Genomic DNA, 144,179 nt, shown 5'->3' with positions numbered 1-144,179 from the left:
AAAACAGAAAAAGAACAGAAGGGAAAGTAGGGATTAGTACAGATTTTAGAGCCACCATGAATAATAATGATAATTAATTGAATATACAATACAATACAATACAATACAATTTATTTTTGTATAGCCTAAAATCACACAAGAAGTTCCACAATGGGCTTTAACAGGCCCTGCCTCTTGACAGCCCCCCAGCCTTGACTCTCTAAGAAAACAAGGAAAAACTCCCAAAAAAAACCTTATAGGGAAAAATGGAAGAAACCTTGGGAAAGGCAGTTCAAAGAGAGACCCCTTTCCAGGTAGGTTGGGCGTACAGTGGGTGTCAAAAGAAGGGGGTCAATACAATACAATACAATACACAGAACAGAACTAATCCTCAATACAGTATAAAAATAAAAATTTTAGAAGTACGGAGCAGAATTTAACAGTAGATGATATCACATAAGAAGATTTGGATATGTTTAGAGTCCTGGAGACCTCATCCATCAAGCTGCCTCCCCCATTTGGTCATTCCATGGCTGAAACAGTGCTGGGCCAGCCAATCCAATGAAAGGACCCCTCCTTCCCATGATTCCTGCAATCCTCCATCAGGGATGACTTTACCTTAGGCAGGCAAAACAACTTGACAGGTGGGCCATGGCACCAAGTGCCAGATTTGAGTAGCAAGAAGAGAAGCAGAATAGGCGAGGGTTAGTATCCAATTATAACTATCATGTTACTTATGTTTTAGTGCTAAATATACCGAGCATGAGAATTAAACTAAAATGAAGCTATGAGAAAGCCATGTTAAAGTATTGTGTTTTCAGCAATGTTTTAAAGTGCTCCACTGTATTAGATTGGCAAATTCCTATTGGTAAGCTATTCCAGATTTTAGGTGCATAGTAGCAGAAGGCCGCCTCACCACTTCTTTTATGTTTAGCTCTTGGAATTCTAAGTAGACACTCATTTGAAGTTCTAAGGTTACGATTTGGAGTGTAAGGTGTAAGACATTCCAAAATATAAGATGGAGCGAGTTTATTTAAGGCTTTGTAAACCATAAGCAGTATTTTAAAGTCAATTCTAAATGACACAGGTAACCAGTGTAGTGACATCAAAACTGGAGAGATGTGCTTGGATTTTCTTTTCCTAGTTATGATTCTAGCAGCTGCATTCTGCACTCGTTGCAATCGATTGATGTCTTTTTTTTGGTAGTCCTGAGAGGAGTGTGTCACAGTAATCTAGTCGACTGAAAACGAAAGTGTGGACTAATTTCTCAGCATCTTGCAATGTTATAAGAGGTCTAACTTTTACTATATTTCATAAGTGAAAAAATGCTGTCCTTGCAATCTGATTAATATGTGATTTAAAATTCAGAGTCAGAGTCAATAATTACCCCTAAATTCTTTATCTCCGTCGACTTTTAATCCTAATGGATCAAGTTTATTTCTAATAACCTCATTATATCCATTTTTGCCAATCACTAAAATTTCTGTTTTCTCCTTATTTAGTTTGACAAAATTACTACTCATCCATTCAGAAACACCATGGTGTGCTAAGAAGTACCTTTGGTGGTCTTTTCTGCCACTGCTATAAGGCAATTTAGTGCTTCCACCAGATGTACAGGTGCTGGTCATAAAATTAGAATATCATGACAAAGTTGATTTATTTCAGTAATTCCATTCAAAAAGTGAAACTTGTATATTAGATTCGTTCATTACACACAGACTGATGTATTTCAAATGTTTATTTCTTTTAATGTTGATGACTATAACTGACAACTAATGAAAGTCCCAAATTCAGTATCTCGGAAAATTAGAATATCAATTAAGACCAATGCAAAAAAAGGATTTTTAGAAATGTTGGCCAACTGAAACGTATGAACATGAAAAGTATGAGCATGTACAGCACTCAATATTTAGTTGGGGCTCCTTTGGCCTGGATTAGCAATGCGGCGTGGCATGGAGTTGATCAGTCTGTGGCACTGCACAGGTGTTATGAGAGCCCATGTTGCTCTGATAGTGGCCTTCAGCTCTTCTGAATTGTTGGGTCTGGCGTATTGCATCTTCCTCTTCACAATACCCCATAGATTTTCTATGGGGTTAAGGTCAGGCGAGTTTGCTGGCCAATCAAGAACAGGGATACCATGGTCCTTAAACCAGGTACTGGTAGCTTTGGCACTGTGTGCAGTTGCCAGGTCCTGTTGGAAAATGAAATCTGCATTTCCATAAAGTTCGTCAGCAGCAGGAAGCATGAAGTGCTCTAAAACTTCCTGGTAGACGGCTAAGTTGACATTGGACCTCAGAAAACACAATGGACCAACACCAGCAGATGACATGGCACCCTAAACCATCACTGACTGTGGAAACTTTACACTGGACCTCACGCAACGTGGATTCTGTGCCTCTCCTCTCTTCCTCCAGACTCTGGGACCTTGATTTCCAAAGGAAATGCAAAATTTACTTTCATCAGAGAACATAACTTTGGACCACTCAGCAGCAGTCCAGTCCTTTTTGTCTTTAGCCCAGGCGAGACGCTTCTGACGCTGTCTCTTGTTCAAGAGTGGCTTGACACAAGGAATGCGACAGCTGAAACCCATGTCTTGCATACGTCTTTGCGTGGTGGTTCTTGAAGCACTGACTCCAGCTGCAGTCCACTCTTTATGAATCTCCCCCACATTTTTGAATGGGTTTTGTTTCACAATCCTCTCCAGGATGCGGTTATCCTTATTGCTTGTACACTTTTTTCTACCACATCTTGTCCTTCCCTTCACCTCTCTGTTAATGTGCTTGGACACAGAGCTCTGTGAACAGCCAGCATCTTTAGCAATGACCTTTTGTGTCTTGCCCTCCTTGTGCAAGGTGTCAATGGTCATCTTTTGGACAACTGTCAAGTCAGCAGTCTTCCCCATGATTGTGTAGCCTACAGAACTAGACTGAGAGACCATTTAAAGGCTTTTGCAGGTGTTTTGAGTTAATTAGCTGATTAGAGTGTGGCACCAGGTGTCTTCAATATTGAACCTTTTCACAATATTCTAATTTTCCGAGATACTGAATTTGGGACTTTCATTAGTTGTCAGTTATAATCATCAACATTAAAAGAAATAAACATTTGAAATTCATCAGTCTGTGTGTAATGAATGAATCTAATATACAAGTTTCACTTTTTGAATGGAATTACTGAAATAAATCAACTTTGTCATGATATTCTAATTTTACGACCAGCACCTGTATGTGTTAAGTTTATTTTTATTTATTTGTACTATTTATTGATTGATTGGATGTATGATCTGTCCATATTCTTAATGTTTCTGTTGCTGTATACATTTGAAATGACACCGTGGAATTAATAAAGGTATTCTAATCTAATCTAATCTAATCTAATGTCACACATTTTATTCTTTTTCACTTTGTCATTAGTTATTTTATTCAGATTAAGTTTGTATTTATTTGTGTATGCAATTGGAATATTGACCAATCAAAACTAACTTTTTACACTGAGTTACTGGGAATAATGGCTACGTAAAGTATGTAAGTACTGTATGTAAAAAGCAAAGCTTGTGTTCATTAGGTAGACTTGACATGTATGCTGTGCAAATATACCTGTATCTAGAAAAACAATGCAGACAAAAGATAAAAATTTCATTTTATTATTTCTAGTCTTGCTTTAAGTAATAAGTAAATGATCATAAATGCAATCAATGCTTATATTAAACTAAAATGAAATAATAATTTATCTAGTTCAGGACAGTCTTTCATTTATTTTTTGGCTCTTAAAATAAGAAGCTAATGCTAACAGGCGCATGTGCGCATCTGTGAAATTTGGGAGTCCATGGTACAGCTGACCCTTTAAATTTAGGCACTGGACAATGTAGGATTAATTTAAATAGAAATGGATCTTAAATATGCTGCCAACCAATTCCTAGGACTGACTAGCTTCCAGGAAACGACTCTATATATATTTATGCAATAAAACTGTCATGAACTGCTCAGTAACCCAAATACAATCAAAAAGTGGTTGCAGCATTTGTTGCTTTCTGAATCAGTGGTGAACCCAGATCTTGTCTTTTTCTCTTTCTTTTTAAAACTGCTTTTGCTGGGAACTTTGTTTAATAATTTCCACCTTTTCTGTTAGGCTTGGAATAAAAATAATTATGCAACAAGGAAATTTAGAGATTCATTTTTCAAAATTTTCAGTGCTGCCTGGATAGAAGTATATAAGATTATCATGTATTTCTTTCCCCAGTTTATTTTGCAAAAAAAGTAAAGTGTGCATTTTGTATGGCGGCCCCTTTTATGTATAAAGAAGGTAGTGTTACATGTTAAAAGAGCATTGATTAAAAATATTAATGCTAAATAGAAAATTAAATTTTTTAAATAACGTTAATCAAAAATTGTAACATTGTGTTTCAAAATAATATATGTATACAGCATTTATTAATAAGAATGATAAAGCATTGTAGCCTTCAACATCCTGAATTATACCAAGACAGGAAAATGTTACTGAAAATAGCATTTTTATTAAAAAAAGAAACTCATGTGAGAGAGAACACAAGGTGAATCAAAAGTAACAATGTAAACATAACAAAACCCTAGTAACACCATAGGCCTACCTAGTGTGGTGGCTTATTCCTTTTCCAGACTACAAGTTGTGTTGGTCTGGGTCAGCTCCACACTCCCTGGTTGCTCTGGGACTCGATTATTTATTTAAAAATTGCACTTCACTACTGACCTTGCATCACACACCTCGCCACTCAAGTCACCAGCTGCACCAGAAGGCTCCACTCTCTTCCCTACCGTGTGCAACTGGTGACTAAGGTTCATAGCGTGGCCCTCTCACTGCACTAAAACCATAAAAGCACTGAAAATTCTAAAGTATCCTTCAGGCTTGAGTGGGTGGGTTCGTAAAACAGTCAGGCACCAATCCAATTTTCTGTTTCTTCTTACGCACTTTGTTCCTCACCGTTACAGGCTCATCCCACCTCTGGCACCATTTGTGACAGTCCAGGTTGCTCCAAGCTCCCTGTTTGCTTCCAGGATCTTCTTGAACCCAGGACCATCAATAGTCATTAACCGAGGTGAATTGGGCAAATGAGGACACACACAGTCAGCTAGGGGTTGGTGCAAATGTGTAAAGTGTTTTTATTAAAAAGAAACTGTGTCCAAAGTGCAATGCATCCAACTTAGTCCATAAATAAATAATCTATAAAATCAGGTACTAAAAAAGTTGTGGTTAAAAACAATAAATAATCAAATAGAAAATGAGATAAAAATCAAGGGTAAACATATCCTCTTATAACCACAAGCCTCTGTACTTCTCTCTAAAACTGAAGTGTCCCCAGCTTACCCTTTGTGGATTCCTCAACACTAGGAGACATCCACCAGTGGGTGCAGACAACCCTTTAATCCAGCTCAGGCCCCTGTTACCAGTCTGGCGACCTTTACAGGGAAATGTGCTAAACTTTGCTTCTTGCTCCCACCACACCACAGTCCGTCAGACTTCTATGGGGAACTCCCGGAGCAGTCAGCAGGAACAGCCCCTGTGCCCCATTCGTGAGCACCAAGCCCTATGCTCCTTTCCTGGGGCTCACCTTCCCATTTGCCTTCTTCCCCTTTCACGTTGCCCTGGCTCTGTTCCAATCCTCTCAGTGTGAATGAAACACCTGACTGTTCAGCTCATATTTGCATGTGAATCCGCGATCAGCTAAGCATCCCAATCAACCCTGGAGCAGCCCTGGCAGGCACACATCCGAAAGCATTTGGAGCCTGCCTTTCTTACTTCTTCCAATCAAACAATGGGATTTTGGTGTCTTAGGTCTGCTAATGTTATACCTTATCCAGCTTCACACCTTAACCACAGGTTAGGGCTTGCAAAGGCCAAAAGAGAAGTTTTGCCTTAGCCCCTAGCCACAAGTAAAACATTGATTGGCTCAGTGACAAGAGGCATGCACATGGGAAAGGAGCTGATTTCTAAATTCTGATGCCCCATTGGACCAAGTGGTACAGTGAGGAAACAGGTGGATAATATTAATATAGAGTTTACCAGCATCTTGGGGTCTCTCTATATGCTCCCATTGAGTCCATCCAGAGACAGTACAAGATCAAAGATCTGTCAGCTCAGAAGTGCAATGCAAAATTAAAAGTGACACTTGATATTGTGACAATTTGGGAGCCTAGACTCCTAGCAAAAAATGCTGCTATCCATCTTGATCGTATAGGGTGTTTTCCATACCCACCTTGGTTTGCTTTTGCTCTAGGCATATTTGAATTTGAAATCTATATTATGGTATGATTCAATAAAATTTTAAACCTGCTCCTCTGCTTGCTCTGTACTCCATCTTATTGCCTGAATTTTTATGTGTAGTCAGGTCTGATTCACTGTGAAGATGAACACAGGTTGAGCTCAATTCTGCATCTGCATCTCTGTGACAGGCTTATTAAGTTTATTTACAAAGAACTAGGGTTGAGATTGTTAGGTCTGACAAAGAACTACAGTCAAAAGGGTTGGGATATTTAGGTCTACATAAACAAAGGATTAAAGCAAGGTGGGGCCCATCACCAGACTCCTATATGACAAAACACATGTGCAAGTACTGTGTGGCTCACTCTTTCCCAGAGGTCACCTATGCAACTTATGGATGCCCTTCACGAAACTGGAGATGACTCCTGCAAACATCTTGCCCGTAACATTTTTTTATTTGAAAGAGAATTTGCCAAGCACTTGAATCTATTTTTTAACACTGTTTAAATGTTTCTGATATACACAGAAAGATGGTTATTATGTCTAAATATCAACATTCATCTTATGTACAGGCTTGATAATAACTTTGATCAATAATACATTTATCTGTTATCATTTTGGTGTTCGTAGTTATTTAGATAATTAAATCAGTCCTCCTATGCAGTGTCATAAATTCTGCTGCATCTACAGTTCTGAAAGTGACAAGCTAATAACAATAATAATGATAATAATAATAATAATAGCAGTGCAAATACAATTCAAAGGATAATCAAAACAACTTCACGTAGAGAACTGGGAAATAGTTCTGTGCATCTCATAGTAATACCACACCATACCATACCATTTTCTAAACCTGCTTAATCCTGGGGAGAGTTGTTGTTGGGTTGTAGCCTATCCTAGCAGGCATAGGATGCAAATCAGGAACAATTCACTGGAGAGGGTGCTAGCCCATCGCAGGGTGAGCACACTCATACACTGGTGAGCCTATGTAGAAGTCTGTTTGTATATTTAACAATCTACAACATCATGATCATGTGCTAGCAACACTCAATTGAGGATATCTGTGTGGCGATCTTAGCCAGTTTAAGAACTCATGTTTGAACTAAAGCAAATTGCCTTTAGTAAAGCAAGAACATTTTGCTGCAACACCTCCAAAATTTGGAATGATCCGCCTGCTAGCATAAGGAATACCTCATTGTTGTCAGCATTTAATTCCAGGTTAACCCTCCGTTACTTTAGCTATCTGTTGGTGCACTCCTAATACAGCTGCTGGTATGGTTATTTACAGTATGTTGTAAAAATGTCTATCACTTATTGGAATGGTGATGCAAGTAGCACTCTGCCGTGGAGTATGAAGATTGGCAAAAGGAAATCATATAATTAAAATAATATAAGCATACTACTACAATATGTTACTGAAGTTATTAATCACAATTGTAATTACAAAAACAAACATTTAAATTGTAATGTATACAGAGTGACATAAAAGTTGCAGAAACATGTTTATACTGTAATTGATAATATAAGAGAATCATACATGTATTATTTTTGCAATAACTATGTCCAGATGTCAGTGGAGGAGAGCAAAACAAAAACTAAGAAGCCAGAGCCAGGTATCTGTTTAAATTCAAATATGGCGTTTATTAGGATCAGCTCTTAGCAATATTCCTTCTAAGGTGTGTAGGTGCCCACATATTTTTAGGTTTTCGGAGCATAACATATTGCAGTAATACATAAAGAAGCAAGTCTGGAAATCTTAGCCCCATCCCTAAACTTCCTGAAAGATTACAAAGGAGTGTGGCCGGGTGAGGTAATGAGGGCTCCAAAGACAGTGAGGAAATTTTCGGGTGCCAAGGTGGGGTCATCCCCTTATTTGCCCAGAGACAGCAATTCAAATAAAAAAAAAAACAAAAAAGATGCTCATAGGCATTTGTCCCCTCAGTAGGATTGTCATTCTAGCGGAGCTCCATCTGATGGCTTGCTCTGGCCAGTAATAACACCTCCTTCCAGGATGCTTGGGGTTTTATGGCTGTTGGACCAGAGGGGTGGAGTTAAATGCCTTCACTGGGTTTCTTCTCAGTGTTGTGGGGAAAGAAGGAGATGACAGCGTTAGTGGCAGTGCCCCCTCTTGTCTTGACAGGTTATTAAATACCTTGACTGTGCTTGTGAGGAGGTCCTTCGATGTGCATGCATGACAGGAGATACAATGTAACAAAAATTGATAAAATATAAGATGTGGGTGGACTCTTTGCAAATCTGACATTAAAGTAACCCAATACTGAATACTGCCTACCCATACTGAATGTCATTTATGCATATTCCAGTGACTTTTCATTTTGAAGTATCTTTGGTTTGTGATATACTGGCAGTACATTTTTGTGATACAAAATCTGTATTAATTAGAATATTAGGAAAAAACATGCTGTTTTTATTTGCAGTGATATAAAAAGTGTAACTGATTTGAAGACAACTTAGCAGGAAATGCCACCTTCTGTAAAATGTGCAAACACACATATACACAACAGAGCAAAATGTGTTAATTAATGTGAACTAGGGGGCTTGCAATTAGCAGTGGCACATCCGTGTGCCTTTTTTCGCCAGATCATAATAGGAGCATAGTTATGGCAAGCCATATTATGATTTACAGATATCTTTAAATCATTTAAATATTCAAAGATATCTCTAAATCATGATAATGATAATTTGGCTTGAAATAAAGAGTAGCTATCTGATGAGGCAAGTGAAAACAATAAAAACCAAAACTGTCAATTATACAAAACATGGTAAAAGCATAATCCATAATGGTACATACTTTATTAACAAGGTGTGTCAAAGACATACAATATCTTGCTGTCTACTTCTGTGCCCACTAAGTGTATCTTTGTTCATAGGATTTGTGGAATATGACCCGGACACAGACAGGCAGACACGTTTAAATCACCCCACACACATTTATTTTGGTGCTCTACAATACAGTCCATCATTACTCACAACCCCAATACCCCTTAGTCCAGTCCAGGCCAATACAATGCCTTCTCTCTTTCACCTTATCTTTTCAGATCGCCTCCTCTCTCTCCTCCAAAAACCTTTTCCACTCTTCCACCCGACTCAAGTCCATGACTGGAGGGAGGCGGCCCCTTTAAATAAGCACCCGGATGGGCTCCAGGTGATCCCCGACACTCCCTAGACACTCCCTTGTGTGGCAGAAGTGCCGGCTGTGTTCCCGGAAGCCCTCCGGGTGTTCCCAGTCTTCTTCCCCCCAGCACTTCCTGGTGTGGTGGAAGTGTTGGTGTTCCGGGTCCTTCAGGCATGGGGGCGCCCCCTGGCAGAGACCACGGGCCCCTACAGGGTTGGGCTTCCAAGCCCTGCACCCGTGGCCCCCAAAGGAACTAGGGCGGTTGCCCCCTCGTGGTCTGGAGGAGGCATGCGCCCTCCTCCTGTCTTCCTGGTGCCACCCCCAGCCGCGTGCCACAGTACCCCACCACAAGCTGAGACCCCAGGGACCAGCGGCCCGTCCTGCGAGGACAGGTCTTCCTCGACGGGAAGCTGACACACTCCGTTCCAGGGCACAGTCCTGTAAAAGAGAAAACAGAACAAGGGGTGGAGGCGTTGCCCTGATGCCGCCACTCGGCGTCTCTCTGTCGTCTATAGGGGCAACACTCCCCCCTTTGACCGGCACCCCGGTGCTTGCCAGCTCGGCCCCTTTCGTGACCTCCGTGCCCCTCGTGGTGGGACATCGGACGGGACCGCATGCGCGCCCATCACCTCAGCCCGCTGTGGGTTTCCCCTCTTCACCCGCAGAGGGCGGCCCTTCTCCGGACGTGAGCGTCCTGCCTCACGTCTGCCCTTATCGGAGGAACCGGCATTCTCCCCTCGGCTCCCCCTTTTCCTCTGGGACGCGGTGACGGAATGAGTCTCCTTATGGGAAAGAAAGAGACTCTTTCGCGCCTGCATCTCTGTAACACGGCTTGAGACTACGGCCGACTTAGGGCGGAGGGCGCTAGGACCCAGGGCACTTATCAGCCCGGGTCCTGCCAGCCCCCTCGCTGTTTCTCCCCTCGCCCTGCACGCAGCCTGCACCGCCGCATCCACTGTAGGAGATCCCATACTTGACATCGTACACGGGGTTCACAAGTCCCTTCGGTGGGACCTCCAACATGCTGTACGGGATTGATTGCACCTACTGTTCCCGCTGTACCTCTCCGGCCGAAGGTTTGCTTGCCGCGCCGTTCCGTCCGCGCTTCCAGCGCCTCCTCTGATGCGACTGGCTTCCCCTCCAGCTTCTGCTCCTCAGCACGGAGGGCACATAGCACCTGTGGATGCGACTCCACGGAAAGCTGGTCAATCGCCAGCGCCCGTAGAGCCGCAGACATAGACAAACAGACAGCCAGCAGTGTGCTTACCTTATTGTCAGCTACAGCCGCTGGCTGCTCTTTGGGGCCCTTTTCCTCTGGCCCAATCGGGTCTCTCGTGGCCACGAGATGGACATTCCCTGGTCCCGCCTCTCTACAGTCATTGGAGGGCACACAGGACACACCATCCAATCCCATGCCTGCCACGCAAGGGACTTCTGGTCCGCCACCATTTTGGCTATTTCTCCCCCTGGTGCGGTGCCATTCTAGCTCTTGGAGTTGCATCTCCATTTTCTCAGCAGCTCTCACGACTGCCGCCTCCACACTGCCCACGGCCTGTGGACCGGCACGCCTCTGCCACAGACGCGGAACCATGCAGTCCTTGCCGGCAACAAAGGAGGTAAGTCTGACCCCGCAGGGCTGACCGCCGTTAGGCAGGGCACTTACCTCCCGGTTCCCGTCATCCAGCCGTATCTGCTGCACTCGGGCCTTCCTTTCTGCGATACAGTCCTGGCCGCCGCTCCCGACAGCGCGTCGGTCAGAGTCCGCTGCACTCCAGCCACACCCGTTGGCGCTCCTCCGCACTCGGGGATCAGAGACCTTTCTACGAACCGCTGGCGGTCCCTGGGGAGAATTGCTCCCACGGAGTTGTGCATGCGCCGCTCCCGCGACGCGTGTGGGGTTTCCGCTGCTGTGCCGGGCCGCTCACAGACTGTTTTTGAAATACAGGTTCCTGCCTTGAACCAGGCAGACCATCCTGCCGACTACACCACTGTGATAAGCTGCCTGGACACAGACAGACGGACACCATGTTAAAGTCCACCACACGTTTATTATACATAATCACAGTCCAACAAAGTGCACAACCCAGTGCTTCAAGCACCAAACTCCCCCAAAGTCCAGGACTCTCTCAGTCTCTGCCTGCTCTTCAGGCCGCCTCCACTCTCCTGCACACAAACCTTGTCCACTCTTCCACCCGACTCAAGTCCATAACTGGAGGGTGGTGGCCCCTTTAAATAAGCACCCGGATGGGCTCCAGGTGATCCCCGACACTCCCTAGATACTCCCCTGTGTGGTGGAAGTGCCGGCTGTGTTCCCGGAAGCCCTCCGGGTGTTCCCAGTCTTCTACCCCCCAGCACTTCCTGGTGTGGCAGAAGTGTTGGGGTTCTGGGTCCTTCAGGTATGGGGGCGCCCCCTGGTGGAGACCACGGGCCCCTACAGGGTTGGGCTTCCCTGTGGCCCCCAAAGGAACCAGGGCGGTCGCTTCCCCCTTGGTCTAGAGGAGGCATGCGCCCTCCTCCTGTCTTTCTGGGCGTCCCGGCTGGGTGCCACCCCCAGCCGGGTGCCACCCCCAGCCGCGTGCCACCGATTGTAGTTGATATTCTCTATCTACAATTGATACAGCAAAGTCTAACAGCAGTAATATTCACAGTGATTAGAGGACATGATCTGAAGATAGGCCAGTCTATGTGTTTTCTTTTAATTTATTAGTGTATGTAACCATTTTAGTTCTTAATGATAAGTTGCTCTTTCATTATCCCTCTGAGTTATACAGTTATTGAGTTGTCTGATTCTGAAGTACCCATTGTGTAGAAACTAAATTGACACCAGCATGCTTGCCTGGTTGTTTTGAACAGAAGAATCTTGGATGCACTTTACAGAATGGAGGGCAACAATAGGTTTGCTATCTAATTCCCACCTTAGAATGAACTCCACTGAGCTTTTCTTCCAATGAATGAATGAGTCAACCAACCAGCAGCTTTTGCCATGCATTGGATGCAATATGTTGCCTCATGCTTGCTTGCAGTATATACAACAAATGCCAGCTTGCTGGTCTGTCCAAACAGAAAAAAACCTCTCCCTAAAAAAAGAAACTCTTTAATATTAAGGTAAGAGAAGTAAAAAAAAAAATGCTATTTTGTTTTAACATTGTTTTTATAATGAGAAGTCAAGCAAAATGACAACTTTTATTGGCTAATTGAACCAATTACAACGTGCAAGCTTTTGAGGCAACTGAGTCCCCTTCTTCCGGTTACTTATCTGCATGTTGATTACAGCTAACCCCAGCCACTCCTCCCACCTAATATCTAAAAGGAGACCCCAATTTAAGAAACCCTGATTTAAATACTCTTTTTGAATTTTGGGTTCTCTTTTACGCTCCATCAAACTTCACAAACCTACAAAACCAGACAAACCAAGCTAGTCAATGTTACTTTAACAGGAATGAAGCATCTGCATTTGTTCCTCAACTTCTGCACCAAATTTATTGCATCGGTCTAACTTCTTGTTGAGAAAATGCTAACTGCCACTCTCAAAAGAATCAACTAAAGTGTTATGCTGAAAAAAATAGACTTATTTGCATATTAATATATACTGTATAATATATATATATTAAATAAAAGACAAGAACATCAAAGGTTTGGTAATCCACCCCATATACTGTAGAGTAGTAGAAAGCGAAATGAGGTCTTTACAGACTTGAGTCCAAACAGAAATGAAAACAACAAAATGGCTGTCTTATATTGTAGAGTATTATATTACTCTACTTTCCCCTTTTGTATTATTAATATGTAGCCTTTGTCAGAATGCCTCAAATCTCCCAGACTTACCACTGTTTATAAGGTATTATACCATATAACTCCCCACCTTCCCTACATCTATAACCTCAGGCAATTAGGTGTAGTAAAAGACAAGCAGGAGTTAAGTTACAACTTAAACAATATATTATTGATAATATTCATAAATAATAACAATATGTAAAGTACATTTGAATATTGGCAACCATACAACCTGATAAATGGTGATGTGTAGTTTCAGGCGGCACACAGACTTGTTAGTTACTTAAAAATGTTAAGGCATCATTTGTGGTCAGCTTTCTTCAGAACATGCCTCATGCCTGTCTCAATATGGCTACCGAGCTGTGCTCTTCATTGTGTTGTCCTTTTCAGTTCATGGTGTGAGATGGTCTTTTATCAGCTTGGTAAGAGAGAGAGAGTGAGATAAAGCAAGCAAATGAATAGATGTTCTGTCCAACCACTAGAGCCAATAGGACATCATAGTACTTAAAGGCTCTGATACAAGCCAGTTCCAAACAGCCATATTTCAGACCAATGGGGGAACAGAAAAAATCTTCACACCTGCCATCCCCCAAAACCATTTGTTGAGCTAAAGTTTGCCAGTTAGGCAGCCTAGCTTTGTGTGGGAGTTCAGAGACTTCAGAGAAACATTTACCAAACTTCCCCCCAACTCTGTCATAAAATTCAAAGAGACTCAGTCCTGGTGGTGGTGGTGGTGGTGGGGGGGGGGGGGGGGGGGGGGGGGGTTGTAAACATCAATGCTTTTCACTAATGTAACACTGATATTACATTGCTTTGCCTAAGTTACAAATAAAGACATACAAAATATTTATCAACTTGTATGCAAAACCTCACATCACAACATATATACAGTTGGTGGAAGGGAAATGACGTCAAGGAAAGTGGCATTCTGGAGCTGGAAATGACATCAGCAGGAGGTGGGATCTTGAGGCCCAGAACCGAAAGTGGTGTTGTGGGTGTCTTCTGAGGACCAGAAGTGTTAATTTGAAGGGTTGTCGGTTGTTCAGCAGGAAGAGAGGAGAAAGTTAGAGGGAATCATCAACCCCTGGTCTGTCAGGAGCATGCACTTTTTTGAGCCTATAAACTGTCTCCCAATTGCATGTGTGTGACAATATATATACAGTAAGCTCCAAACAACAGCCATATTCTTGCCTTACTTGAATGATTTCAATCCAACTCTACTAAACTTCTTGAGGTTCAAATGGTATATAAAGCAGTTCAATGAATAAATTGTTATTACCATCATTATAACCATCAAGCAGGTACATTTTGTATCAATTACTGAAGTCTTTAAAAAAATGATGTGTATGAATGTTTGCTGACCATTTCAAAATTCTTACAATTCACAATTTCACAATGTTCAAACCTTTGTTGCATTATTTATGTTCTCCATACAAAACCATTGATACTGGATGTCTCTGTGTTTTAACGGGCTTGTCTTTTTACAGTAGATAAGCAAGTTGTAGCTTTACTTCAGAGTGGAAATTCTGCTTGTGGGACAATGTCACTGCTAGGACATGTGTCCCAGTGTGTCACTGTACCTGCCTATTGGGCTCTTTTATGGGAAGCCTAAATGTTTTCTTACCCCTGGTGTCTATCCTTAACTTAAATTATGATTATGATTATTAAATTATGATTAAATACTTTTGATGAGTGGTGCAGGATTTCCCCATTGTTTTTTCTGTTTTTTTTCGTAGGTTCTAACATGACTGAAAGGGCATATGTAAAATATTATTTATTAACAATAAATGAAATTCATTTCAAGCCAGTAGTCATTTTTTCAAATCAGCTTTAAATGATCTTTTAATTATCTAGTTGTGTGCATTGCTCTACTGTATTAAAATGGTTCCTGATTAATTTTTTCTACCTTCTGGTCATGAGCAACATACAGTATATCAGTTCAGATTCATGAATAAATTAATAAACTACTTGTTCTTGAGCAGTTTGCAAGAAATATGCCACTATAATAAATACATTTTCAAGTGCATTCTGTGATGCTTAAAAATGATTACAAATAAACGTATACTTATATTGTGTAATAATTAATGCTCATAGGTTAATGTCATTGAAACATTTTGTTCATGCTAACCTTGCCCTTAAAGGGGACATTGCCTGTTATAAACCATTTCCCAGTCCCAACTTTAGTGCCACCATGACTTTGACCAACCTGCCTCTCCTAGTTTACAAAATGAGAAGCATCAACAGTGGGAGTTATAACGTCTTTCACTGTTATGGCAGTAGTATATTGTGAAGTGTCTATGAAGGGGCTGAGCTCTTAGTTGATATAGGCGATTTGAACTTGCAATTCCCACCTACACATCAACATCTTCTTCCTACTTTTCCTGGTAAGTGATGTTGTAGGAACATGCAGAGCTTCCTATTCCCAGGCCTTCCTGGGGACTGCCCAGACCATCAAGAGATAAAAAATGATATTATGGCATTGTGTAAATATGTTGCCAAATGACCTTGTTAGAAACTCAGCCTTGCACTATTAATTTCCCATTAATGGGGGTAAATTCAAACAGAGTGTCAGTATGTCAGTATTCAAATATCTGCATCTGACCCTGTATCTCCTGGTAATGGTTTGGACCTTGCACACTTCCTGCGGGAGACACTCTGGGGGCATGATACCTTACATGCTCAACCCATCTCAGATGGATCCTATCAGTTTTGAAGTACCACATTTTGAAGTGCCACATCTATCTGCCATCACCAGAGGCTGTTCACTAGGAGACCTGAGTGGGCGAGAAGCATAGGACCTCTTAAATGTCTCCATATATATATAACCCAATGGCTACTCTGTCGACAAGCATCAAGGATTTGAACTTAATATGTGCTGTCATAGGAATCCAGCCAAAGAGAGTGAACCCAATACCACTGCAAAGAAGCCTCATTTTGTCTGCTTCAGCTTTGCATATTCACTTGAGGTTTATATTTTCCTCAAGAACTGTGCTAGCTGAAGCTTTATTTAATTTCTCTCTGTTATTCCCAGCTGACTATGACTTCTCATTTGTTGTATTAGATTAATTTAGGCTTCCTTAAGCTTCATCTTTGGTAACATTAAAATTACATAGACCTTTACATTTATTAATGTACTGCTATACTGTATATTTACATTCATATATGAAGCCAAATATTATACTGTAGTACTCGGTTACTGCTTTATATTTTTAGGTCTGAGCTTGCAGTCTGAGTTTGTCTCCCAAGAATAAATTAAATTATAGTGCAAGAAATAAAAGTGGTTATGCCTTATGACATATAACATATCTAATAAAAATTAAAGGAGGAATAGTGTCTTCAATACACTATCTTTATGACTTGCCTTAAAGTTTTATGTCTGGTCATCAATCTTTATTTTGTATAAAAGTATCGAGCCTAAGAAACTTGTCTTTCTTTTTGTTTTATAATTTGATTTTAGCAAACAGGTACTATGGAATGGCAAAAAAGCTAGCTCTATAGAATTGCAGAAATGAATAATTCCTCAGAACAAAATTAATAGTGTCACCGTCTATTGCGGATGGCAAGTCAAAAAAAAAAATGTAATAATGTGCTAGTGGACAACAAGTCAGACTTTAATGAAAACCACGAGTGATAAGATAAACAGCTTGTGATGTACTTAATTACAGGATTTCATACTCATTTAGCCACCTTCTCATCACAGCCTTGACAAAGTGGATTTGAAAGAGGAAATAGGATTTCTCCTTCTAACCCAGAGGGCTAATTATAAAATTGCTATATATAAAAATATAATTTTTTTGTACCAGGCGTATTTTTCCATCAGAATGCATTAAGTTCATTATCAGACTGCTTATGAAGTGATTTTAAAATAAGGCAACTTTTAAGCGTGTTGAAAATCCCTTGTAGTTTGGCATACTGACACTCTGTTTGAACCCGGCCCCATTAATGGGAAACTATTGCTGCAAGGCTGAGTTTCTGACAAGGACATTTGACAGCATATTTAAACTATACTATGATATCATCTATCTCTTTAATTGCTCATATATTACAGCACACGCCTTAAATATTTTAACAGGCTGTGGAGGTCTGTGTTTACAGGATTAGAAGAACAGAAAGGCAATTCTGAATTTCAGCATATAGATTTACTAATATTCAAGGGATTTAACTTTGTAAGATAGAAGTGTAAAGTAAGCCTTGGGCCTTTTCAGAATATAAGTTGGTAACATTTTTTTTATTACTGGTTATTAGTTTTATAAAGATAAGGCTCTGCCAAGGGTTATTTTGAAAAGGTATTATTATGCTTTGCTCAAAATAAAGCCACAGAAATTTCTGAATTAGTGTTGCTGCCCCTCAGTTCCAGTCATCTTGGTTTAAAATCTGATCCAGTCGCATTCCCATGTGTCTGCTTTTTACATGTTCTGGTTTACTTCCATACTACAAAGACATGCTGATTAGATTAATGGCAAACTAAACTGGCCTGGTATGCATACAGGAGGGTATGCTGCTTTAATGCTGCCCTACTTCAGCCCACCATGACCCTCAGTAGGAAAAAGCATATTAGAAAATGCCTGGATGGTCAACTACAAGTATTTAAGGAATGTATTTATGTAAGTTTCAAAATGTAAAGTGAGCTTCTAGCTTTTTAGAATATAATGAGGTTATATTTTACTATTGTGTATTACAGTTTCCTAAAGTGTTAAACCTCAGCCAAGGTTTATTCTAAAAAAGTGTATTCTCACATTCTTAAAATTTAAACATGCAGTGTATATTACTGTAGAGACATTTGTGCAAACATGTCCACAAATGTGCATCGTTTTTTTGAGATGCTTCTTCATAGTTGCCATCACATACATTCAAATCTTGCTGCAGTCACTGTCTAGGTTGAGTTTTATGTCCATTTGTATTTCCTCTATCAATAAAAATAAATGTAGATTTTAATAATAAATATTTGGCACCAGAGTTATGGTTGTGTTTCAGCCTTGCTCGCAGTGCTGCAAGTACAGACTGCATCCTCACCAACCTTAAATTGTACTAAGAAGATTTAAAAAGATGAATGAAGGAATGGATCAAGTTTCTACAAATTTGTAATAAATGTAGGTTACACAATGTTGCATTGTTTAATTTTCTGCCAATTCACTGTCTGTGTGGAGCCTTCATGTTCTAACCACATCTCTTCTCATTTCCAACCTTATTCCAAAGATGTGAGTGTCTACATGAGACACAGTGCTTTGGCATAATTTGAACTTGCACAGGAATTAGCAAGAAAATGAATGGATAACAGATACATACTTAAAACATATTAGTTTATAGTAACAACTGTAGTATGTGCAAAGCAATTTTTAAAAATATTTATTTTATAAACTGCTTTTTTGTTTCTTGTTTAATACAGCCAAAGGTAGAGTAAAAATAGGCTTAATTGACAATGTGTTATTGTGCATTAACATGCAGTGGATGTCTGAGAGTCCTATTTTATATATATATTATTATCCATCCAGTTACTGGATTCCGTTTCAAGATTGCAGGGATGTTTACATAAATACCGTAGATGCCAAGGTGACTGGATTGGCATCCCGATTGGGATGGACAGTGAATCATTGGCCAGGAGGCTATAATGGAAGGACAGTGCGGAAGGAGCTGCAACCCTGCCAGCATGGTTGGTGATCTTTATTCCAGTCAGGGTAAAATACTAATGAATGAACAGGGCAAACATGAATACCAGAGGCAGTTCACTCCCTTACACAATAGGTGGCAGTATCCCTCCAGGTTGGTCCCAGTTAAGACCAACCAATTCCACTTTAGAAGAGCAACCCTGTCATGGTCCTTGGCTACTGCAGGAGGATGCTGTTGGGGCAACACTGCCCTGGTTTCCATATGACCCAGAAGAACTCCAAATGACCAGTGCAGCGATGCTGTGTCATGAAATGGCTGAGTTTAAAAAGCACAGCTGCAAAAACTCTTCCAGTGTTGCCCACTAGAGGAAGAAAACATCATCAGAATACCCCGATTAGATTCCTAAAGGGCTGAGACAAATCTTGATAAAAATAAAAGGTTAATTTTCACAAAAGCCTGTGCAGGCACAAAGCTCCAAGGATCACAAAGGGTTGCCTGAAAGGCAACAGTAACACAAAAAACAGAGTCTCAATATAGTATCCAGAAAAATCGAAGTCAAAACGGAGCAGAGGTTCAAAAAAATCAGTTAAACAGACCTAATACACAAATCCAAAGAAGAAGTCGAGAAACATGGCACAAGTTCGATATCCAAGAAATCAAAACGCAATAGCAAAGATACAGATACTCGCAGGAACTCTCCATTCCCACGCGTTCAATGAAGTGCCAGGAACTATGGGAAGCCCTCCCTTAAATAAGGTGGAGGGCTATTCCTGGTGGTGATTTGCAGGTGGCCCTGCCCCTTGTGGAACCACCCACAAAGTACAATGGACATAACTAAGGTCCTTCCCCTATTCCAACATACAAACAGAAAAACGTACATAATACAGTAATCCCTCGCTATATCGCGCTTCGCCTTTCGCAGTTTCACTCTATCGCGGATTTTATATGTAAGCATATTTAAATATATATCGCGGATTTTTTGCTGGTTCGCGGATTTCTGCGGACAATGGGTCTTTTAATTTCTGGTACATGCTTCCTCAGTTGGTTTGCCCAGTTGATGTCATACAAGGGACGCTATTGGCAGATGGCTGAGAAGCTACCCAACTTACTTTTCTCTCTCTCTCTCTCGCGCTGACATTCTCTGATCCTGACGTAGGGGGATTGAGCAGGGGGGCTGTTCGCACACCTAGACGATACGGACGCTCGTCTAAAAATGCTGAAAGATTATCTTCACGTTGCTACCTTCTGTGCAGCTGCTCGAAGGGCACGTATTGATTTTTGATTGTTTGTTTTTCTCTGTCTGTCTCTATCTCTCTCTCTCTCTCTTTCTCTGCTCCTGACGGAGGGGGTGTGAGCTGCCGCCTTCAACAGCTTTGTGCCGCGGTGCTTTGCATACTTAAAAGCCAAACAGCCCTATTGATTTGTTTTCTCTTCCTCTCTCCTGATGCGCACTCCTTTGAAGAGGAAGATATGTTTGCATTCTTTTAATTGTGAGACAGAACTGTCATCTCTGTCTTGTCATGGAGCACAGTTTAAACTTTTGAAAAAGAGACAAATGTTTGTTTGCAGTGTTTGAATAACGTTCCTGGCTCTTTACAACCTCCTGTGATTCTGCGCAAATCTGTAACCCAAGCATGACAATATAAAAATAACCATATAAACATATGGTTTCTACTTCGCGGATTTTCTTATTTCACAGGTGGCTCTGGAACGCAACCCCCGCGATGGAGGAGGGATTACTGTACTTAAAATAAACATTAATGCAAGTTAGACAAAACAAACCTACAAAGCGACTTTGAACCCAGCTAGGGGGCAAATGCTGACTGAAGCATGGCACACTGGAAGTGTTCCCAGGTCAAGTTTAAAGGAAGCCTTCCACATCTCCTCAGAGTTGGGAAGCTTAGGGAGACACTCAACCAGAGGAGTAGAAGGAGAGAAAGACCTCTTTAATGTGATATGATATAATATGATATTTGTGGGTGTGTGCACTGTAAAAGGAGGTCAGTGAAAATAAAAATCCATTATTTTATACTTGGAGGTGTGTTGGGTAGTATTGTGTCTGAGGTTTGGGGTTCAGTGGTGCCCCCTTGTGGTTACAATACTTAAACATAAGTAGTGCCAGTTTTTCGGTGCTTTATACACACTGCATTTTTTACCTTCTCTTATGATCCATTATTGCATTCTAAAATGGTTGGACCCTCTGATGGACAGGTGCACTGTCCATTGCTTTTTTTTTCCTGCATTACCCACCTATGTTTCAGTTTTCTATGACTCGAATTGGGCTAAGTGTGTTTGATAATATATTGTAACAATCGAAGCCTTTGACATCCCGGAATGCTCTGTAACACTGCACCCAAAACTAGTCTTTTAATTTTAATTTCTTTAATGCTGATTTTTAAACAATTTGTTGTATTTAATTTTGCTTCACTTGTATGTACAAAACTACTGGTATTAAAAAATGGAGTTAAAAAGTGTTTTTCTTGAAAAACCGAGTGTGTCTGTCACAATATATACAGAAGGTAGGTAAAATGGTATGTGATCTCAGTGAAAAGATGCACAAATAGATTGATTACGTCAAAGGAAGTAATTTAGTTAATTTAGTCTGTTTCAATGATTTATCGCCATACACTGTAGTCTGAATATTGAAGAACTGAAACTTTTTGCTGCAGCTCATATATTCATTATGGCAAACGTGTTAAGAATCGAAGTCCAAGTTGTTCTTAATTATGAAGCATCTCTTCCCTGCATTGTTTTGACCTTAATCAACATAAATGCCAGCTTATTTTGATGAGCGCTTGAAATGAAAAAAATCTCCACTGCGCTTCATTAAATCTAGCCAATCTGAGGTACTGTAATTATGCATACTTTACTTGCTTCTCCTCTTTTGCTCTTTTTTATCACCTTATTTCTCGACCTTTTGCAGAAGACATCTCATTGGTAACTTCTTAAAGAATAAATAAATCCAGGCGGTATACAGTTTATGTCTTCAGATTTGATATTTAGATGCAAATAATAAACCTTTCTTGAATTGACACCCATTTTAAGAGTTCCCAGTTGACTACATCAGCATTGAAGGCTGGCCATTAGAGGCACAGAGTGACATAACCTAAACTATTCTTTCATTCCATTTGAGGGCACTTGTCCTGTTTTGGTATTGTAGGTATCAACAACAGGCACACTGGAGAAAGACACTCTGGAATGAAACCCTAGGGAGATGCAGAGCACATAGCTAAGAGACCATTAATTGCACTGCAATGGAAGCAGAAGGTTTGCTGCCTCCAAAAATAAAAACAAAACAAAAAGTTGTTGCACCAAACCTGTTATGATAAGTGGCTTCATAAAATAGTTTATATTGCTTTCTTTTGTCACTTTCATGGATCACCCAGAAATATCAGGTGCAACAGAAGACCACACCAGTGGTAGGCCACACTCATGTACACACCTTCATAGAGACAGTTTAAAATGACTGAGGATAACTGAAGTACCGGAAGAAGAACACATGAATGCAAATTTCAAACACAGTCTAAATGCAAATGCAGCATCTAAAATTAACGGGGCACTAGGAATGAACTGATCATGAGCAGAACATAAGATTTTCATGCTAATTTACTTAGAGAAAGAGCTGCATGTGTAATGGAATCTGGGAGAAAACCAGATACAAGGGGTAGTGTGATGCTGTGAGTAGTTTATTCGACTTTCAACCACAAGGCTGCCTGTTCAATACCTGCATCTACCTCACGGTGTGCCCCTGACTTGGTCACATTACCTGCCTGTGCTCCAACTGTAAAAGACATCACCCACATATAAAATAATAAAGACACTGTACCAGCTCCACAATGAAGTAATGTTAGCTGCTGCACTGTATTATCCCAGTGTCAATCCATTTAATTAACACTACATATCATTCTGAATTTCAACTGGATTTGGCACACTGTGTCCTCTGAATGGTTTGAAAATGATTAACTTACAGTGAGTCTGACATAATATCATTCTTTAATATGTTTTCTGAAGAAAATGTAGCCAATTTTTTGATTGTCTTTCCAGAAATGATACAGCAAAGCAAAGGAATTAAAGAAAAGCAAAAACTAATCAGAATAAGATGTATTTGTGGGTCATTTTTTTGGCTCAGTCTCCTCGCTTGTCATTCTCACCCTGCATCCTTTCAGAAACGGCCTAGTTATTTAAAGGGTAATGCATCTACAGGATGGAAGCCAATTAGGAATGGCACATTCCAGTGTCACAAAAAGTTCAAGCTGCAGCATGCAAACTTGATGACTTTCTTAGTCTCTGATCTCCAAAACTCTCTTATCTCTTGTCACTCTTTAATCTGATCCTTCTTGAAATCTCAGATCTTTTATTTCTTTTTTCTTTTGCTTAAATAATATGATATTACTTATTCATACTTCATCATTTTCAAATCTGTCCAAGTGCTGTAATTTGTACTTTCTAACAGTGCCAAAGAAGCAATGATTATAGCTAGAAAAGTAAGTTTTTTTTTGTTAATTCATGGCAAAATTAGATTTTTCTGAGTTGTCTTTAGTGTTTTAAAATGAACTTCAGCATAAGTTTCATGGATTCAAACTGTGTTTGAATTTGTATTTTTAATATTATCTTTGACAAAGTGTAGTTGTATCCACTATCTATTTCAGTTTGCTAGAAAAGTAGCATAAGGAATATTCTAAGTCAGAAATAATACCAAAACTAGTAAAGATTTATGGGTCCAGTTCAGCTCAACATGCCGGGATTGTTAACAGTGGATAAGACTCCCATTATTGGCAGTAAGAGTGGCAATGCATTGTGACATACAGTTTTACAGGGGCAGATTTGTGTATGCATAATAGTTGGTGACACAAAATGTACTGCATATACTGTATGATTCAGGGCATGCCACGGTCCAATGTAGGGTACAGACATAAAGTAGGCATTGCTAACCAATACCAGGAGTGTGTGGCTTGGCAGCATTCAGCAAGTAGTGTCCCAACATGTACCACACAATCTGCTTTATGCAACACCAGATGGAGCATACATTCCTGTTAGATGTCATCATTGTTTGGCTTGGCAGTATACTATTGGAAAATGACAGCAGGCAGGCCTACCATAAAAGGTTATACAGTGACTTTATAGTCTTCTAGACATATACTTACTGCATCAAACAGTAAATGGTAGAGGAGGAGGAGGAGGAATGTGCCCGATAATGTAATATCTGTTGTTACTGCAGTTTGCAATTTGGGAATACTCACTGCTACAGATGACCCAATGTCAGTTTTCAGCTGGCCTTGAAAATGCGATACCAAAGAACATAAAATGGCAATGGCAAGCTGTTAATAGGAAATGTTGGAACAAACGCTGTGAATGGAGTCTCAGCTATGTGACTTAGGGACGCATTATGCAAATATTTACACACAAATGGTCATGGTAAATCTGGCTATATGATCTTCTTGATGTATACTTGCTGGGTCAAACAGCCACTAGAGAATGGAAAAAGGAACCTTATAATATAAAATCTGACATTATTGCAGTGTGCCATTTGAAAATGGTCCTTGCTACAGATGACCAAATGTCAGACTTCAGCAGGCCTCATAAGTGTGACAGCAGTGCACATACAAATGGCATTGGCAAGCTGGTAATAGTAGATGTTGTAACAGATAATGTGAATGAAGTCTAAGATATGTGAGTTATGGATTCATAGTGCACATGGTCACACACAAATAGTTGTGGGAAGCCTAGAATAAGCTGCTGAGTCATGTAGATGAAAAGGAAACAGTGGCAACTTTTCAAAAGTGTCTGGATGACTCATTGGGGCAACTTAGCCATCAGCTAACCGAATTAGCTAGATGGACTGAAAGTTGTCTCTTTTTTTGCGAAATATCTGAGGGGCTTATGTTCCATAGTGTAAAGAAGGTGTTGTAGCAATGCAGATGGTGGAATAATGCATAGTGTTTATCCCCTAGCCACTTGGATTCATCTTGAGGTGCCTGAAAGCACTTCTGCAACTATCATTTGTAGAATAATCCCACTATTGCATCCAAATTGGCTAGCATGTGCTCAATATGCTTAGCAATTTCCCAGCTATCAAATTCATTCAACAAATCGTTGTTTTGCCATTGGTACTGATTGCTACTGACAAGCAAAAAATGTTATTTTTCTTACATTGGCAAACTGATCTTCCATACCTAATTTATAAAAGACTTCAATGTATATTTTTTCATGTTTGACCACTTCTTCATGGTGGAGACATTTTGAGGGATACAAATGACATTTAAAGTAAAACTGATGTTTATACTGCTGTATTTTATTATTTACATTTGGTTTATTTTGAAATAAGCTATACATCTTTTTTTAGTAACTTGGATTAATGAATGTAACTATTAAGAGAAGACTTTAACCTTTAATAAGATCTGTATAATACATTTCACTCTTGCACCAGTATTTCATCTTCTGATTTATTTACAACCATAAAACTACACAGTAATTTATATAACACCTTTCAAATGTGAATACCATATGCAGTAACTTTATAGGTACAAAACTATAACTGAATTGTTTACATACCTCTTTTACAGTGAGAACACATGCAGGTAACGTGAACATCACAGAGCTAAATCAGATGTGAGTTCCTGTGACCGAAATGGTATGCCAGACTTTCAGAACATTGCATTCCTTGACAAGGGTCACTAGATCAGCATGTTGAGCAGAGCATATCAGAATCCCTTTTGTTGACAGAAACTTCAGTCTACTCATAAAGGACATTATGGTATTGTCAAATGAACTTTAGAGTTCATTTGTATAAATCCTCAAAAAATTCCTTCAACTCCTAAACCTGACCAGAGTTCCCAAGTATACATCTTACCTCCAATGCTTGAACATTTGGGAAAAGCTCATAACTGAAAATTAATAGCTATCTATAATGGAATTCTACAGTAAAATGTTTTCCCTACTTGCTGTCGGTTAGCAAGCAAGGAGCTGAAAAAGGTAAAACACATCAACCAGCAAGGTTGATTAACGCCCCCATGGACACCAGGGTGTCAAACCTCAAAAGACCTATCCTCACCTTCCCTTAATTCATGGAGTCCATCTAAGACATACACTCACAAATTCTGAACATCAAATATGTAAATACTAAATCAGGTGTAGGGATTGAAATAGAAAAATGTTCTAATTTTTATTTTAGGTGTGTTCCATGTGTGTATTGCATCAATTCGATAGGAAATTAACTTTCTTCTGATAGCACAGTTAATGAATATTGATTATATATATGTGTGCATTGGATCATCTGGATGGCTCTGATAGGTTCACCTATGTTACATAAGAGCAAGAGGTGGTACAAATGCTAACAGTATCTCCTGCTTTCTCCACAGCTCCGGGCAGTCAGGAGAGAAGGCATAGCCAAACTACTAGCAGGCTACATCAATCCCGTCCTCCTAGAACTGGAAGAATGAAGCCAGGAGATCATCGTTTAATTCTGGAGATGCAAGGGAAACTGTTCTCTCAGCCATTTAGTTTAATGTTAAAAGGCATGTGACCATTATGGCACGGGGGAATTTTGTGTCTTGTGCTGGACTTTTTGTTTCAAAACTGCCAATTAAGAGATGAACTGCTGCTTTGGCACCCCAACAATTGCACCCATGTTTATAACACATTGTGGTAAAATGGTCATAAATGGTAAATGATAAATGGTGAGCGTATTGGGGCAAATAGCATAAAAGTCTCGGAAAGGAGATCCTTTGCTTTGTGCTGTCGTTTGGTGCTTCTTATTTCCTGCAGTGGTCTCATTGTATGCCACATTGCTGTTCACGTCTGTGTTATTCACGATGGGACACCACAGAATTGGACCGCACATTGATACTGCTGGAAGCCCTCTGTTAACAATCTATAAGGCCACTGTCATTAGTCTCAACTGCAGTATTTACGGATTGCTGAAATCATTATTTTATCCTCTTTTTATGTTAGGTATAGTTTTCAGCTCAAAGTCTTTTTCTTCTATTTTCTTTTATAATATCTCTTTTTGCTGCACCACTGGTCTCATATTTTGAATGACCATTCATGTGGACTTTTTAATTTTTGTGGGATATCAACACATCAAATGTTTAATCTTGTGAAAATGACATTTGCTCTGATTGTGCCCCAACTATGTCAACCAACCAGGAATCATGTTTTTGTTTTGAAAGCTTTGTATTCCAGTTTGATTGGATAACAGATTGCTGTAAGAGCCAGTCAATGAAGACATCGACTTTTCGTGTTACTAGATGTATTTTCTTTTGATTATACAAAAGTCCCATCACCCTGAGGGGAGATCCAGCCACCAGCATTAATTATTGAATTTTAGTAGAGATTAATTTTTCAAATTTTTCCACTTGTGGATATCTACATCCCAGATCATTGCACTTCAATTGCAGGTGCAGGATAAGTTTTAAAGTTTTACAAAGTTAAAGACCGAAGGTGTGTTTGAGTCTTCCAGATTTTTAAGGGGTGTGTCATCATCCTCACTGTAAAGAGAACAGTTAGACTTTGATAGATAGATAGATAGATAGATAGATAGATAGATAGATAGATAGATAGATAGATAGATAGATAGATAGATAGATAGATAGATAGAAGAGGGCGCTCGCCACAACCGTCTGATAGAACATCTGCTGCATCTTATTGCAGATGTTGAAGGACGCCAGCCTTCTAAGGAAGTATAGTCGGCTCTGTCCTTTCTACACAGAGCATCAGTATTGGCAGTCCAGTCCAATTTATCATCCAGCTGCACTCCCAGGTATTTATAGGTCTGCACCCTCTGCACACAGTCACCTCTGATGATCACGGGGTCCATGCGGGGCCTGGGCCTCCTAAAATCCACCACCAGCTCCTTGGTTTTGCTGGTGTTCAGTTGTAGGTGGTTTGAGTCACATCATTTAACAAAGTCCTTGATTAGGTTCCTGTACTGCTCCTCCTGCCCACTCCTGATGCAACCCACGATAGCAGTGTCATCAGCGAACTTTTGCACATGGCAGGACTCCGAGTTGTATTGGAAGTCCGATGTATATAGGCTGAACAGGACCGGAGAAAGTACAGTCCCCAGCAGGAACTCCTGTGTTGCTGACCACAATGTCAGACCTGCAGTTCCCGAGACGCACATACTGAGGTCTGTCTGTAAGATAGTCCATGATCCATGCCACCAGGTATAAATCTACTCCCATCTTTGTTAGCTTGTCACTAAGGAGCAGAGGTTGGATGGTGTTGATGGCGCCAGAGAAGTCCAGAAACATAATTCTTACAGCAACACTGCCTCTGTCCAATTGGTATAGCATATAGATGATGGCATCCTCCGCTCCCACCTTCTCCTGGTATGCGAACTGCAGAGGGTCGAGGGCGTGGCAGACCTGTGGCCTCAGGTGGTGAAGCAGCAGCCGCTCCATGGTCTTCATCACATGTGACGTCAGAGCGACAGGCCGGAAGTCATTCAGCTCACCAGGACATGATACTTTTGGGACTGGGGTGATGCAAGATGTTTTCCAAAGCCTCGGGTCTCTCCCCTGTTCCAGGCTCAGGTTGAAGATGCACTATAGAGGACTCCCCAGTTCCAACACACAGGCCTTCAGAAGTCGTGGCGATACTCCATCTGGACCCATTGTTTTGCTGGCCCGAGGTCTCCTCAGCAATCTGTTTACCTGGACTGCTGTAATTGTGGGTGGGGGGAAACTCTCTCCTATGCTGGTATCAGTAGAAGGATGGGTGGAGGGTGCAGCACTCTGAGGTGAGAGTGGGTTAGGGTGGTCAAACCTGTTAAAGAAGTTGTTCATCAGGTTTGCTCTCTTCACGTCTCTCTTGATGGTGGCACCCTGCTTCGAGCTGCAGCCAGTGATGATCTTCATCCCATCCCACACTTCCTTCATGCTGTTATTCTGTAATTTCTGCTCCAGTGAGTGTAAACACTTCTCTTTCCTGTGTCTCCATGTGTACAATATTTCTAAGGATGAGCTGGTGATCATAATTGTGATAATGAAATACACTGTAAATACCACAGACACTTCTACATGGATTACCACCCTTAGCCACTATTTCAACTTGGCAAACTATATATCTGCAAACATTATATGGTGCATTTTAATATCCATCTTTCTGTCTTATTACAGTGACTGTACTTCACTACAGTATCCTTAGCAGCTGTTTTGGATCCAATGACATAATGAGTATGCAGGATTGACTCTTGTGAGGAGCATATGTCCTCCATGCTAAAATATATTTGAAAAAACTTTTTTAATAAGTCATGCATTTCCTGATTATTTAAAGAAAATGAAAATGTGGATAACAAAAACTGCTTACTAACTGAAATAAAAGATTTATTTTAACCAACCTTGAAGACTTGACATTGGTTGATAACAAAGAATAGCACAATAAATGTATTTTATTTTTTTCTCAAATTTTCAGTTGTATTCAAGGAGAAGAAAAGGTTATGGTCATTGAGGTTCATGTGTTTTTTTTTTTTTGTAGCAGAGGTTGCTTGGAGAGCCCACTTTCTTCATCCCAGTTAAATTTAATCAGCATAATGCAATGAAATGAGCTGAACACAATTAAATGAGAAAGTGAACAGTTTTAAAAGGATTGCTATTAACATGCTTCTAAACTAAGCCTATGCTCTTAACAGTTCTGTCAATGTAAAGCTTTCTTGAGGCTAGTCAGTCCATATTGCCATCTAGTAAATCAGTGGTGTTCCGTAATGTTTTTTTTCTTCATTATGTTCAATCCAGTTTCTCAGATACAGTTAACTCAGGAAAAAATAAATTAGAGGCATGGATTTTTTGTGTATGTTTACACCTACAGTATATTCTCAGCTGCCATGTAAACCATATTCTTTTCCTTGAGAACTAACACTGACACAGAGAGACCTACATATATAGAAATGAAGGCATTTATTACTACGAACAATAAACATGCAAAAAAGTGGAGGAATGATGGAAAATTATAAATAGACAAGCTCTATTAATAACAGGAATCCTGAAGATTTTGGCCATGGTAGCAATTAGTTAGAATTTCACTGTTCTCTGTCTGTTTGATTCAAGCTACAAGAACCCCCCAAAACGTCCCCTACTATGCCCTTATACTGGTAACCATTATTCTTACCATCCTTTAACAAGCTCATCTCTCATTTTGGCATTAATGTGTGTGCGATGAGTGGCTGCGGACGTTCCTTGGATGAATTTCGCAGTATAGTCTAGGTAATACATGGGTGTTCCCATCTTTTGCAATCTTCAGAATTTAGGGAGACAACCATTATTTTAATGATTGTAACCATTCTTCAGTATTCACAGAAGTCCTTTATTAAAGATGCCCTTTAATTATTGCACTGATCAAAAGTATTCCTGATTTAAGACTCAACACCAGTCAAGCATTCAAACAAAAATTGACAGTGATACTCCTCTAGTTAAATGAAATGAACAAATGAAAATCACACAAGATGTTTATTTTTCTTAAAATCAGGGCGTGGCCTAGTGCAGACTTTGATGATTATTAACCCGACATCATTAGTAAACTGGAGCTTTTAATTCACATTTCTGGAGCAGCTTTTTGAAAAATGTACTTTGCTCTTTTTTTGTTTGGAATTCTTAATTTACAGTATAATTCATCTTAAGTAAAGAAGGGAATTATACTGCATTGCCAACTGAAAAACTCTGATTAGAAAAACAGATTTCAGCAAATTATGCAGCATGTCAGTGCTCTGAAGATTATTCTTGATTGTTCTTTGAGACTTAAAAAGAAGTATGCTGTGCTGTCTTTATTCAAAATTCTGAGGCAATTTGGAAACTGTCTGTACCTGTAAACGTAGCAGATGCAATTAGTTTTCACACCAGTTTTTTATGGCATTACATGAATTTGCTACACTTATGTTTCACAATTTTTTGTAATTATACATGAGAGATTAATATTGTGTTCTTGCCAGATTTCCATCTTTTCCAAATTGAGCGAAGAGCAGTTTTCCTCCATATTGGCAAGTAGAACAGTACTGTGAAATCAAAGCTGCAAGATGTTCTCTCTGGGGATTAAATATCAGTATGAAAAAAGGAAATGATTAATGGTCACCATTTTATTTGGAACGAGTAATTATAACCAGCCAATAATAGCAAATATTTGAAACTGTCTGCTTTGAGAATTAGACGTAATTTGCTTTACACCTGCACAGTTATTTTTACTTTTAAGGAGGCAAATTCCGAACTCGAGCCCTGAAAATACGTGCAGTCTTATCATTTATTTCAAATGTAAATAATTCAACAAAATATTATAAATGTATAATGTTATTGTGATATCTTAAAGATAAATATCTTAATCAATTGTATTTTAGATGAAAGTTAAAACATAGCAGCCTTTCACACACATACATACATGTGTGTGTGTAAGGCTAGTAGGTTGTATGTATTTATTTTAATCACAGGCAATAGTGTGACTTAGTAAAATGGTCAAGAAGACTGGGCTTGAATCTTGGTCTGCACACAGCGCATATTCTCCTCATTTTATTTTCAATACTCCAGTTTTTCCTTCCAAATGCCAAAGTTCCTCTGTCCCTTTGTGACTTAAAAAAGAGAATGAAGGAATTTGGACAATGGATAAATGGATATATTACATGGTATTTTACTTATTATTTTAAATACAGCATTTTGAGCCAATTTTATTATAAGAGTGTGATATACAAATAAGTAAAATTGAAAAAAAAAAACTTTTTCATATAACATTGTCATTAATTGTGCACCTTTCATTTTTACACCTGGTAGCATAAATGAAGAATTTGTGTGGAATTTTACTTTTCTTTTGAAAAAGGCGGCATGCTAAGCTTTGTAGCAGTCACTAATATAAAAGTAAGTTTTATAATTATTTCACTTAACAGTTAATAACAGCTTAATTATTTAGTCTTTGTCAGATTTGTATGCAAGAAAGTAAAGACAATGCTTCTCAAAAAGAGAGATGGCTACTAAAAAGGCTTTAGATTTAAAACTGAACAAAAATAAGATGCTGCTCCCAATGACATGGCAGTAGCTGAAGGCCCAGTATAGTTCATTCTATGCGTGATGCCCAGCCCTCAATGTACGGAAGAGAAAGAAATCCCAGTCTGAGTTTTCGGACAGAATGCTATGCCTTGAAAGTATGCCTTTCATATGAGTAACCTTTAATTGTCTGTCCTTAAAATACTTCTAAGATGTCAACTAAGACAAGTTTAGATAACACCAATAAGAGACCTCAATTCTTGTCCTTCCCTGAGAATATACCTGTAAATCAGCAGTCTTGTTAGCCTTATCACATTACTGGTGCCTCCAGGCCTTGACACACTCTAATAGATGGTATGAGCTTCTGGTGTTGGCACTTGGCTGTTCTTGAGCTGCAGTTTTTGTTGCTTACTTGAGAAGAAGAATAATTCTGTGTTAGAAAAGTCTTCATTGGAACAAATCCAACAAAAATGTTGTCTAATGTGCATGTTTAACCACTGTCTTTTGAAAGTATTATCTATCCAGAGGTCTTAAAACAAAACTATTTTTTGTCAGTTTTATTTACCTGATTGGATCATAGGAATGGTTATATCACCTACCTGACATTTTGTTGAGTTCTTTTTTCAAAGTTAGAAATTAGCATCTTATATCATTTTGAACAAGCCTTTAAAATTATTTTTTCTAACATATTTATTTGGTGCTCAAAGAGATTAGGAATTTGTTAATATCATTTTGGCTTTGTTTTGGTTGATTTTGGTCAATATTAGATGTGTCACGCACACATGGGCACCAAAGGATCTCCTTCAACACTCTTCTAAGGTATGATTTACTACACTGGGACAAGTGGGGGTGCTGTCGCTAATGGTCTTGTCTCTTCCCTCCCCACTTCTAAGAAGGTGCCCAATGAGGGTGTTTAACCTGCCCCCAATGTTTGGAGAAGGCCTTCCAGCCAGAGCCCTATAACTGCAGGTATGGCCTGAAGGAGGCGTCTTTTTCAGACTCGGACTTTCACAAGTAGATCTGCTCGAAAACGAAAGCTTTGGAAAAGAAGCCAGTTAAGGCAATTTCCATGGCCCACAGGCCTGTTTATTTATGTGGTACCATGGTACACTGAATTTTGCTTACCAGAAATTTAAATGGTTTAGCCTGGTTGGCTCCCCAATTACTGTATTTCTTTGCATCCCTTTGAGTTATTTGGACCACAGCAACATGTTATTTTTGTTTTTGATATTTTTGATTATTATTTCAAAGATATTATTATGTCACCCAGTTTGTACATTAATTTTTTCATTGGTGCCTCCATTCTGTAAGTTTGGTTGCTGTTATGCTGTGTGATTGTTAGCTCTATGCCAGATCACTTATGATGTCAATTCAATTTCGTTGTTCCTTTGTAAAAGTGACAATGACAATAAAGATCTATCTATCTATGTCATAGTCATGACATAACTACAAGTCAAAATCTGGACAAAACCAGATATGTGCATGTTTTTGATAGAAACTGATACATTTTTAACAAGATATAATGAAATCGATCTAAACATATAGCCAAAAAATGCTTAGTGTTACGGCTATTACTTACTAAAATAACTTTTTTTTTAATTTATTGTTCACATATGACTGCAAAGCCCCATTTTCAGCAGCAATTCCTTAATGATCAACTAACTTAGCTTATCCTTAATTAGTCATCTATAAATGCTAATTGGTTATTAGAGAAACCTGTTCTTCTTCTTCTTTTGGCTGCTCCCATTAGGGGTTGCCACAGTGGATTGTCATGCTTAGGTCACAGATTTGCACAGAGACACAGGAGGTTGTAGAAAAAAAAGGAACTTTATTCAAAGCACTGCAAACAAACATTTGTCTCTTTTCAAAAGTTTAAACGTGCTCCATGACAAGTCAGAGATGACAGTTCCGCCAGGAGCAGAGAATGTCTGAGAGAGAGACAAGGAGAAGCAAACAATCAATTTAACAAACTGAAAGAAGCCCGTACAGGCTTTTTAAGAAGGTGGAGCACCGTGCGAGAGGCATATTACATGACAGAGCCGGCCAGAAGGGTAAGGAGGAATGTGAAGGTAGTCTGTCAATGTTTTTCAGGGGTTTTCCCAGGGGCGTCTGTATTCTCTGGGGGTGCGATCAGCTCCGCAGCTCACAAGGGGTTGCCACAGCGGATCATCTTCTTCCATATCTTTCTGTCCTCTGCATCTTGTTCTGTTACACCCATCACCTGCATGTCCTCTCTCACCACATCCATAAACTTTTGCTTAGGCCTTCCTCTTTTTCTCTTGCCCGGCAGCTCTATCCTTAGCATCCTTCTCCCAATAAACCCAGCATCTCTCCTCTGCACATGTCCAAACAAACGCAATCTTGCCTCTCTGACTTTGTCTCCCAACTGTCCAACTTGAGCTGACCCTCTAATGTACTCATTTCTAATCCTATCCATCCTCGTCACACCCACTCTGCTACCTCCAGCTCTGTCTCCTGCTTTCTGTTATCCTGCTCAATTGACTTGCAAGGTACTGGCATTTGTAAAGTTCACTTCTGGGTTCAAATATAGCCAAAATGAAACAGCTTCTCAAGAAAAATGGCAGTTTGTTGTTTGTTGAAGAATGAAGACTGTTAAATATAACAGACTACTTAGAAACTGAAGATTTTATACAAAGCTAACTTGAGAGAAAAGGGGAAACTACATCTGACCAGGATGGAAAAAGAAGGAGAAAGTCCAGATGGGAAGTAGGATAAGCACATAAGACTGTGTAGTTTGTAGTTCTAATGCCTTACAGGTCCTCCGTTGGCTTCATTCTTAAATACTTGTGTCATCTGCAACAGAGAAAAGACGACTCTGTGATGCTGGGCTTAGAGGCAGAGTTTCAAAGAAAATGTCATATCTGGAACTGGCAAATGGAAAAAAAAGCTTAAAATGGGCAAAAGAACAGAGTCATTGGAACAAAGTTGTCTGTAAAATCGTATTATGGTCAGAACCCTGCCTCTAAAGTAGAAGCTTATTTTTTTCTGCCACATTCTAAATGAAATTTGTCCAATAGGACATTCTCTGTATACATTCATTTGTTCATATACTCGTACATTTCTAAAGGGTTACTTTAACAGTGTAACAGTTAATTTAACATTGGACAGGTGTGTGAATCAAACATTCATTCTTTTTTTCAGAGTATTCATCTTCACTATTTGTATCAATATTTCTCAAATATTACATACTTCAGATCGGAAAAATCAACACTGGTTTATCAATGCAACAATAACTAAAATAGCTTGTACCACTCTGGTAATAAACATTTAAGAGCATTCAAATACCAAATACATGTTTGGATACTGGATTTTTGTTTTTGCATTTTTTTCAAACTACAAACCATTTTTATTTCTCTCCATGGGTTGCCTCTTACTGGGCAGTCAGCTTTTACGGATTTTAGATCCTAGTGTGTTGTTAAAGTACTTTAATCCCTTCACTGAAAATTTACCCTGCAAGAAAAGAAAAGTATAGCTTTGGGATTCATAAGTATATGCAGACTGTATGACCACAGTACAGTGAGTAATGGCACATGTTATAGTCTGTTTCGTGTGCTGTTGAAATTTAACACTAAAGACAAGGCTCAAGATGTTGCAGTTCCAAATGAATTATGAAGCATATGTTGTGTTGTCCTGTCAATTACTATAATATATGCAACAAATTAAGATATATTAAGAAGCCATGTTGTGCAGATTCTGTTATTCCGTGTAATTACAGCATTCAAGCACTGATTAAAAGGTCATTTCAGCTCATGAGTTTTATTCCATGTATATTTTTTTAAGACAACACTGTATAGTGCTGACACAAATCTTTGTGTACATGTTTTGTCTTATTAAACATTTATTAAAATACATACTGTGCATTCTATTTTTGAGTAAAAGCATTTTTAAATAAACTAAGCAATTACTTGACATCCATGACATTGTTGTTATCCAATACATATTTTATCCTCTTCTGGTACTGCTGAAACCTTCTTTCACTTCTACCGCACTAAAGTCATGGGGTCATACAGGATAAGCTAACAGCTGAGCAAAAATTACTACCTAGTGGGCTTCATTATCAGCTCACACAATGTGAGTCCAGGATGCAGTGGAGAACCTCTGCTAATCATTGTTTCTTCTGGACCTGCCTTGACCCTTCTGGTTAACAGAAATGGCCCAGTGATGGGTGTCACTTTTCGGGACAAATTTATATTGTATGGATACTTAAACACACCCAGTTTTCAGTTACAGAGAATTTAGTTATTTTAAAACAAGTATTACCTTTACATATTTAACTAACAAAGACACCCTTGGAAAAGCAAATCCAGAGTGTATGCATTGACGGATTCTTCTAGAATTACTGCTGTTATAAAAGCATCCTACTAATAAATGTATCTGGATTCCCTAAGCAGTTCTGTATTTATGTAATTAGATGAAAACGTGGCTACAATGGAAACCAGAAATATCAAATGATGGTCCAAGCAAGGAAACAACTTTTACCTCATTTTATGTTTAATGACAGATACTTAATGCATGACTTAAAGGGGTCTAGAAACAAACTTTGGTTTATTTAGGAGTGCAAGTGCATAAACATATTCTTTTAAAATGTTCAGTGTACCTCACAATCTTATACATTCTTTGGCTCCTTCATTAAGTTCTTCCTTTCATTGGCTGCATTTTCAGTTTTCCATTTCTCTTTTCAAAAAACTTACACCTCAGATCCTGAACAAATGAACTTTTTAAAATTCTTGTGAACAGTTAAAGAGCTTTTTTCAAATGCCTGACATATCTTTGCTGAATTTACCCATTACTGCCTTAATATATTTAAATTGCCACATGTCCTAAAGGGTTCTCAATATTTTCTTATCTATTGCAATGTTTGTTCCAGCCATTAGACAAAAATTCATTTTAGTTTTAGTCATATTTTCGTTTTCAGTTTCTTATGGCCAATCATTGTGTGGAGTTTGCACATTCTCTCCATGATTTGCGAGGAAGACGTGCATTTTAGGTCAACTGGCAGCTCTAAAAGGTGAGAATGGTTGGTTATGTGCATGAGTGGACTCTTACCAAATGCTGTTGGAACAGTCTCTGGGCCCAAGGCCCTGAATTAGATTAGGTAAGTTCGAGAATTACATGAATTTTCAATTTACAGGATGATGTTTTTCCCCACCAAGATCACATTTCAGCATATTTTTTTCAATATATACAGGTGCTGGTCATAAAATTAGAATATCATGACAAAGTTGATTTATTTCAGTAATTCCATTCAAAAAGTGAAACTTGTATATTAGATTCATTCATTACACACAGACTGATGTATTTCAAATGTTTATTTCTTTTAATGTTGATGATTATAACTGACAACTAATGAAAGTCCCAAATTCAGTATCTCGGAAAATTACAATATTGTGAAAAGGTTCAGTATTGAAGACACCTGGTGCCACACTCTAATCAGCTAATTAACTGAAAACACCTGCAAAAGCCTTTAAATGGTCTCTCAGTCTAGTTCTGTAGGCTACACAATCATGGGGAAGACTGCTGACTTGACAGTTGTCCAAAAGACGACCATTGACACATTGCACAAGGAGGGCAAGACACAAAAAGTCATTGCTAAAGAGGCTGGATGTTCACAGAGCTCTGTGTCCAAGCACATTAATAGAGAGGTGAAGGGAAGGACAAGATGTGGTAGAAAAAAGTGTACAAGCAATAGGGATAACCGCACCCTGGAGAGGATTGTGAAACAAAACCCATTCAAAAATGTGGGGGAGATTCACAAAGAGTGGACTGCAGCTGGAGTCAGTGCTTCAAGAACCACCACGCACAGACGTATGCAAGACATGGGTTTCAGCTGTCGCATTCCTTGTGTCAAGCCACTCTTGAACAAGAGACAGCGTAAGAAGCGTCTCGCCTGGACTAAAGACAAAAAGGACTGGACTGCTGCGGAATGGTCCAAAGTTATGTTCTCTGATGAAAGTAAATTTTGCATTTCCTTTGGAAATCAAGGTCCCAGAGTCTGGAGGAAGAGAGGAGAGGCACAGAATCCATGTTGCGTGAGGTCCAGTGTAAAGTTTCCAGTCAGTGATGGTTTGTGGTACCATGTCATCTGCTGGTGTTGGTCCATTGTGTTTTCTGAGGTCCAAGGTCAACGCAGCCGTGTACCAGGAAGTTTTAGAGCACTTCATGGTTCCTGCTGCTGACGAACTTTATGGAGATGCAGATTTCATTTTCCAACAGGACCTGGCACCTGCACACAGTGCCAAAGCTACCGGTACCTGGTTTAAGGACCATGGTATCCCTGTTCTTGATTGGCCAGCAAACTCGCCTGACCTTAACCCCATAGAAAATCTATGGGGTATTGTGAAGAGGAAGATGCAATACGCCAGACCCAACAATTCAGAAGAGCTGAAGGCCATTATCAGAGCAACATGGGCTCTCATAACACCTGAGCAGTGCCACAGACTGATCGACTCCATGCCACGCCTCATTGCTGCAGTAATCCAGGCCAAAGGAGCCCCAACTAAATATTGAGTGCTGTACATGCTCATACTTTTCATGTTCATACTTTTCAGTTGGCCAACATTTCTAAAAATCCTTTTTTTGCGTGTAATGAATGAATCTAATATACAAGTTTCACTTTTTGAATGGAATTACTGAAATAAATCAACTTTGTCATGATATTCTAATTTTATGACCAGCACCTGTATTAGATAATAAAATCTATTCTATAACATCCATAACACAATAAAGGTTCAAGAGAGAATCCCAGTAGCAAACAAATCAATCAGCTCTGAACAGAACACCTGTCGAAACCACAGAACATTGACACACACACATTCAAGCGCAGGAAAATTAAGAGACACCGATGAATCCATCCTGCAGGTCTCTGGGATTAAGAAGGAAACTTGAAGGTGATTTATAGAAAACCCACATAAATCAGGGGAGGATGTGCAAACACACAGAAAGAAGATACATTGGGAATGAACACCATTTTTTCAAGACCATATTGCCTAAAAAACTATTGTTTCAAACAAACGCCACTGTGGATCCAGAGAATATGCCCCTTTAAGTATGGCAGCTAGGCCATCTCAAAAATGGACATCCGTCACCAGTTATAGCTACTATAAAATACAATTTTATTAACTTTCCAAACTTAACAAACCTTTGAATAACTCAAAAAGCAAATTTTGTTTAAAGTATGTTTAAAGAATTTAGAACGAGTGTATTAAAATTAATAAATTTCAAAATGTAATAGCATTGAAGTACGAGACTGGCATTTTCTCTTCACAATATCGGTTGACATGTTGCATGAAAGCAACCTGAAGACTACCCAAATTAGCATGTTGAGATGTGTGGAGTAACAAAGCTTGATAAGATCAGAAATGAGAGAATTGGAGGTACAGTTAATGTTAAGGAAATCTCAAAGAGAATACAGGGAAGAAGGTTAATGTGGTATGGGCATGTCAAGAGAAGACAGGTAAGCAATGTGGGGAGACGAACCTAGGATATGGAGGAGAAGAGGACGACTAAAGAATAAGTGGATGGACTGTGTGAAAGGGGTTCTAAGGGAGAAAGGAATATCAGATGAAAAAGTATATAACAGAAAAGAATGGAGGAGGCTGGTCCAGTATAGCGACCCAACATGAAAAAGACAAGAGCTTTAGAAGCAGATTAAACCATGAGAATAAAGCATAAATAATGGCAAATAAATAATTAAGGAAATTAATCAGACTATTTTAATTGTATCCTTTTAACCTCTGTGTAGTGCTGTTGTGTACTTACTGTATGCCTGCTTAAGCAGTTTTCTTCTATTTCATCAGTCTAATTTCTGAGTCAAAAACAGTGACAGTTGTCACAGCACAGTGTATTCACTTGGTATTCCTTTACTCAACAGCATGAAAAGACTTCTAAGAACTGTTTCAAATTTCTGCAAGAGAAGCAGTTTCTATTATTCATTATTTGTTTCTTTCCCAAGCTACAATGTGCAAAACCTTTTAGTTACTATTTTAGAAGAAGAAAGAGACTGTGCTTATCATAAGCTGATCAATATTTATAAGAAAGCAGAAGCCATGCTCACTAGCACATGACACCTGCACATACAAAAACGTGTTTAAAGTGGTGACCATTGGAGAATTCTTGAAACGTAACGATTTTATTTAAAATTTCAAGGACTGATGCTGCCTTTATTTTTGGTAAAAAGATTTTATTAATGTCCACTTATTGATTTCAGGCAATACACTATAGAAGGCAGTTCTTTAGTGGCTACTGTTCAGTGACTTTTTCATGTGGAAAACCAATACAAGCTGTCTTTTGACTTGAAAAGCAAATCAGGCCTCAGAGGTTAAATCTGTTTGTTGTTGAACAATTCTTGTAATAATGGGAGACATAATGACCCAGCAAAAACAGACCAACAGGTTGTGCATTCGCTCTTTTCAACTGAATTCTTTGGTTGCCTTTAAATTCTGTAGTGCTTATAATGTGTGCACTCAGCCAGCTGGAGGATAAGAACGCACAAACATACTCAGTTATTGAACTGTCTATACAAATGACAGATGTTAGCCTAGGCACCTTTGGGAAACATCACAAAGACTAGAGCTAGAGGAATATCAGAATATCACATTCCCATGTTAATGGATTATTCTCTTCATTGCTTCTAATTTTACTCTGTGAAATGCCCAATGCCGAAGTATACAACAGTTTTTGATAATTAAAAAGTAGCCTCTGCTGCTGAGATGAGTTTTTACAATTTTGTAAGACTTGTTGCAATCGTTTTCCACTAACATTTCAAAGTACTTTATGAGATATTTTTCAAAGCATACTTCAAATGTGAGAGTTAACTTCACACTAAAAAAATTATACCCCAAAATGAATAAACAATACTCATAATTTTTCTTTATTTGCACATTACCATAGCACTGAACAATAAGTTAAGATTTTAGCTTTACCTTAGTGCCCCCCATCAAAGCGTGAAAATTATTCGGGAACATCTGGCAAAGAGGCATCACTTTTGTAGGACTGTGGTGGACTCCTGTAGTTAAGACATGGCTTGAACGATCTGATAAATATGCCATGTGGCATTTGTGAGATAGAAGTAGCCATTGATTTGTTTTCCATACACACGCTTTGCTTCTCTGATGCCACTGAACTGGTTGACCCTCTCTGTTCTGGGGACTTCCTTGTCTTGGATTTCAAAACAGCTTCATATGATTTCAAAAGTACTCGGACTCCAGCTGTTATTCATGCATTCTAATTAGTACATGTGATAGTTACATCATCAATGTACTTATTGCTGTAGTGGGTAACAGTTGATGCATACTCTTCCAGGTTGATTAGATTGTCACATATGGCTGCCTCTCTGAATATGTTCTAATTAGTGCAACTGAATGAAAGCCTGGAGCAGCACTGGCTGGGCAAACGTTGATTTGTTTAAGGACAGGCCTAGTGTGTTTCAGGAACGGTCTATATTCTGGCATTGCTACAAACAGAAATGTGATCTGTGTATCCAACATGAGTGCGAGTTGTTGCTTTGTAAGCTTCATGAATGTATGTTTGTATGGACAAAGTGCAAAGAGTTCTCACTTTGTGTTGCATTATTTACATGCTGAAAAAATGTGTGCAAAATGTGATTAAAGTTCCCAGTAATAACAAAAAAAAAACATTACAATAAGTGGTTTGCAGCATGCTGATAGTTCCATACAACTCACTCAATGCCTCCGTACCATTACTGTAAGCAGGAATGTAACATGGTATATAGAACAGTTGGCACTTCTTGGTTAAAAATTCCACCACAGGCAAGCAGTGATTCAAAACTACTGCTGAGTTTTTGCACAAAATTCCAAAATGGAAAGAGTGAGACATGCATTAAATAGCAGTTAAGCCCTAGAACAACAGGTGTGTTTATTTAACAAGGACAACTCATCTGTCCCTACCTCAGTAAGCCTAATGTCCCATTGGCTCATAATAATACAAGTGCACCTCTGGCACCAAATGCATTAACACTTATGCTATGCCCATTGTGTAGCACAGCAAGAATGTCCGAAGTTTTCCCATTATCATACTCCATCCCTGTGATCCAACGAACAACATCCACATCTTCTGCAAGGAGTTGCTATTTGTTCTCTACGTTGAAAGTCTACTGCAAGTCTATTGAAAGTCTCGCAGTGGCATTCCCGAAACTTGTTCTTTGCAGTACTCTGTGTATTCTTCTGACAGGCATCCACTCCTACTTACTGTATGTTCATTGCAACCATGTGTTTGCTACAGCACTTTAATATTTCTATGAAACAATGCAATGAATGACGTAACAGGATCATTTGGCTGGGGCAGTCACAGAGGAGTTCGCCATTAAAGGTCTGCAGTGAAACTCTATTGAGCCTTCTTATGTTATTACTAATTCATTATGGAATCTGTATTGTCAGAGTTCTGGAGTATGTAGTATTACACTTCATACTTGTACAAAGAAATTCAAAGAAGTTTTGAGGTAAAGCTGTTATAGTCACTAATCATGGTGCAAGAGAGTGGCAACAAAATGCATGTCGATTAGCAAATGCAAATTTGAATTTCACCATACTCTGTACATGTGATAATAATAACCCTATTTAGTAAACAAATAAATAATGTAATAATAACAAACTGTGATATACAATATTACATGAGACACACATGTTCTGTGTGTGAGTCACAATGTGTTCCATTAGGCAACTGTATTTGGATGTGTGTCTGTTAGTAAACTCAGCTGAACTCTGTAAGGAATACACCCTTGTATCTTGCTATGTCAGCTGTGTTATTCAACATATCTACTATAATAGTATCATATCCAATATATAGCAAAAATGTTTTAAGAATTTTCCAGCAATTTATGCAAATAGCAAGTGACCATAAAAATCACATCATTACATTCATATTCCACCAGATGATAATTTTAGCTCAACAAGAAGATAATTTTCACCAGGGAAAACTGATAATCACATAAAAATTAAACATACCTACTATGGTACAACAGAGGATTGTGACATATTATTGTATTAATTAGAACTGTATTGTTCTGGTGCAGCAAACAGTTGATCTCTGATCAGTGCTTAAATAAATAAATGATGTACAGTATAAATAAGTGTGCTTCAATGTGGCTTGAGATGAAGAGGCATTTAATCCTGATCTGTTTTTTGCGCTTTTCAAATTCTGCCAGGCTAGGCTCGCCCGATTCTATAATATGCAATACAATACTGTCTTAAAATATCTTCTGTATTATCAAGTACATTTATGTTACAGCCTTTCTTACATGGTTGTTCCACAATCTCTTGATTAAACAATATTTAAATCTTTTAATTTGGAGATATGTTATTTTGATTTTGTTTTTCTTTTTTATATGTGTTTTATAATATTTTGGCATTCTTGATGGCACAATAATTAGCCTAACAGCTACAGGGTCTATTTTCAGTTCCTAGCCTTGGCACTCTTTATATGAGGTTGTACATCCTAACCATGATTATGGGGGGTTGTTTTCTCTGAGTATTCTAGATTTTGCATATTGTAAATATGTATAAATTAGGTCAATTTATGACCTTAATATTTCTTGAGTAAGCGCATGTTTACACTGTATTAACATATTTTGCTTTGAAGTGTGTGACAGACGACCGGCTATGGACTCCGGTCGCCACCCCCAGGCCGCTAGGAGGAGCCCTCCAGACAGCATATTTGTGCCCCGAGTTCCAGCAGGGCCTCATGGACTTTGTAGTGTTGGGACACAGCCCTGCTGGATACCTTGGGGGCTGCTAGGAGTCGCTGTAGGGGGGCTAGTGGGCTCTGGCATGCCCTATAACCCGTGAGTGTGTATCAGTCACGTGACTGGAGGAAGTGACGTGCTCCCGGGATAAAGAAGAGGACTGTTTGCCCTGACCCGGAAGGAAATGGACTTGTGGGTTGTGCTTAGAACCACTTCCTGGTCAGGAGCTATAAAAGGACTCTGGGAAGCCCAGAACACTGAGCTGAGCTGGGAGGAAGGTGGGCTAAGTGTCTGGGCGAGGAGGATTGTTTATTGAATAGTGAATTGTGTTTATGAGTGTGTGGAGGAGAGTGCTTGGTGCACTACATTATAATAACGAAATAAATAGTTATTGTACTTTCACCTGGTCTCAAGAGTGGTACCTGAGGGTTCAAGAGGTGGACAAGCACTTCATCTGCTACAAGTGACAATGTATCCACGTTTGGATCTTGACCTGTGCCCAGTGCCATCATGATGGGCTTCAATTCTTGTTCAGAAAATAAATGGACAGGAGAGATGAATGACAATTTTTGTAAGATAAAACTCCCATATACACAATCAGCAATTTATAATAATAAAATACCCACCTTCCATTGGTCCACTCTCTGTTTCTATATTTTCCTATTCCTACCCAACTACATTATTTTCACCCATCTAAGTGCCTCATATAATCACATCTTTTCATATCCTCATTGAGAACTGATGGACATGCTCAACTGCATGTGTGCATACCTTTACCACAGTTCTAGTAATCTGATGCAGAAAAAATATGTTATGAATAGTTGACAGAAACATGGTGAAAAAAAGGGGGGGGGGGGGGGTTGAAGCTTCTAAAAGATCCCATCAACCAGGCCAGGGACTACACAACCAGCCTAAAAATGGCCTCACCCCAGTGTGCCAACTCCCAAACTCCAGGGGCAGGCTTCAACCTGTGAAGGTCCAAAATTAGGGCTATGACTTATAAAAGTTCAAAAATCTTTAGAATGTCCTTACAAATATAAAAATAAGGAATTATCTAGTGATACCAGGTGTTCCAAAAACAGAGTGTGAGAAATACTGTCAAATGCTAAACTAAGAACAAGAAGGATATGAATACTTAGAATCAGCAGCCTGGAAAGCAGATCATATATCTGCAAGCATATATATATTGGCCCACCAGCCACCCAAATCCGACAAAGACAGACGTTCAAGGCACAGACACTTTTTATTTATATTTTCCCTTGTGGAAAACACCTTACCTGTTTACCACAATTACAGCACTGCAGAAAACTCTTCTTTGTTTCTCTTTTTATTTCTTTTTCTTTCCCTTTCTTCCACTCCTCCTGGCAAGCTTTGTCTTCTACCACCCATCTCTGGCTCCTGGAGTAATAGCTGCTGGCTGTTTTTATAAGGCACCCAGAAGTGCTTCAGGTGCTTGTTAACCTACTTCTGGTAGCACTTCCGGGTGTGGCGGAAGAGCTGGCCATAAGTGCTTAACAGTAGCTGCAGCACCCAGTGGTGGTGCCCACGGAACCCAAAAGGGTTGTATCACACTCCAACTCTCATGGAGCCTTGCAGGAGTCTAAGACACCACTGCAACCAAGGGGGGCTTCCACCTAATGCTCCGGGGGAGGTAATGCTCTGGATATGCTTCCTCCCCTGGTCCTTCCAGCATGGAGGCGTCCCGGCCAGGCAAGGGCCACAGCCATACGCCACAGTATATATATATATATATATATATATATATATATATATATATATATATATATATATATATATATATATATATATATATATATATATATATATGCATATATAGAATGATATCATTCGGTATAGAAAGCAAAGTTGACCGACTGACTCAAAAATAAAATTTACGTAAAATTCTTAAATTTGGCAGGATAGTACATCTAGGGCAGTAGGTATTTGCTGAAAAAGGTAATTCAGTATATCAATATTTAGGTGTAACCCCCACAATAGAAAAACAAAATATCTCAAAATATCAAAACCATTTTGACAGATGCGATATAAATTTGGTAAAATTATATAAAAAGAAACTAATCCAACCGATTTTTTTGTTTGTTGATATTTGTCAGTAACAATGCTAAAGCATGTGAGTTAGATTTAAGCAGTGAAATGGAGCATGATCTTGATGATTGAAATGAACAACTCAAACAGGAAAGCACCACTGAAGAAGCTGCAACTGTAAGTGTGCAGAGAAATGGGACTGCTTGTGAAGAAGGGCAGGTACCCTGCACAGAAAAAAGAGACAAGGTGAAGAGCTGTGTGGAAAATGAGATGTGAATCGGACAAAGGAAAGTTAGGCAAAGCACAAAGAAGTTCTAGTTAGTAAGTGGCCTCCCTGGTTACATTTAGTACTGCTTAGTATGTCAGCTTCTTCTTACTCATCACGATGTGGTATAAAATATACATAATTTCATGCAGGATTGGATTATCAAGCATGCTTATATACAAATAATTAAAAGAATGAGGTTGTGAGGGGAGCCTTTGGTGAAATACATGCTATATTGCGTAGAACTGAGATGTCCCTTTGGAAGTCAGACCGTGATGTGCTGCTATGCTCTAGTTCACAAAGCTTACTCATGCAGATGCTGGTACAGCATACCAGCCAACTTCAAGCCCTGGGTATAAGACAAGTCAGCAGCAATGGCATGCATAGTTCACTAAAGGTGCCCCCCAAGGACAGAACATAAAGGAGGTGGACATGGTACAACATACAGAGTTCACAATATTTTCTCTTTTTACCCATTCTTTTCTGTGCAATAATTAAAATGAACGTTAAGTTCATTTTGTGGGATGTTTAAAAGTGCAGCCTATAAACATCAATGCTGCATGTAAAAAGTTAACCATGATTCAGTGAAAACTGCTTTTGGTTAAGGCCTCTAAAATTTTGTAATGGTACAAGATTACAGATGAAGCATTACATTCAAATTTGCTCAAAGCTTAATTTTTTGCAGGATGTGCTACAGGGTGAAATTATATTTATACCCAAGTACATTGTTTGAATTCAAGAGAATACAGCTTCCTTTAAAATTGTGTTTTGCAATGACCATAAACAAAGGCCAAGTCACTAGGAAAAGCAGGAACTGATCTACAGCAGGAGTGTTTAACTCATGTGCAATTGTATGTAGCATTATAAAGGGTAACATGTATATATATACTGTGGGAAGCAGCCCGGACACAGACAGGCGGACATCACTTTGTCACCCAACACACGTTTATTATACATTATGTACAGTTCTAAGTGCACCACAAACCCCCAAAGTCCAGGCCAACACAAATGCCTTACTCTTCAGGCTGCCTCCTTGCCTCTCCTCCCAAGCTCCGTCCTTCTCCACTCCCGACTCAGGCCCTGAATGAAGGAAGGCAGCCCCTTTTATAAGCACCCGGATATGCTCCAGGTGTCTTCCGGCAATCTTTCACTGACACGCCCCAGTGTGGCGGAAGTGCCGGCTGCATCCCCGGAAGCACTCCGGGTGTCCCTGCTCCTCTTCCCCTCAGCACTTCCGGAAGTGCTGAGGTCCAGGGCTCTCCGGGCATTGGGGCGCCCAAAGCAACCAGGGCGGCCGCCCCCTCGTGGTCTGGAGGAGGCACAAGCCCTCCTCCGGTCCTCCTGGGTGTCCCGGCTGGGTACCACCTCCAGCGGTGTGCCACAATATATATATATTGTAATGGATGGCCGGCCAAAACCCCCAGAACGCTAGATGGCGACTTCCCTGCTGCTTAGCGGTGCCCCAGATTACCTCAGGACACTATGGGAGATGGTGTTCGGCTTCACAGCCCTTTTTGGTACCGTGGGTGCCACCAGGGGACGCTGCAGGGAGACACGGGGACTTCTATTTCCAACATAGCCCGGAAGTAATCCCAAGTCATGAGGACGGAAGGACAGAAGTACTTCCAGGCTGAAGAAAAAACAAAGTCTCCATCTGACCCGGAAGTGCTGGTGAATCACATGGATGGAAGGACAGAAGCACTTCCAGGTCAAGGACTATATAAAGGACTAGTGGAGACCCAGCAGGAGAGCCGGAGTTGGGAGGGAGTGTGACGGAGCTGATGGGAGGAGAATTGTATTAGTTATTATTGATTTATTGTGTATTGTGGTGGTGGTGGTGCTTTGAAGGCACATTACAAGGAGGAAAAATTAAATTAAAATACTTTTTGGTGCTTTTACCTTGTGTCTTGGGCATTTGTCTATTGGGTTTGAGGAGCGACAGCACCCTCTAGTGTCACAATATATATATATGTGATGGATTATAAGACTCAAACACAACAAAGAATTGGGGATCATCCCCATATAATGTCCAAAGGACAATAATGAAAAAAAGACCAGAAATTGTGATCAAAATACTGAATAGCAATTGACAAAGTACATATGCAAGAATGGTGTTTTTATACAGAAAAAATATGTTGGATGGAAGTGAGTTGGCAGGAGTTGACGTCATGGCTGTCAGACGGAAGTGACGTCATCTTTGGAAGCCAGAAGTGATGTCATCGGGGTGCAACCGGAAGTGGCGTGATGACGAAGGTGCCTGAAGTGACATCATGACGAGGGTGCCAGAAGTGACGTTGTCTTTGGGAGTTAGAGGAGGATGTGATGATTGGTCACCATCTTGAGAACCCGGAAGTATTAAAGGTATTTTATATTTCTTCTTTTTGTCTTAAGAGAGAGAGAGAGAGATGCGTTATTACCATGGATCGACCCCTTGTCTCACGATATTTCACTCACCTCCGGGCTTGTTGACTGTCTCCTAAGCGCGCGTGTGTGACAATATATAAACTGTATATATATCTATATCTATATAGAAAGGTTAGAGTAACACCCTGGTAACCCCTGTTTAAATATAAACTGAAAAGACAGCCAATAACAGCTCAAACAAAAATAGAACTGCTTAGCAGCAAAAGTTATAGTTTGCAGTAGGAGCTGAGTCCTCCAGATTAGTCAGTTTAATATGTGATGCCACCTTTCGGGAATGGGTTGATTTTATAGGTGGGGAAACAGAAGGGGTGGGCTTTTCTTAGGCAGCAGGCTGGGTCAGTTGTTCTTCTTGGGTCCTCTTCTTGTCTGTGTAGAAATAAGGAGAAGATAATATTAACATCAGCACCTCTTCTCATTCTGGGCTGGTATTGTTTACCTCATAAAAGCCAGGAAGGTGCTCCCCAAACACATATGCGGGACTATATAAATATAAAAATATTTGATGGGCTGCCTTCATCCCAGAAAACTAATCAGAATACATAACAATTGTTTTTTTTTAATATTGCACAACTTTTATTTTCAATTTTCCATTGGGTTATAACGCAAGTTGCAAAAGTTGCAATATTTACTACTGTGACATCATTAACACGTCATCAGTGTGTCACTGCGTGTCATGTAATCTACTAGAAGACATTGTGAAAATAAATATACATGTCAATAAATTTCAGCTTTGTAAATAATATCTTAAAATAGAACTCAAAATTAGAATCCTCATAATTCAGTACCCTAAAACTCACAGAATAACAAATACAGTATGAAATTACCTAAAACTATATCAACCATCCTTCCATTCATCCATTATCATGTTTTTCTCAAACCAGTTTGGTGCTGCAGAGGACCAGAGTATTTCCCAGGCTTTGATGAAATTCAAGTATGGTATCAACAAAGATTTTTTTTTTATTTGTAACATCAAGTTTCAGTCATTTGTGTTATAAATGATTAATTTAAATTATGAGTTGTTACTGTGCTAGAGATTCACTAATTTCAATAAGCTTATTATTGACTATCAGGACATGGCAAGTGGGCACTATTTAGTTGTAAACTATTTTGTTTGTTTTAAAGGGTCACACCTTTCAGTTTTTTAATCATTAATTACATTTCCTCAGCAATCATTTCAATAAGAAGATATGAAAAACGTGCAAATCCTAGCTTCTGCTGTGGATATAACATTAGCTATCATCGTAACTTAAGACAAAGCTTCTGTTCCATCTTTGGTCGATGAGTGTAAGGTTGTGAGCTTTATATCATTTAGTTGTATTACACCACACAACAGGCAATAACCTTAACATATATCTTTCCCTTTTATGTCCATTTGTAATCTGCTACTACAGTGTAATGGTACAGAAACCCACCACTACATCTTTTTAAGGTTAAGTTTAAAGCTTTACATTTTCAAACAATATACTGTACACATGCCCCAATAAATCTTTATTTTCAAATTACATTTTTCTCTTTCTGTTATTCTCTTTCTGGTGTATTTGCACTTTAGAGTTAGTTTAACATTATTACTTTCTGTCAAAATGAATCAATAAAGAAAGAAATATGATTGTCCGCTTCTGCAAAAGGTCATTGGTTGTGCTGAATTTTCTCCTGAAAGTGTCTAACAATGATCAGGTCGATGCAAAATGATTTTCAAGTGTTTTTGACCTTTTTTTTTAACCGGGGTGATACTAATAAAGAGTTTCTAGACAAATGAAGATGCTTCTTGTAAGGTGCCTTTGCTTCTACTAGCTGTCTCTTGGTCTGGTCTCATACAGATTTATTAAAAATTCTTGAACTGTACAGTATAATAGAAGCAAAAAGAGTTAACTAATGAGACTAAATTAATCTTATCTGTATGTAGTCATATCTGTATATTATAAAAAGACAACTAATACCCAAGATATATTTTAAAATTGAAGATATTTTTATTTTAATGAAAAGTTGACTTTCATGCAATAGAAAGTTTAAAATATGGTCAGTAAAAAAATGACAATGTATAAAAAAAAAAATAAAGAAGAAGCTAAAGCAACCTTCAAAACTGAAATGTACAATGGTGTCCAATGGTACATTTTCCCACACTTATTGAAATGTAGGAATATATGTATTTTCTTTCCATAAGTCTATTTTAAAACCCACTTAATCAAATTCAGGATCTCAGGGAGCCAAATCCTATACTGGCAGCATTACCTGAAGGGCAGGAATCAGCCCTGGACAGGGTGCCCATCTAGTAGTTGAAATATTAACATTATTATCTCTCTCTCTCTCTATAAATATATATATACATATATATAAATATATATATATATATATATATATATATATATATATATATATATATACATACATACTGTATATATCTATATATATATAATATATATATATATATTGTGGCGGGCGGCTGAGGGCGGTACCCAGCCTGGGACGCCCGGAAGGACCAGGAGAGGGACTACGCCTCCTCCAGACCATGAGAGGGCAGGCGCCCTGGTTTGTATGGTGTCCACGGGAACAGAGCATGGAAGCTCAATGCTATAGGGGCCCATGGTCACTGCTACAGGAGGCGCCCAGATGCTTGAGAAGCCCTGGACATCAGCACTTCCACCACACCTGGATGTGCTGGCGGAAGGAAAACCAGGGACACCCGGAGTGCTTCCAGGTGCTCATGCAGCACTTCCGCCATACCAGGAAATGCCTCAGGAAGCTCGTCTGGAGGCACCTGGAGCACGTCCAGGTAGACTTAAAAGGGGCCGCCTGCCTCCATTTGTCAGCTGGAGTCAGGTGGAAGAGGATGAGGCTTGCAGGAGAAGAGTGGAGGTGGTAAAGATAGGCTCGACAGTGAAGAGCCCCGGACTGAGGGTGAATGGTGCAGGGGCACCGGGTTGTGTCTGGTATTATAAATAACTGTAAATATAAATAAACGTGTGTTGGTGTTTAAGCCATCGTTGTCTGCCTGTCTTTTTTGAGGCTGGTCTCCACAATATATATATAGAGCTTAGAATTAATTACAATGATTTCTATATATTTTTTCAGAATTGGAACACAGGAAGGTTAAGAGCTGCAGTTATGAGTAAGAATTGTATTAGAAAGCTGCATAGTTGAGAAACCTAGCCAGTATGCCACACACCCAAGACTGAAACACACTTGCAGATTGTGTATCAACGCAACACCTTTTTTTAATTATAATTATTTAAAATATTTGATATCTGTTGCTCTATTTTCTAAACAGTAACTTTGCTAGGACATGACTACTGAATTGAATAATTGTAGCTTCATCATAGCTTCAGTACTTTCAGGTCTTTTCCTCTTGACTGCCTCTCCTTCTGTTGGGTGTTTTCCTGTAAAGTCTGTTTCTCAGATTAGTCATTTTGAGGCACTTTGCTCACCTCCACTTTTATACTTCCTGTGTTTAAAGGTAACTTACAGGGTACATCCTATACTTTTACTCCTCCTCGTGTGTCTCACACTTCCTGCTTCAATCAAGTTACCAAAGTACAAAAAATGCCAAACTAACCAATCAGATTTCTCTGAGGGTCCAGACATTTAGTGTTTTATTATATAGTGGATGGTATGCAAATTAATCTTATCAGAAGCAGTCAGAAGTATAATACAAAGTTGCTATATTATGATTTAAGGGATTGTGCATTTTTAAGAATACTGATTACCTTTTACAGTTCAGACCTGATAGGACTTTGAAGTTTGACTAGTTTTGGGTTTACCATTTAAAACTTACTATATTTGAATTTTCTTTTTATAATACTGAACAATGAAAATGTTTGCAGTATGCCACATTTTAAAGTTTCTGTCATATCAACCTCATTATTGTTGTTTATTTCTGCAACAGCATAGGTAATCAATATGCTAAAAAAAACATAAAATTAAGGAAAAATAATTAGTATAACATACATCATAAAGAAATCACACTAAATCAAGCAATTGCTCCTACATATTGCCGGCAGAGAAATTGGCTTAGGTTCAATGTTTTTATCTCTCTCTTGAAAATGAATGGTGCTTACAAAATTAAAAATCATTTGCAGATGTTTGTGGTCACATGATATAACTCAGATTGTCAGGGAGGTAAACAGTGAAGCCAAGACAAAGGTGTCAAGAGAATGACTGGTGCATTTCTGGAACATACTGTGTGTTATATCTTATGTAGGTATCATGGAACTTGATATATGAATTCTGAAATATCCTTTCCGGAAAAAGAGGAACTAAAGATTTACAGTCTATATCCAATAATACTGCTTGCTGACTATAGCGTATCAACCACACAGATTAAGCTGATCTCATTTCTTCAAGTTTTTATAGTAATGCAACATAGGGCCAGACCATTCTAGTTTTAATGTGGAAATTTTCTAAAGAGTAACTCTGCCATGAAATGACTACTAAATGGATTAATTATATAGTTTCATCGACTTGTTGTTTTATGACAAAATTAGGTCATCAGATGGTGTTTAAACTAAGATGCCCTGTGTGTAAGAGAAATATGGTGAGAGATTAAATGATGTCACCATGAAGCAGTATGGACAGAAGTAGAGTTGTTTCATTCTTGAATAATATGTTCTGGTTTTGTTCATTTTTCAAGTGCCAATTAATACATTTTTTTATTTTATTAACCTCTTAAGTTTTATTATATTCATATACTGCATATAAGTTAAGAAAACAGTATTATTGAACTACATGTGAAAACTAGAGGTGGGATTTGGCTGGTATGCCATAGTACATTATCATTACAACAATATTAATACTGAGACTTTTTTTAAGGTTTTCAAATATTAAGTATCTCAATTCTGACATATACAATATTACATTTTATTTTTCCCTTTTAATTTCCCATTCCCCTATTTTTATTTTGAAATCATACTCCTATAGACAAAAATCTGTCAATCTACTATACTTCCTTAGAAATACCCAGGACTCAGGTCATTATACTTGCAGTATATCTTTCTTAATTGTGGAAATGGATTAGATGTATTAGCAGTGCCCACAATAAGACTGGGAAGATCCACTTATAGTAAATAACACATACACACATACCAGCTCTGGGTGAGGCCTTGTGGAATGGGTCCTTATGTTTGTAGTTGATATGTGAACTAACTAAAATGTTTAGATGACTTAATATTTAAAATATTGCTTGAATATATACTAATATGCATTTGAAGATGTAAGTGTATGTTGAGTGAGGCGAATGTCAACCATTAGCATGGATGAACTTTAGGGGCACTCAATAGCTAAACATGAATCAAAACAGGACACAGTGGACCAAGCATCAAAAAAGGGGGAATTTATTAACACACAAAGGAGTAACTACAATAAGGTAAACGTTACACAAGACAAGAGGGTAGATAATTAAAACCTAAACCTTCAGGGCCTACCCAAACAAAAAGGGATTGTGTGTATGCCATGCAATTGGGGGTCAACTTACCCACCACATTGACCTTTCACTAGATAAAACAAAGATAAAACAATTGATCGATGAATGTGACGGTTCGAAAAACATATGAGACCTTATAATTTTGTATTTTATTAAATGTTGATTTGAATTTTGCTAATGTCAAAATATCACTATAAGCTAAATCACAACCTTCATCATTATGAGTTAATGTTATGACCATTTCAGAATTCATGTATTGGAACTGTTAAGTATCTTTTAAACAATGAACATTTGCTTTCATTATCTTCACTTTGGTATCTTAGTAGACCATAGCAGAGACAGCAGTAAATATAATGTGTATCTAATGTATAAACAATCTTTTAACTTCAGTACTGATTATCTTTATTAACATACTTTAAATGTTGTATATGTTTGCATCTTTTTTAAGAATTAAATGGAGTGGATGGTGACGTTTTCTGTAATGTCTGCACTTTTGCCTTGTCAAACTGAAAAGATAATACATTTAAGCATAAGACCTTTATCCATTCAATCAATTAAAAGCACAGGAAGAATAATCCAAATCTGCTGGTTGTGTATGAGCATCCACAATAAATCAGGAAATACTATTATTTGCTGAATTTAAAAAATGTGTGAATCAATAGCTAACAGAATAAGGTTATTCCAAGTGTAGACATTCGTTTTAAATAAAGCCAACTCTTAAAAAATTATTCAGGCTCATCCTGAAATGAATTTCCTATTAAGTTTCACAGTAACTGGTTGTACTGGATATTCATTACTTGATTTCAGTATGTTCAGCTTTACAAATACTTCGATTGTAGAGTAAATGTATGCAGGAGCCAAGGAAGAAAACCTGCAAAAAACATATTTAAAAGATAAAACATAACATAATACAATACTAACTCTTTCTGAATTTAACATTTAGCACTTATTCTTTGTAGGAAATTGCCAGACAACAGATTAAAGGTTGGGGTTACCTGGGAATATTCATTTACAAAAATAACTGTTTTGTAACTACAGATTGTTAAGACTGTCTATTGATAGCTTCAGTTCAACACAAGACTCCAGCTTTTCTTAGAAAGGCCAGCTCTCCTCAGTGTCACGTTTCAAAATGAATGATGTCATTCTGTTTCAGGTCTTCTTATATAATGGACAGACTGGAAAAAGCTGGATGCCACTGTTCCTCAGGTGTTTCCTCTTCCATTCTAAGGGTAGATGTGAGGTAAACGTCATTAGCTGTGCATCACTAAAATCCTTCTTTGTCTCATTTTCCTGAGCACAGCCCATTAATCACTCCTGGCACTTGCATATCTGACCGTTTATGAAAGGTATGTACTGTCAGCTCACATCTTTTAATAATAATTCATTACATTTATATAGCGCTTTTCTCAGTACTCAAAGTGCTATCCACACAGGGAGGAAATGGGAAGCGAACCCACAATCTTCCACAGTCTCCTTAATGCAAAGCAGCAGCACTACCACTGCGCCACCTGTGAGGACAACTTGTTGCATAGAAAGATACAGGCAAACAGTGAAATCTGTAACTGACTCTGGTTTGTGCTTACACATAAAGGTAAAATAATCAGTTAGAAAAACAACTGTACAGTATGATTTAAGAATAAATTCTGTATCTGTCAACCATTTCCTGTGAAGACAGAACAGATTAGAAAGTATTGAGGAATCTTGGAGAAGAACTGCATGTCTAGTCAAAATGTTTTAAGGACTGAACTTTAAAATATGCTTTTGAGTTATTTTTTTACATAAATGCCAGATGTTTGGAGAGAGAAGAAATTGGTATGGTAAGCACTTCAACATTTACTAAGATTTAAAAATACTTAAATATCTATCTATTGTAAGAGATGCACAGAGAGGAATAAATAGGGTTGGGGCAACACAGGGTAAACCCCATTTAATGGCTGGTCTTTTTGGAAAAAAACAAATGATTCAAAAAAGGTACATTTACTGGAGTGACATCTTGTTCAAACGTGTCAATTGGGAATGCTGGCATCTAGGAAGCTATGGTTGATGGATCTGAGGACACAAGAGGGAGAGATGTGAGAGGCAGCGCCATCCTATTGTTGGGGGTGGAATTGAATCGAAACACTGAAGATGCCCCCCCCTAAGCATGTGTGTTTGAGACGCTATCTATCTATCTATCTATCTATCTATCTATCTATCTATCTATCTATCTATCTATCTATCTATCTATCTATCTATCTATCTATCTATCTATCTATCTATCTATCTATCTATCTATCTATCTATCTATCTCGCCTTTATGTCAGTATGTTTTTTTAATACCATATATTTTGTCAACCTGAGTCACATTAGAAAATAATATATATTAATTATTAATTATTTAACATAAATAATTATGATGTACCCTATAGAGAAAAAAAATGGTAATATGCAACCTTGACATTATTTTAAGAATATGTACTGCTGCAATTTGAAAAGAAACAGACATGCTACACAAGTTATTATTTTATGGGTTTAACATTTTTGACATGTTTCTACTTTGTTCCTAATCTAAAGAATTATATTATTCTTCTTAGTGCCTTTAGTGATAAATATCCTCATTAGGTGGGCTTCTAGTCTATTTCCTTGTTTGGTCCCATTCTCTGTTTCCTTGTCTGTATTGTCTCCTAGAGATGATTAATCTTAAGTTCCAAGCATGAACTTGTGGAATTTAACCTAAAATTAAAAGTAAAACTTGTGATATTAGAATGAAAGACTGATTAATTTTGTAACTCTATCGATCACCATGACATAAACGAGTCCTCATATGTGAAACTTCTTCATCAACTGACATTTATAAAAAGACAAATACACAACATATTTATTATAGATGATATAGAATATATCAGTTCTGTTCTCATCTTTAGTATATTAACAATCAAGGATAAATTTAAATTAGTTCAATCAATACCTGTTTTATTCAGAATTACTAGTACAGTGTTTAACAGCACACCCTTGGTTGGTTCCTCTCCAGTCCACAGCAGGGCCACCACAGGATGACGCCTCCCATGTTATATTGGAGTAAGTCGGATCAGAGAATGGAAGAATCAATGGACAGGTATAGAGAAGAGTTAACACTGCAAAATGTAAGAAATATATACATTACAGAAGAAAAATTGGTCTTCTATGGGTTCTTTATTCATAATGTATGGATGAATGTAACAAAATATGGCAGTAAAAGCACATCATTAACAAAGAAAATCTGATGTTTTTAATTGGGATGCTGGAGAAACTAACTGCACTTACCCTAGACTGCAAAATTAACAAATCAATATGTTTAACATCAGGAACAAAATAACATAAAAACACTTGTACTCAAGATTCATCCATCATGAAGCTGACACAACAGTACCATCGGTCACATAATGAAATACTTAACTGAGACGACACTGATGCTTGAAAAAGGACAGAGAAAGGCAGAAAACATGGCGGATGGATACCACCATAGAAGAAAATTGAAAGATATCATCATTGATTGAAAAAAGCCATTAGCAAATGTCCATTTGTCCACCATGAATTAAAAATAATGAACTAAATCACACAACATGTAGCTTCTGTATACACTGGCTCAGAATATGAGTACCTAGCAAAAGGTATTTTCACAGACTATGTTAATTACAAAGTGAAATTATTCAGTTCCAAATATAAAATCAGCTAATACATAATGCAATGTTAGGTGTTAAGGATTATTTAAGTTAACTGGAATTTCATCTTCTGCCAGAATTTAGGAAGGTAAATTTATTTTGACTTGTAATCAGTCCTTGAGCAAACTGGATTTTAGCCTACACAGAGCTAATAAATCTGTCACACATTCTATTATACTTTAAGACCCACTACAACTCAGCTATTGCATTTCTTCTCATTACTAATGTCACATATATTTATTCACTTCTTTACATTAGCATACTGTTACAAATAAACAAAAAATGTTTTTCTCCCTTTATTATACACACCTCCCACCAATATAACAATTACACGAAAAATTAAGCTTAAATTCAGCCTTCTTTATAGAGTAACATTAAACATAGTCTGGGAAAGAGAGTAAATCTATAACTCATCCCTAAATGTTTAATCTGTATGCAAGGAGCACTAGCCTGTGAAACTGTGTTCATATCAGAATGTAAAATACCTCATCCACATTGATGTTACTTAGTTAGGCAAGGCTCCATAGCACTACTATGATCACTGCAGTGCATATAATTTAGATTTATCTCTTTGGGGATTCTGTTCCACCCCCTGCTAGCTAATATGTTCACCATGTTTAATGATGCACAAAATTTTCCTGAGTAGAGGTTATTTATCTTTATCAGGGACTGTATCTTTGCCGCCTGTCAGACAGTAGGCCAAAGTACTGTTTCAGTACTACATATATCTACATTCTTAGAAAAGCATGAAAAAGTTATTAATATGAATACATTTAATAAACTCAAAATGACAGTTATAGTTGCATATGCAATAACAGAGATAAGAAAAAGGTGTGCCTTTTCTGATACCTACTGAAGATTTAAATATCAAGAACTTTGCTTATCACTCAACATGAAGGGTGGAAGTCATTGGGTATTATCATTTAGTGTCAGTGGACAATTAGTATGTATACGAAAGATTTACAAAATTAAAAGAAATTTGTAATTGACAACTTATTCAAAGTTATACTTTATCTCAACAATGTTTAATAATTTCAGGTAATCAATAAATGATGTGATGATATAATTCCATAATATAATCAACAACAACCATCTTTACAAGGCAATTAACAATGTCCCAATTTAAGCATAAAGACAGCCACTACAAGTACATTTAATACTCTTTGTTAAAAAGAACAGGAGGGAGAGTAGTGAGCGGCAGCACCAACCTGTGGTTTGGGGTGTAATTGCAGGTACCATTGAAGCACTGAAGATTCCCCCAAAGCATGCATGTGTCACACACTCTATCTATCTATCTATCTATCTATCTATCTATCTATCTATCTATCTATCTATCTATCTATCTATCTATCTATCTATCTATCTATCTATCTATCTATCTATCTATCTATCTATCTATCTATCTGTAGTCTTGATGCCAGTATAAGACGTAAACTAGAAAAATCAATAATTGCTACTATTCTAGTAATAATCCCATCTATCTATTAATTTCCTATTTTTGCCACTTGGTAGCAGTTAGTTACAGTAGATCATGGCAGCATGAGGTAGTTCACAGCCTTTGCACACTCACACTGATCAAACTGATAGAAATTTCAGCAAAAGTAATATAACTTCAGAACAAAAATATATACTGTAAGATGTAAAAATGGCATGAATGCAAATTAAAGTAAACAAACTTGTTCTTAATAAAATAATAATCAACAGATATCTCTAACAGCTTGCATTGCTTTCGTGAATTCTGGCATTTCTGGCATTTTGTTAACAAGCTATGCTGGTCATATCTGTGGGTGAACTGCAGGAGCTCAAACAAATCTCATATTTATCAGCAGGACCTTGGCTAATTATTATAAAGAATCCCTACTCTTTATTTGAAAAAAAAAAGCAAATGTCTTTTGTCAGTTACATGAATTAAGGTTACCCAGTAGAAACCAGGAACTGAGACACAGCCAAAGATGGTGTGGAATTACTAGGTACCTGGCTCTTTAAATGCCCTGAAATGTGAATCCTTAATTGGAGTGCATATGGAGTTTGTTGCCATTTGATACTAACATGAGATAAAGAGAGGCAATTGCTTCTGCTCAATTTAAGGCACCGTTACTACAGGTGTGTGTCCAATGAGGCGTAGTTGAAAGAGTACATCTGAGAGAAGAAAGAAAACTATTGGATGGTAATTTGATGGACCGGTGAGAACAAGGCTTCAATAGTCCTAAAATAGCTATGCTGAATTAGAAATGACGTATAAGCTAAAGTCAGAAGGCTCCAAAGGCTATAAAGATCATCAAATTAAGAGGCTTTCTCTTTGCCTTTGGAGCATATCTGCACTTCATAAATGATTTCTTGTCTTGGTCCTGATATGCATGACTTCAGACTTTTTACTACTTTGATTTCTTCACTTTGTGCGCTCTGTAAAAATATTTATTTTTTAATATAGATCAAATCTTAGATACTTGTTTTTATTAATATTTGTCAATTTTAAATGCCCTTTGCTAACTTTTAGTAGAATAGTATTCAGACATGTACAATTAAGAAATAATCAGTGCATATTTAAATGCACCAACCTTTCAAAATACAAGCAAACATCAGGCAAATACATCCACATGCATTTACTAGAACTAGATCTTCAATACATTAATATATCTGTTATCACTGTTTTCATTGGTTTAAAGGGCAACTATTGAACATGGGACCAGAGTGCAGTGAAGTTTTTACTTGGACATGCTAATCATGTCAGCCACCCTCTGGAGCTTTGATTAGTGAGGATGACTACTTTGTCTTGAAACGTCTGTTTTCCTTACCTGAAAAATCTCAGAGCACATTTGTCATAACCTTGTGGCCAAAATGATATACCAAATAGGGTAATGCATCTATTACTTGTTTAAATTTCTTAATATCAAACTAAGTTTACTAATATTTAAAATAAACACAAAAATAAAATAAATATTTAAAAAAGGTTGAGACTGGCCTATTAGGAGAAACATCTGTAAAATATAAAAGTAGAAGTAAAGTTATAAGTATTTCGTCCAATAAATAATCGATTTTGCCATATGCGGTGAGTTCAAAACATTTTCAGACCCAATCACTTTCATCAAAATTTATTGTGTTATAGATTTAATTTTAAATAGATAAATTTGCCATTTTTGGCCATCAGTCTAATGTCAATAACCCATATTCCATTCATCCATTATCCAACCCGCTATATCCTAACTACAGGGTCACGGGGGTCTGCTGGAGCCAATCCCAGCCAACACAGGACGCAAGGCAAGAAATAAACACACTAGGGACAATTTAGAATTGCCAATGGACCTAAGCTGCATGTCTCTGGACTGTGGGAGGAAACCGGAGTACCTGGAGGAAACCCACGCAGACACAGGAATTGTTCTGTTCTGTGTACTGCATTGTATTGTATTGACCCCCTTCTTTTGACACCCACTGCACGCCCAACCTACTTGGAAAGGGGTCTCTCTTTGAACTGCCTTTCCCAAGGTTTCTTCCATTTTTCCCTACTAGGTTTTTTTTGGGAGTTTTTCCTTGTCTTCTTAGAGAGTCAAGGCTGGGGGGCTGTCAAGAGGCAGGGCCTGTTAAAGCCCATTGCAGCACTTATTGTGTGATTTTGGGATATACAAAAATAAACTGTATTGTATTGTATTGTACAGGAAGAACATGCAAACTTCACGCAGGGAGGACCCGGGAAGTGAACCTGGGTCTCCTAACTGCGAGGCAGCAGCACTACCCACCCATTTTTGACTATTTTTATGGTCATATTAGAGGCTTTTAAAGTGTATCAACTAAATTCACTTCATTTTTAAATGTTCTCAAGTGAATTTGAAGGGTTCACTATATAAATCTACATAATGATTTAATACGCTTTTAATACTATCAGACTGCCATTGGAAAATGGTACTGTGCATGCTTTCTTTTATAAGATACCAAGACTAAAGTTGCCTCATGATGTAGGTGTGTACATGTGTGTATATACAGTACATGGTGGTACTTAATAATTACATAATCAAGTAGTGTACACTGATAAAAGTTAATAAAAAGTGCATTCAAAATGGAACCAAGGTGACACTTCTTTAATAAGAGATCATGGGAACTAGAAACAAACTAGTCATGTAATGATGCCTGACAATATTTTTTAACTTAATTATATTATCTATTTAATGGTCAAAAGGTTTAACCAAAAGGTTTATTAACCTGTAGCACTATAATAATTATTTTGTAATCAAGAATTAATTAATTAATAAAAATCATCAATATGTAACAGAAACAATTAGTATATATCAGAAATAATCAAAAGTAAACATAATTTATCCCATGTATCTTGTGAACCATTGGGAACGGCTGTAATGCAAATTCCCCTCACTGTCACACTGAATTAAGGGAGTCACTATGTCACAAATTTGTTATAAAGAAAGATCTGACCAGAAAAACAGGAGAATACCAGTTTTGGATGGACTGACTAGCTACTTCACTAATATGTGATGCACTAGACAAAACTTTGCCGAAGGACATGAGTAATATGTTCTATGAAAGGGTTCTGATAATGGTATGAACAGCAGCATTCTGAACCAGCTGGAATTTGTTGAGGAGTTTGTGAGGAAGGCCAAAAAGTAAAGAAATACAATAATCAATATGAGATGTAACCAGAGCATGTACAAGAGTAACATTGCCATTAAATTGTTGTAAATATGCATTCTAAGTGATATTATTAATATGTGCTTCAAATTTTAAGGTACTATCAAGAATAACACCTAAACTCTTAACCTGAGACCGAAGAAGAGATTAGAGAATTATCAACAGTCAAAGATATATTGTCACATTTAGCCAAAACAGTTTTACTTCCTACCAGAAGAACCTCTGTTTTATCACTGTTTAATTTGAGAAAGTTAGCAGACAACCATGATTTAACTTCTTGCTAAGAGTCAAAGAGGGAGGAGAGTGGAAGAGTGGAATCGGGCATAGCAGACAGATTTAGCTGAATGTCATCAGCATAACAGTGAAAATGAATTTTAGATTTCCTAAAATTTCCATGACCAAGAGGCAGAACATAAATAATAAATAGAAGAGGGGGCCTAAAATGGAGTCTTGGGGAACACCACTAACAACTGGGCAAACTTGTGATCTAGAACATTTTAACTGTACAAATTGAGTATGATCTGAGAAATAAGATTTAAACCAGGCATGTGAAATGCCAATGATACCAATTGATTTTAGTTTCTCTAGAAGAACATCAAGAGAGATTGTGTCAAAAGCAGAGCTCAGATAAAGGAGCACAAGTATGGTTAACAGTCCAGAGTCAGCTGCCATCAGCAGTTCATTGGTGATTTTAACAAGGGCTGCCTCTCTACTCTGCTGCCTCGCAGTTAGGAGACCTGGGTTTGCTTCCCGGGTCCTCCCTGCGTGGAGTTTGCATGTTCTCCCCATGTCTGCGTGGGTTTCCTCTGGGCGCACCGGTTTCCTCCCACGTTCCAAAGACATGCAAGTTAGGTGCATTGGTGATTCTAAATTGGCCCTAGTGTGTGCTTGGTGTGTGGGTGTGTTTGAGTGTGTCCTGCTGTGGGTTGGCACCCTGTCCGGGATTGGTTCCTGCCTTGTGCCCTGTGTTGGCTGGGATTGGCTCCAGCAGACCCCCGTGACACTGTTTTTGGATTCAGCGGGTTGGAAAATGGATGGATGGATGGATGTCTCTGTACTGTGAAAGACATAAAATCCAGACTGAAATTGTTGAACCAAATGGTTTTCAGTAAGGTGAGAGTGAACCTGCATGGCAACAGTTTTTTTTTTTCGAGTGTTTTTGAAAGGAATGGTTAATTTGAAATGGGACAATTATTATTTAGGTTGTAGAGATCTGCACCAGATTTCCTGAGAATTGGAGTTATCATAGCTGTTTTGAGAGATAAAGGAATAAGACCAAAAATTAGGGAAGAATATATAATGTTAGTTATTAAAGAGGAAAGAGAAGGCAAACAGGATTTAACCACATGAGTAAGAAGTGGATCCAACTGACAATAATAATGTTTCCTCCACAGTTGGAAGTTTAAAACTAGAAAGAAGAGGGGGATCATAAAATGTTCCATTTGCAGAGTTTCTTAAAGAGGTCAGCTGCTGGTGGATATTTCCAACCTTAGTACTAAAAAGGTCATAAAAAAGTTACATTGAGCAGTGCAGTAGAAATGAGGTGGAAGATTGTCAGGTAGCCAAAGGATGTTGTTTACATTTAAAAATAAAGCCTTAGTATTCCCTTCACCAGACCTAATTAGAGTTGCATAATATGTGGGTTTTGCTGCACACAAAGCATCCTTACAATAGCACATGTGTTTGTCATACATATTTTTATAGATAGCACGGGCCTGTCTTTGTATAAAGGCATTCCAAGCGGTGATCTTTAGCTTTAAGTTGGCATAATTCTGGGATAAACCAGACGGCAGAGTGGACAGAAGAGAAAGTCCAGGTTTTCAAAGGAACAAAGTTATCTAAAAGGCTATATAGTCCATCAATGGAGTGGGAAACCAGCCCATCTGAGGTAAATAAATTATTGTTGATGGGCAGGCTGTCAACTCCATTGGAGAAGGTAGTTAAATAAATATTCTTAATGTTGTGAAATGAGACAGAATGAAGTATGTTTGATTTAGATAATGTTAAACTGACATTAAAGGACACCAGTTTGTGGTCAGATATGGACAGGACAGATGCTGTACAATTATAGGGAGTAACACCAGAGCAGCAGATAAAATCAAAAATATGACCTTTAGAGTGAGTAGGAACATCTATAAATTGCTGCAGAGCAATACTATCAAGACATAATATAAAATCCCTCATAAAAGTATTAGTAAAAGTGTCCATATTTATATTAAAATCTCCCAGCAAAATAACATTAGAAGACACAGAATAAAGGGCATTTGCAAACTCTGACAATTCACTTAAAAAGTCCTGATTCGGCTTGGGTGGTCAATAAACATTGGCAAGTATAGTGGGAAAAGGTCCATTGATTAGTAAGACAATGGACTCAAATGAGGAATACTGAGGAACAGTTTTAGAGAATACTCTCCACTTCTCATTGTAGAGTATCAAGGTACTGCCACCACGACAAGAGGCATGGGGTCAGCAGATGTAAAGAAACCCAGGAGGAGCAGCTTGATTAAGCTGCAAAACATCATTGGGTTGCTGCCAGGTCTCAGTCAAAAACAGAAAATAAACTTGTGGTCAGTTAGCAGATTGTAAAGATTACTGGTTAGTGAGTGGATATTAAATATCCCAAAGGCAAGTTTGTTTTTCCCAGTGTTGTGGTAGCCAATCTCCCAGGTTCACTAGCACACTATGGTCAACAGTCTGTCCAGATCTCCATGAAGGTCATGAAAAAGATTGTATTGGCTTTTGGTTATGATAGTGGAAGTTCTGTTTAGACCCGCGGTGAATGTATTTCCGACAAGAATGACAGAGAATATCCAGGTGCTGATACAGTGCCAATGATGGCTCAGGGGGGTGAAACTGAAATTGAAGAAATTGTATTGGAATATTGATGTCACTGGATGAAGTACAAAAAACAGGATAATCCAGGTAAACATGCTACAAAGAAGCAGTCTATTAATTGGCCTTGTGGAAAGCTTCCAGCTGGAGCAGGCATGTTGTCAGCAACCAGATAACATAAATAATATCTATTTATTAGATATTGTTAAAACAAACAAAACAAAACTCCAGCAGATAACAAGAAAGTATAACAACTACTGTCAAATAAGTAAATGAGACAACAGCAGGTTAGTCAACTTTAGTCAACAGGTGAACAGTCAGTTCTTGAAGGTGATGTGTTAGAAGTAGGAAAAATAGCTAGATGACTGGGTCAGAGCATCTCCAAACGGTAGGTCTTGCTGGGTGTTGCTAGTATGCAATGGTTAGTACCTACCAAAAGTGGACCAAGAAAGGAAACCAGTGAACTGGCGACAGGCTTGTGGACATCCAAGGCTCATTGATGCCCGTGGAGAGCTAAGGCTAGTCCATTTGGTCCGATCCTACAGAATGGCTACTGTAGCACACACTGCTGAAAAATATATAATGCTGGCCATGAAAGAAATGTGTCAGAACACACAATGCTTCACAGCTTGCTGTGTATGGGGTTGTATAGTCGCAGTCCATGCTGAACCCTGTTCACTGCTGAAAGTGCTTACAATGGGCATGTGATTATCAGAACTGGACCATGGAGCAATGGAAGAAGGTGGCCTGGTCTGATGAATCATGTGCATGTGCATCTCTTACCTGGGGAATGGCACCGGGATGCACTGTGGGAAGAAGGCAAGCTGGTAGAGGCAGCGTGACGCCATGGCCAATGTTCTGTTGGGAAACCTTGGTTCCTAGCATTCATGTGTATGTTACTTTGACACATACCACCTACCTAAAAATTGTTGCAGATCATATACATCCTGATGGCCTTGGCATAGTGTACCTTGTCACACTGCAAAAATTATTCAGAAATGGTTTGAGGAACATGACAAAGAGTTTAAGGTGTTGACTTGCCTTCAAATTCCCCAGATCTCAATCTACTCAAGCATATATTTGCAAACATTTCTGAAAACATGTTTTCACTTTGTTATTATAGGTTATTGAGTGTGGATTGATGGGCAAAAAATTGTATTTAACTATTTAAAATAAACCTTCAACACAAAAAAAAGTGAAAGGGCCTGGATACATTCTGAATTCACTGTACATAGTATAGGGTGGAACGTATTGTTAAAAGTTTTATTTGGGCAAGTGAAGTGTTAAGTTCCATCTTTCGTCAGCAGGAATCACATTTGTTCCAACCACTGACTGCTTACCAAAGTTTTTTGATCTTGGCAATGTTTTTTTCTTAATGTATGCATAAACTTTTACAAACCTATTGTATATATCACCATATTTTTAATGTGCTTTGGCTACTGAACTGGCTATATTTATTTTTGCCTTACTACTATACAAGCATAGTAGAAATGCAATGCAATTGCTGGTAATGATTTTCAAGTACCTCACAAATGCCTTTTTACTCTTGAAATATCCTAATTAGCATAAAAATTAGGAATAATCTGAATATGAAATTTGATTATAACTCAACCTGTGAGATACAAATATGGGACTCAGAATTAAATGTAGAGTATTTTCTCAGCTTTGCATTCAAAATAAATTAAGATGACCTGATGCTCAAAAAAGGCTGAAGAAAAGTGGAATATTAATATGTCATGCTGAAAGCATCTTTGATTCTTTATTTCAAATATAAACATCTAATTTGTGTGTATTGTCTGATAAGGTGATCTTTGACAGGTTCAAGAAATTAAATGCAAATTCCTATTCATTCATATCTAGTATTGATTTAATTTGCCATTAATCCTACTACAGAAAAGAACATCAAATTAATTCTTCTGAAAATAAGTTCTTTTACTAAAAGTGGCTTAATGAGGTCCAAAGTATAGGCAGTAATTATTTGTGAAGTTATATAAAAAAAAAACTATCAGGGAATTTATTTCTTTTTGTAATTACATTAATTTTTAAAAACACTATGTAGCTCCCATCTTGCTGCTTACAAGATTACAATATGTTGCACCTGTTTGTTTATTTTTACATTTGAAGATCTTCCAGAGTAGTTGTTGTGGAACCAAACCACTCTGACCCAATGGCAAAAACGCAGTCTAAAAATCGAATTGGGCCAGAGATTGACTAGAGAGGCTCAGATAATAAAATGCCAAAACTGGCTGTGAAGATGTGATTGATAATTTGGGGAATTTGAGAATCAAGCAAGTCATCTGAATATGAGGGTTTTAATATCAGCGAAAGGCCACAGCACCGTGTGCACTGTGGCACAGAGAACTCACCTTTTGAACTATAATTTTTTCCTCAATTGCATGCAGGAAGGTGATTTCTAGAATTCTTACAGTATGAAATAACTAACTAAATATTTACAAAATTAGTGCAGGTCAAAGGCCATTTGAAGCCCTAGACGGGGTTGGACGGTATCCCTCAGTGTCCAGAACATTTGCCCCTTTAGTTACATAAATGGCACCTCTATGTGTACATACTGCAAAATTTATGGAATGCAAATCCCTTAGCTGTCATACATGTTTATCCTCAGATGAAGACACACAAACAGTATTACTAGACTTCAGTGACTTGGGGGTCAGAGCTTGGGGTGGATGTGGAGGTTCTTCCCCTCGATGTTCAGAGTGCATACCTTCTCAGTTATATAATTTATATAATCTGTATACATTCCGCAGACTTATGGAGCACAGCCCCCTTTATAGTTATAAACACCATCTCTAATGGATTGATTGGGTTAGGCTGTAATTACCATTCTGAATTTTTTGGTGCAGGCGCCCCAGTGTCAGTCCCTAGAAAATTTTGCCCTGAGTAGCTGCTCATGTCTAAATTTACCACTGCTTTAAATAATATTAAACATGGAACATCAGGAAAATAGAAATAAGGAAAGATTATTTATGTAAAGAAAAGTACATTTTAATTGTGAGTTAAGGATATAAGGAGAAACCATTTATAAGAGAAAGGGGAAAGTATTACAGCATCTCAGAAATGAAAATCCAGGGTGGGAAGAAAATTAATCAGTGAATGGGAGGACATGGGAACTAGGGCTCAAAAATTTCTTATATAAACAGAATGATTTGTAAGAAAAAAGATCATCTTGAACATAAAGAAGCAGGTCTGAGTATGTGTCATCACTGCTAAACTGGTGTAAGAATATTATTTTTCTATTGCTTATAATTTGCATTTACTATTTTTATCCCTGTGATTTAATAAATATGCTAAATAGTTTAACATTACTTTAGTCTATACTTTTATACCTTTCTTGTCTCATAGGTTCAGGTGGGATTGGTTACACCTTAAGGGTTTCATTGAAGGCTAAGCAGAGTCAAGGATGTTAAATACAGGTCTGTGAGACAATGGCCTGTAACAGGTAACCAAACTTGTTAAAGTCTCAACACCAGGTAGTAGGTCCAGAGATCTGGAACTGCAAGGTGAACCTTAAGGGCCCTAATGTCATCACTGCTCCCACATTTCTCACCCCTTAGCCTGGGAAAGAGAGCTGGGTATCCCACCAGGCCCTGCTCTAGACAAGTGAATACAAAAAGTAAATGTTGGCTTGTTAAGTACTAGCAGTATCTGCATGTATGCATTTGACTTCCGTCATGCAAAGGGTGTAAAGTGAATTTAATGGAAATGTAATGCTGCTTTCCCAGCATCAGAAATTTGTATATGCCAATTCAGAGCTGTCATGGGATTTACTCTGATTATTTGATTGCACTCATTTTGTTGACTGTGCATGGAGATGAGCAAACAATTGGTATGTGGTGTAATCTAGGGGTATGATCTCTTTGCAAATGAGAGCCGTTGTCAGTCAAAACACGTTGCAAATTTTAGTAAATACGCTTCTGCTCCATCACCACAGCTGGGAGAAGTGTACTGAAAATGGGTGAATAGATCGTTAAAATAATAGAAAATTGTTGGTGCATAATGACACCTGGGTTAATTATGTGGGGGCTGTAATAAGTTCACTTTTCGTTTTAATAGGGCTCCAATTCTGAGATTTACACAAAGATGGTTTTGCAGGTAATAGGACAGAAATCCATAGGGACAGAGGACCTGTAAGTTCCATATCTTAAAATACCCAAGGCTGTAATCACAAGAAACAAGACATGTGCCAGCTACAGTAAGGATCTTTCTTTTCAAGGTTTAATATGTGCCTTTTTCTCTATGATATTTGTTCCAAATAAAAATGTGTCTATAAGTATAATGCTTATCGTAACAGTTTAGAACTGTTGCTTAATGCAAATATAGACACTTCTCCTTTTGCCATTTTGGCAGAATATTATTATGACAGTCACGTTCAAATATCCAGCATCATATTCACAGTCTAGCGAAAGCAGATGATTGACAAAGACCAATGCTGTGATTTGACCAAGTTCACTGACTGACAAAAATAAGTATTTCTATCTGACTGAGCAAAGGGCAATGCAAGTGCTACAAAGAATGACAGATCCAGACATTAGAATATACCTCACAGAGCTTTAAACAAGAGTATCTTTATATTATACAGAATATAGCTAGATCTGCTAGCCTGATACTGTATATACCTAGAAAAATATAGTTTATTTCACAGTTTTGTTTCTCCCTATTTTATGCATTTCTTACCATATAATACAATTTTTGGTATCATGATAGTATGAAACACATTCTGCTTAGACAAGACTACACACATTTAAAATGTTCAGGGAGCAGTGATATGTCTATTCTGTATCAATTAGTTAAAACTTGCCAAAAAAGAGAAAAATGTAAAAAAAAGCTAAAAGAAATTCCCCTCAATTCAGTTATCATCTTTGATGAGTTTTATACTGTATGTGATAATTGAAACTGCCAAGACTTTCGTGTTATCTTGGTCAGGATTATCTGGGGTTTTTTTTTCAGCAAGTGCTAATACAATGTCCATCCATCCATTTTCTGAACCCATTATTTCAGGGTCATGTAGAACTGAAGACTATTTTAGCAGTATCAGACACAAGATGGGTCATATCACACTCCGTCAGTTCAGAGACACCAATTAACCTAACATACGCATCTGTGGGATGTGGGAGGAAGCCCGAGTACTTGAAGAAATCCCCAGAGAAATGGAGAGAGTGCTCATACTCTGTGCAGAGAGTGTCTGGACTGGAAATTGAACTTGGGTCACTGGAAAAGTGAAGTAGCAATGCTTTGCCATTGTGCTGCCTTTGTATATTATAATTTGCATCTATTCACAGTTGTTTCATTTGCATTTATATGTTCGTAATGCATTCAGTGACCTTTTCATATTTATTCTATTATTGTATCAATAGCTTTTTATCTTATTGTGCAGATGACAATGATTCAGGCTGGAGACATAAAATAAGTGGTTATCCAAATCAGAGGTTCCTTTTTAATATGAACCCAGAGGACAGAATTTGTTCCATCTTACATCACATTTTTTATTTTGATTTTACTTGTTTTTACTTTTTTTCATACTGAACATTTTATACCAAATGTTATCTACAGTGGGTGGCACGGTGGCGCAGTGGGTAGCGCTGCTGCCTCGCAGTTGGGAGATCTGGGGATCTGGGTTCGCTTCCTGGGTCCTCCCTGCGTGGAGTTTGCATGTTCTCCCCGTGTCTGCGTGGGTTTCCTCCGGGCACTCCGGTTTCCTCCCACAGTCCAAAGACATGCAGGTTAGGTGGATTGGCGATTCTAAATTGGCCCTAGTGTGTGCTTGGTGTGTGGGTGTGTTTGTGTGTGTCCTGTGGTGGGTTGGCACCCTGCCCGGGATTGGTTCCTGCCTTGTGCCCTGTGTTGGCTGGGATTGGCTCCGGCAGACCCCCGTGACCCTGTGTTCGGATTCAGCGGGTTGGAAAATGGATGGATGGATGTTATCTACAGTACATTACACCACAGTCTAATTGATGGAAGTATTTTAATTTAAACACAACACAAATTTTTTTTTTATTTCTTTAGCATTTAGTTAACCTTCTAAAGAAATTTAACTTGTCACTATGTGGATTATATTTCAGTTGCCCAACTACTGGACCTAACTGTCTTTACTAATTGTGTGCAGTGTGTATAGTCCATTTTACAGCAGTGCTGTTATTTTAAAAATTCAGTCATATAAAATACATAAGGTCTGATTCATATTCAGTCTTAGTCATACACAATTATTTGTTCCTGGAAAAGCATATTTTTCAGGTAACACAAAAAGTACTAATTTGATGAAAGAAACAATAAAAAATAAAAAAGACAGGGCAGAGAATCTGGAAAAAGTGCCCATGTGAAATAAAAAAAGGATATAAATTATTTCTGAGGATATTGTACTTGAAGCAGAAAGTCTAATTCTTGTGTACAGAAAAGTTCTCAAGAATAAAAATCAATTTTTACTTCACTAAGAAGTGTGGAACTCAGCAAACTCAAAACATTTCAATTTAAGCTGTATTATAGAAAAGAGAGCAATGAAACATTTTAAAGAAGTGGTGTAATGGTACATAACAATAAAGTTTAATCACAGTTCTCATATAGTAAATAAGTTTTAAGTACATAATACTAAAATGAAAAATACAATAGTGTATTTCATGCTGTTCTTCTAGGACTGAGATCCTCTGCGCTCGAATGTACGGTGTCTAACTCACAGCCATTTCTGCCAATGCAGCCATTTTCTTCATTAGCACTCAATTACTAGTGGTAATGTACCCATTTATAAGGAGAAGGGTGATATTCAGGATTGAGGAATAAAGCTGATGTCACACACAATGTAAATCTGGCATTGGATCATAGAGAGAAGGCTTTATTAAAAGACCACCACAGGGGATGAGAAGTTTGATTTTATGGCAAGGAGAGGAACAACTAAGGCAGTATTTGCATTGAGACAGCTCATAGAGAAGCAACGAGAAAAACAGAAAGATCTGCATGTGGTGTTCATTTGGAGAAGGTTTATGATAGAGTGCAACAGCAAGAGGTCGGGAGGTGCATGAGAGAGAAAGGAGAACCAGAGAAGTATGTGAGGACTGTCCAGGATATGTATGAGGGAGTGAGAACTTGGATTAAAAGGAGTGTTGGGGTAACAGACAAGATCCCAGTTAGTGTACATGTGCACCAGGGATCTTCTTTAAGCCCTTACCTCTTTGATGTTATTGTGAATGTGTTGAGTCAGGGGATAAAAGACCAATCCCCTTGGTGCATGTTTTTTGCTGATGACATTGCGATGTGTAGCACCAGAAAAGAGGAAGTGGAAGAAGACAAAATATATGAGGTTTAATGATGATCAGGGTTCAGAAGTTATCCTTGAAAAGAGTGGATAAGAGCGGTACCTCTGACTCCCGCAGGGCTTCATGGGAGATGAAGTTGGATACAGCCCTGTTGGGATCCAGGAGCACCACCAGGGTGCACTGCAGTTATTTCTGAGCCTGTGTGGGCGGTTCTTCTGCCACACCCAGAAGTGTAGCCGGAAGTGGGGCAACAAGCACCTGGAGCACTTCTGGGTGACTTATATAAGGGGCCAACAGAGACTACTCGGTGAGCCAGAGTCAAGTGGAGGTGGACAAAGCTTGCCAGGAGGAGTGGAGAAGAAAAGAAGCGAGGAAAGGTATTGTGGTGTTCTGCTTAGTGGGACTGCATGTGCCCATGGGAAACGGGGATGGTATTGCCCACAGGTGAAGAAAGAAAATAAAAACATTTGTGATTTTATCAGTGTGCCTCCTGCATCTGTCTGTGTCAGGTTCAGCGCTGGTATAGCGCCATCTGTTGTCACACCACGCAAATTACATTTATACCATTCTGCTAGCTGGGAATGAGGCTTGTGATCACAAACACATAATTCATTCACCTTTATCTTTATACTAATATCAAAACATAGATGAAGTCCTTTTTCAGAATATAACATCTGTACTGTACTAACCTGGCTGAAGCTAAGTGACAAAGGCAAAGATTGCATTATTAACTGGAAGTATAATCTGTTCAGCTTTTTTATCACATCTGCAGTACAAAACAAAGATGTGGGGCAGTAGAGGTCAAAGTTGTTTCCATTAACATAATGTAATTCTAACATTAGAACGTTGATTTTGCAAATGATTCATCATGCCACAGTAAATAAAAGATTTGTACTGTGGCACACCTTTGGGCGAAATGTAAATGCACAGGTTGGATGGTTTCTTTTTGAAGCTGCACAATGATGGCCTCAATGAAAGGGTTACTGTATACCATGACGGAGATAGGAAATTCTTCCACCCGCATGTTTCCTTTTGTCTCAGAAAATAAAATTTGGTAGTATTTTTGCCAAAATGCATCTATTACTTATTTACTGTTCTGTAATAATACCTTAACAAAGGCTGCTTTTGGTTTTAATAACACTTAAAAAGATGAATAACCTATCTACTGATGTTTTGTAAGTATTAGGAAAAACCAAAAAAATGTTTGTTAAGGTCTTGTTACAAAATAGTAAATGAGTAATAGATGCATTTTTGTAGCACCTAAAATAAACTGTTACCAAAAGTGTTTTTTCTTAGCTGGATTGCCAGTTCTATAAAGTTATTGAAGTCTTATTAATGTCATCATTTAACCAATTTCCAAGTACATTAATTTTTCTCCCCACTGTCTGCAGCTAACATTTCAAAAGCTACAGTGTATGGAATACTGTCACTGCCTTGAGATATGTTTAATAATTTTTGACATGCTACTAATCTCCATTTGTGCACAACAGGAACTGATTTAAATTATCATCAGAGTGACACAGGGGTGTCCTTCATTACCGAATAGTGGTCACCATCAAAAGCAGTTATCCAACTGAAAGGATGTTAATACTCTATAAGCAGTCTTAACAAATCTTTCTGTGAGAAAGCAAGACAGCAACAGCTCATTTGTAGGATTGTTATCATTACTCAGTAAAGTTCAAAGTTCCAGAAATTATTGCACTGAAGAAGCAAATGCAGTGGCTTAGAACAGTGCAGACTGCTGATTTTTTTTATACAATAGAAATGGCCATCTTACTAACATCAGTTAAGCAGTTGGAACCTAGGCTAATCAAACAACTGTAACAGAAGGACAAGAAAAAAATCATGGTAATATATACAAGCAATAGATCAAGGCATGTGAGAAACCAGAAATGTCGAGAAAAACAAAAACAAGAAACCAAGGGATTCAAGAACAAGTAATATCTACATGACATGAGCATGTTCATTTTCTGTTTGTTGTGCAATGAGAACCAAAAATGGAGTAATGTAGAGATAAAGTTACACTGCAGACTAAGAAAAGTGCAACTAGAGATATGGCCATAGTTTGTATAAAGAACAACCATCCTGTATTAAAGTGAATTACACATTTTGAGAACTGTCCATGCTGACAAACCTGATAATACAGGGAAGAATAAAGATCATGAACAAGCTATATAAAACTGAGTAAATCACAATAGAATTAAAAAAAATCTCCTAAATGTATTTGTCTTAAATGTAAACTAAAATCACAGACATCAGTAAACAGCATGCCTTACTGTAAGATTTCATTCTACTTTATTTGTTGTTTGAAAGATGCTAGGAAAAAATGAATTTATGAGGTTTTTATTTTAGATGATATCAGGGGAAACAGCTCAGCAAAATCTGACATCTTCTGGCTAAAACATTTCAGACTGTATCAAAGGTGTGTACAATTGATTTTTAATATGGTGAGTATGTTATTTTATGTCACATCTGGTTTTGAAATTCCTGTACTGATTTGTAGTATGTTGGACTTTTTAAAACATTTGCACTAGGTTTGAGTCTTCACAAAACCTCTATACACCTTATTCTTCACAGGAAAAATTGAGTATAGCCATATATCATTTTTAATAGTTGAGTTTTATTTCCACAATGTTGCATTAAAAAGGAATTATGATGCAACAATCAGGCACATATTGAAATAAACAAATCCTAAAAAGTCAGTCCAATCAAAACACAGTCAATACAGGAAATCACAAAAAATATTCTATAATTTCATACAACACTTGACACCCCACACTGGCCCAATACAGAGAGCTACTTAAGAGCAAAAAGTCCATTATGCTATACTTCCTCATATTGATCACACAAACAGGAGTTAAAGAGACATATTTGCAGGAGCCAAGTAAATTTATTTTAGAATAACGTCAAAGAATTCTTGTCAGACTCTAAATTAATCTTGTACAGTTCCATGCTGTTTTTGGTAATATATCATTTTCCTATTGAGTTATGGAGGGTGCATTGGAATTCTTCCAGTTAACCAAAATTAGTCAAAGTGCTAACAGTGCTGTATGGGAAATTACAGTGAATGTATTGTTAGAGTCTAAACCCATCCAATTTTACTCCAAACGCCGATGTAAAAAGATTAGGAATGATTGCAATTAATTGAAAATCTGACACTATCTGATAGATAAGCAAAACTCTTCTCATCAAAAGTGGTTTTAAATTAGGACAATCCCAAAACATATGACCTAGTGATTCTGGAGCTACAGGGTAGGATCCAATCCCTAGTATAAAGTATTTGAGATCATTTTGGTCTGTAAAAAGATTTGTCTGATGTACAATTTTAGGATGAATTATAAGTTTTGCATGGATTGATTTAGGATTTATGTTATGAATGGTCAAATTCCACTCCTTGACAAAGACAGAGAGAGGCCATGTCCCCATTTTTTTATTTTGTGTAAATTCTTCTTGTCTCTGTATCTCTCCAAGAGAAGAACAGATGGTGCAGCCAAAGATGCAAATGGTTCTTGAACGTGTCTTTCATAATTCCAAATGTGATAGCAGGTCTTGTTCAAAAGATGAATCAAAGAAAGTCAAGAAATTATATAATGACTATTTACATAATGATATAATAACACCACCATTAACAAGTCTGAGTTTCTATCGATTTCAGCTTTGTTGTTAAATATGTTTTTGATGGCTGACTGGCAGTCTACAAAGAAGAGCCTATCACTGCTGGAACTTGTCTTGTTGTTGTTAATCTGAGCTGCTAAAAAATAAGTGTGTATCATAAACACATCTGAGTGAGTCTGTTGCTTAGTGTCACAGTCTGAGAAATTAACAATTAATCATTCTTTTTACTAATATAATTCAATCTAGCTATTTAGGTATCTCTCATTATTATTATACAAATTTGGGATGGATGTTTGTTTTATTTAGTCAAAACATGATTTTGTTATAACTATAAGGTAAGAGAGATTTTGTATATTTGTATATTTTTATAATACTCTGAAATAATTTTTCATTTATGTTATTTTCTTGAATGTTTATCTCATGGTCTACTTTCCCAGTTTTGCCTATGCTGATTCTAGCAGAAAAATGATCATACAGAATATTCTCAGTACAGTATTCAAAGGTTAAAGTAATTTATACCAAAAAGATAGTACTCAAGTCACAAGTTTCAAGTAAGTTTAACTTTTTATACACAAATAATACATAATTGACTAGCCACTTACATTCAGATTGTTTACATAATGTGTGCTTTTAACAATTTGAGCACATTAAGGTTATGTTACTGTCTATTCGCCACAAAGATGGAGACTCTACCAGGAAACGTTTGGTGTAAAGTCCAAAGCCTTAGCGTGTACACCACATTCCCTGCATTAGTTGCAAATTAGCTAGTAATAATGTGTCATATACTAGACGATCATTATAATTACTTTTTACATTACATTATGAATACATCTTATAAATCCTGTTTCATAAGAAATGACATACCCTTTTCTCAAAAAAAAAAAAAAAAATTGTACTAACTCCTAGTACTAACAACTTACTATTATTTTCTTCTAGCATGGTTTTGTGTACAACTTGGTCAGCGGTAACTTGTTTAATGACAGTAGATTTAATCCTAGCCTTAAAGACTGAAGAACAGTCGTAGACTACTAAGCACTGTTGTAAGTCGCTCTGGATAAGAGCGTCTGCTAAATGATGTAAATGTAAAAATGTAAACATAGTTTTAAACACTTACAACATGGTCAGGTTTGGTTTAAGCATAGTAATTCAATCACTCTCAAGTGGCAGATAAAGTATTTTATAACCGTCTGCATCCTACGCAGCAATATCTGCTTTATTAAGTGCATACAGTATATAACATTGTTCCCATATATACAGTTTTATGTTTTACTTTAGTAATATGTGTTCATTTATCACTGACAATTTTGCTGTGTATATCAAGAGAAATTCTTCATCCATGTCTTGTTTAAAACAAGGAAAAATCAAGTTGGCTTCCCAAGCATTCATTTCTTAATATTCATAAAGAATATCAAGACTGAGCAATTAGGTAAAAATTGTATTAGTTAATTCTCTACCTTCAAGCATTCCAAATTTATACCAAGAAATGTGACAACAAGATGGGTTCTCTGTCTGGATGGAGTGGCAGTCCAATAAAAGATGGACACAAATATGGTTATACACAGTGGGGCAATTTAAAACCATCCTGTCAACATGACTGGAAGAGGGTTTTTATGGCTACATCTTATTATATAAAATCAGACCATGCAATTTCCACATAGAGTACTTCCCCGCCAACAATCAAAACATGCAACGTTTCTACCCAGTATTAGTCTGGCACACATTTCACTTTTCCTTTAGTTAAATATCCATCCATTTATGATCCTGCTCATCCAGTGTAGAGCCACAAGTTAACTGAAACATTGCCCAAAGCTGGACATGAAACTATACCATTGCAGGACACACTTAAATATATGTATACCTGCACTAATATTTGTGGAATTAAAACTCAGCACCATGTTTTTGGATGGAGAGGAAATCCATATATATGTGTTGTCACACATGTATGCATGGGTGGCTGCTAAAGGGCCTAAATCTAAATCTGCTATCGTGGGCTGCATCAGGAGTGGGCAGGAGGAGGAGTATAGGGACCTAATCAATGACTTTGTTAAATGGTGCGACTCAAACCACCTACACCTGAACACCAGCAAAACCAAGGAGCTGGTGGTGGATTTTAGGAGGCTCATACCCCTCATGGACCCCGTGATCATCAGAGGTGACTGTGTGCAGATGGTGCAGACCTATAAATACCTGGGAGTGCAGCTGGAAGATAAATTAGACTGGACTGCCAATACTGATGCTCTGTGTAAGAAAGGACAGAGCCGGTTATACTTCCTTAGAAGGCTGGCATCCTTCAACATCTGCAATAAGATGCTGCAGATGTTCTATCAGACGGTTGTGGCGAGCGCCCTCTTCTACGCGGTGGTGTGCTGGGGAGGCAGCATTAAGAAGAAAGACGCCTCATGCCTGGACAAACTGGTGAGGAAGGCAGGCTCTATTGTTGGCATGGAGCTAGACAGTTTGACATCTGTGGCAGAGCAGCAGGCTCCTATCAATTATGGAAAATCCACTGCATCCACTAAACAGTGTCATCTCTAGACAGAGGAGCAGCTTCAGCGACAGACTGCTGTCACTGTTCTGCTCCACTGACAGACTGAGATGATCGTTCCTCCCCCAAACTATGCGACTCTTCAATTCCACCCGGGGGGGTAAACGTTAACATTTAACATTATACAAAGTTATTGTCTGTTTTTACCTGCATTATTATCAATCTTTAGTTTAATATTGTTTTTTGTATCAGTAAGGTGCTGCTGGAGTAAGTGAATTTCCCCTTGGGATTAATAAAGTATCTATCTATCTATCTATCTATCTATCTATCTATCTATCTATCTATCTATCTATCTATCTATCTATCTATCTATCTATCTATCTATCTATCTATCTATCTATCTATCTATCTATCTATCTATCTATCTATCTATCTATCTATCTAAATGAAAGTAATTTCATGCCAAGTTACGGGAAATTCCACCTGGCCTCGATGACGCCACTTCCGGTTCCAGCCCCCACCGATGACTTAATTTCTGGTCCTGGGCCCAATGACATCACTTCTGGTTCTGGCCCTACTGATGATGTCATTTTCAGCCCTGACTCCAATGACACCACTTCTGGTTCCGGCCCCACTATTTAACGTCACTTCCTCCTGTCTCCCTTAAAGCTGCCATCTTTGTGCCAGCAAATCAGTTCAGTTGTGGACTCTAGCCTGTACAAATCTGTACCTTAAATCTCTCCATTTGCATCCAGGAACAATATATGTGTGGCTGCCTCAAACCTTTATTTGTGTGACTCTTTGTCATACTTCCGAGTGTGTAGATCATCCAGATTATAGTAGTTTTGATGTGTTTTAGATTAAAGTCATTCACTTCATTACAGGGTAAACATGTTAAATATATGCCATACTCCAATAGTAAATAAACAGTTAAAAGAATAAACTGAAATGAAACCTACTAGAACAAAAGTTTCATATTCTTTATGGGTTAAGAATTTATTTTTGCATCATATACGCCAAAGTATGAAACTTTAAGCTACCTCCAAACAGACCGAAATATCCCTCAGATTTTTTCCAAATATTAATTACACTAAACAATGAACTCCTTTTAGAAGAATCAGTAATGATGTAAATTAAAGGAAATTAAAGTCATTTTGCGAATAATATTTCTGAGTAGGCCGTCTTGCTGACTCATTCCCTGTAAACTATGATTAGCAAAGACATGCTGAGTTCAGAACAGAAAAAGATCAAGCAAAACAGACAATAAGATAAGCAAGAAACTTTGAAAATCCAGCTGCTGTCAACCCCAATCAATGCAAGTTATTTTAGCTTTCATTTTGCACCATACTCAAAGCAGAAAAGTGCACAGACTCTCATTGGGGCATTGAAAATCACCTTGGGAGGGAGATAGAAAGGTAAGGACTGGGCTACTAGCAGCACCTCAGAAGTGCTTTGTATTCCTCATTGAAAATGTATTAGATGTGTGCAAGTGGCATTTAATACTTTCATCCTCTGGAATAAAAGCAGTAATGGTGTGTAGGGTTGTTTTTTTATATTCTTTCTTTTTATATCTGTCCTTTATACTGGGGTGTGTTAGGAGTTGGGGGAAGCAGTGTCAAGGACAAAAGATGTCCTGTATTGAAAAGTCACTTGAATAATGACTGAACTTCCAAGAGATTTGCTGTTTAAACAATGACAATTTTGTGGCATACATCCTGTAAATGAATTATTCAGTTACAGATATCCACACACTAATCTGTGTATTTAGGTGTTATTTTATGTATACTGTGTATGTTGAATAGATCAGTAAAGAGTATACTTGAAACAACAATGTTTGCACCAGAATAAAATGTATCATTATATTCATTAAATGATCCATTCCTTAACCCTGCTGTTTCTGAAGAGAAATGATGTGTTATTATATCTGGAAACAAATCAAGAAGCAACATTGGACTATTAAGCAAGTTTACACAAAGGCACTTTCACGCACAAACACACTTTCAAAGTAATAAAGTAATGAAATAAACCTGCATGTTTCTGGAATGTAAGTAGAAAGCTGGCAACACAGATAATTCATATAAACACGGGGACCGCAGGCAAACTACACACAAGCAATGACCAGGCTGAGATTTAGACCCAGGCTCACTGGAGCTGTGAGACAACAATGCTAACCATTCTGCCATAGTGCGGCCATTTTTTTTTGCTTTTAAGTATTAATAGTGAAAATAGAAGTAAAACATACTGAGTAGATAGTAGTAGTAGTAGTATGTAAGCAATAGTAACGTGAGTAATTTTATTAGTTTACCAAATTGAAAGAAACTTTCAGTAACATTTGCTGAATTATTAGATTTACATGACAGTGAATAACTAGAGGGTGATAAGGAGGTGCAATTGGAGTGCTGCTGCCTCGCAGTAAGAACATCAGGGAATGTGTCCTGGGTCCTCCCTGTGTGGAGTTTCCATGTTCTCCCCGTGTCTCTGTGGGTTTCACCCCGTGCTCTGGTCTCCTCTTTGCAGGCGAGGTGGATTGGCAATACTAAATTGGCCGAGTTGTGTGATTGGTGTGCGTGTGTGTTTGCCCTGCGATGGACTGGCACCCTGTCCAGGGTTTGTTCCTGCCTTGTGCTCTATGCTAGCTGGGTTGATTCCACCACCCTCGTGACCCTGTTCAGAACTAACTGGTTTAGAAAAAGGCTGGCTGACTGAAATAATTACTTTTGTGTACATCATTTTAATCATTTGTATAAAGCAAAAAACACAATCAAAAACTTCTCTTTATATGTATTATTACAAGTAATTTTAATACATTACATTTTTATTTATGTTAAAAATTTATGTTACCTTAAAATACAAATCCCCTGGTAAAATTTGCTTGCATATTTTAAGGTTTGATTTGCATACATGATGCAATGGGTTTAGAAAACAGAGGGATCTTTTGACATGGGCAAATTAAGCTTTTTTATTTAATAGATTTTAGCATTCACTTATTAGAGGCATTTAACGACAATGAAATCAATCAGACCTAACCTGCTATATTATATCTCATGTCAACATATCAGAAGGCTTTCAACTCCAAGGAACACTGAAGAACCTTTATGTTGAATCTTCCAGATATGGATCGGCAGTCATTTTAACATACTGCTTCCCAGCACAAAAAGATGTTCAGGTGAACACTCTTCATTAATCCCTTTATCATTGTAGCAGATGTTTAAACACTATCAGACTACCACAAAACAGATATAATACCTTGGGAAGCAAAGGAGAGGCTTGCCATAATGTGTAAAATATACACACTGTCCTTTCCCTAGGACCAAACATCTACTGTAAGTAGTAAGAAGGACATATTCTTATAGAACATGAGAGGTGGCCAAAAATGTATGAGCATAATTCATTAAGAGAAACAAAAGTCGAAAGTTTTTAATATATTCATACCCTTTTTATAACATTCATAAAGCTTTTCTTTGCCATTCAGATGTTTTTTGTGCTGGCGCAGCATCTCTTCTGAAGCTGAATTGATGTCTTCATCCTTTGTAGAGCACATCCTATGTCTTTAGCCTTTCAGATTATGGAAACATATTATAGTCACACATGGCCAGGTCTAGTGAATAGGGTGAGTTGTAGCATTCTTTGAATCCAAATCTTTACAGATCAGATTTTGCCTCTTATGCAGTGTGAACTGTGCCACTGAGCCCCAAATCCTAGACACACAAGACCCAACACAACTCCGGATTCAAAATAAAGGAATCCACCCAGCTCAAATACAACAATTATCACAGCCATTGTGTTGGCCACTGCCTCCTGACTCTGACTCATCAAACTGAGGCAGCAAGCATTCTTTTAAAGTCAGCCCAGGAGCTACTTCCAGTCTCCTCTCCATGTACTTCTGGGTCGTGCAGTACCAGGAGAATCCCGCCCCTGGCAGAGCCCTTTGGCAGCCCCCAAAGACCCTGACAGGGTTGCGTTTCTAGTCTCCGTTTTCCATGCAACTCTTTTGTTTTAATTGGGTTTAGCCCTGAACAACACTGTCACTTGCTGTAGGGGGTAATGACCTATGCCAATTCTCCTGGTCCTTTCATTATGGCCTCCTGGTCTGATATGAAACCTTCTGTTATTCCAACCAGGATGCTTGTCCTCCCTTCTGGACGCCTACAGCAGGTTATACATGGGCTCTGTTGTGGAGCACAAGGGGGATGGTCTTGAACCTTTCTTGGACCGTTCTCTCATTTACAATCTCAAACACCAAAACAAGTCAATGTGATAGATAGATAGATAGATAGATAGATAGATAGATAGATAGATAGATAGATAGATAGATAGATAGATAGATAGATGGGAAATTGGCATGTGGTTTAAAAGAAGTTGGCGTTCAACTTCAGAGGGAAATGAAATGGTCCCATCAAAGCTGCAGAGGTCTTGAACAGATAGCGTTTTTCATTTGTATATATCATGAAAAATGGCTTCTCCCATCTAACTTCTTCTTCTTCTTTCAGCATCTCCTGTTAGGGGATGCCACAGCAGATCAACTTTTTCCATATCTTTCTGTCCTCTGCATCTTGCTCTGTTACACATACCACCTGCCCTCTCTCACCACATCCATAAACCTCCTCTTAGGTCTTCCTCTTTTCCTGTTTCCTGCCAGCTCTATCCTTAACATCCTTCTCCCAATATACTCAGCATCTCTTATCTGCACATGTCTAAACCAACGCAATCTCACCTCTCTGACCTTGTCTCCCAACCGTCCAACTTGAGTTGCCCTCTAATGTACTCATTTCTAATCCTATCCATCCATCCTTGTCACACTCAGTGCAAATCTTTAACTCTGCTACCTCCAGCTCTGTCTCTTGCTTTCTGGTCAGTGCCACCGTCTCCGACCCATATAACATAGCTGGTCTCATTACCGTCCTGTAGACCTTCCCTTTCACTGATGCTGATACCCATCTGTCACAAATTACTCCTGACACTCTTCTCCACTCATTCCACCCTTTTTCACCTGTCTTCCACAATTCCCATTACTCTGTACTGTTGATCTCAAGTATTTAAACTCATCCACCTTCACCAACTCTACTCATTGCATCCTCACCATTCCACTGACCTCCCTCTAATTTACACACATGTATTCTGTCTTGTTCCTACTAACCTTCATTCCTCTCCTCTACAGAGCATATCTCCCCCTCTCTAGGGTCTCCTCAACCTGCTCCCAATATCGCTACAGATCACAATGTCATCCACAAACATCATAGTCCACGGTGACTCCTGTCTAATCGCGTCTGTCAACCTGTCCATCATCATTGCAAATAAGAAAGGGCTCAGAGCCGATCCCTGATGTAATCCCACCTCCACCTTGAATGCATCCATCACTCCTACCGCAGACTTCATGACTGTCACACTTCCCTCGTACATATCCTGTACAACTCTTACGTACTTCTCTGCCACTCCCGGCTTCTTCATACAATACTACAGCTCCTCTCGAGGCACCCTGTAATATGCTTTCTCCAGATTCACAAAGAGGCAATGCAACTCCTTCTGGCATTTGTGGTGCTGTTTCTTGGCATGAAACCATATTGCTGCTCACTAATCATCAACTCACTTCTTAACCTAGCTTCCACTACTCTTTCCCATAACTTCATGCTGTGGCTCATCAATTTTATCCCCCTGTAGATACTACAGTTCTGCACGTCCCCCTTATTCTTAAATATCGGCACCAGCACACTTCTTCTCCACTCCTCAGGCATCCTCTCACTTTCCAAGATTCCATTTAACAATCTGGTTAAAAAATCCACTGTCATCTCTCCTAATCACCTCCATGCTTCCACAGGTATGTCATCTGGACCAACAGCCTTTCTGTTTTTCATCCTCTTCATAGCTGTCCTTACTTCCTCCTTGCTAATCCGTTGCACTTCCTGATTCACTATCTCCACATCAACCAACCTTCTCTCTCTCATTCTCTTCATTCATCAGCCTCTCAAAGTACTTTTTCCATCTGCTCAACACACTCTCCTCGCTTGTGAGTATGTTTCCATCTTTATCCTTTATCACCCTAACCTGCACATCTTTCCCAGCTCGGTCTCTCTGTCTAGCCAATCGGTACAGGTTCTTTTCTCCCTCATTAGTGTCCAGCCTCTCATACAACTTATCATACGCATTTTCTTTAGCCTTCACCACCACTCACTTCACCTTGTGCCCTATTTCCTTGTACTCTTGTCTACTTTCCGAATCTCTCTGACTTCTTCTTCGCCATCCTCTTCCTCTGTATACTCTCCTGTACTTCCCCTTTCCACCAACAGATTTCCTTTTCTTACTTCCTCTGTCCAGATGTCACACCAAGCACCCTTCTTGCTGTCACCCTTACTACATCTGCTGTAGCTGCCCAACTGTTTGGTAACTCTTCAGTACTACCCAGCGCCTGTCTCACCTCCTCCCTAAACTCAACCTTGTAGTCTTCCTTTTTCAACTTCAAACATTTGATCCTTGGCTCTGCCCTCACTTTTTTCCTCTTGTTGATCTCCAACGTCATCATACAGACCACCATCCTATGCTGCTTAACTACACTTTCCCCTGCCATCACTTTGCAGTCTTCAATCTCCTTCAGATTGACTCTTCTGCATAGGATGTAATCAACCTGTGTGCATCTTCCTCCAATATTGTATGTCACCCTATGTTCCTCCCTCTTCTTAAAATACGTATTCACCACAGCCATGTCCATCAATCTGGCAAAATCCACTATCATCTGACCGTCTTCTTTCTTCTCCTTGACACCATACCTACCCATCACCTCCTCGTCTCCTATGTTCCCTTCACCAGCATGTCCATTGAAATCCGCTCCAATCACCACTTTCTGTCCCTTGTGTACACTGTTCATCACTTCATCTAACTCACTCCAAACCGATTCTTTCTTATCCACTGCATACCCAACTTGTGGGGCATATGCACTAACAACATTCACCATCACACCTCAAATTTCAAGCTTCATAATCATCACTCTGTCTGACACTCTTTTCACTTCCAAAACACTCTTGACATACTGCTCCTACAGGATAACCCCTACCCCATTTTTACTCCCATCCACACCATGATAGAACAATTTGAATCCACCTCTAATTCACCTGGCCTTACTCCCCTTTCATTTAGTCTCTTGCACACACAATATATCAACCTGCTAACTCTCTCTCCTTACCAGTCATACTGCCAACATTCAAAGTTCCTACCCTCAGTTCCACTCTCTTTACCTTCCTCCTCTCCTCCTGCCTCTGGACACATCTCACCCCTTTTCTTCTCCTTCCTTTGCCAACAGTAGCCCAATTTCCACCAGCACCCTGTTGGCTAACAGTACTGGTGGTGGTCGTTGTTAACCCGGAGCTCAATCGATCCGCTATGGAAATTTGTATTGTTGTCCACATATTGATTTGGAAAAATTTTACACCGGATGCCCTTCCTGACGTAACCCTCCCCATTTATCCGGGCTTGGGACCGGCATGAAGAAACACACTGGTTTGTGCATCCCCTGTGGCTGGATTGGCTTCTCCCATCCAAATGCTTGAATGATACGATATTGTCAGCCCCTCCACAAAATGCATGCAATGCACAATGCAGTAATATTCTTCATGTTGTAATAATAAAAACTGCTGCTGCAAAGTGCCTTTTGCAACACCATTAAACATTATCCCTCCATCCATCTTTCTAACCAGAGCCTGTCCCACCAATCAAATGGCATAAGGCAATAACAACACCTGGGTAGAGCATCAGTCCATTGCAGATCCTTAATAGGATTGACTTTTACTGTATAAAAAATATTTTTGAATTTTAAATAATTGTATTTTATAAAGTGGTCTGCAATTAAAACAGGTCAGTATTCTCCTCACAATGAACTGTGTCTGATGTTTTGGTATTTTAGATTCTCTTTTCGTTTTGTTGAAGGCTCACATGTGGATGCCCATCATAGCATTTGTGAAAGAGGAAAAGGTGACATATCAATTGAGACAGAGAAAGAGAAAAATGTGTTTGAAGTTAAAAGTATTCACTTTAGAGAGACTGAGCCTCATATGTTTTACTTTGAAATAGGAAGAAATTGTGGTTCTCTACCCCCAAGCTGATTATGCTGAATTTTAATTGTAAAGCACCTGTATTGTTTCATCTAAATAAGATGCTAATTATAAATGTTCCTTCATGATCTAATCTGAAATTTGTTTCATTAGTTTGAAATAACTGCTCTCAATTTTGGGACTATTTGTCTGTGTTTTGCATGTATGTGGGTTACTTTTAATATATCTCTAAACTCAAAAGAATTATGACATACTAGCTCCTAAATTTATATTATAAAACAGATTAAATCCAACTGACATACTTCTCTTAGCATAAACTGTAAGTGGTGATGCCTTCCCAACAGGAAACTCAAACCACATTTGAACATTTTTCACGTTTTTAAAAACACATCTGTCAAGTTCATTCACCAGCCTGCTTTGCTCCAACAATCACTCCCTTGGCTCACTTGTCTACATTAAATGATTCATACACGCTGATCAAATTTTCACCAGCTGACATCTGTTTAGGGACCAAAAAAGAAATCTGTGTAATATACTGAGCCCCATCAATTGAAGTTATGGTTACATATCGTACAGAGGATAGGGGAGTTCAAGGACCACCTGAATCAAAATTTTGTTTGTGCATAAATTTAATGGCTTGTCTCATCCATATGGTCCCCAAAGTCTGAAAGAATGTAAAACAGAATTTCATTTTTTAATTTGATTTTTTTTGTATTAAATGTTTATAACATTAGATTTCTTGGAAAATCTATGTGATACTGTGATGACCCTCAAGAATAAAATCAGAAAGGGATGATTTCTAAAGAGAGTTTTGAGTTTTCATTCACACCATTTCATAATTACTGTTTGGTCATACTGTTCCAAACCCTGCAGTTCCCCACAGTTTCAAATCCTTTCCCTAGCAAATGCACAAAATCCCTTAAGTAACTTACCAGCCATCATCATCTGTTAGATGGGACAAAGGATATCACAGTGCAAAATATGACAAGGAAAGGGGCATTGGTAGAGCTCTGGCTAGCTGTAAAGAACAGTTCAACAAACTCCCAGTATCGCCCACTTTCATCCTACCTCTACTGTGTTGGCCAATCATGACAGTACTGTATATATGAAGACTCTTTAGCCCTAGGGATCATCAGGACCCAGCTATCTACTTTGCCTACTTACTCCAACATTTCGCAGGAACATGTGGTTGAACAGTCTATTCTTTTATAGGGCCCATAGATCCAGATTCAGTCTTCTTATTGAAATGTATTGTCCTAGATTGTCTCATTACAGTAGAACTTCAGCCAGTCCAGTATATTTAGGACGATGGTCTAAGTTAGGTTAGGAAGGTCTGAATTAATCTTTCAGATAGCTTGTTGTTCTTTGGGTGCAAGCCAAGCTCCTTGCACATCTTCTCGAAGACCATACTTTCAAAATTCCATTTTGGAATACAGTTTCACTGGAAACCTGATAAAGAAGAGCAACCACGGTCTTGGCCTCCATTGGAAGATGTTTTAAATGGAGAAATAATAATGCAAAAGGATAGTTGGGGTTCCAAATGGGAAGCCCTATTTACTTGCAGAGTTATGAAAAAATATTTGTGTAAAGATGGAAATATTATGTCTATTGTCATGAACAGATTCATACTGTAAAGTTTGGAAGGTCAATGTTGTCACACGTGTAAAGTACAGTGAAATTCTAAACAGCTGGACTGTGATAATATTTTTGCATATTTTTGTTTCTGGTTTTGAACTGCTTTAAGACATCATCATTCATAGCCTTTTTATTTTACTTTAACCTGGGTTATTCAAATGTGTAGGCTTTGCATGAACAGAGTTCTGGGATTTTTTTGTAGGTTCAAGGTTAACTTTATTTGCCATTCAAAACCAGACACAGCAGTGCACAGCAGAATGAACTTTTGTCACCTGGCTTCATTATGTGCAAGAATAGACAACAAAAAATAAACAAGAATAACAACTGAAATAAAGAAGAATAAACAACAGAGAATCACCAACACGCAGCACTTACATACATTCATCCTACAATACAACACAAATATTATTACACAATTGTTGTACTGAATATGGTGTATATGGTTATATTGAACAGAATATCAAAGCATTGCACCAAAAAAAAAATTGGGTGGAAATACTGTTAAAATATTGCACATATGTTCAATGAAGATAACATTTGAAGGCTTGAAATAATATACAATTTCACAGGCAAGTTATTTATTACACTGTTATAACAAACTACCACTGTATTAAGAGACTGATTGTTGTTTTGTCTTGATATGCTGGGGAACAAAACTTTTATGAATCTGGCAGTTTCCGCACCGTACACTTCAGTACTGCTTGCCAGACAGCAAAAGTGCAAACAGTCAATTGTGAGGGTGAGTCTGGTCTCTGATAATGTGGGTGGCCCTGTTGTGTCAACATTTACTGCAGAGTTCCTATATGGGAGGGAGAGATGTCCCAGTGATTTTCTCAGCTAATTCACCACTCGCTGTGGGGAAATCTGATCTGAGGTATTATAGTCCTCATACCAGACAGAAATGAAGATGCTCATTACACTGTCTATGCTTCCTCTGCCAAAAGTGGTGAAGGTGGGAAAGGGGGGTTATAGCTTTCCTCATGTGCCACAGGAAATACAGTTGCTTCTGTCCTCTCTTGACTAGTGAGGAGTGTGTGTTGAGTCCAAGAGAGATCATTTGTTACCTCCACTTCCAAGAACTTTGAATTGTTGACTGACTCCACATTGGAGATATTGATAGAGTGGGTAGCATGGTTCTTTCTGAAGTCAACACTAATTACCTTAGTTTTATCGACTTTCAGGGTCAGTTTGTTGTTCTTACACCATTCCATAAGTTGTTAAACCTCTTTTCTATAACCAGTCTTGTCATTAGCATTGATGAGGCCTATCACTGTGTTATCTGTGAAGTTAATGATGTGGTCCAGGCTATATCTGGGCCAATAGTCATGAACCATCAGAGTGAAGAGTAGTGGACTCAAGATGGACAGACTTAGAGGACCCCATTGCTCAGTATGATGGTGTTTGATGTATTATTTCCAACTCACGTCTGTCTGTCAGGAAGTCTAATATACAATTGTGGATGGGAATTTCCAAGCCCAGTAGATCAGGCTTGTCTACCAGGCACTGAAGGATAATTGTCTGTTGAATACAGAGATAAAGTCTAAGGATAGCATCTGCATATATGTGTTTCTATTCTCTGGCTGAGCCAGGTAAAGGTGGAGAGCAGTGTCTATGGCATCATCAGTAGAGTGGTGAATGCCACAGGTGGCAACTTCTCTTGAATTTGCCTGCTTTTTGCTGGGATTCCTTTTTCTGGTAGTCTTTCTTGACTTCATTTTATTTTGAAACACTAATATAATGTTCCACAAGAATAAAATTATTCATTTTTATGCACAGTAGTACATTGGCTAACAAATTTTCTAAGAACAACATTCCTTTATAGTGAAGTTGGCATTAAACATGCTATAGCACATGTGCAAACTCAGGTGCTAGCTGTGGTATTTACTGTGCAACTACCTTAAACAGAAAAGTCATTGCCTGCTGTTGATATCGTGAAAGAGAAGCTATGGTAATATTTTTATAAATTAATAAATATAATTTGCCCAGTATGTCAAAAAAATGTAAAGTAATATATTTAAGTACTTAAATAAACATTATAAACAAGGTACTGTAGATGCTGGAGAAAAGAAACGGCACATACTAAAATCATTGGGGCTAGAACCTGGTTATGAAAGGAGTCATTGGAGAGCATGAAAGATGGATTGTAGATAAAGAGCTCTTACCTCCAATGGTGTTGGTGGCGCATTTCCACTGCTAAAGTCCATTGACCTGGGTGTGTTGCCACTTGAGAATGTTAGGGGAAGTAAGGCAAATGGTGTTGCTGCTAATCTCATCACCAAGCATCATTATTCTATCCAGCTTAATAATAGTGGATACAAAATCTTGAAAATCAGCAGGAAAAGGACTAATCGCACCAGGTGGATGATAAATTAAAATACAATATATTGGGGTTACACGCCCAACTTTAACAATCTGAAGTTCAAAAGTCTTATTTGAAATGGTAGGAACAGAATGACATAAAAATAACTTCTTAAAAACCATGGCGATCCCACCTCCATGGCCAGTATGCCGTGGTGTGCTAATGAAAGAGCAGTCCTCAGGGTACAATTCTATCAGATTAGTAAAATCAGAGTCACGCTGCCAAGTCTCCGTCAGGAACATGAAATCCAATTTATTACTTAGTAAGAAAGATATTCAAAATAAATGACTTGTTTGTGATAGAACGTACATTAATCATTGCTACCTTAGCTAGTAGAGTCATAGAAACAGCGGCCGTCAAATTAGCATTTTCTGGAATACGAGGGATAGCGCGGAGCAGTCCGGGATTACTCCCTTGGCGAATTCGGCGTCTCGGACGGGTTGCGGGAAGCAGCACATCAGGTCTCAAGCACGTCGGCCTGCTCAGATAATCCTCAGATAAAGATGGAAAATCCACATCAGAAACATAGCGCCATAGATGCCGAAACCTCGCATGCACACCTGTCCTTTTTCCATGTTTCCGCCGACGGGACCGCAGGTTGACTCGGGTGCTGTTAACCAACAGTGGGGAAAAGCCGCTGAACAATGTAGCATTCACAAATGGCAGAGGAAAAAAGGTATAGTTGTAATGCTGAGAGAAATTTTCCATTGCTGATCTAATGTTGATCAATGAAATGCGATCGTACACTAAAGCGGCTGGAAAACCGCGTATGACTAGTGTCACGAAATTAACAAAAAATATCCCACAACTGCAATGAGTGGGGCAAGACAAAGGCAAAGGCTTAGCCTAACAGAGGTGCCATGGAAGCCATTTGGTATTTGGTACACATCCATATTCCTCCTATGATATATCTACATCCAGTAAAAAGTTTCTTACAATGAAGTAAAATTCTAGGACACATTCAATTTCAAGTACTTATTGCATTTGCGATGTGCATAAATATGGCCCAATGACAATAACTTAAAGTTACTGGAGTTTACCTTAAAGAACCGTGCTTTTCACACTGCCAGCTATACGTCTCCTAATACCAGAGTAGGATCAGGAAAGAGTTTATACATTCTTGCCCCTAATGGTGAAATGAAAAATAGGCACTCTAAATGATTCTCAACAACTATAATCCGTTATTTGTTAATAATGGCAGTTTGACTTTTGAACAATCTATATATCTAAAATTCTTTTCGCGTTTGAAATGGAAATTATGTATGAGTGTTTGAAACAGAAATTACGTATGACCACAGAGGAACAGGAAAAACATTCTTAATAAACCTGATTCTTGCCGAGAGAGCGAATGGTGACATAGCTCTAGCTGTAGCGTCATGGGGAATCGCTTCTACATTATTAGATGGAGGCCGTACAGCACATTCGGCATTGCAATTACCATTAATCGTCGCTCACGCCGAAAACCCAATTTGCAACATACACAAGGGCTCTGGAAAGGCAAAAGTCTTGCAACATTCAAAGATAATAGTTTGGGATGAGTGCACCATGGCACATAAATGAGCTTATGAAGCATTGAACCGAACAACGCAAGATCTCAGAGATCCTACCAAAATAATGGGAGGCACTGAAGTTTTACTCGCAGGAGATTTTCATCAAACACTACCAGTTATTCCACGAGGGACACCAGCAGATGAACTCAACGGTATCCGTAAATAAGGGTGCGCACAAAAAGGCGACCTTCAAAAGGGCGACATCAATTGAGCACCGAATAAAGGCGAGCTTCAAAAGGGCGACCTCAATTGAGCGCCAAATAACTGCGCGCATAAATAAAGGAGTGCTTCAAAAGGGCGACCTCAATTGAGCGCCGAATAACTGCGCGCATAAATAAAGGAGTGCTTCAAAAGGGTGACGTCAATTGGGCGCAGCGAATAAAGGCAAACGCAAGAAAATTATTACAGAAAATTTATTAGATAAAGGCAAAGATTGAACTATAAAAAGGTGAAAGCAAGAATATTAAAACATCCAATTAATTAATGCATGAACTTCTAACGAACTACTTCTAACGAACTATTTCTAAAGCTCTCTATATTTCGTTGTTTTCAAAATTACAGAAAATTAGATTAAGGCAATGACTGAATGTATAAAAAGGTGAAAGCAAGTTACACTTGAAGCTGTAGACCTTTGTTGCTCTTCACATATTCCAGAGCCATTTCAACTAAATTATTTACGAACGCCTTTATTTGCCGTGGTCAATTGAGGTCACCTTTTTGAAGCGCTCCTTTATTTGCGCGCGCATTTATTCGGCGCTCAATTGAGGTCGCCCTTTTGACGCTTGCCTATATTTACGGGCGCCTTTATTCGGCACTAGTTGAGGTCGCCCTTTTGAAGGTCGCCTTTATTTACGTGCGCCTTTATTCTCCGCGCCCAATTGAGGTCGCCCTTTTGAAGGTCGCCTTTTTGTGCGCGCCCTTATTGAATAGAACCGAACTCAACGCGTGTTTAAAATCCATGCTTCTCCCACGGTCAGTTATATGTCGCGTGTTCTTGGGTAGGTACACCAAAAAATTTATACATTTATGCACGTAATGGGCAAACAAAAATGTAGTATACCCGAAAGCACTGCAGTAGTACTCAATGTATCTTTACTTCTTAAATGTTAATGTATTACTGTTTAATAATTTATACGCTTCTTATATGTTGTTCAAATTCTTTTATCAAAACACCAGTAACGGCGCGGACTACACTTGACTTGAGTATTCATGGTATTCATCCTTTTTCTCTGTACGTTTAGCATTCGTTTGCTCAGAGGTTGATGCGCTTGCTGCTTCCTGAGCAGCTCTTCTTTACTCCACCCTAGCGGCCCGCTGCTTCTCTTTCGTCGGCATCTTTTCACGTTAAAACTGATTAAGTTAGTTTTTGTGTTGCAATTACTTAGTACATTTTCTTTAACCTTTCACTTAATCTGGCACTTAAATCCTCAATCTGCCTCAAGAATGATTAGCGAAGGTGGTAGGGAATGAGAACGGCGCTCGTACGCATCCACCGCACGGCCGCCCTGCTGCATGCTGCCGAGAGTTGATTCTACAATAAAATAAAATAAAGATAAAAAGAGTAATAAAATCATCACCCGAAAGCGGATAGTAGACGTCACATAGTATATGTGTACCAAATTTCAAGTCAATAGGTGAAACGGTTTGCGAGCTACAGGTGATTTAAAATCCTGGACAAACAAACAAACAGCCACGGTAGCGTATTATAGAAGAAGATTTTACTGTTTAATAATTTATATTTATATGCAATGTGCTTCTTATACATTACTTCATATTCTCATATGATAATGATGTTAATAATGTTGTTTATATTGATTTCTGTGTTATTGTAAGTGCTCTTTATTTGTTGAAAAATAAAATTGGCAATTAACAAACTTATTTTATAAACTATTTATAAACTTTTAAATACTACATTTTATTTTTTTCCCTTGCACTCAGTGAGCGAAGCCACTGGGTAATCAGCTAGTATATAAATAATAAATTAATTGCCAAATAATAAATGGAAATTGCTTCATTAATTTCCAATTGGAGCAACAACATCCCTGTTAGTTACTATATAAGTTCAAATTTTTACAACAGACACTTTCTTAGGAGTCTCAAGGGTATTTTCTGTCCTTTGTTTGGCATTCAGTGTAGCAATAGCAAGGCTTTCAGCTACTTCCTATATGAGCTATGGTGACACCAGAACAATTAAACTGGAGCATGCCTTGGGCCCTAACTTCTTCCTAACTCTGCTTCACCTGCCCTTGTGTTCCTCTTTGTTATTTAATCTCACTGTCTAATACTCTGTTGTTCTTGTTTGACTTTCATGATCAAAGTCACACTTCTCTTAACTCCTATTAAACTTTACACACAGTGGGGTCCCCCTTTACCACTTCCCTTCATGTCTTCAGTTTGCTCCTTAATTCTTAAATTACAAATACTTCACACCAAATACTGCACTTTCATTCCCAACATATGGTTGCCAGAACATGTCACAATGTTCCCATTTTTGTGAGTTTTTTCAGTGATTAATATTGTTTAATAAGAATCCTGATTAACAATCAATCCTTTTTTAATTCACATTTAATCTTACTTATTAATTTACAAAATCTATTAGGTAGCAATCAAGTGATTGCATTAATATTAAATTAGTAGAGTCTGCTGTTTGTATATCAAATCATTAAGACCATTAAGAAATAATTAGAGTCTAAATTAATAAGTGAGAAGTAATTTACCAGAAATCTGAGATATCTATTCCTGCTACAGTTAAAGATGCTATCGATGTCTAATTTTCTCAAAATTACACAAGTTCTCACCACAAAAAGTCTGCACATAAAACCATTGCATATATGTAACAAATATGAGTTTATTTGCTCATCCTGGTCTCAAAATACACTCGGCAGTACTTAATAAATTATATATTTTTAAAAAAGGACATGTTCCAAACAGATGTCCATTTTATAAATTTGCAGAAGTAATTTGTAAAGAAGTAAGCAATCAGCATTTAATTTTTTAAATCATTTACATTGTAATTATTATATGTTGAAAAAAGCCTTGTTCTAATCTATCCTTGCATTATCATGTTAATGTAATATTGGGCAAGTGGGATATATCTGTGTGTTGAGGAAGGATTCCGTTAATGACACCCAGTTAGATGTAGGAATGTCTGTAGCATTCTTCAAAGAATAAAGCGAGAACTTCAGAAATCACATATTATGCATCTTTTTTATGCTTAAAATAAATAGTTTGTATTTCTGGCCATAAAGTTTGTTTTTTTGTGATCAAGTTTGTATTGGAAGAAATGTTCACATGAACAAAACCAATATAAGCTGCGAAAATTCATTTTAAACAGTAGAAAAAGGAGAAAAATTTCTGCACTGCCCTTCTACCCTTTGAATGCTTAGGATTTCATAAAGATGTGTACAGAAGACATAGCGCATGGCATTACATAACAGGGAGATTTGAGTGAAGCCAAGCTAAACAGATGGGCTTTACTTGAAAAGAACAAAACATATAGCCTTTAAATACATTCTGTCTGCCACTTGTTTTGGTATAGCTAGCTGCACATGAGATCAACCGAAGATGGTCATGTCTTAATAGTAATACTGGAAGACTCATGGATTTTCACAGTTGAAAAATTCAAGGAGAGTTAAGTTGAAAAGGGATGACTTCCTGTGCCTAAAGCCAAATCCAGCTTTGCAGCTATGGTGCCTAAAAAAGGATATTTGTGCTGAATGGTGTTGTGAGAGAGAGATAGAGAGGAGTGGGAAGATCCAGAAAAAGAAAGGTAGGAAGGCAAAATGCTATATCAGTGAAAATAAGAAGAGAAAGAGACCTGGTGACAAAGGAGAAATAAAAAAAATACGTGAAGGCAGCTCCAAAACATGTGGAGAAATGTGCCAGGAATATTTAATGAACACAATGGATAGCAAGGATCAGTGGTAGGGTCCAGAGCAAAATTCTTAAAGAAGTGTTCCACTATAAAATCAAATTGACCCTCTTGTTGTCTTGCTGCATCACATATTTTATTATAATAAAGTAATTTGGGCACACCTCTCCTTAAAACATTAACCCCATTTCAAATGCACAGATTATTTTCCTGTAGACCTCTGCTTCTACTCTCATTGTTTATTCTTACATTTTCTAACATTTAAGGATATACAGTTCACTTACATCCAGTACTATGGTCCTTTACCTCTGTCGGTATTGCCCAGGAATTACTGTTACTATATTTTTACTGTCGTGTATTTCTTAGGAATATTCCTTTTCTCTTACTCTTGATTGACCTAATTGCAATAAAAATAAAGCAAATCATGCAAGCACGGAAACAATCTTAATAAGTTATAATGTTTAAATATTCTCATCAAATATCTAGTACCATAACCAAAAGCAAAAGAGTAATGTGGCCATCCACAGTATACAACCTGAGTTGTTGTGTAGTTTTTAAAACAGAACGAAATTTAGCAATATATTCAATACATGTGTTGATTCCAGGCAGTGCTTATCTTATTAGATACTTGACATCTTTGCAGTAATTTAAAGCCAGGTCCTTTGGCCAGCTCCTTTGTTTGACTTTATATAACTATATTTAGTAGCTCTGTCCCATTTTGCTGGACTCATGAATGTAAAACTTTTTTCCTGTTATCCATCTAAGACCTTGTCTCCAGAAAAGCCAGATTTAGCCTTTCATCTTCTTGTCTCCATAATTCTGAAGCATGTTTGTGTTGATTCTCACTCAGAAGTGGCGCAGAATTGGGACACACTGAGAAGCAGTACTTCTGAAACCATTCAGATGCGGTTCATACGTAATATAGGGTCCTAGAGAAGCACATTGGTGAAACTAGATAGCAGCTGACCTCCCACTTAAGGGAAGAGGGGTATAGCAAAGCAGCTTGTAAAACTTTACAAAACAGAGGTTATTATCAGTGAAACAAGCATTCCTAAAAACTCTGGACTTACAATGCCCCAGAGACTTTCTACACTTTTCATTTAGCAGGGTGCTTTCTTAACCAGTTCAAACTCATCTTTAAGAGCCAATCTTAGAATGTTAAAGTTTTGAGTTAAATTCATATTTTTGTTTGCTTAATTTGAATAGAATATAAATTTCTTTCATAGTCATAGACAATGGTATAGTCTTTTCCCCCTATAAGTTAGTAAGAGATAGAACCTTCTTGCTATTGCGCGACCTTCTTCCGCCACGAAGATCGGCTCCCATTTTTTGCGCAAGATACAGTGTGATAATTGAGTCAGTTGTGTTCAGAACAGGTCCCAGTAAACATGGACTTGTAAGACCCATTTTCAACTCAGAAATGGGATAAGCATACAGTTTTCTGATCATCATCATTTTGAAATGGTTCAGAAACATTTTTGAAGTGATTTGTAACGATTTGAAATGTAATAAGACTTAAGCTTTGAATAGAACTTTTCTTAACAAGAACTTTCTTTTTTTTGCTATTCTAATTTTCTTTTTTGTGTGAACAGTTTTACTTTGAATCCATCCATCCATTATCCAACCCGCTATATCCTAACTACAGGGTCACGTGGGTCTGCTGGAGCCAATCCCAGCCAACACAGGGTGCAAGGCAGGAAACAAACCCCGGGCAGGGCGCGCACACACACCCACACACCAAACACACACTAAGGACAATTTAGAATCGCCAATGCACCTAACCTGCATGTCTTTGGACTGTGGGAGGAAACCGGAGTACCCAGAGGAAACCCACACAGACATGGGGAGAACATGCAAACTCCACGCAGGAAGGATTCAGGAAGCGAACCCAGGTCTCCTAACTGCAAGGCAGTTGCACTACCCATTGCGTCACCACGCCGCTCTTACTTTGAATTTTAACTAAAACTTTTAAAAACGAACATATTTTGTCTGTGGATTCATTTCGGCACATCAGGCTTTTGTTGAATCCCATTTTATAAGTTAGAGCTGCTGAACTTTGGTAATTTTGGAAAAACGCAGCTACATCATCCATTAAAGGCATTGTACAGACAATTACCATAAAATGCTATATATCGCAAATACAACAAAGCGAAACAGCAGCAAAAGAACATTTTTGAAAATAAATGCATTTTGTGCAGTCCTTAACTTAGTTTATTTTTCTTTATTCCTGAGCATAAATTTAATTCCCATTACATGGAGCAAAAATACATACTGTGCATGAACTGGAAATGGCTATATCATTCTAAAATCAGAATGAATTACTGTATGTGTTGTTTTCAATTTGGCTGACTGAGTAATCTACTGCTGTTTCACTGCAGGAAGAAAATTTCTTATGATATACATGCAGATACCCAGTGGCGGCTCGTAGCTAAAATTAGTGGGGATGCTGCTCCAGAAAATTTTTAGCCTTTGTTTTAAAATTGTGTAAAAGGAAACAAACATGTATAAAAAGAAAATGTATTCAGAAACTTGATAAAATCCTAAAAGAACAAAATCAAACATTTCTTACTTACTATATTCTAAATTGTTACAGTTCAAGCTTGATCTTTTCATTTAAAAATGAAATCCATTCTTCTTGTTTTAATTTGCGTGAAAAGATCAATAATTTTCTCCTTGATCTCTGGATGACAACTGAGGAAATTTTTCTCCATTGAAAGCAGGGATCGGCACTGCGGGAGCGACAGTGCTGTCTCTCCCTCGCAGCTTCGCGTGCTGCTTCCTATGTGCGCATGCGCACAACAGCCAAACACCACGCCGCTGGAATTGTGAAGTGCACATTTCCATACAAAGATTTTTGTATCTTTGTCATAAACTGGGGGATGGCTGCTGACATTAAGCTTAAGGATTATATATTGTACAAGTATAAAGAAAGAATTAAAGAAAAAAAGGACTCATTATATTAAATGTTATTGATAATATCAAGTGGAAATAGGGGGTGCTGCAGTTCCACAGTGCCTATACGCGAGCCGCCACTGCAGATACCTCACAAAAAGTGAAAAATATTTGTTCAGACTACTTTTGTTTTAAACAGTATTGGTCTTTAAACCAGTATATCTTTGAACACTATATTGCTGTGGGGAATCAATCAAAATTTCATCAGTTTTGTCATGCACAAACTTTTTGAAAAGGACAACCAGGGCTACAAGGGTGGATCCTTATGTTCAATGACCAATGACAGAATTTTGTCCTTAATTCTCCCTGATTGCCCAGACATCGTAAATGTTATGTAATCAGGCCAATCAGGGTCATTTAAACATTACCAGGCAGATCTTCTTGTTTAGCAAAGGTTTTCATTCAAAATTACACTTCACAAGTAACAATTACAGAAGCAGAACTAGCTACTTGGATAATAACCATTAAAATTCTGTCTGCTATACAACGGAACACTCATTATGTCATGTGTGAATGGGTGGAAGGAACACTTGGAGTTCGTACAAAGTCTTGGGGTCCCAGCTGGGTGTCCCTTTAAATCTCTGGGTGAACAAAGTAAATAGGTACTTGTCGGTGCTAAAATAAACATAACTAGCCTCTATGGCTCTTCTAAAGGGAATCTCTTTTCATACTGCAAGTTACAGAGCTTCATTCTCTTCTAAGATTCAGGTCTAAATTATACCAAGACATTCGGGGGCATCCATCTTTTACAGCAGTACCGTTTATAGGGATGTGATCAGTTACCCTGGGCAGCGGTTTGCTTGTGCTGAGGATCAAAAAAGAGACAAGCCTGTTAGTGGCAGTTCCCCCTCTCACCCCAGCACGGTACTGTATTACAAACCTTGGATGAGTCCTTGAGGTGTCCCTCAGATATGTATGCATGACACATGCTATTGTAGTGTACAAAAGAACCAATTGTAAACTTTTAGTTCTGATACCTGTAAAAGTGTGTGGTCTCTAGTCAGTACAGTCTAGTCATATGTCCTTTACCAAGCGTTTCTGGATAAGAAGTGAAAGGAAAATTAGAATAATAGTTATAATAACAAGTAATTAAACTCAGCGTGACATATAATGATGTTGGTTGTGCACTACAGTGTTCTATTCATTCATATAATTCAATATATACTATTTAATAGGTACCCCATCTAGAATAAGAGTTTAGTTGATTTTTAGGTTCCACTTGGTAAAAAATACAGTGATGAAAACTGCTCAGTATCACATATAATGGATAACAGTGGGCACACGGATCATAGTAATTGAAGGGAAAAATAACATCATGTAGTGACAACTATGGAAAAATGTGAACACTCCTTGCAGACAGCAGATCTGTAGGATTTAATTATAAAAGTCAATATAAGGATGGGGCAGGATATTTCATCAAAAGTAATCTATTTAAAAACTTCTTTGAGATGGATACTATAATTAGGATGTGGTGCGTATTCTCTCATTACACCTAAAATGTACCTTTGTAGGGAACATGGTGCAAAGATACCCTTGACTGGTTTTATACCTTATAACTGTCATTTAACTGCATCAAATGTTATTTCTATGTTTACAGCAGCCAGAATATACCTCATTTTGCATGAAAGCCTTGGTTTGTTCTAAAATAAAACTCTATCTAAGGCTGAAAAAAATATCATTCAGACAATTTGTAAGAAAAATTGACTGCCAACAGTCATATATTTTGGGCTTGTAATGTTGTGGAGAAAAGTGCTCAGTAAAAAAGGAAGTCAGTCTCAGAGCCCAGATGGAGTTGCTGAAAAATCTTTATTACACAGCAATGTAACAAAGTGAATTGACCATGGTGCAAGTGCTCAGATCAGGAAGTGCATCATTTTATTTTATGTCTCTTATCATCTATCCAAAACAATCTCGTTCTTCCAGTTCTTCCAACCATTACCTAATGTCCATCACTTGACCGAAACCGCCCAACATTACTTCATAGCCTGTGCAGGTGCTCCCATCATTTTCTTGAAACTTACTCATTGATCAATTACACAATTTTATGTGAAGACCCATATATGGAATATTGGGCTGCTGAAAATGGATGTTACTTGATGTACTTGGACAAGCATCTCTCAAGGTTAAAATCTTAAGCAGCTGCATTTCTAAAACAATTGCCTACTTGCTTTTTTTTCACAGTTCAAACTCTGTCCTGACTTTCATTATATCATATTGGTGACTGAGCAAGCAAGTGAAAAAGCAGGGCCATGCAAAAGCAACTTTAAAGCCATATTTTCATTATGCTTAATAACAAGAGCTATATTTTTACTTTTTACTGTGTAAAAGTAATTTTATATTAATTAAAAATACCATAGTAATCAGTAATTGCTGGTCACCTCCACCAGCCTTTCTTTACATATTTTAGGAAAAAACTGTTTTAGTTTGCTTCATAGGTTGCCTTGCATTCCTAAACCTTGTTCTTATAGGATACATTATAGTATTTTTCAAGATTTAGTTATTTCTTCACATTCAAGTTATATATTAATTTGTCAAATAAGATTGTGTTCCAAGGTGAAGATTTTTTTTATATAATTTAAAAAAAACCTAGCCTCCTCAAGCATTTTGAAATAAAAGTCAAGGGGCAGGGGTACAAAAACACCTAGTTTATCCTTTAATAATCTTATGCATAATTTTCTGCAATGACTGTACCGAGCAGAAAAGAGAAGAAATAGGATTCAGATGGTAGGCTGGTGTCAGAAACTGAGAAGACAAGAAACTGAATGTCAAAGCCAAAACTTGCAAGTCAAAGTCCATTGTGTAATGTTTTTTTCTCTGGCTTGAAAAAACATACTTTTGAATAGATGCCTCCATTTTTTGTCATGGCAAAGTGATGATATCACACACACTGTCATATTTGGGTTCATAGTAGCAACACTAAGCTGTTGTCAGAAATAACATGGCTAGAAGCAGGAGAAAACACCTTGTTTAAGGTTTGACTCTATTTAAAGGGAGTGGCCATCTTATATGTCATCAGCACCATTCAGCTTTGCATCAACCAGATGAATCTTATATTGAGCATGGAAATTGAGATATCATTGACACCATGCAGCATCGTAGTAACCAGATGGATGTTATACAGATCATGGGTCACATGACACCTAGCAACTGTGCAGCATCATAGCAACAAGAGGCAAACCGACAGCACCCGTGCAAACCCTGAGGTTGTGGGTTCAACTCCTGCTACTAACATTGTGTGTGACCATGACCAAGTCACTTCACCTGCCGGATTTTTATCTTAGATGTTGTAAGTCACTTTGGATAAAGGCATTAGCCAAATAATAAGAAAACACACAAATTGCTAATGAAATGATGTAATTAAAGCAGCAAGAAGAAAATAAACAAATATTAATAAAATTATGAGTATGTTCTAAACAATAGAGATTAGTAAAAATATATATTAATCTATTTCTAACTGCGATAGGCTCCAAGCCAATACACAATAAGCTAAAAAATGAAACTGACATTAAGCAATCTTTGCATTGGATTTTATATTAATTAGATAATCACTAATACCATTATCTTTCCAGTTAAACAAAATATGTTATTTACTCTGAGTGCCTGCTACCTGTAATGTTCATATTGGAAAGATTGAAGGGTACGAAATGAACATTTGTTTAGAGAAATCAGCACTGATGAGTAAACATTTCAGTTCAAGGGGGTCCTGGGTCATTTGGTGCCCAAGGCGAGAACACACCAGGTGTACAAAGACAAATATTTAAGAAGAGCATCTGACTGAATACACAAGAGACACTGGTTGTTTCTGCCTGCAATTAGCATATTACAAAATGTCATTAGACAACACAAACTTTCTTGTGAATAAGGAAATAAATGGAATTGGAGCTATACTAACTACAGTATAGGCCTATAGACATCAAAGTGAAAACTGAAGATCCTTTCTGCTGAATCAGTGTAATCAAGACTTTGTAGCTTAAAACATTGTCTGCAGGCTCTAGCAGTAAGGTTAAGAAAAAGTTCAGGTGTATTACAAGTCATAGGATTTATAAAATTATTTATTTATTATTTACATATGATGACGATATCATTTTTAAGATGAAATGCAGCAAAATATGTTTATTATACTATAAACATAAAACTTTAACTTTAACTACACAGTGCCGCAGCGCTAGCGAGCCGCTGGCACTCCGTTCACGGATTGTTCCTGCCTCACGCTGTATTCTTGCTGGGGCTGACGTGACACTGGAAGGATAGATGGATAGAATAATTAAACATGTACTACGAAGTGTGGCAGCCGGCTGGGGGTGGTACCCAGCTGGGATGCCCAGGAAGACCAGAGGTCTGGTCTGTGCCTCTTCCAGACCACGAGGGGGGCGTCCACCCTGGTTGTTTTGGGGGCCACGAGTACAGGGCTGTGAAGCCCAACCCTGTAGGGGCCCGTGGTCACTGCCAGGGGGGCACCCCAATGCCTGGAAAGCCCTGGACCTCAGCACTTCTGCCACACCAGGAAGTGCTGGGGGGAAGAGGAGCAGGGACACCCGGAGTGCTTCCGGGGATGCAACCGGCACTTCTGCCACACTGGGGCGTGTTGGTGGGAAATGGCCGGAACACACCTGGAGCACATTTAACACCTATCATCATGAAATGATATCACATATACATCTCAGTATTTTAATTATTCAGAGAACTGTAATATCATGAATGTAATGGATTCTGTGTCCTGTCGGAGGAAGAGAAGGCCCAGAAGCACGTAGTGATTCACACACATAGAGCACATAGAAGATCAAATACAAAACAAAGCATTTAACGTGCTACTTTAGTTGCGATGGGATTGAGAAACTAGTAAATTAAATGATTTTAAGATGAAGTTTATGACGTTTTATTTTAATGACAAAATAAACTATGTGATTAAAGTGGAAATTCAGAGATTAAAGTTGACATTTCATGCTTTTTTCCCACTGTGTGCCTTTTTTTTTCTCTGTACCCTAATAAGCTTTCATATGACACTCAGACGGTGGGCTACGACTTGCCTTTTCACGGCGACTTTGATATCTGACAATTTCTTTTTTATTTTGGGCACTGTGCAACTTTGTGAACTTGAGCTTTCGAGTTTCTCCGACACGCTATGTTACTCGATCAACTTCCTTTTATTGTTTATACCACTATTTAAACCAACAAATAGTAAGTTTTTCTTTGCCTCCACTTGGTATTCGCTGAAATTCTTCTATTTTCCCTCTTGCTTTTGCCATTGCCTTTTCACAGAAGGCTGAGCTTAAGGGCTATTTATATTGATTTGCATATTCAAAGAGGTGTAATTCTGGGAGGAGTTGGGGCGGGACAGCAGGCGCATGCACGTGCATTACTTTTCACGCTGACTGGGATTTATGGAGTGGAAGAATGTGGAAGTTGGTGTACGCACAGATTTATGCATCCGGATTTTTTTGTGCGTAAGCACATTTCCACTTTTGTCCGTACGCCATGTTATAGTATGAATTCTACGCACGGCGTTATACATGAGGCCCCTGGTGCTTCCTGTCTTAGTATATGGTTGCGAGACGTGGACGCTATCCAGTGACCTGAGACAAAGACAGGACTCCTTTGGTACTGTGTCTCTTCAGAGAATCCTTGGGTACCGCTGGTTTGAGTTTGTGTCGAATGAGTAGTTGCTCATAGAGTCCTGAATGCGGCACATTACCTGCATTGTAAGGAAGCGTCAATTACAGCACTACAGCCAAATGGCGTGATTCCCCAAGGGTGATCTGGCTCACAGGATCCTCAATGTTAAGGACCAGAGTGGCTGGAACAGGCCAAGGGGACGCCCACATAACACCTGGCTCCTGAGCTGTTTCGTTGTGTGGTGCATCCATATGCCTGTGTGTGTGCTTAAAGGAAACAGGGGTGCATGCACACATTTTGTTAGAGGTCATTCTTTGGTTCCACACTACTTAGCAGACAGAGACAACAGTGGAAACAGTAGATCAGTGAAGGAGGCACCCAGCTACTAGCAACTCATGTGAACTCGGGAGAAGGCCATGTTCTCCATGACGGACAGAAGCTTTCATGTGTCCCCAATCATTTGCATATGCTGCCTATGCAAGGAATTGCCACTTGGGAGTGACAAAAGGGTAATCTGAACGTGAGCAAATGAATAACACGTTCCTGCCAATAACTTTTATATCAAGTTACTTGCATGTATTATTAAGTGACTTCAACATGCCTGCAAATAATATCAAGTTATTTTGTCTTAAAAAGAATTTAAAGGTAAAATATTTAGCATTTGGGTGCTTTGCAGTAATTCATCCACAGAAACAACATAGCTCATGGACATCCTGTATGTCAAAACAGCTTAGGTGTGAATGGCACAAAGCACATATTTGGAAGTTGAACTCTGTTCCAGCACTTCATATAATCAATCACATTTCACTTTTAGCTGCCAGATATTGTTATTTACATTATAATGTAAATATTTCAGAAATGTATCTTTTGGGTTCTAAAGGTGCATTATAAAGCCCTTCGTTTATTTATAACATTTCTCAAAATGAACAGTCTCTGGAGCAATTCAAGCAAGAAACTGAAAAGTACTGCTGGTATTACACATGATATATCACCTCTGTATATGCCCCGAGGTTTAAATATTTTCAGTCCTCTGATGACAAATATCATGAGCTAATCATTAATAGTGCTAGAAAACATGCTAGTAATTCTCAAGGATCTGACAGTGGTCAAGCTGACTAATATCAGTTAACAATTTCCCTCCGTTTATAAAAAGGCTTAATTTAATAGTTAAGAGTCACAGGAATTATTATATTTCCAGTATCTTAGATTAATACACAATATAAATATCCATCCATCCATCCATTTTCCAACCTGCTGAATCCAAACACAGGGTCACGGGGGTCTGCTGGAGCCAATCCCAGCCAACACAGGGCACAAGGCAGGAACCAATCCTGGGCAGGGTGCCAACCCACCGCAGGACACACACAAACACACCAAGCACGCACTAGGGCCAATTTAGAATTGCCAATCCACCTAACCTGCATGTCTTTGGACTGTGGGAAGAAACCGGAGCGCCCGGAGGAAACCCACGCAGACACGGGGAGAACATGCAAACTCCACGCAGGGAAGCGAACCCGGGTCTCCTAACTGCGAGGCAGCAGCACTACCACTGCGCCACCATGCCGCCCCATATATGTAAATAGTGCTGTTAAAGTAGGTCTGTTTTTAAAAATCTTCAGGAACAGTAATAATAAATGGTTATATGCTAAAAGCATTTGTTTGTCATTTACAACATTATCTGTCATCAACTTCCTAAATCACCTTTAAATGTAATTTATTTGGATCTCCAAAGAAATACAGTAGACAGATAGACAGACAGTGTAAGAGCTAGCCTGGCCACAGACAGACACAACTCCAGATGTTCAAACACACACACGTTTATTCCACTATTTACAAAACTATTTTCACGATTGCACTCAGTCCTTGGTCCTTCAGGCCGCCTCCACTTCTGTCTCGCAAGCTCCATCCTCTTCCATCTGACTCCGGCTCCCCGAATGGAGTAAGGTGGCCCCTTTTATAATGCCCCGGATGTGCTCCAGGTGCCTGATGATGAACTTCTGGCAGCACTCCCCAGTGTGGCGGAAGTGCTGCCTTTGCACCTGGAAGCACTCCGGGCGTACACCATCCCTGGTCTGTCAGCACTTCCTGGTGTACCAGAAGCGCTGTTCCCCAGGGATCAAGGACCGTTCAGGTGCCCAGGGAAGAGAAGTGCCTCTCTCCCGGTCCCTCCTTCCTCCAGGCGTCCTGGCAGGGCAGGGTTCCTGGCTATCTATTACAATAGATAGAACTTTATGTGTGCCCAGGTGGAAATTATGGCTTTTTATAGAAGCTCCTTAAATAAATAAAAACACACACAACTATTATCTTTCTTCTTTTCTCCATTGTCTCCATATTCTTTGTAAATAGAAGTTTTTCTGATTTAAAATTTATTTTAATTGAACAAACACCCAAGAAATAAATCACATTCATAAAAAAACAAAATTCAAAACCATATTAATTTCTTAAGGTGTTAGGATATAGTGGGTTGGAAAATGACTGACTGACTGTTTATTTCCATGTTCACAAGGCTCTTGTAAAGTCTTTCCATTTTTTACTTAAGGTTTGACTCTGTTTGACAGTGAGCGGCATCTTATATGGATCACTGATGTCATCAGCATCATTCAGCATTGTATCAACCAGATGAATCTTATATTGAGCATGGATATTGAGATGTCATGGGTCACATGACACACGTCCCTAGCAACTATGTAGCATCATAACAATGAGAGGCAAAAACAACAGCACCCACAAAGACTTTAAGGTTATGGGTTCAAGTCCCACTACTGACACTGTATGACCATGAGCAGGTCACTTCATGTGACTGTGTTCCGGCTGAAAAAATAAAAGAAATGTAACCAATTGTGTCTCAAATGTTATAAGTCGCCTTATATAAAGACGCCATCCAAATAACAAGTAAATACACAAAATGTTATCACAGCAGCAATAAAAATATAAACAAATGTAAATAAAAATTATGAATGTCTTCTAAACAATAAAAAGGTTAATAAACAAATATGAAATTATTTTTGACAGCAGTAGGCTCCATGTCATCAGAGAATAAGCAATAAAATGAAACAGACATTAAACAGCCTTTGGATTTGATTTTATATTAATTGGACAATCACTAATGTCCTTATCTTTCCAGTTAAAAACAATGTTGTTTAATCTGAGTAACTGCTATCTATAATGTTAATATTGGACATATAGAAGGATACAAAATTAACAATTTTGGGTTCCGTGCCTAGGGGGAAATTATGGCATTTTACAGAATCTTATATTACTTTAATAAATAAATATATGTATACAAATGCACAAACACTATGGTCTAAGCACCCAGAATAACTAAAAAGAAAGGAAAGTTCTGACTTAATTGTCACTGTCACAATGAGGCATTATGCAATGTCACACACATGCGCATAGGAGGCAGCTAAAAGGACCAAAAGAAGGTAATTCCATGCCAGGCCAGGATGTGGTGGGGTGCAGTAAACCTTTCTTGTTTATCTCTGCAGACCAGACACGGGAAACTCTGCCTGATTCCGATGACATTACTTCCGGGCCTGCACCTGAGGACGTCACTTCTGGTACTGGTCCCAAGAACGTCACTTCCAGTTCTGGTCCCAAGAACTTCCGGTTCCTGCTCCAGATGACATCACTTCTGCCAATCAGCCATAAAAGAAACCCAACCTCTTTGCAATCAGTTCTGTTGTGGACTGTGCAACCAAAACCTCATTTGTGCAGCCTGTATTAAGTATTTCTCCAAGTGACAGGATCTGATGTTACATTTATGGTCTGAGGTATACAGAGTGAAAAGAAAAGGAGACAAGACTGTTCTTTGTAGTGCTCCAGTGTTGCTCACATCCATATCAGAAATGCAGTCCTCAAGCCTCACAAACTTCAGTCTGCCAGACTGCCACCTCCAGATTTCTGAGTTTACCACTTAAAAGAAATGGATGAATAGTATTGAAGGCAATGGGGAAATCAAAAAACATAATCCTCACAGTGCTGCCAGCTTTGTCCAAATGAGAATAAACCTTGCAGATCAGATAGATAATTGCATCCTCCACTCCAATGTTTGTCCAATGGGCAAAGAATAATGGGGTCCAGGTGGTCTACCACAAAAGTTACTCATATAGTCCTAGACCAGTCTCTCATAGAACTTCAGGATGTGAGATGTAAATGCCACTGGTGTGTAGTCATGAGGTAAAGAGGCCCCTGCCTGCATTGGAACAGGAACAATGCAGAATGTTTTCAAGAGCAGCGGTGATTTTTGCAGCCTCAATGACAGATGTAGCAGGTGTCAGATGATACTACAAAACGTTGGCCACCACAGATCTTAAAAACTCAAGGACTGGCCCCTTCTGGACCCATGGTTTTCCTGTGTGTAGTTTCTTCAGTTTTCTCCTCACTTGGTCATCTGTTACTGATGGTCAGTGGTGGACTCACCACCATTCCAGTTAAAGTGGTAGGAGTCGTTGATGTAGTAGGGATGGTGTGGGGGTACTGGTTATTGGAAGAAAGGTGGCACTAGAAAGAAAAATCTATTACACAATTGGTCCAGCAATCATGTCCAGTCCATTCCAAACATTTAATGTTATTCTCAGTGAGTTTATTTCATATTTTAGCTTTGTAAGCTTTTCATTCATTTTTTTTCAGCACTCACTCTCCTGATTTGAATGCTCTTTTTCTCATTCAGTAGACTTTCTAGCTCTTTAGTAATTCAGAGTTTGTTGTTAAGAATGAAACACATTATCTTTGTATGTATCACAATGTCAACACAGAAGTTAATATAGTCTGTGATGCAGTAAATGATCAGTAATCTCAAAAACATTCCCATGTGACTCACTCATTATTTCCCAGTCTGTTATCTGGAACCATTTCAGTCTCCTGGCTCACATAATAACAGACTTGTAGTTAAGAGTAAAATGGGTCACATTATAGTCAGATCTGCCCAAAGGTACCAGAAGTTTACAAGTATTTATTTTCTCACTGGAACATGACACAAAGTGATAGAAGTTTTTTGTTGTTCTTTCCAAAGTCACATGGTTGAAATCACCACATATTAAAACTGCAGGGTCACAGTGAGTTATTATTAAAGTGTTGGTGACAGAGTGAATCATTTCTGTTGTTGAGTGCCCATTTGCAGAGGGAGAAATATAAACATTGTGGGATATGGCCCGGACACAGACAGGTAGACATCATTTTAAGCACCACACACGTTTATTTACACAATACTATTTACAAGTGACACAGCACACAACCGAGTACTCCCCCAAAGTCAAGGGCTCACCACGAAGCCTCTTTCTCTGGTCCGCCTCCACTCCTCTCCTCCCGACCTCTGTCTCCCTTCCTCCCGACTCCAGCCATCGAATGGAGGGAGGCAGCCCCTTTTATACCCACCCGGATGTGTTTCAGGTGCCTCCCAATGAGCGCCTGCCGACACTCTCCGGTGTGGCAGAAGTGCTGGCTGTGCAACCAGAAGCACTCCGGGTGTCCCTGGTCTTCGTCCCCCCAGCACTTCCGGGTGTGGCGGAAGTGCTGAGGGCCAGGGCTCCTCAGGCATCGGGGCGCCCCCTGGCGGTGACCACGGGCCCCTATAGGGTTGAGCTTCAGAGCTCCTTTCCAATGGTCCCCATAGCCACCAGGGCGGTCGCCCCCTCGTGGTGTGGAGGAGGCGTAACCCCTCCTCCGGTTCTTCTGGATGTCCCGGCTGGGTACCACCCCCAGCCGCTTGCCACAACATGAATAAGAATGAAGTGACTTACAGTATATCCCTGAGCAAATAATGTGGATGAATTCTGACTGCCCAACGTTTCAATGTCCTTTAACACCATTGCTTAACAGCCAATTATTCAGAATAATTAATGGTTAAGAAACGCATGTGATAATGTGTCTGGATTTAATTTATTTAAAATTCTCAGATGCCTAGAAACTATCATGAGAACAGACTAGTAATTTTAGCACTTAATTTTTTTTCTTTGAAGGCAGCACAGGCCACAACTACTCCTGGTGGCTAAAAATATCTTCCATGGTTATGTTATATCTTTTCGAAGGAAAGCATGACTAACTTAGTCTTTATTCAACTCACACTTGTTTTGTCCTCAATCTTATTTTGTTAGTTCTTTTTGTTGCCATTTCAGAAAGCTTTACCTACTAACTAGCTTTATAATAGATACCCACTGTTAAGCATTTCAATTTGTGTTGCAACTTTTTTTTAAGAAAACGTGTTTTGAAAAGCTGAAACATTGACTGGACATTGTGAAAAAAGATCATTAATGTAAAGTAAAATAAAGTAATAATTTTGGCTAACTTTGAATTTCATATCTATTTAGTTAGTTTTTTGAGCCAAAATTGAAAAATAAATTAAACTACATAATTATGGTTCAGTAATGCAATTAGTGAAGAGAGCTAATCAAATACTGTGAAATAATATGTGAATGTTTTTGGGAAGAGTGATTTTTTTTTTAAATCACAACATTGTTACATTTTATACTGTACAAGTAAAGTTGATATATTGCTGGTTGGTACAAGAAGATTTCTGCCTATATTCAGGTCATTTAGCTATACATTTGGTTACATCTCTTCAGCTGAATTTCCATAGTTTAGAAAATAACATACCATGCAGTGTGCATACTCTTCAATGTAATCTATTCTGATTGCACCACAATCCCATATTATAAGCAAAATGCCCTTACAAGGATGAGAGTTACAGTAAACCCCTGGCAGATGGGCCATAAAAGAATCTGTATATAAAAAAAAAAAATTTTAAACAAAAAATAATAAAATATAACAAAATTCTCAAGAATAGGCAAGCAAACAAGTCATAATACAAAATCTCTAAAGAAAATCCACAAATATAGGCAAGAAGAAGCCAGTAAATTCAAAGAAGCAATGCAATTCTCACAGAAAAACCAAGGGACTACCCATGAAACACAAGGAACATAAAGATATTTAAAGAAGCAGTACATAAATATTCTTAAAGATATTGACTATGTGGTAGTAAATGGAATAACAATAAAAAGGAATATAAACATAAGCCAGGGAATGAACCCTGTCTAAAATTAATAGTAAGCCAGGATGATGCTAAGATTATACTGTGTGAATGTGTGTGTCCTCAGGACTTACTTCTGGACCAGGTCTAATTGCCACTTGTAGCCATTAGTTGCTCCCAGCAACTTTAGCCTGAAAAAGCAAGTTCAGATGTTCGGGGAATGATATGTCTGAAATGCACATAGTATTTTTATTTATTCCTTTCACGTTACATTCTCTGTTAAGTCTAGTTTACTCATGCAATAAGTTTTCCATTTTATACATTGATGTCTGTTAAAGGATTTCCATTCTATGTAAAAATGACATTTTATAATAAGTAATGAGAGCAGAAAGAGTTAGTTTTACTGTAACCCAAATAGTTAATTAAATATATGAAAGAACCTTCTCCATGAAATACACTGTTAAAGTTCTGATTTTCTGTCCATCAGTGATAAATGAAGCCTGAAAAACTGACATGTAGACACAGATATTTAATGGGACAGTCACAGTGTCATGCTGTGAAATAAAAATGAAGTGCAATGTCATTTCTCTCTTTCTTTTAGCAGAGCTGACAAATAACAAGGATGTATGGTGTAAGTGTTTGGGCTGAGCAATCATCAAGTCAGCTTCACTGCTTCCTTCACTGAAGTCAAGTCAATGTACTTAGCAACCTAAAATAAATGAAAGAATGATGGCAAAATCTGAAAAGTTCCAAACACTACCTGTTTATCAACGAAAGGAGCAAACATAAGCAGAATGTTGACTGCACACCAGACTTCCATTTTTTACTCAGTCATTTCAAGGTAAAAGAAGTGCAGTATTTAAAGTCGGTGAGAAATTCCTGATATTGTTTGTTCCATTTCTCACAGACAGTAATTAAGGGTTTGGCAGTTTCTGGTGTTACTTCAATGAAGGCTGAATACTAGATAGGCACATTCAAAAATGACTCAATGAAATAGCTTTTATATAATTATCATTTTGAGAAGATAAATCTCAGCTTATTTCCCTACTCATACTTTCAAACACAAACAAAATTCAATTAAGAAACCCAGAAAGTTGCAAGATAATTAGATCGAGAGCTATACAGTGGGATTATTTTTTTGATTTGATATACCTTGTAAATCCCCGAGGGGAAATTGTCTTTTTGCATGACCTTTGGGGGTTACAGTGCAGGGTCAGCCATTGAACAGTGCTCCTGGAACAATTTTTAGTTTAAGGGCCTTGCTCAAGGGCCCAATGGAGTAGGATCCCTTCTGGCAGTAAAAGGATTTGAACCAGTCTTTTACTGCTGCTTGCTGCATGTTGTATAGTTGTGCTGTTTTTTCCCCAAACAGGGACAAAAAAAGTGAGTGGGATATATAATTTTTTTAGTGTTTCAATCACGATTTAATTTGTTTGTTTAGTTGTCATACAGAATGAACTCTGCGATAAATGGTAAACAAATAAAATGTCAACTGAACTTATGATACTATTAATGGACATGCACTGTATTGTTAGGATCCATTTATACCAATCAGTTTGACCTAATCTGTTTTGTTCATGTTTGTACATTATGTATTTAATAAAATTTGTATTTTACCTGTAAACTCTGAGCCAGGTTTCAGTGAATGCTACACAAAAATAAAGTGGGGAAAATAAATGTATATGAAAAACAAGATCTCTAAGGAAACATATTTAATAAATACAATAAATATAGCAAGTTTACATCTTCATTGTTGTAAAATGTACTTTTGTGCAGTGATATCTAAAAAAAATAAAATTTAATAACAAAGAATTCTCAAGCCTATGCTGTCAAATTCATCATTAAAGTGCACCCTGTGACGACCAGAAACCAATTTCAATGAATGACCTACTGTAATTTATAAGCCTGTAATATTTCTGGTATATTTGGTAAGATGCATTAGTAAAAAAATAACAAAGAAAATTACCATTAAAGCAAGACTGCACATGAAGATATTGGAGTTATTGTATCTTAGTAATGCTCCTAATTATATTCAGACTTTTTGCATTTTAGTACAGATGGATAACAACGTAAAGAATAAAAGAATCTCTAAGTCAGGGTACTTTTCCTCAAAACCAATATCTACCTCTTACAGAAAAAATGGCTAGCAATCGCCTCACTTGATGAATATGAAAAACTATCTAATTGTTTTAGTGTACACTTTTTATTTTAAGCATGATTTGCAGACTTGGATTTGCTGTGGAGGGAAACATGGTGCCACTGTGAGATGGAGTAAAGAATAGCAGTCTATCATCATCCTTCAACTTTACTGCAAATTATATAAGGCTAAGGTGAATAAAAAAGGCTAATATATCTTGAATAAAAAAGGTTCGTGGAAGAACATTGTGCTAGTCATTTTCCATGACCTCTATCTCTTTTACAATTGTGTTCTGCCTGCAAGGGATTCAACAGCCCACACTCAAGTGCTGTAAGCTGAAGAATGTGTAAAAGATGAGCTTGGTAAATATGTGGCTATAGATGAATAAAATGAATACTCAACCATTTTTGTCAATGTAGTTTTAAAGTTTCATCATTCTTTATTCTGGGTTTAACTGCAGAAAGTATGACTATATTGAAAAGGTACATTTTTGCACCATGTGCCTTTGCTCTTCATCAAAACTGGCCAATCCATTAGCTTACTTAAGTGGATGCCAGTGTGCTGTCATCTGAGGGGCGACATTTATGAAAGTTAGGGTTAGAACTTTGATAATAATTTTCACTGTAAATACACATATGAATATTGCAGATACCCAGGGAGATCAATCAAAAACCTCTAATATTTGATACTGAGTGGGCACCATTGTCCGCTGGCAACCATTTATGAAATGTGAATAGTGTGTACTATTGTACTATACTATATACCATGTGTACTAGGTGTACTATACACCAAGTAGTGCAAGCCCCTTAAAACCTGCGGTATATGCACAAAGTGGTACTACTTGTGTATTTGAAGGTGCACACATTCTGGGTACCAATGGGGACCCAACTCACCCAACCATTCATGTGTTCTTATAAAATAAATCACATGTACTAAATTAGCAAAAGTTGTAGATTTTATTTAAGGTGAAAATAAAATAGGATTTGACCTGGTATGAAAATTAAACCTTTGAGAACCAACAGATATCTTTCTTAGTTCAAGAAACATCATTCTTAATCAATATTTTTAATTTAGTTGTTCTCTGATGTTTAATAGTTTTCATTTACAAGCGCTATTTTAATTAATAATCACATCTTTTCTCATAACATTTTAGCCATCAGTTGATATAATTATAAAAAGATCTCCTAAGACTAAATGTACTGAGGTGCTGGAACAGCATAGCTCACTAACTTTAATTAGAAAACATACTAAATATATTATACCACCTGGAATTCAACAATATTCATCAACATCAAACATGGTAATCAACAGCAATTACAATAATAATCTACTGTGCTGTTTCTGAAACAGATGTCTAAGCCGCCAATTATTAAGAATGTAGCAATTGAAGATTTATAAGAGAATCTCTTCAGATTCTGTTGAATCAACATGAATATATGAAAATTAAAACCATTAAAGTTGAGAAATATTTTTTATTCTGTATGCTGTGTCAACACCCAAACAGGAAGGAAATTAAATAGTTTTTATGTATGGAAAAAAGATCAAAGGATAAATAATCAATCACCAGAATCACCATGTGTCTTGACCAAAACAGCAGAAGAAGCAACTTCTCACCTATAACCTAAACTAGGAGTTAGATGCATCAGTATTGAATGCGAGAAATTCCCAAGGGAATGAATATAAATGAGAAAAGAGCCAACACATCTTATCCTGACTGATCAATTAAAGAAATCAATTTCTTAAAGGGTATGAGAGTTAAAAGAAATGAATTATTCACAGCACATTCAACTCAAGTAGAAAGTTAAAAGGAAGATAATTTAAAAAAATGACACAAACCAGCAACAAGAAAGAGGCAGCATGGAAGCAGAATCGTTAGCGCTGCTGCTTCACAGATCCAGAGAACTACATTTGAGTCCCAGCATGGTCACTTTCCAAATCGGCTTTCTTCAAGTATTTCAGTCCTCTTAAAAAAACATAGCAAGTGTAGTTTATCTTGAGTTTCTTTATGCTTTCTGCTGAATGTCGCTGGGAAAACTTGTGCCTTGGCAGTTACCTTATAATAGGAAAAAGGTTGAAAAGGTGATGGATGATAAAAAAGGCTTGTTCGAAAACAGTTCTAAATGTTTTTGAAGGTGATGTTATGTGAAAAAAAAGGGTTTTCAGTATTTCTGTTGAGTTAATGCATAAAAAAAAACTGTGTGGTACTTGGTTTGGCCTTTTCACAGCTCTAGAAACAAAGTTCAATTTGTTACTTTTCCCCTAGCATATTTATTTTAAAAATTTTTAATAGGCTTTTCTCCCACATTTCAATACTTTCAATACAATACAAACTCTGAAATGAGGTGATATAAGTGTGGGGGCAAGTATGCCCTGCAGAATTCCACTTTGATATTGTTGGCCCAGACAGGAAACGGAGATTTTTTGTTGGTCAGTTTCTTTATTTTACCAACCTCTGTAAACACTAAGGAAAGAAATTTGACCATTTCGATGACCTTTTACTGGCCAATAAAAACTCTGCAAATGGATGAATTAGCTCGAAAAGTACTTAGAGTTTTCTGAACTTAGAAAATATGAGTATTTAAGTCTGAAAGGGTATTTTTTAAATATTGCAGTAAAATTAATGTAACTCACTGGGACATAAAATTATTTCTGTTCTTGCAAAGATTAAAATTAATGTGTTGAACTGGAAATGTAGTCAAGGTAAAGCAGAAAGCCTTTTGCCATAATCATTGTGGAAGCACCTTTTAAGTCCTGCACAAAGAGATGAGGAAGGAGAAGTGCCTGCTGATGGAAACAAAAGGATGCCACCAAAGTGAAAGCACCAGGAGCAAGAAAGAAAAATCGGAGTGAAATTCACAGGCAAGAGTTGAGAACCTAAAAAGAAGAAAGAGTTGAGCTTGAAAGGCCAAATGCAGAATCAGAGTTGTTATCAAATAAACACTGAAAAAAGGCCATTACTAACTGTTGTCTTTACCCCTAACTAAGTTGGAACACAAGGTTTAGCAAAGATTTAGTAAAGTAGAATACAAAGTACAAAACAACACAGGAAAACAATAAGGCCTAGAGCGTCACTGAGTCTTGTTAAACAGTACTTGTATACAATCACTTGTCTGCTAATTTAAACTCATTCCCTTAATTCTATATCTGGTTTCAATAGATAGTCAATCCTATCCATTCTCTACATCAACCTGGCTGTATACTCTTATTTGAAAACGTCAGGCTTTTTCTCAGATTTCTTCTGGGCAAGCCCTGGTGTCACTTAATGGGGTCATAGTCGCATCCTACAAAGCACTATAGCCACCAAGTCTTCACCGGTCTTTAAATGACTAGGTCTCTTAAGTAACTCATTTCAGATCTTTATTTAAAGGCCAGTATGGTCCTGGAACTATGTCCTTTTTAATCACTCAAAGGTGTCATCTGTGTCATTTCCTCTTAATTTTGCAAGTGACCCTACCTAATGCACTTTGGGCCACCCAGCACAATTACATAGTATACAACCACAAGCTCTTTTTCTTATCAATGCTTTTTTGTACTCCTTTATCACAGCTTTACAGGGCTTTGTTCCTTTTCTAAGATAACTCTTCTTACCTTTAATCCCAGTTCCTACCAACAACACTTCTACTTGTTGAATTTCAGGGCTGCCTCTATTAATTGATGTCTGTCTCTTTAACAGACCTGTACTCTGCACAGATGAGAGAGGTTTATGTCATTCAAAAGACTGAAATGTCATTGGTTGGTCAGCGGGGAAGCTGCATTCAATCACTTGCCAAGATGGGTGGGCTTTGGGGAACACAGCTGATTCCTGGTGGAGAAAAAAGGATGTGCGAGAAGAAAATAAAAAGAAAAGAGTAGTGGAGCTCATACATTTGTGAAAAGCAATAAAAGAACCGAAACAGAAAAAAAAAAAGTGGCAATGTCATTGCTGGTAAAATTTGGCAGTAGAGAATTAACAGCAGCATCTTAGTTTTTAAATAAGTATGTAAACTGTTCGCATGAAGTACAGTTTAAGTTCATTTACTAAAGTATCAGTGCACAATGTGTGTTTTAATTTGCTGTTGTTAAATTATTGAAAAGCCTTGGTACATGTAGAAGACACCATAGTGTCCATTTTGAGGCAGACCGTTCACCTGTTCTCAGAAGAAATCCTGATACTGTATTACTCTTCACTGGTGTGGAATATAGAATTCTTAACTCCAACTTGGAAGGGACATTATTTGTTTAAGATGGTCTTGTGCAGATGATGTGGTTATAATGCACCTTGACAGAAGTTACCATTATTTATTTTATTCTCAGTTGAGCTCAGATGAGTGAAAAGCCCATTTGATTGTTTTCTGGCCACAACGCTCACAAGGCTTCCAGTACAGGCTTGTGTGTGGGTGTGGGACCATACATGGGTTGATTATTAATTTTATTCAGGACTGTGTCATGCTGCTGGCATTAAGTTTACAAATGTTTTCAATAAATATATATGACATACCGTTGAAATTGTTAACTTTACAAAAGTTTGTGATCAATAATTTTTAAAATATATTTACTTGGTTTCCTATATGGTGATACTGTATAATAGTGGTTTCTTGTAATGGAAATTGGTGGATTTGGTATAAACATTTTTGCAAATTTAATAAGGGATGACAACAATGCACACCTTTATTATTATTGTTTTAAAAGTTTTTTTTATTCAGTAAATGTTCTAATTTTAATTAAGTTAATTTGTATTCTCTGTTTTGTTATTATCATCTTATGATTATATGTATGTTTGGTTTGGAATGAAGCAAATGTAGGTAAATGTGGATGTTACTAAATAGTTATTCACTACAAAAATTAGCTACAAGAGAGGATCAGGAGAAGAAGCCCTGGGTCCTTTCCCAGATTACAATTAGGCAGCAGTAATAAGGCACTTGGGTGGAAAAAGTACTTACTAATGTAACACTCTTTACACTGTTAGCTTGAAACCAAGTAAAGTATGTTTTTAACATGATGGTTAAGAAAAGAAAAAAATATCATAACAGTTGAGGTGCTACTGGTGCTTCATGAGAATTAGTTAAAATACATTTCCTGTCTGGATAAAACTGGTGACTTAGAATAAGGCAAATCTTCTAAATAGCAACATGGCATCTGAAAAAGCAGTAAACATTCACATATGGTGTATTTTTAAAATGTCTTTGTATTCAATGTTAGAGTAAAATACTGTATATACAGTACATGAAGTACATTGTTTTATCTATGGCGTTTCTTAAGTCACTACAGTAACAGTGACTGAAGTTTAGTATTTTAATGGTTCTGAAGTGTCTGCATTCATGCACATTAGATTTTAATATCACTTTGTATAAAATAACATTGGCTAAGTAAATATATTCAATATTAAGATATGATCCATTCTCTCTACTCTTACAGCAAATGACCATTTTAGTTCTGTCTTAGAGTAGTATTTATGAATGGCTTACATTTGGAGCAAAAGTTAGCATTTTGGAAAACTTGAGTTATCTTCATTAAAAAACTAATTAAAAAATGTGCACATTATTTTATATGACAACTGCTGACAAAATGGAATTTAAAAATGCGCTGGATATACAGTAGATAGCTAAGAGGAGAATCTCTTCATAAAAAGTAAACTTCCTGTAAGAGCCATTTCCTAGTTACATAAGATTCATAAATATTTTACTAGATGATAATGCATAATCTATGGGAGGTTCCTATAACCCCCATAAGTTTAATTGAATTGGTATATTCTAGCCATTTCTAACAGCTCTGACTAAACATTATTCTCAGTTAGTGATCAGCCTTGCCATGTGTAAGGTGTAGAGGGCACAGGCGTTTTGAGTGTGTGAAGTAACTCTTAAGACAACGCGCTTAGAGTGCAGAGCTGTACGCTTAAGGCATACAGAACAAGAAACTAAGAACTTTTAAGTACAGAAATAACTAAAGTTTCTCAGGAAAAGCTAAGTTTAGAGAAGATATATTTTTCCTTTTTTTTTGCCTTTTATGCTACGTGTATAATAACTTTTTTCTTTATTCTTGTGTGGATTATTTGGTTTTAATTTTCACTAAATATTTTTAAAATGAACTTTTGGACTAAGAGATTTCTTTCGGCATGCGTTATCCCCGTGCTTGAACTCGCCTTATATATCTTTATATATAATACGCTACCGTGGCTGTTCGTTTATCTGTCCAGGATTTTAAATCACCTGCAGCTCGCAAACCATTTGAACTATTGATCTGAAATTTGGTACACATATACTACGTGACGTCTACTATCCGCTTTCGGGGTGATGATTGACCTCCAAGGTTATTCCTCTTTTTTTATTTTATTTTATTGTACAATCAACTCTCAGCAGCGGCCAGCAGGGTGGCTGTGTGGCACATGTGTATGGGTGCCGTTCTCATCCCTACCACCTTCGCCATCACTTCCCCTACCTCTTCATATCTTAAATCATTCTTGAGGCAGATTGAAGACTTCAGTGCCAGCTTAAGTGAAAAATGAAAAAAAGCGTACTAAGTAATTGCAACACAAACTCTGACTTAATCAGTTTTAACGCGAAAAGATGCCGACGAAAGAAGAGAAGAAGCGGGCCGCTACAGTGGAGAAAAGAAGAGCTGCTCAGGAAGCAGCAAGTGCATAAACCGTACAGTGAAAGAAGATGAAAACTAGGAATGCTCAAGTCAAGCGTATTCACTGCACGTTATTGTGCAGTGCGCCGTAACTGGTAGCATATATTCAGTGCTGGGAATCATTACTTTTAAAGGTATCATAGTTGCATTACTTATTACTCACAAAACAGAAACTAAATATGTTATATTGTAACATTATAAAATGTAATATGTTACAAAAAGTTTGTTACTAATTTTTCTTTTATATGAAAAACCATTAATTTAACTGCCCATCATCTGTTATTAAATCCCAAGATAACGTTTTGGTTTGTGCAAACAAAAAAATAGAGCCTTCATATGTGGAAAAGAAAAAACAGATTTGTTTTTAACATTACAGTTTTATTTTAGTACTATCTATGCTACCCACCCAAGACAGGTTGAAATCCATCTAATCAGCATAGATCTTAGCATTAACATTTGCAGTAAACCAGGCAATGCACAAGCCTCTGTTATATGCCATTTGGTATGGGATTTGTAAAAAGTATTGTGTTTGTGATGTACCATCTATTGGAATGACAAGTGCAGCACATTTTATAAAAAATACTAGCTGAAATACCCGGTGTTGCCCGGGAGGAAAATAAAGGTTTTTTTTTTTAAACTGTTTGAGAAAAATATAATAAAAAAAAACAACTTTCAAAAAAATAAATTAACAAACAATGAAGACTCACTAATGTGCTTGTCTTGCAGTTTTGTATGTATGTTATCATCCAGTTGATGCTCGGAACCGGCCAACTCTATTTAATTTGAAAAGCAACATGGGTGCGGTGGTGCTCAAACATAAAGAACACTGGCAGTCACTTTTAGTTCGCCCTTTGGTGTTCATTCTGAGTGTCAACTGGAAGATAACATGCATACAAAACCTCAAGATCACCCCCTACCCTACCCAGAAGGGGGTGGGTTAGAGTTGATTTCACCCTACAGTATTTTTAGTCGATCAATGAGAAATATGTGTACCAAGTTTCATGAAAATTGCTCCAGCCGTTCGGAAGTGATGCTGGAACATATATACATACATACACACACACACATATATGTTGACTTTTATATAGAGAGATTTGTGATCTTTTGGAATGACAGTGACCTAGCAACCAGACAGACAGACATACAAACACATCATTTTATTAAGGTTTATATGTATATCTTGCAGACTTTAAAAATAGTCTAAAAATTGAACATTTTATCTTCATTTTGAAAGTAGTGCTAATTGCAGTTCATAAAAATGCAGTGACTGGTTTATTCCCTAGTGATTGTATTGCCAGTCCATTAATTTCGCAAAGATTTTCTCACTTTGGCACACAGTTACAGACAATGTTAGTAAAATTCACAATGTAATACAAACATTTGGAAAAAGCTCTTCAATGTGATTTTCATAAATAAATTTTAAAACTGATTCTAGAGTCTTGTCCTTTTATTCTGTATGATAAAAGGTTCAATTCAATGGACATCTTCTCCATTTACACTCCTCAAATCTCTGTCTATCAGTGCCTTCTCCAGTGATTTGCATTTATATATCAACAATTTATTCTTCTAGTGTTTCTAAAACTGTGTGGATTTCATTAAGAAATTCAAATGGTTCCAATGTACTTTTACATTTATTCGCTTAGCAGATGGTTTTATCCAAATTGATTAACAAAAAAGTTTGACATAATTGAGTAAACATCATTTAAGGTACTGTTAGGGAAGCCAGTATCGATATCAATGTCAAAATTATTTATATAGATACATTTAAAAACAACTATAGTTGACCAAAGTGCTGTACAACCAAGAAAAATACAGTAGGCCTACAACAGACAATAAATTATATGCCAATAAAATAGACAAACACTTCACTTACAATGATTTAAAAATCAATGAATAGAAATGTGCCTTAAGAATTGATTTAAAAATGGGCAAAGTCGGGAGAAACCCGTTCTAGAGTCTGGGGACTACAACTGCAAAGGTATAGTCTCTCCTATATTTTAATCTTGATTTAGGGACCACCAGAAGCAACTGATCAATAGACCTGAGTGACCTTTATGGAATATATAATTGTAAAAGGTCAGAGAGGTGAGAGGGAGCTAGACCATTTAGTACTTTACAAGCAAACAATAAAATATTGACATCACTCCTAAAACGAACAGGGAACCAGTGCAGGAGGCCAGGACAGGAAAAATGAGCCCTTATTTACGTGTTCCTGTTAAAAAATGAGCTGTAGCATTTTGGATCAGTTCTAAATGTTAGAAAGTGGCCTGGCTGACGCCAACATAAAGTGCATTACAGTAGTCAAGTCAAGGCGAAGTTAAAGCAGGTATAACCCTTTCCAAATTGTTAAGTGATAAGAGGGGCTTAACTTTAAATAAAAGCTTCAGTTGAAAAGAACTAGTTTTAATTACTGTTTATATGTTTATCTAATTTAAAAGCATTACACCAGTACTTGTAAAAGTTGGCGCAATAAAGACAAATAGTTTATCAGTGCCTTTATAATTACCTTAATGTGACATAAGTTCGATATATCTTCAGTATTAGAGTATCTTCAGATAGTCATAAATTTCCTCATCCAGTGTCATGACACCCTGGTGATCATCTTTGGTGTCCTCCAACTAGACAGAATGGGGCCTGTGTGTAAATTTTTATTGGGACCCCCAGGATTAGGTACATCAATATATATGCATATCAAACATTTTATACAGTTAGGTCCATAAATATTTGGACAGAGACAACTTTTTCTAATTTTGGCTCTGTACATTACCACAATGAATTTTAAATGAAACAGCTTTTCAGCTTTAATTCAGTGGGGTGAACAAAACGATTGCATGAAAATGTGAGGCAACTAAAGCATTTTTTTAACACAATCCCTTCATTTCAGGGGCTCAAAAGTAATTGGACAATTGACTCAAAGGCTATTTCATGGGCAGGTGTGGGCAAGTCCGTCGTTATGTCATTATCAATTAAGCAGATAAAAGGCCTGGAGTTGATTTGAGGTGTGGTGCTTGTATGTGGAAGATTTTGCTGTGAACAGACTACATGCGGTCAAAGGAGCTCTCCATGCAGGTGAAAGAAGCCATCCTTAAGCTGCAAAAACAGAAAAAACCCATCCGAGAAATTGCTACAATATTACGAGTGGCAAAATCTACAGTTTGGTACATCCTGAGAAAGAAAGCAAGCACTGGTGAACTCAGCATCGCAGAAAGACCTGGACATCCACGGAAGACAACAGTGGTGGATGATCGCAGAATCATTTCCATAGTGAAGAGAAACCCCTTCACAATAGCCTACCAAGTGAACAACACTCTCCAGGGAGTAGGTGTATCGATGTCCATGTCTACCATAAAGAGAAGACTGCATGAAAGTAAATACAGAGGGTGCACTGCAAGGTGCAAGCCACTCATAAGCCTCAAGAACAGAAAGGCTAGATTGGACTTTGCTAAAGAACATCTAAAAAAGCCAGCACAGTTCTGGAAAAACATTCTTTGGACAGATGAAACCAAGAGCAACCTCTACAAGAATGATAGCAAGAAAAAAGTATGGAGAAGGCGTGGAACAGCTCATTATCCAAAGCATACCACATCATCTGTAAAACACGGTGGAGGTAGTGTGATGGCTTGGGCGTGCATGGCTGCCAGTGGCACTGGGACACTAATGTTTATTGATGATGTGACACAGGACAGAAGCAGCCGAATGAATTCTGAGGTGTTCAGAGACATACTGTCTGCTCAAATCCAGCTAAATGCAGTCAAATCGATTGGGCGGCATTTCATGATACAGATGGACATTTTATTTCCAGTTATTTAATTTGTCCAATTACTTTTGAGCCCCTGAAATGAAGGGATTGTGTTAAAAAAATGCTTTAGTTGCCTCACATTTTTATGCAATCGTTTTGTTCACCCCACTGAATTAAAGCTGAAAGTCTGCACTTCAACTGCATCTGAGTTGTTTCATTTAAAATTCATTGTGGTAATGTACAGAACCAAAATTAGAAAAAAAGCTGTCTCTGTCCAAATATTTATGGACCTAACTGTACATATTTATTCAAACAAGAAAAATATAACTAACACACAATATGATTTCTGAAGTCTTTATCTACAAGTGATGTTATTTGCAGTAGGATTGCCTTACCCACTTAGCATTGCTACTAATGTGTGCATCATTTATGAAATGGCCCATGTAATTTTTATAAACATACGAGTATAACAATGCTTTTTAACATTTATTGTAAAATTATATAGTGCAAATACTGATAGTATTCATCACAATTTAGAAACACGCATAGACTGATCCTAAAACGTTACGTGCAAAGACAGATCTGTAAAATCCCACAAAAGTGTCCAGCACGTCTTAAGTAACATGAAGCCAAAGTTAGTGCGAGGTAAAACCAACAACCGCTCTTTTTACATTCGATTGCCATTTTTCTTTCTTGCCTTCCAAGATTTTGTTTACATTCGAATTATGTTAGAATAGTGATATTATATCCGACAGCCCATGTTATTTACTTAAAACAATGTTGTAAAGATCTCCACAGAGCCTTTTTTTTTAACTCACCTCTGTTGTTATCTGGCTGTTTTCCCGAGGCTTCAATGTGTTCTCTTCAAGAATTTCGTTGTACATTTCGAAGAGCATGCAAGCCACTTCGTCATTTCTCTTGGCCCTTTTCTGTTGTGGACCATCTATCTGTGATTAACTTGTCTGCATTTCGTTCGATGCAAGTTCCACCTGAGCTTGCAACATTTTGAATGCCAGTGATTTTACATCTGCATCGACATAGCGGTCTTTGTATCGCGGGTCTACAATAGTGGCAACACAGTACATGGATTCTTTGTAAATCTCAATGAAACGATTGTTTACAGCCTCCAAGAGAGCGCTTTTACTGGTTTTGACTCCGAACTCAGTAAGAGCACTTTTAGTCAACAGTCGTTTTAAGGCATTAACTGAGGGAATAACGTTAGAAGCCAAGGCTTCAGACTGGCAAATTTCTTTTGTCAGTTGTTCAAATGGAGCAAGGAGTGTGATTATGTTCTTGATCAAACCCCACTGATTAGGCGTTAGAGTTGCAGGTAACTCAAAATCGGAGGCATAAGCCCCAAACGTCTTTTCAGCTCCAGCAAGCTTTGCGGCATATAGAATGTGCTGCTCCATCTAGTCGAAACATCTTGCTGAAGCATTTTTGGCTGCATACCAAGTTCAGTTTGTATAGTTTTGAGACGCGAGTTGGCTAATTGTGAATGCTTAAAGTGACCGACTATTTTTCTGCCGATCGCTATTGTATCAGAGACACTGCGCTGGGATAGTACCCCATCGTTCACGGCAAGCTGTAAAGTATGAGCCATACATGGCAAACTTGGGATCCCGCATTCCTCCATAGCCTTTGCAATGTTGCGTGCATTGTCTCGTAATACTACATGAACATTCTCTTTGGGTATTTTCCATGTTTCAAACATTCTTTTAAACGCTACAGAGAGTGCAGCACCCGTGTGTGATCCAGAGCATTCTTGGGCGTGCAAGATTGCTTTCTGAAATTCAAACTTGCGGTCGATCCACTGAGCAGTTAAACTAAGCATACTAATAGCACTCATATCAGATGTCCATATATCAGTGGTAAAGCTTATGGCTGTGACATCTTCAGCAAGGAGTGTATGCACATGACTTTCCACAATCTTATGCAACTCTGGAAGCGCTATGTCCGAAAAATAACGGCGACTGGGTATCTGGTAACGGGGCTCGAGATACTCAAGCAGCCTTCGAAATCCTGTATCTTCTAGGCCTACAACAGAAAATGGCTGATCGTCCAGCGCAATAAATTCCATCACCATTGCAGTAATTGTTTGAGCTTTAGGGTTATCTTTATCAAATTTCTTTGATTTTTCAAGTAACTGATCAACACGTTGAGCAGCTGCAGTTTTTGATTTTGTGCGCGGTGGCGCAGGATTCTCCTCTTTTGCTCTGAGGAATTCTGTATATTTGTCGGGATGGCGTGCCTTCAAGTGTGTAATTAAGTTGGTGGTATTGAAATTTCGCACTTTGGTCCCTCCGCGCAAAACATTAGTCGAACAAGTGTTGCAAATGGCATATTTTATGTCACTCTCACTCACTTTGAAAAACTTCCACACCGCAGACATTTTCGCATAGTAGCCTAGCGTCGCCTAAACGTCCGGCACATCCGGAACACAGTGAATGCGTCATCAATATCGGTTCGAATTATCGGTCCAATTTAGTCTTCGGTCCGATGACTAAAAATTATTTTAACCCATTATCTGCCGATACAAATATAAATCCGGTATTATCGTGCATCCCTAATAATTAGTTTCCATAGAATCCACAACACCATTAAAAACTTTGTGTGAATTAGTAAGTAAAATCACCTCTTTTCCCCCTCCTGATTCCACGTCTGCTTGAAACATTCAAAAAGCTTTAACAAAGTTGGAGTCATTGTCTTGACTGTAGCTGTTAGCTTATTAGTCAGGCCATGCGATGAATTAACTTGTTCTATTTCAGCTGCTATTGCATCATATGTGTTGTCTTCCCCAAAATCATTTGCAGGAAATTCCAGCTTTCCCGATTTGAAAAGTAGAGACATTAATCACTTCGAGATCTTAGCCAAAAAACTTTGGTTCTTTGCTGTCCTCAGGTCCAGGGTGGTGGAGAAATATTCCAAATAGGCAAATGTTTTTTTTTAGTTCTGTCTCCATTTCTGTAGAGGCCTTGTTGAGGAAGCTAGCAAATATTTTATGATCAGACACAGTCAGGGTCTCTTTTGCATGTCACAGGGATATATTACTTGAGATGTTGTGGGAGAGGAATGCTTCCACAGTGGATAGTGCATCTCCTCAACCTCATACACAGCTACCATTTTGTTATCTTCTGTCAGGAAAATAGCTCTGTTAGACCTACCAGTTGATTGATAATTTGTTTTCTGTTGATTTGCACTGGTAGAGCTGCTGTCATCACAAGAACTTTCTCCTCAAGTGTGGTAGAGAACTTAAGGGATTCATAGCGGTACAGATTTTTGTGAATGAAAACAGTGTGACTCAGATATGGGTGTAGTGTGGCCATGGAATGTTGATGGAGAAAATGGCTGATCAGGCATTCTTGTACAGATATCCAGTTTAGCCAGTTTCCACATTAACGCTCTGCAGGTCATTATAAAGTCACCTGCACCCACAAAGTATAAAGAGCCGGGGGAGGATTGAGATTTGGTGGGGGGGCATCAAGAGAGAAGGTTAATGGAGCAGAGAACAGAGATTGGGCAGATGAGCTGTTGCAGAGGACAAGAGGTATGGCGGTCAGGAATTGACCCAGCAGGAAGGAAAAGGGTGGCACTCTGGGTCACTCCTGCTTGAGTGTTCAGGGAGCAGGAGCAGCTGTAGGGCTTTGAGGATTGTACAACGGATCCTGCAAGATGCTGTAGGGATGATGGAGCCAGGCTTTGGCATCCCAGTTGGTGACCGATTGAGATGTCTGGGAAACAGGACTTTTTAAAGACTTGTCGCATGGACAAAGTTTGCGTCTTAAATGTATTCCCTATTTTAAAGGATAAGTATGCATACTGGTGTCTTAGTTCCTGTTGAGCAAACTTGGACATGGGGTGAGCAGGGGTGGAGAGAAATGAAGAGAGGCACTGATGCTCGAGAAAAAGAGAAGCACCCAATTTTGTCCTTCTGATTTTAACTTTTGTGACATCTATTTATTTATTTTTTGATGATTGATTTTAACTCCCATGGAATACTTGTTTTTATCTTAATATTTATTACATTTATTTAAAGAAGAAACTACAATGCACTTTGTTTTGGACAGTTTATTGTTTGGGATAAAAAGCACAATGCTCTAATGCAGCATTCTTTGTTGTTAGTGTTGTAATTGCACTAGTCCATCCTGGGCCATGACTATCAATGATCTGGGTTCAAGAAGAGGAAAGACCAGCTGCTGGTAACCTGAGCATTACATCAGGGCATGTTGTGCTTTGTTTAGTTTGCAGGTGCTGCTTTAGATTAGACATAGTGTTTTTTTTGTTAGGGAAAGCCCATTGTCACCAAGACAAAGTTTATACTTTACATTTGCTCCCTTTTCATTAACCAGTAATAAACCAGTATAATGTGAATACTCCTACCTGTTAAAAGCAGTGATTTGAGACATGCCATGCTTGGAAATGCCACAATGTTTAGAAAGCATGGAAAGTTTTTTAGTTAAAAAGGAAAAATGCAGTAATGCATGTCTGTTTTTTTTAAGTAAAGCAGGTATTTTTACTTCAGCAAAATATGTATTGCCCTACGTTACTCATTTCTTTAAAAAGTAAGCTGAATACGTAACGCACATTATTTTTAATGCGTTACTCCCAAAGCTGCTATATTTTAAGTTGGACCTACTGCAACCTACATACAAAATTTAATAAAAACATTTCAGCTATTTTTGATCTGTTCATATCCCATCCTGTAATACATATTGCTGAAATGCTTAATGCTGGCCGTGAGAGAAAGGTGCTAGAACACACAGTGCATTAGAGCTTGCTGTGCATGAGGTTGTGTAGCTGCAGATTGTTCAGAAAGCCCATGCTGAGCCCCTGTTCATGGCTGAAACCGCCAGCAAAGATTACATGAGTATCAGAACTGGACCATGGAGCAATGGAAGAAGGTAACCTGGTCTGATGAATCATATTTTCTTTTAGATCATGTTGACTGCCAGGTGCGTGTGCATTGTTTACCTGCAGAAGAGATTGCAGCAGGATGCACTATGGAAAGAAGGCAAGCCAGTGGAGGGAGGCGGTGTGATGCTTTGGGCAATGTTCTGCTGTGAAAACTTAGGTCCTGGCATTCTTCTTGGTATTTAGAACGTTAGTACAATCTAGATAAGAACTTAATCTTCTTTTGCTTAAACTGAAAAGGCTCAGCTCTTTTAATCTTTCTTCATAATTCATCCCCTATAGCCATGAAATCATCTTAGTCTCTCTTCTCTGGACCTTCCTTTTTGTAGCCTGGAGACCAAAACTGTACATAGTACTCCAGATAAGGCCTCACCAGTTCATTGTAAAGGCTGAGCATAACCTCCTTGGACGTACTCCACGCATCATCCTATATAAACTAACATTCTGTTTGTCTTCTTAATGGTTTCTGAACATTGTCAGGAAGTCGATAGCTTAGAGTCCACTATGACTCCTAAATCATTCTCATAAGGTGTACTCTCAATTTTCAGACCTCCCATTGTGTATTCAGACCTAACGTTTTTACTTCCTATGTGTAATACTTTACATTTACTGACATTAAATTTAATCTGCCACAAATCTGCCCAAGCCTGTATGCTGTCCAAGTCCTTCTGTAATTATATTAACAGATTCCAAATTATCTGCCAATTCACCCATCTTGGTATCATCTGCAAACGTAACCAGCTTGTTACTTATATTCCTATCTAAATCATTTATATTTATTTAAAATAACAGTGGCCCTAGCACTGACCCTTGTGGAACACCACTGTTGACATCAGCCAGTTCTGAGGAGGTTCCTTGCACCATCACCCTCTGCTTCCTGTGTGTGAGCCAGTTCTGCGCCCATCTAAAAGCATCAGCCTGAACTCCCACTTCTTTTAGTATGATGCCCAACCTCTCATGTAGTACCTTATCAAATGCTTTCTGAAAGTCAAGATAAATAATATAATATGCTCCACTTTGATCATATACTTTTGTTGCTTCCTCATAGAATTCCAGCATGTTAGTAAAACACGACCTCCCTCTTCTGAACCCATGCTGAGTATTCAGAAAAACTCCTGTCCTTGCCATGTGTTGCTCATTCTTAATCCTTAATAATTCCTTCCATTAATTTTCTTGTGATGTATATTAAGCTTACTGGCCTATAGTTACTTGGATCTGCCCAGTCATCCTTTTTATATAACAGAATAATATTTGCCATTTTCCAGTTCATCAGAATCTCCCCAGTGTGCAGTGACATCCTAAAAATATGTGTCAAAGGTGTATATATGTATTGGCTAGCCTCCTTAAGAGCTGAAGGGTAAATATTATCTGGTCCTGGTAATTTGTTTGATTACAACCTATTTAATCTAAGCAGTACTTCAATCTCTACAATTTCCAAATCCTTCAGTACCTCCTTAGTAGTCCTGTTTACCACTGGTAGGTTATCCACTTCCTCACTGGTGAAGACCTCAGAAAAATGCAAGTTTAGAGTATCTGCTATTTAACTGTCTGTGTCTTTTAATTCCCCTTTACTATTCCTGATGCACTTTACCTCCTCCTTGACTGTTCTTTTACTATTAAAATACTGAAAGAATCTTTTTGGGTCGTCTTTTGTCTTATCTGCTATATTCCTCTCCAACTGTCTTTTAGCCTCCCGAATATCCTTCTTAATGATTTCCCTCATTTTCTCATACACCCTACGATTAATTTTGGTGTTATTAGTCTTGTATGTGTTATACAACTGTTTTTTCCTTTGCTGCTTCTTTCTTTAACTCTTTATTAACCCACTGTGGAGTTTTTTTAAATTTCCTAATACAGTAATCCCTCCTTCATCGCGGGGGTTGCGTTCCAGAGCCACCAGCGAAATAAGAAAATCCGCGAAGTAGAAACCATATGTTTATATGGTTATTTTTATATTGTCATGGTTGGGTCACAGATTTGCGCAGAAACACAGGAGGTTGTAGAGAGACAGGAACGTTATTCAAACACTGCAAACAAACATTTGTCTCTTTTTCAAAAGTTTAAACTGTGCTCCATGACAAGACAGAGATGACAGTTCCGTCTCACAATTAAAAGAATGCAAACATATCTTCCTCTTCAAAGGAGTGCGCGTCAGGAGCAGATAATGTCAGAGAGATAGAGAAAAGCAAACAAATCAATAGGGCTGTTTGTCTTTTAAGTATGTGAAGCACGCGGCACAAAGCTGTTGAAGGCGGCAGCTCACACCCCCTCCGTCAGGAGCAGAGAAAGAGAGCGAGACAGAGAAAAACAAACAAGCAAAAATCAATACATGCCCTTCGAGCTTTTAAGTATGCGAAGCACCGTGCAGCATGTCGCTTCAGGAAGCAGCTGCACAGAAGGTAGCAACGTGAAGATAATCTTTCAGCATTTTTAGACGAGCGTCTGTATCGTCTAGGTGTGCGAACAGCCCCCCTGCTCAATCCCCCTACGTCAGGATCAGAGAAAGTCAGCGCAAGAGAGAGAGAGAGAGAAAAGTAAGTTGGGTAGCTTCTCAGCCATCTGCCAATAGCGTCCCTTGTATGAAATCAACTGGGCAAACCAACTGAGGAAGCATGTACCAGAAATTAAAAGACCCATTGTCCGCAGAAATCCGCGAACCAGCAAAAAATCCGCGATATATATTTAAATATACTTACATATAAAATCCGCAATGGAGTGAAGCCGCGAAAGGCGAAGCGCGATATAGCGAGGGATTACTGTAATCCAAATTTAGGTATGTACCTGTCCTGCATTACATGCAAAACATTTTTAAATCTGTTCCACACCCTTCCAGAGAGTTCCCCCACCTGTGCACCCCGAAGGCAACACACTGTACAAGACTCTGTTTCTGGAGGAAACCTGTGCTTCAATCCCCGTAATGACTGAGTCCCTAACTATCACTGCCTCTCTCTTTCTGGGAGCTGGTTTTGAGGTGGCTCGTTGGGGCTCATCATTCCTGCTTACCTCCTCAGATTCTGCAAGAACCTGAAAACAGTTTGACTCTTCTAATTCTGTGGTTGATGCCTCTGGACAGTGTGAACCCTTTACCATACCTTGACCCACCTACCTCTACTGGTCTTGTCTGGAATCTCCTCCTGCACCACCTTAGGGGTGCACACTCTCTCTCTCTAAAGGACAACCCGGGCCAGGTCTGCTAATTCTCTACTACAATGCAGGCCAGCCAACTTCTCCTCCAAGAAATTAGCCAAAGAAAATAGATTATAGAACTGCTACAGCTATTTTATACCTTCTGTCTCCTTAAGCTCCTGTACTATTCTTCCTCTCAGCTGCCTTCTCTGTGTTCTTCTTTGAGGCTAACTTTACTTTTCTCTGTCTGGTTTTCTAACTTTGCACTCCTTTTATTCCTTATGTAAAAGCTCTCCATTCGCACTATTTGTATCCTGTGTATTAAAGAACCCTTACGCTGTCATCCAGTTAACTGTTTTACCTCCAGACCACTAAGAACTGTTCAATCTAAAATAAATAAATAAATAAAACTTGCTTAGTGAATATCTGCTGTTAGTTAATTTCTTACTATCTAATCTGCTGAAAAACAAGTACACGTATACTGTAAGTACAAGGAACTTTTCCAAGCGCACCTCCAAACACCCAGCTACTTTTGCTCCTGTGCAGGCAAAATAAAGAACAAAAAACCCTTCTAAAGGGAAAAAAAAACTTAAAAATTCCTGCATGATTCCTTAGTGGCAGCCAAAACCCAAGCTTATTGGAGCAGAATGTATTTTTAATTAACTCTCACATCACAGAAAACTCAAAAACTCTCAGCAACTCTAAGCAGCCTCTCTTGTTTGCAAAGATGACATCAGCACGTCTTCTCTCTCTTTACTTTGACATGTTCCACCTACATAAAGATTGTTGCAGACTATGTACACCCTTTTATGGCAACGGTATTGCCTGATGGCAATGGCCTCTTTCAGCAGGATAATGTGCCCTACTAAAACTGCAAAAATTGTTCAGGAATGGTTTGAGGGACATAACAAAGAGTTCAAGGTGTTCACTTGGTCTTCAAATTCCCCAGATCTCAGTCTGATTAAGCAGCTTTAGGTTGTATTGGAAAAAACAAGTCTGATCCATGGAGACCCCACCTTGCAACTTACAGGACTTAAATGATGTGCTGCTCATGTCTTGGTGGCAGATACTACAGAACATGTTCAGAGGACTTGTGGAGTCCATGCTTTCATGGATCAGAGCTGTTTTGGTGATACAATGTGGAATCTAAACAATATTAAGCAGGTGGTTTAATGCTCTGTTTGGTCAGTGTATCGCATTTTGCAGTGAAACTGTAGAAGGATCTTAGTTCAGCTGAGAAACTAAGGTATGCAGGGGCAGCTGGCCTTCTACTGAAATCTCTTCTTTTGCAGAGAACACTTTGTGTGCCACTGAAAGTATAGATTGAATAATGCTTACTTTGTTCTATAGGTTGCAGTGTGTTACAGAAAAGTACTGTATTACCTATTAGCATTTTGCAAACGGATTCAACTATCCATTCATTTTCATCCAGAACAAGGTCACAGGGATGCTGAAGCCTAACCCAACAATCATCAGGCACAAGGAATAAACAATCCTTGGACAATTTTTAGAAATGCTAATTCACCTAAACTGTATGTCTCCGGACTGTGGAAGGAAACCAGAGCACTCAGAGGAAACCCTCATGGAGATGGGGAGAGTATTCCACACAACAAACTCCATACAGGGAGTAGCCAGAATGTGTACCCTGGTCTTCTCATTGAGAGGCAGCAGTGCCACGACTGTCCAACTGTGCCGCCCCAGATTCAGTTATTCATTTCCAAATGAAAATCACCTTATTCAGACTAAGTAGCTCATCATAAATGGTGTTATAATTTGTCATATTGTAGCTAAGATATTTTTCAGAAAACAAATGCGGATAATCTCTCACTGCTATGTTCCATCACAAAAATTCTAACAGCTACATATGTTTGTATTATAAGTGCTGAAAAATTAATTTACTTAGTTACAAAATAACTGATTTTCCCCAACTAAGTTAAAACATGTTTCTTACTTAAATTTTGGGTAAATGACTTTAAAGCACATACCTTTCTACCATAATAATACTGCTGAAATGTTTGTAATACATTAATTGTAATTCACAATCCACAAGAGGGTATATTTATTGCATGGTAGAGATGGTGAACTGTTTGGCCTTACACCATGAGTATATTGTGGTGTCAACTAAAAAAGATTGTGAAATCTTAATGAAAAGAAAGTCAACAGAATTTACTTTTGAGCTTTCACGGGCTTCATAGAACATTAACATCAAATGAGGGTGGAGAACATATCTCACTAGCAAAATTGTAAGAAATAATAAACAAAAATACTTTATTACAGCGCATCAGCTAAAAATATATGTTGTAAAAGTTAATGAAGTGTTAATAAAAACAAAAGGACATATTTTTGACCTTTCCATTTTTATAAATATTGCTAAGCCAAATGTAAGGCAAGGTTAACTGAGCCAAAGTGGCTAATGTACTTTTATGATTGTCATGGAATAAGAAAAGTAGCAGTTTGCACATTTGATGCAATGTATTTAACTGCTGGGTTTTCATCTATGGTCTTGTTCTAATTATGATCATTATATTAAGATCGCTCTTTTAAAGACACAATCTGGCAGTTGATCCATGAGGCTTTGATGACACAAGAGACTGTAACTCCCTCAGTGCCAGCTGTTATTTTATGATTTGTACTAATAGAGTACTAAAATACAATTAAAATTTCTTTGTAATGTAATTATAATAGAAGCGATTTTATAGTCTTCTCCAAGGTTCAGCACAATGTACCAAATAATTCTTGCTTTAATGCATTTTTATTGCTCTCCAAGGGAACATGCTACATCTAACCTCATCATTATCTTCTACATAATTCATGTTTCTGGGCCTTTAACTCAAGGGAAAATGGGAACTTGTTCTGTATAGCAATGCAATGCACTTTTAGCTTAAGCAGTATGTCATAAATAAAGTGATAGCTGTAATTGAGATCATTCTTTTAGCATTACTTACAAGGCAGTATACTTAAAATATATCTTTAAAGTATAATTCATTTGAAGACATTATTATTTTAAATCAGGAAAAATCAGTAATCCTTAAACAGAGGTAACTGACATTTTTCAATTATTATTTGTGTCAAAGTTAAATGGTATCTTTCTTTTAGGACTGGACAGAAATTACTGTAAGAGTCTGAGCTATTGTTTGGCACTTCCCTATAATTGGATGCTCGTCATACTAAACTAACAACCAGGCAAGTGAATTTGTCCTATAACCCTGGCTGTTTGACAATTGAAGAACACTTGGGTCCTTCATCAAAAATCCCCTTGGATTTTAGTAAAAAGAAAGATGATCTGAAAGACAGCTTTTAGGATTATACAATCAGAGGAAAAGACAGAAAAGAAAGGAGAGGCAACATTTTCTCAATGTAATGTAATAAAATGTAACAAATACCAAAAAATGTCTGTGCTTAATCACAACACTTTTACAGGTTTTCCAAATTGGAAGCATTATTTCATCTCCTAAAAATCAAACAAGTAGCTACAGAATGTAAGTCATAAGTTCTTCACAGAACTCAGTGTTTCCTAAGAGCCTTTGGTATTTAAGGGTAATCTATTAATCATTGTTGAAATGAAGAGAATTTTTCAGCAATCAGTGCTAAATATTTTGAAGTAAAACTAGTTTAAGTCTGCAAGTACTGATATGCTTTATGTCAGCAGTATATATAAGGTACATGCAAACATTCAATCTCAGGTCTGCTTAAGCCATTTTATGGTGTGTGTGCCAGGGCCTGTCCCCACAGCATTGGTGGAAACTTATTTCCATAACAGTGTTAGTTATGTTGAATTTTTCAAGCTCGTGCAAAAATAAAATAACAATGGAAACATACATTCTGAGGACAACAGTAATCATCATTTACTAATAGGCCCCCAAACCATTAATATATCAAAGAAAACATATTCCCACTACTTGAGGTTAGTGCTTTTATGAAATCTGAAAGCCTTGTCATGGTCAAGCCAAGAAATTTACAAGGCCCAAGGGGAGAGAACAGAGGGTAGGCTCTGTATTACAGATTACAAATATGTTTTTAATAACTTTATGTGTTGGTCTGAAAAGGTAAAGTGAATATAAAGTGGAGCAGTGGCAGTCACTTATTTTAAAAGCAGTGCACACCACCTTTCTTGCTGGATGCCATCCATACTAGAGATAGTACCACAGCAATAGGGACCCTTTAGAGAAGGGTCATTGTGGCATGTGACACTCTGAATTTCTTTAACAGTCACAGAATGAACAGCTTCTAGTGAGCTTTTTTTTAACTGTAATGGAATAGTTGACCTCCCATGTTAGGCCGCTGGAAATGCCGGTGACCCAATACTTGAACTACCCTGTCATTTGTACAATTTGGCATGTGATTTATAAAGTTGATAGTGATCTTTTGACTTGCTTAAAGTTCACCTACATTATTTTTCCTTTATTGTCTTAACAATAATTCTAGACTACTTAAGCTATACTATTTTACTTTAAATTAAAGTGCAAATAAGAATTATACAGTAAATGCCATATATACAGATGTTATAGATACTAAGAATTTGAAACATAAGTGTCCAGGATTGACACATCATTTCAATTCCTTTAGAAATTTAACTTAAGGGTGAGATAAAACTTTTACATTCTTTGTTTATTTTTTGAATTTTTATATAACCTTTAATAGATATTTTTATACATATCTTGTTTTCAAGATATCTTCTCAAATTTTACATTTATACATATCCCCATAAAGGTATAAGGATTGAGGTTTTAAATGGTTTAAATCTGCAACAGAAGGCTTTCTGCCAGAGGATGCCAGGATAAGTTTCCCTGCTTAGACTCTTCGTAAAAACACATAAGAAGTGACTGTCACTTATAATTACTGAATATCCCATAACTTAATGGTAAAGCAATTGGCACAGCACATTCAACAGTTCAGAGGATCTTCATAGAGTTAACGTCAATACTAAGAAACTGAGGTTCTTAACAATTACTATTAGCAACGACAGAACAAGGCAATGTCTAACTTCTATCAAACATCACAAGCCACTTTACCAGATTTACATTTTTTTTACTAATTGACACCAACTTAAACTAAACCAAAATTTCACTTAAGATACTTACATTATATTATCCACCTGTCTCACACATGAAAGCAATTAAGAAAACTGCTTGCCCCATAGTTCTTGAATCCTGTGTTTCTTATGAAGGATTCCTGATTTGTTTCCCATTTTTAGAGAAAACAAGGAATAAAACTAAATATGACATGAAGGTTATCATGTGGAAGCTAAACAGCATACAAAAAGGTATAAATTAGGAGTCTGAACAAGTAATATTGAATTATTTTCAATCAAACTGGAAACTGTGAGGGAAAGCTTACATACTCATATTTGCTTATGCTTATGTAATTAAGGCTGAAGCCCTAGATGAGTCAGAGAATTTCTGTTTTGTTAAGACATCCTTTTATTAAAGTTAATGTGCTTTTATATATGCATCACTTAAACAGATTTTACAAACCTATGAAGTGCCTTACCCTGTAATGACACCTGTGGCAGGTGGAGAGGGCTAAAACCAGAAAAGAACTTTTCTTACTATATAAGAATTTAAATACTATATAAGAACTAGGGAGTTTTGCCCCCCCGGTCTGCACTACGCGGCAGCCAATTTGCGTCTCTGCCACTCGCGTTGTGAAGAGGGGGGCTGAACGTACCCCAAGGAGACGTGGTTGCTCCTCCAAAACCCCCCTCTTAAATGTTCATACAATGGGAAACAAATACAGTTTTTTTTTTACCTCCTCTTTGCTCGATCAGCTGCTGGCTTGCTGCTGTGCTGCATGATCTGCATCTCGCTTGGCGCTTTGAACATTTATAAGCCTGTACAGCAGCTGTCCTATTCTTTGTCTTTTATTTATGGCACCGGGCATGGTTAATTCTCTTGGCACAAAGTCTCATCTCGCGGGACGTGAGTTCTTGATATTTTTTTAGTTCATAATTTAAAAATGGAATGAGAATCTGAAAATCTAACAACATCACATTAAAGGTCGATAAATTCTGAAAGGAATGATACAAAACATATATTTGTAGGTTTTAAAATAAGCCTGATTTAAAGCGTGACAAAAAAATCACATAAAATCACTGCACTTTTAGGCTTTGGATTTTATATATATATAGAGTAGATTTAATATATAGATCTGTTTACTTTCCTCTTTATATAGGGTGATCTAGCTCTCCAAGTGTAAAATCAAGAAAATGTCATCTATTGTATGCTTTGATTCTTATCTGCACTGCTCTGTGGATTGTTTTGTGAGTTTTGCTTATGATAAGGAACAATAAGGAATAAATATTAACAGATCCATTGTGAAACATTGAGTTAAAATTTTTCCACAATACACTTTATCCTCCCTTTAGCTCAGCATCTATGGGGACTTCTCCTTCAAAATCTGTGTATGGTTATGAACACTCCATCTTAATGTCTAATTATTCATACACTGTATGTTTTTTGGCCCTGTTGTCTGAGATTTTCTGCATTTTATGGGCCGAGTATGGGAGAAGCTGTTGAAAACCCCTTTTTTCCCCCTTTTTTCCTACTATTAAAGTCTGTTGGCACAGCTCTCTTTCTCATGGGTGGGGGTTGTTTTGAACTTAATTTTGTCAAGTTTCACTTGCTTGTATGGAATGTGACTTGCTTTTAATAAATTCAATAAAATGTTAAAAAAAAAGAAAACTAGCTCTTCAACTAAAATATCTGGAAACCATAAACAAAAAGTTGCACCTTGTTATTGGGTCAAGGAAGAGGTGTGTGAGAAATTTTCAACTGAGAGAAGGTTGGCCTGGTTATTTATATGTCGATTCCCTTGCCAGTTCATTATAAAATTCACCCCCTCTATGTGTCTCTCTGTTTATTCTAGTCCTTTTTCTTTACCAACTACAGTGCCCAGCCAGAGAAAACTTACTTTCACAGACAGAACAGATGCTTGACAGTTTCAAAATCTCAATAGAAAACTTACTTTCACAATTTTATTTGCGGCACTTTTGTTTACTGTCCTGACAAGAATGGGGCCCTTACGGGAGTAAATACATAATATTCTGTTTTTATTTATTTTTGTTTTAATAGTCTCTAATTAATGTCATGTTCATCATAATGTTATGTGTTTATATTTCATGAGCACCAAAATTTATTTTTTTATGAATACATCTGTTATTGAGGATATGGTCATTAAAATGTTTGTTGCTGGGCTGGTCATGCGCTCTTCTAGCTTACCAATTCTAGTATAGAAATTCTCTAGATTTGGATTTCAGCCATGAACTTAGTGTATTCCTGATGACAATCTAAGATCTTTAGTGTTTCTTTCCCTAGACTACATACTAACCCTCTTTATGTAATGTACCTTAAAATCTTTGCCTCTCGTAATTAAATTTGGTGTTAGTAGAATTTTCATGAAAAGTTGCAGATGATTACAATTTTGAGCCTCCAAAAATTATATATAATATATAAAATCATTTTTCCCAGCTACATCTTGAGAAGCAACTTCCTACTCTTGATTGTAGATCTATATTGTTTAATTTCTTTTTTCAGCATCTGTTGCTTACACAGTTAAAGTACTTGATTATGATACACTGTTTATTGTTGTCACCATTCATAAGACAATAGTTAACAAAGACATAAGGGATGAGGAAACAATAAGGTATCTAAACGTTTTTAGCGGCATCTAAATCAGAGCAAAATCAAGTGAAAATGTGAAAAGACTAATATCAAATGACCTTATGATGAGGGAATAGCCACATAAAAAGAAGAAAAGTTGATGAACCCAAACAAACGACAAAAAGCTCTGAAGTACTTTTCTAGTACTCCTGCTCAGTCCACTTCCAGGTCTCTAAGATAAAAAAGCAAAAAAAGTTCCAAATATGTTTTGATTTAAAACAAATGGCAACTCAAAACACACAAATTACATGTGTTTTTATTTTATTATGGGTTTTCATTTGGAAGCAATAATGGATAATTATTAAGGAACATTAACATACAAAAATGTCAGAATATTTAAAATAGCGTTAGAATGAACAACCAAAACCCATTATTATTATTATTATTATTATTATTATTATTATTATTATTATTATTACATAAAGTAATGAACTAAACCTATAGACAGTTTGAATGATGATACACATTGTGTTTGCCCAGAAAGAGGGGCAGAAATCCAGGCCTGGATAACAGAAGGTTTCATACTCGGCCAAGAAGCCATAATGGAAGGACTGGGAGAATGGGCTTACCAGGAACAGGTCATTCCCCCACACAGCAGGTGTCAGTGTGCCTCGGGGCTAAACTCAATTAAGACACCTGCAGGGTTGCATGGGAAAAGGAGTCCTGAAATGCAACCCTGTTGGGGTCTTTGGGGACCACCAGAGTGCGCTAATGGCAGAGGACTGTCCTGGTTTCCACATGACATGGAAGTGTGGTGGATGACTGGGACAAGAAATCGGAAGCAATTCCTGGGTCGAGCTTAAAAGAAAGCCTGCTGCCCCATTTTGATGAGACAGAGGTGGGAGACAGTGGGCTACACTCTTGGAGTAGGAAGGAGAACCGTGCTTGGTGTATTATTTTGTTGGTTATTCTTGTGAAGAATGTGTTGCACTCAATAAAAACCCTTTATTTGAGCATAAAGTGTGTTTGGGCTTTATTGTGTCTGAGGTTTGGGAGGCTGCAGCACCTGCAACTGGTCACAACATATTGGTTTATTTTGATTGTTGAAACCATTATTTCATAAAATAGTGAATGGTTGTCATTAAAGTTTATAAAGTGGAATGAATTGCGGTTTTACACTTTAGCTAGTTATTCTGCAGAAGAACTAAACAACACCAGTTAATGGGTACAGAGTTTGAAAGATTCTACAACTTGAGGGATCCAAGTGCAGATGTAATATTGTATTGTTTATATGATTTTTTTTAATTTAACATAATATATATTTCTTTAACATGAAGATTCAGTCCAGGTGATCAGGAAACTCAGCAAAAATATTACACAGATATCAGAATATGTCTTGAAGTTTGTTAACAATGACAGTAAAACAAAAATAAAACATCATTCATTCATTTTTTTTCTCTCTCTTTGGTTTCAATTGTCAGCATGAACCAAGGGCTTCATTTGTTAAATAATTGTTGCTGCTATTTCCTTACTTTAAATAAATGCATTAATTAAAACATAAAGATAATTTCAAAAGGCTTTGTTTATATTTAAACTAGTATCATTAAACATCCTTTTTATTTCAAAGCAGTTTGAAGAATTGTAGTGTTACAATTTGAGTTTACTTGCAACTTTAACCAAAATGTTCCTTTTATGTATACTTGTAGAATTCCTATAGAATAATGGTAACATATACTGTATACTAGATTGTTTTTAGTTTATTTTTACTGTAAGTAGTTTTGTTTCTTAGAAACTGTATAATCTTTTTGATGTGGCATGCATAACTTAGTTTTCTTAATTCAGGCAAAGTTGAAAAAAAAAGCACTTCATTAAAAGCTTCCAGATTTGTGTGTGGTTCAGATTTTCTTAGGCTCTGAGGTCTTGTCAATTGCTGCTACTCTACAGCAAATGGAGTTTTTAATTTTTGATGACATCCTGATATTTGGAGTATAAAGACTTAGGTCCTCATACAAATGCAAGAAATGATTACTTCCTCCTTCACATCCATTTACAATGATTCATTCTCTCTTTAAAATCACTGTATACCAAAATGAAATGTCCCATTAATTCCTTTTCATGACTGGAGTATATTTTAAATACTGAAGAGAGGTTAGAAGTGATTTAAAATATATTGAAATATATAGGTATTAAAGTGGGAATGTTATCTGATGCCACAAAAGTAAATCATCTGAATTCATGTAAGCATAAATATGTTCAAATGCAGAGAGTCGTATGAGCAAAAACCCTGTGGACTAGTACAGGTAATCAAGCTTGCAGTGATATTTTCATTCATATCTGAATACTATATACTGAGAAAGATGGAAACCAATCAATGTTCACGAATTTCATTTGAAGCATACTGCTCAGAATTATTCTAGCATGAGCTATAAGGCACATTTTTAAAAGACATTTTTTTTAAATTGTATGTGATTTTTAGCTGTATTTTCTATAGGAACAGAGTTCAAAGATAACTTGAAAATATGCTTAACATTTTTATGATTCAAGTTTCTTGAAAATATAAATTGATTGTCAAAGGATATATTTCTCTCTTTGTGCCTACATTAAATGAAATATTATAATGTACTCCTCAATCAGCTTAAAAAAACATTACTGCAATGTGTACAGCAACATTTCATTAATGCTCAGGGTATTACGGTATATTTATTAAATATACACTTTAATAACTATAAGTCATGACATTTTCAAAATTTCTTATCTTTGTGTCAGCATGGTGGCAAAGTGATAACAGCTGCCACCACACAGATCTAATGTCATGGATTTGAACACCATGCCTGGTCATTATCTGTATAAAGTTGTAATATTCTGTGTGTGTGCATGCATGTATGTGTGTGTGACACACCCTCACCGACACAAGTCCCAATATGAATAAAGAGTTTATTCTTATAACAAGGCAAAAAACAAACCATAACACACTTCTTTTCTTCTCTCTCTTTCTCCACACCTCCCAAGCGAGCTTTGTCCTTATTCCGCCTGACTCCGACTTCCTGGATGAGGTTGAGTGGTCTCTTTTATCTTGGGCTCAGGAGTACTTCTGGTGCTAGGGCATTGACCAACCAGGCCAGTTGGAAGTTTCACAAAGTAGGGACTGTTAATCCCATCCGCTTCCCCTGACAGCCCCCCAAAGAACCCCACATGGCTGCATCATGAGACTACAGGTTCCAGGATGGCCTGCGGGAGTCCGTGTGAGAATCCTAAATCGGGGGGCTGCCAATGTCCCAAATGAATTGTCTTCCCCATTCCCTCCATTATACTAGCCTCCTAACTGGGTAAGGACCCATGTTCAATCCAGGCTAGGATGCCAGTCTCTCCATGCCATCCATTACAGTGTGCACAGTAAAAAGAGATTATTACTTACAGACTAGTGACAGCATAACAGCAACAGGAGACAACACAAGTAATAAATATAACAGGAGATAATAGATATATGAATAGATCATCAGATATACTCATGCTGCTCTCAGCACTGGCAACTGTAAAGTAACTTTATAACCTTGTGATGTCAGGGTTGGCTGCTGCTTTTACACTCCTGTGGGCACAGATGCCTTAAGTGCAAACAGCAGAGCACTAATGAGGTAATTGGCTGGACTGCGCGCATCTGTACATGAATGCAGATCCAGCCAATCTCTCGATTAACCCCCCAGGGCAACTTGGTACATGCAGTAGCAAGAACTACTCCTACCTAGAGCCTGAGTGCACTCTTCTTAAATAAAACTTACTCACAGCCATAGATCCCTAACATGCCTTATCCCAGATTTAGGGTTAAAAACTGTCCCTAAATTAGTTACATGACTGCTAATGATCCTGAACTATAAACCAGAATGAAGGAGGAATAAAAATGAGAGGGATAGCATGGCTGATGAAGTTAATATGAAGGGGTTCAGTGTGCTGTGCTAGCACACCAGCTGTCCTTGTAGAATACAAAATTGGATGACTCCACCAGAGACAGGCAAAACAGATGCTTGAAGGTTTCAAAAGCTTAACAGAAAACTTTGATAACTGGTTTCAGGGAAAGCTAAGTAATGATAAGGCTGTGAGCTTGCCCTCTCTTTTTCTTGCACTTCAGCTCAAAACGTAAGGCTTTTGATACATTTAAATTTATCCAGGTGGAAATCTGTTGTAACAAAATTCATTGGACCATAAAAATATTTCATTATAACAGATACTTTGTTGTACCAGGAAAATAGGTACACTACTGTGACCATCGTTGCCTGCAATTTGCCATCTCTAATGGCAGTGGCACAAGGACAGCTCCGTAGCTGCTCCAATGCGTCTGGTAAACAGTAAACCAAGGGCAAAGCAATTGGTTGTCTTCTGCAGGTTCAGGCTTACCAAGTAACGTGCTTGTTGCACAATTTTTAGAATATTGGAACATCGGACTTTGATCTGCTCTTACACACATTCTCTTGGTCTGCCACAGCAGTGATTCCAAGCTGCTGGTGTTCTTCTAATCTAAAGATGGGAGCTAAAGCAGGATTACTGCCATGTTGTGGTCTCTTTCTCGTGTGCTTCAGTGCTGAAGTAATAGCTCCTATTTTGAATGAAGTCTTGACACTGTACCTGCCTTCTCTATACAGTAATATAGTACAGTACTTGAATTTTCCTTGGAAACCTGGATTCACCTTTTCTGCCTCTCGTGCAAGTAACTCTGTGACCTAAGCTTGACAATACCTGTATAAAAAACAGCACTGTACTTTTAACTTTAACTTTTTTTTAATAGAAATACAGATATGAGTACAGAATGAAAATGAGATGTTAGATGTAACTTTTTTATAGAAATACAGATATATGAATACAGAATGAAAATGAGACACCAGATGTAACTTTATTTTGTAAAAATACAAACATGCTTCTAATTTTTTTTCATTCAGGTCCCAATATCCAATCTTTAACTGTGTCTTCTATTTTGTTTTCGATCCTTCAAATTGTTGAAATAGTTGAAGGCGGGATTCTG

The sequence above is a fragment of the Erpetoichthys calabaricus genome, chromosome 3, assembly GCF_900747795.2.
Source record: "Erpetoichthys calabaricus chromosome 3, fErpCal1.3, whole genome shotgun sequence".
Taxonomy (NCBI): domain Eukaryota; kingdom Metazoa; phylum Chordata; class Cladistia; order Polypteriformes; family Polypteridae; genus Erpetoichthys; species Erpetoichthys calabaricus.
This window is presented reverse-complemented; position numbering follows the sequence as displayed.